Below are 132,661 nucleotides of genomic sequence, written 5' to 3'. Positions count from 1 at the left end.
ACATTCTCTCGTACGATGTCATTTGCTTCCCGCATCTCTCTTTTCCACTTCTCCAGATAAGTTTTATGATTTCCAGTTCCTGCTTCTGTTGTGAGACCAAAAAGGAGGTCGATAGGTAGTCGTGGGGATCTGCCAAACAGTAGATAGAACGGAGAGAAACCTGTCACCTCACATCTGGTGCAGTTGTATGCATAGATCAGTTTATTCAATGATTCCTTCCAGTTTGATTTCTGTTTCTCAGTGAGCGTTCTCAGCATTTGGAGCAATGTCCTGTTAAAGCGTTCAACTTGCCCATTTCCTTGGGGGTGATATGGTGTTGTCCGTGATCCAAGCACCCCACAATGTTTTCTTAACTGAGCAAATAGCTGATTCTCAAACTCCCCACCTTGGTCATGGTGTATTCGTGCTGGCAATCCAAATTTCAAGGCGAAATCATTGAAGATACGATCAGCAACAGTTTTGGCGGATTTGGATGTGGTGGCATAGGCCTGTGCAAAACGGGTGAAGTGATCCACAATTATCAATATATATTCGTATCCACCCTTACATTTATCCAAGTGGAGAAAATCAATTGACACGAGTTCGAAAGGTTGTGTAGTGACAATATTGGTGAGCGGCGCCCGTGTTTCTCTGCTCGGTATCTTCTGTTTCACGCAAGTACAGGTTCTGGCCACATAGTGTTCAATTTCTTTCTGCATGTAAGGCCAAAAGAACCTATCTCTAATCAATGATGTTGTCCGGTCAATACCTTGATGACCCATCTCATCGTGCAATGCTTTTAGTGCTGTGGTCTTAAATTGCTCCGGTAATACAAGTTGGGTTTTGTTAGTTGTTATCCGACGAAGGACACCACTTTTATCAATGCAGAGTCTTTCCCATTCACGTAGCAGACATTTGGTCTGTACACTGAGGTCTTTAAGTTCTTTTCCAGATGGTCTCTTGTTTTGTAATTTCAACTGCAATACTGGGGCAATGACTCTGTCGTTCCTCTGTGCTTGTCTGAGGGCAGCCATTGAAAAAGGCTTTTGGTTTTCTTCAGCAAATTCAAAGCATTGCATTGAGGTTAAAGCTGAGCAAACCCATGTGGAGTGTGAATCCTGTACCCCAACAGCTTGAGTTGTTGTTACTACACACTCTGATCCAATCTCTGTTATGCACTGTTCCATCATATCCTCGATATTGACAGGCATTCTTGACAAACTGTCTGCATCACCATTTTCTCTTCCTGGACGATATCGGATGGTAAAATGGAAGTCAGCGAGTTCTGCTACCCATCTACATCCAGTGGCATTGAGCTTTGCACTTGACAAGACATAGGTAAGTGGATTATTGTCAGTGAACACAGTGAATGTTGGGGCATAGTACAAATAATCCCTGAATTTTTCTGTGATGGCCCATTTCAATGCCAGAAATTCCAGCTTCCCGGAGTGGAGGTGGTAATTTTGCTCAGCAGCAGTCAAAGTGCGGGACCCATATGCTATTACGCGGAGTTTTCCCTCTTGTTTCTGATATAGAACTGCTCCAAGACCTTGATTCGAAGCATCCGTATGGAGAATAAATGGTTGTGAAAAGTCGGGGAAAGCAAGGATTGGTGGCTCAATCAGACAGTCTATCAAATGCTCCAAGATGCGTTGGTGAGTCTCATCCCACTCAATTGTTTTGTGTGATGGGACTCCATTTCCCTTTAAGGTACCCCGAGTTGTTTTCACTCTGTTTTGGTGTCCACCGCTGTCCTGTGTTGTTCCCTTCAGCAAGTTATAGAGCGGCGCTGCTATACGGGAGAAGTCCTGTATATATTGTCTATAATAGCTTAGCAACCCCATAATGGTTCGCAGCTCTCCAACCGTACTTGGTCTTTTCTCCTTCAAGGCCCTGACCGCAACAGTGTCAGCGGGGTCAATTTTGCTACCCTCTGCTGAGACAATTCTTCCCAAGTAGCGAACCTCTTGTTTAAATAACTCACACTTACTGGGTTTTAATTTCACTCCGTAGTTTCTCAATAGCCGGAGCACTTTCCTGACATGAGAAACATGTGACTCAAAGGACTGACTGTACACAAGTGTATCATCTAAATAGGGGACACAGAACTTGTCTCGTACTTCCTCCAAACATTCTTCCATACAGCGCTGAAAGGCGGCAGGTGCATTCATCAGTCCAAATGGGATCCTCACCCATTCGTACAGGCCCCATGGAGTCACAAATGCTGTCAAAGGTCGACTGCTCTCATCCATAAACCCTTGATGGTATGCCTTCCCTTGGTCTAGCACGGAAAACCATGAATTGCCACCAAGACTGTCAAGGATATCCTGCACTCTAGGAATTGGTTGTCTATCAGGATGAGTCTTCTTGTTCACTGCCCTGTAATCAATACACAGAAGCAAACTCCCATCTTTTTTCCGGACACAAACAATTGGTGAGGCATATGGCGAGCATGATTTTGTCACCCAACCTTGTGCAATGAGATTGTGCAAGTATTCCTTCATTTCTTGGTATAGGGGCTTTGGTACTGACAGGTAAGTGCGTGCAACTGGGTCTGTATCTTTTAAGGAACAATATTTTAGATAATAAACATCAATCTGACTTCAACTTTCTGTTCACAAAATGTCCGTTCACACGTTATGGTCGCTGAGGGCGATTTCGGCCGACATGGCGCCAAGTACAAAAAAAACGATTCGAACACACTCAAAACGTTGCTGTAATTCAAAACGAACTTTTTCTTTCTCTTCTCTCCACACTTCTTCAGGTCAATGAATGTTTTCAAAGATAGTTTCATACCTGGATAAAAATGAAACAAATGAACACACGAACACAGATGCCTCCTCTTTCGTAGCTCAAGCAAGAATGAGGCATCTGGCCGTGAGTTTCCGCGTTCTTCCTGTCCAGCAGACATGAACAATCGATCAGTCAGAGACCACACTAGTTGATCGTCAAACCCATTGATTGTGACTAATACAACTCAATTATTATTACACATGCACAGTTGTACATAAATAATCATTCTAATACAACTCAATTATTATTGCACATGCACAGTTGTACATAAATAATCATTCATTACACCCACACTGCCTCAAGCCACCATGTCCAAACGTGACGCATAGACACTTTTGCCTCCCTTTATTTTTTTACTGCGTGATTTCTGTTGTACTTTGTCCTTTTTTACTAAGTTGACTATGACTAGTCTACTCCTAACGACTACAGGTGAGGTTATCATGAAAAAATAATTTATATGGACATGGTATGTAACTAAAAAATAGAAATATTCACTAAAAATTAAGGAAAAGGTATTTTTTCTTTCTTTTTGCTGTAGTAGGTCATACTAGTAAAGCCCTAACTACTACAGGTGAGCTTATTGAGAAAAATACGTATAACCATCCTATCCCTCATTCTCCAAATAAATGACAAAGCCATTTTAGACATTAAGTTCATCAGCAATGACTTGTAATACTAACAAAATAATTAATTACATCACTCATGTTACATTTACATCTTGTACTGTATATGGAAGAAACAAAATACAGTGGGCCCCGTGTTACGAACTTAATCCGTTCAGCGGCTACACTCGTAACTCGAACTGCTCGTATGACGGGCAATCCAAACCTATGTTAATTCGTGAATGCGTGCAACGCATGCAAAAACCTTAGGTAAAAACATCACGACTTTATACACATATTAAAAATGAGTAACATAACCTACTGTACAGTTAAACTAAATAACATAAATATACAAAGGAAAAATGAGGAGGGGAGCAGAGACCAACCCGCAGAATTTATTGATTTATTTACTTAAACGGGAACTTTTCTCAAACTAGAACTTATCACCAGCGATTTCCTTCTCTTTAATCCATAATAGAAGAAGCCTCTCAATTTTGTTGTCGATCGAAGTCCGTCCCCCGGCAAGGAAAGTCTTGCCCTTAGAAGATTGGAGCGGTTACGGCCATACTCACGAGCCATGCGTGCGCCTCCTTTGTATTTTTTTTTATTATCTCCTGCTTTGTTTCTATTGTCATCATCCTCTTACTTCTTCCTTTATCGCCACTTGCAATTTTAGAAGCCATGTCTAACAGATAAAGTTTGCAAAGTCTTCACAACATTCCTTCCTTCCGTTTTTCACTCTTTTTCTCTCCTTCTTTCCGTCCCGACCAGCAGTGCCATCAAGCTAGATGAAGGCGTTCGACCAATAGCATATCGGCATCTCCGTGACTGACACCGTGACTGAAACGGTGACTGTAACATTGGAAGAGCAATAGCATATCTACGTTGCCGTGTCATGCATGAGCGGATGATTTTGTTGATGTAGTAAAGTGAGGTCAATTGTACGTACACATTGCCTGGCAACGCGTGGTGAACTCATAGTTAAAACCATCATGAATTTACACACATTTAAAATTAGTACCATAATCTGCTGTACAGTCAGTTTAATTAACATGGATGTACAAAGGATAAATGACATTTTCCTCTGGGGCGACATGAGCTGAGTGGAGACGATGTGAGAGGAGACCAACCCGCAGAATTTATTTTCTTAACAAGAACTTTTCTCAAACTAAAACATATCACCGGCGATTTCCTTCTCTTTAATCCATAATAGAAGAAGCCTCTCAATTTTGTTGTCGATCGAGGTCCGTCCCCCGGCAAGGAAAGTCTTGCCCTTAGAAGATTGCCGAGCGGTTCCGTCCATACTCACGAGCAAGGTTAACTATGCATGCGACTCCTTCGTATTGTTTTTTATTATCTCTTGCTTGGTTTCTATTGTCATCATCCTCTTACTTCTTCCTTTACTGCCACTTGCAATTTTAGAAGCCATGTCTAACAGATAAAGTTTGCAAAGTCTTCACAACATTCCTTCCCTCCGTTTTTCACTCATTTTCTCTCCTTCCTGTCATCCCGACCAGCTGTGCCATCAAGCTAGATAAACGCGTTCGGCCAATAGCATATCGGCATTTCTGTGATTGACGTGACACCGGCCAATAGCATCTCCGTGAGTGAGACCGAGACTGTGACCTTAATCGACCAATAGCATATCGGCATCTCCGTGACTGACTCTGTGACTGACACCGTGACTGAGACAGTGACTGTGACATTGTAAGAGCAATAGCGTTCAACGGTACCGTGACAAGCATCAACTAGTGATTTTGATGACGTAGCAAAACAAAAAAATATATGAATGAATACAATGGCCGGTATGTCGGATTGTTCGTAAGACAAAAGGATTGTGCATAAGTGGGGGACAAAAAACTCTCGTAAGTCGAAATGTTTGTGTAAGTCGAAATGTTCATAAAAGAGGGTGTTCGTAAACCGGGGGCTGACTGTAAATTCTACATTATTGTGAAATTGGAACTAAAAAGTTAAGAACAATCATCAAATTATCTTTTTCTGCATATACATGCAGGAAGTGATTTTTAAAAAGCTTTTTAGTGTTGGAATTTAATTTCTAAATCAACATAAACTCAAGTTAGTAATCTGACTCCAATTTGTGACCTTACCCAACTGCCACTCATCCAACAATTTGCGCGCTCGTTCTGCAATAGAAAGGTATCAGGAAGCCGGCATTTTCACACACGGGTGGATTTATTCCTAACACACAGATCTAATACAAGCACCTGGGTCTCGGGTCCCTCTCAATACAGCCCTGTATGCCTCTGTTGCCACCAGCAGGCGTACTCTCATCCGAGTAGCCCAGCAATGAGTTATACTACACAATATGCAAATGGCACATCAACAAAGGCATCCTGGCATTATTTTATTGGCTATGTGTATACTGCAGTTAACTTTAGCTTGCTCTCATTGGTCTTTCTTCCCCTGCAGAATTGCTTGCTTACTCCTCCTGGTTGTAGTTTTCCTCAAAGTTGTTTCCCACCGGGTGCCAAGGTCATCTCGTCCCCACGACTAGCACCGCTTGCTCTGAAACATTCCATTCCTACACTCCCTTGCACCCCATATTGTTTTGTTCACTTTACAGTCTCACACTCATACACAGAATGTAGCAACATCTAATGAACTACTTTAAGCTCAAACTCTTATATTCCTTTATTAGAGTGCGCCAAATTTTTTGCACCTTTGATTTCTTCATCAATGCAGTACCAAAGATTTACACCTCATCTTGTCACACACACTTATTTTTTAGTGTGGTTCGGGAGTAGGTTTTTGAATTATTTTTTTTCCTCGAAATATACATTCCTTCTCATGTGCAGAACATTTTTTGCATGTTTACAGGATGTAAATTGTTGTGTATCTTGAACATAAACTGATTTGTTTTAAATGTTATGAGGTCCTTCAACTTTGTATGGTCTCACAGATCTACTAATTCGTATTGCTTTCTTTTGTATTATGTACTGTATAATTATTCAATATTACTGTTATATGTATTTCCCCCCTACCTTTACGCAGCTAAATGTGGTGACATCAGTGAGCTGAACAAAAGATTATAAGTAGTGCCTTCTTATCAAGATAATATTTGGATTTATACATCAAAGCCACAATCTTACCCATTTTGGTCTTTTGGTCTTTAATGATGTGCGGTCTCCAAGACATTTTATCATAAAAAATGTGTGTACATGGTAAAGCAGGCATGTCCAAACCCAGTCCTTGAGGGTCGCTTATCCGGTATGTTTTGGAGGTTTCTGTCCTCCTACCACACCTGATTCAAATCAGCTCATCAGCAAGATCAGTGGAAGCCTGACAACAAACCTGATCATTTGAATCAGCTGCATTGGATGATGGAAACATCAAAAACATGCAGGATAGGTGGCCCTCGAGGATCGGGTTTGGACATGCCTGTGGCAAAGGAACCTAGAAAAACTTCTCGCATCAAACTAGTTCCTAGCATGTTCATTTTTGTTGAAAGATCGCACATACCACAACAAAATGAAACGATTGATTTAATCCAGATAGAGTGAGAAAGTACATGAGGCCTTGGGCCAGTCCTGCTACAGGTCGGAGCAGAAAATGGCAACGTTTCATCTTCCACATTAAGTTCTTATACACTTTTGGGGCATGTGTCCCACTGTGGAATGCAGGTGTGTGTGTGTAGGTGTGCGTGCGTGTGTGTGCGTGTGTGTCGGTGTTCCTCACCTCTTTGGACGTGATCCGTCAGTCCTTCTGAGCTGCGGTAGATGGCTGCTTGTGTCTTTGTCTGTAGGTCTCTCTACATGAGATGAATAGGTGTTTGATTTTCAGCCAACACCAAGCAGTGGGTGAGTTTGTCCAGCATTATGAGTCATTTCGTGGTGTGGAGACAGGCAGGGTTGTGGAAAGTCCGACTGTCAGGTTCATTTGTCAGACATTTGTAAGAAATTGTACACAAAAAAGGAGACAAGGCAATCTTCCCAACTCATGCATGAGGGGAGCGAAGAGGAACAGGCCAAGGACAATTCTACTGCGCTCTGCCAATCTCTCTGACTCCCCTTACTTTTATTTGTTTCAGAGATCCCTAACTACATGAAGGTCCCGGCCCTCAAGGGGCAGGAAAAAAACGCAAGTCTATGGCCGGGACCTTGTGTACTTGTCCTTCTATGTGTGAGCATGTGGGTGAGAAACTAATGCATGTATAAACAAAATACGTAGCGAAACATTCTGATAATGCATAGCAAAAACATCGATAAGAGTCACAGGTGTGGGAACGCTCCGACTGGCAGGCTTGAGCGGCCTTCCTTCTGCTTGAAAGAAAACAATGACGAGACAGTTCTTTTCCCACAAACAGTGCACTCATTCTCCCAGCGTACCATCAACATACCTAGCAGTACATCAGCAGTTTATTCATTCATTATTATCATTCAGTATGTGTTTATTCATTCACGCAGCAAAGCATTTCTTCATTGCGAGCATTAATATTTTGTAGCAAATGTATAATCACTATATCTGTAACTATTCTAACAATAATTATTCTAACACCGACGAAACCCATCATTGGCCCAGTCATCGCCATCTGCATACAGTAGAACTGGCTGGTGACCACCTGCTGGTGTGGCTGGCTCAGTTGTTGCTGTTGCCAGGGTGCCAGGCCACGCTGCCCACGTCCTTGCCTCATGGAGGTTGTCTTCCTCTGTCTCCTCTCTGGGGAGGAGGGCCCTGGTACTGGCCTTGTTCTGGCCAAGGAAACGTGCACTGTCTCCACCGATGGTCCATACCGCCACATCTGAAGCAGCCTTGATTTGGAGCTTGGCGAGAGCCGCCTCAACCTTCGTAGGTGTTCCCCCTTCCACGACATGCCTCTCTGCCTCTCGTCGGCCATCCCTCAGCCATCCACATCCGTTGATCTGCCTCCCTCTTTTTGGCCTTTGTGTCCTTTCCTTTTTTCGCCCTTGTTCTAATTAGAAGCCATGCTTGCATTCCTGTCACACCCTTATCAGATTTGTTTTGCCTGTGAACATACATTTTTACATGGTGAGTCACATGTTGATTAAAATAACCCTCATTACCTTCCAGGGGATCAGGGTCTTCAGAAAGCTTCTCCCTGACCTCCATCAAAAGTGTGTCTCGGTGCACTATTCTACAAATCACGCAAGGTGGCTTGTCCCGGGATGGATGTGAACCGGTCTTATCTGTCCACGCAGTCAAGCAAGCATTAAGGTGTGTAGTGGGATCAATGGTAGGTTTGAAGTCTGGAAGTTTTGGTACTGCTTGACGTGGAAGAAGGAAAGAGGTCCTGGAGCACAACAAACAACTAATCAGGTTCAACCATATTAAGGCTGGAACGCCTCAAGATTTCTTCAGATTGGTGAACTGAGGAACAGCATCCCTGAATTGATCTTACCATGTCGCTGCAAGCCAAATTCATACCATCAGTGTGTCTCTTGACAGCTTGGATCCAGGGCGCGCCGCCCCCCATTAATGCCTCTTCTGCAAAAAATCTAATCTTAATGTCTGTGTCTACCCCATACTGCTGCTGGGTGCGTTTTTTTTCCCACCATACTGGCTCTTAATTTGTCCACTAAGGACAACCACTCTGGACCTTGTGATGCACATTGTCCACAGTTCGCCTGTCTAACTACTCGGTCAAGCTGTATGTCTTTATGTTGGGGGTGATCTGGTCAGTCACCACGGTGACTGAGGGATGTAAACTGAGGCTTGCAAAGCTACTCTTTGATCATTAGATGCAGTTTGGGATGGCTCAGTGTGCTCGGAGGGTGCAGTGGTCCTGCCCTGTTCTGCAACCCCTGATGGCGGGTCAAATTGACCAGCTTTTTCCTCCAGAACAGCAGCCAAATCAGTCATCATCAAACATATTTCATGCAAATTGCACCGCAACTTATCATACTCCTTTATTTCTCTGGTTAAATTTCTCCTCTTCATCCATCCACTTTCCTCTTCCTTCTTCCTCAACTCTTTTTCCACAGCAATGACTTTCTGCCATCTGAAAATCCTTAGCCAAATGTGCAAATGTACATTTATCTCTATTAACCTTTTTATCCTCCTTCCTTTTCACACACACTTTTTTCCACTCGGCTTGTTTTACTTTTTGCTTCTTCTTTTCCACACATGGCAACAACTGACTTTCTAGTTCCCTCCATAACTCATCCATTGTATTATGCCATCTTCCACCATAACTTTCACAACCAAATTTACCACATTCTGCATCCCACTCATCCCCCGAATTCACTGGTAACATACTCATCTCCCGAAATAGCAGTCAATTAAGTCCCTGTCCGTTTTTGAGGGTCCCAAAATCCCCAACGTATACGGAAACGTTGCAATGCCCCCCGCGTCAGGGGCTGCGCCAGCTACAACGAGACACGAAGCCTTTGTTACCTCGTACACTCAACTCTTCAATTAGTACTCATTTAAAGACAGATCCTTGTCCTCTGTTACCACAGTTACTTGAGCGGTCTGTGTCCTCTGTTACCACGGCTAAATCAAACAATGTACTTAATTAAACAGCAATCTGTGTCCTCTGTTACCACCAGTGACGTGCGGTCAGGGAAGGCAGAGCCTAACCTGTCATCATGACGAGTAAAAAAGTAAAGAATTATAACATTACATTTATATTAATATTTGTCCACACATTTCTTGTCTAAAATAGTGTGCATTGCTATCCATCTATGCAGTCCTAGTTCATCTCGCCCCAGTCCTTAGATAAAGCTCCTGACGCAGGATGTCACGTCGTGGCATGGCGACGTGAGGCGATGGAGGGAAAGGGACTCAAAAACACAGGAGGACGGAGAGGGTTTGCTCAAACAAAAATGCTCTTTTAATAACAAAACAAGGCAGGAAAAGCAGAAGACAAAAACTTGACAAAGTAGCAAAATAAATGAGGAACTGAATATAACTCACGAGACTTAATGGGACGACAGGGGAAGAATGAACGGCGAGTACAGAGGCACAGGGAACACGAAGTGACTAGGTACAATAATCCAACGACTAACATAAAAAAGGCTGCAACTTAAATACATGAGGCTATTAACAAGACAACGCGAAACAGCTGGGAGAGACAAGAGGCAGGGGAAGCTGATTGGGTGACACAGAAGGGCAGGAACGCACAGGCGACAGGTGGACAAGATAAAACTAATGGACAGAAAGGAGAGGCAGACGCGGGGAAGAAACTTATACAAACTAAATGGCTAAAGAAACAATCCAAAATCTCTACAACAAAACCCATAGCAGAACGTAACTCAGGCAGAACGTGACATAACCCCCCCCTCAAGGGTCAGATCCCAGACGACCCAGAAAACAGAAACCAGTCAAAAACGTCACGCAGGGCGGGCGGAAGGGGGACCGGAGGAGGGCAAGAACGACCCGAAACAAAAAGAAACAGTCCAAAACGCTGTTGCCGCAAGTCAGGCAACCCTGAGGTGCAGGACCCTGAGGAACGGGCGCTAGCCTCAACGAGCCAGGCCGGAAGAACATTCAGAATGTCAGGCGAATCCGACCCGGCGGCGAGCGTCTGGGATGCCAGATGAGGCAGGTCCGGCGGTGAGAGTCAGGTGGACGTCCGGAACGCCAGACGAGGCAGGACCGGCGGTGAGAGTCTTGTGGGCGTCCGGGACGCCAGATGATGCAGGCCCGGCGGAGAGCGTCCGGAGGACGTCCTGGGCGCCAGACGAGGCGGACCCGGCGGCGAGAGTCAGGCGGGCGTCCGGGAAGCCAGACAAAGCGGACCCGGCGGCGAGAGTCGGGTGGGCGTCTGGGACGCCAGCAGAGGCAGACGCCTAGAGAGGAGGGCCCCGGAGGTGCCGGCTGGGCGCCGACGGGCAGAAACTCGGGAGACAGAGGCTGGGCGCCGGCGGGCAGAAACCCAGGAGGCGCCGGCTGGGTGCCGACGGGCGTAAACCCAGGAGGCAGAGGCCCAGGAGGCGTCGGCTGGGCGCCGAGGGGCGGAGACCCGGGAGGTGTCGGCTGGGCGCCGACGTGATTCGGCCACTGGGGGCATGCCACAAGCGGAGGTGAGTTCAGATAACTGACCTGAGACGGCGGCCACCACTGTAGAGCCAACTCAAGCGAGTACAGCAGTGCCCTAGTTGGCGGCTCTGGCTGCTGTGGGGCCGTGGCTGGCGGCTCTGGCTGCAGTGGTGCTGTGGAGGTTTGCTGCGGAGGCGGGTGCCGAAGCTCTTCCGTCCCTGGCTGCTGGGGACAGACCGGATAATTTAATAACTGCAAGGGACTGACCTGAAGCAGTGGAGACTGCCAAGGATTGATGGTCAGCTTGAGAGGCGGAAGCAGTGTTATGGCCGGCAGCTCGGAGGGCAGTCGTGGCTTGTTTCGGGACCGTGAGAGCGGCGTGCCATGAGACTCGGAAGCGGGCTGCGGCAGAGGCGCGACATGGGACTGGGGAGGCTCCGAATGCGGCTTGACAAGAGACTCTGGAGCGGGCAGCGGCTTGACGAGGGGCTCGGAAGGCGCCGACTGCGCCGTGACGCGGGGCTCGGAAGGCGCCAACTGCGGCGTGACGTGGGGCTCGGAAGGCGCCGACTGCGGCGTGGCGCGGGGCTTGGAAGGCGCCGACTGCGGCGTGACGCAGGGCTCTGGGGACGGCCACAGCCCGGCCTGAGACTCTGAGGCTGACTGCAACGCCGAGGCTAGAAACTCAAAGAGCAGCGGCAGCACCATGAGTGAGGGTTTGGGAGGTGCTGGCAGCGCCAGAGATTGAGTCTCCAAACGCGGCTGTGGTGGCTCTGACGGGCTGGGGAATTCTGAGGGCTCTGACGGACTGGGGAACTCTGAGGGCTCTGACGGACTGGGGAACTCTGAGGGCTCTGACGGACTGGGGAACTCTGAGGGCTCTGACGGACTGGGGAACTCTGAGGGCTCTGACGGACTGGGGAGCTCGGAGGGCTCAGACGGACTGGGGAGCTCGGAGGGCTCGGACGGACTGGGAAACTCGGAGGGCTCGGACGGACTGGGAAACTCGGAGGGCTCGGAAGGACTGGGAAACTCGGAGGGCTTGCGCTGCTTGGGCACAGAGACGGGGGCCGGAACGGAGGCGTGCAAACGCCGTGGCGCGTGCAAACGCTGTGGCGCCGGAACTGGGGAACTAACTGAGTCAGCCTGCCGCCTGGAAGGTTGGTGACTATCGACAGCATCAGGAAGGGAAACGACCGGAACGGGGGAAATTGCACGTGAAGGGTGTGGCTCGAGATTTTGGTTTACTGGGACAGGAGCTGGATGACGAGACGAGTGATGAACCCTGCTGTGGCGCCCGCCGCCGGGAGGGGCAGAAGGCCAGACGGGTGCCGCAGTTAGGGTTCTCGGTCATGGAAGAAGGAACTATCGGAAACAAAATCAAAATAATCGTAGTCCGACTCAGCGGGACTTGAGCTAGAATAGAGCAGCTCAGCATCTAACTCCTCACAATCAGACTCCGAAAGGCAATGGCTGAAATAAGGATATCCTGTTTCAAAACCGAAATTTTCATAGTGAGCTGGACTGGGATAAACAAAATTAGGGCTGGTACTCGAGCGAAATTTAACAAAAGGACAGTCATCTAGGTCTGAATAGTCTGAATATAACGTCTAATGAGGGGGGCGTGTAGGTGATGGTGGTTGCTCAGATGGAAACGAGGGAGGTGAATAATCTTCACAATCAGAGAAATCAGAATCACGAAAAACAAACGGGGGCAAAATGGTGGAATACGGAAGCTCGGAAGGATCAACGGGGAACACGGAGGAAAGCGACGCAGAGAGAAGAGACTGGTGACTTACACGGGGGGAACGAGGACAGGCGACAGGCTGAGGACAGGGGCCAGCAGTGTGGCGGCGCTTTGTACGACGCCGCGAGCATCCTGCTGGTTCCATTTTTGGTCGGATTATTCTGTCACGTCGTTGCATGGCGACGTGAGGCGGTGGAGGGAAAGGGACTCAAAAACGCAGGAGGACGGAGAGGGTTTGCAGGCAGACGCGGGGAAGAAACTAATACAAACTAAATGGCTAAAGAAACAACCCGAAATCTCTACAACAAAACCCATAGCAGAACGTGACACAGGAAAGTGTAAGCTGGGACCTTGGCCCAGCTGTTGGTGGTGGCCATGTCTTGTAATGTGCAATGCTTTGCTGAATGAATAAAAAGCAGGCGGGGGCGCTTGAGCGACGAATAATGCTGTTGGCAATGCATGAGTATGTACGCCAAGCTTTTCCCTTTGCTTAGGCGGAGAAAAGTCAATCTTGGCTGGTCTGAGTTACTATGTTGCTCTTTAGCAGCAGGGTTTGTCTCAGTCTACTTTTAATGATAACCCTGACAGTCTGTCAATGCGACGCAACCGCTGAAACGAGCCAAATCACACAGTTGCTTCACTGCCTTGTGAGCGCGTTATCACTCCCAACATTCCCATAATTCATACATTGCAGATATTTTTCCCATAATTACATATTTTTCGAACCAATCCAACATTCATTCCCACTCGTTGTCACACTCCCATTTGTTGTCAATTAGAATTGTATCTGTGTCCTGCCCAATGGGAGACAGTCGCATTCGTTGTCGAGTGGAATTTTATCTGTATTTCATTAACAGGCTGCTTGCTACGGTGGTTAAAGTGCCGGACCAATGTGAGAAGGGTGCGCGGGTCCAGCCTTGACAGTGTTTGCACCCTCATCACTTCTTAGATGAATAATAGTTTATCTATTTTAATAATTCGAATTTCATATTATTCTACATATACACATGAGGTTCCCACAAATCCTCATTTTCTATTCCTAAAACTCCCATTGAATTACATTGGGCCAATTAACGTTTTAACTGTAAACATTTACCTAAAAACAGTATGGTATATTAAATTTTAAATAAGCTCAATCATTATATTTAATACTTTATAAGTATCTGTCATAATTCCTAATTTATTAGGTCTAGTGACGACCCTGGTATACACGAGGTCAGTTCAGTTTGCCAAGTGGGTTACCTGCAGGGATTTTAAACCTCCAGAATTTGTCAGTATTTGATGACACAATATTGACACAGTATCAACACAAAGTGTCAGTGTGCCGACACACTCCATATGGCCTCATCAACCCATCACTAATTTTGATTCTAGGCTATTTTTAAAGTAAGTGGTAAGTAAGTAAGTCAGTCGCACGACGCAGTAAAACGGTTTTACTAAAACCCTGCGCGATCTGCAACACAGCCGAATGAGCGGCTGTGTTCCTGTCTTTCCCGTGACTTAAGTATCTGCTCCACAGGTATGAAGTCTCTTTCCAATGGTGTTTTATTAGTTTGATTGGAATGTGAATGTTTCTTGTATTTCCCTGTGCAGCGGACATTGAATATTGCAGACGCTGCTGCTTTGTTTTAGTTGGCTATACGGGATGTGATACAACCGAGCGGTGTTCGCCTCGCACGGCGGGAGGTGCTCCATGTCTCAGTCGCCCACCTATGTGGATTCCCAGGCGGGGACCAGCGCCCTCTCCACTCATCCGGACTGTGATTTCTTGTATTGTTGGACTTTTAACGTCCGTTTTGGGTTGATCTTAGTACTAAGCAGTTGTTTGATTGCACATTAAGCTATTTATTTACTCACTTTTAAATTTCTTTTACAGGGCTGGAACCTTCCCTCTAGCGTCACTGGATTTTTCTGTTGCGTTCACAAGTGTGTGTCTGTGTGTGTGCTCATGTGTATTTCACTAGGTGGTGGTATTTATTGATTGGAAGTGCATGCACCTTTCCAGTGCACTGGACAAGGACGTTCCAGCCTTATTTAAGTATTTTAAATTATTGTTTCTAAAAAGATTACAATAAAAATATTGGAACCACACCTCTGCCTTAGACTCGTTGCCACAAACAAAATATTTGATGCTTTTTTCCGATCGCATTCAGCATTCAACACACATTCGTAATCACACGGAACAGCATTTTCATTCATCTAACACTCCAAGGATAGGAACTTTTCATATGTACGTAGGGAAACTGGCTTGTTTTTCAAGTTAGTTAGAGTTGGCGTGAGTTGTGGACAACAGCAGCTCCAGTGTTGGAGCCAAGCTGACGGTTGTGTGCATCCTTATTCACAGCCAGGTCATTACAATACATACACCGACACAAGTGTGTGCGTGTGTATGTGTGTGGGTGTGTGTTAGAGAGAGAGAGAGAGTGCGAGAGAGTGAGAGTGCTAAAGAGAGAGAGCATGCAAGAAAGATAAGCGACCTTTAAAATGTGGAGACAACTGCAGTCTATTAAAGTACCATATTTTTCGGACTATAAGCCACAGACTTTTTCCTCATGATTTGAGCCCTGTTTTTTGTTTTGTTTTGTTTTTTTTCCCCATCGGTCAAGCAAATGTGTATCTGTTCAAGGGAAGTGTATCTGTTCAAGGAGTCAGTTTATGGAACAACTTAGAAATAGAACTCAAATGCTGCGTTCACACCGAACGCAAATGAGGCGAAAAAGCGGAGAGTTTTGTATTGTAGTCAATGGAGTTCGCGCAAATGGGCGGGAAGGCACGTTGGGCGACGCGATGGACGCGAATGGAGCGATGTGAATGGTCGCTCGGTGTCACGCGAAGCGAATTTTCGCCTTTCGCCCCAAGTTGAAAAAATTTAACTTTTTTCGCTCTTCGCTTCTTGGCGACAGCCAAGTTTTGGGGGTGTACAACGTCACGCACGGCTCGCTGGAGAGGCGGAGTTGTGGCCACACATTGAGAGCAAGATGGAGGAGAGCTTGATAATTGCGGTCTCCGAACACCTGGAGTTAAATGACGTTTCCACACTCGAGTACCGTGACAACAAAAAGCGGGACCTGGAGTAAGCTGAGCAAGGAACTTGGCTTACCTGGTATGTATTTATTTTGGTTGTTATAATTTTATCAGTTGCAGTTTTCAAATTGTATCAAGAGAAGCATTCTAGCATTAGCCAAAGTAGACACAGTCGGTCACTTGATAGCGATGTTAAAATAGTTTCTTTCACGTGAGGACATCTGCCGGAAAAAGTGGAAGGGGTTGAGGGACACATATCTCCGCTATAAACGGAGCGAGTCTGACTCGCAAAAAAATTGGAGATGCTGGTGTCTCGACCCAAAAATAAAAATACTCTGCGGTACTGTCCTTTCTCAATCCCTACGTGTCCCCTAGAGTGACGAGTGGAAATATGAAAGCGAGAGGTCAAGATGGACAGGACCGCAGAATAAAGCGGTGCAGGTGAATCACATTCGGATGCAACTACACCATCGCCGGCACCCTTGAGAGGTTTGTCTCTGTGCCACACACAACCACACTTTAGATGCACACACACACACAAACACACTGTATTTAGTCCTACTTCAGTTTACAGATGAAGAACTACTGAGGAAATAGGAACTTCTGGAGGTGGTGGTGGGAGAAGCAGGAAGTTCTGCTGCCTGTGCCCCAGAGTCACGGCCTATGGGTATGTAGACATGCACTGGGGGCAAAATTGAAGTTTGTTGCTCAAGATGCAGATGTAGTAAACAGTCTCATTATTTTAGCTTTTCCTCCGACTGTTAAAAATGTTAGTAATGTATTTTAATGAAGTGCAGCCAATGTAAATATTCACATTTACTGTATAGCTTGCATATGGTCTACAGTTCACGATACACTTTACACATCTAATGTGGTCAATTCAAAAGATGTATTTTATGAATGACTGGGAAAATGATCATAGAAAATTGATATTGACACAAATATGTTTCATTGAAATGGGGGGGGACAAAAAGTGAAATATAAATCCTTCATTTGATTTTTGAAAAGATATTTTCAATTCACCCCTACTATTGGCTGGGATGTAATAACAGGCTTGCACACATACCACAAATCTTCCAATAATTGACACTAATTATTTTGAAAATATAAACAATAAACATGATTTTTACGTGTCCACTTAAATATATTTTCCTCCATTCCTTCCTGAGCTAGAATAAGTTTGACACTCTTGGTGTACAGTAATCCCTCATTTATGGCGGGGGTTACGTTCCAAAAATAACACGCGCCAAAGTGAAATCCATGAAGTAGCCAGCTTTATTTTTTTATTATTTTACAATGCAATACTAAACTATAGATTAAAATAAAACCAAAAATCAAAACCTGTTTTAAAGCCCCAAATTTGTTTAAAACAATCATTTTAATATGGTAATACAAAGTTGGAAATATTATCACTCACGTATTTCACAGTCCCAGCTATGCCTCTTCGTCTTGAACCCGCACATTGTTATGAGTAATTGTCGAGCTCTTTCTTTTTCTATAAACGGATATGCCCGGACATCGAAATAAAGTGAAGCCCCTTATATCATAACAATACACTTGAAATGTCCATTTATTATAAAAGAAATAAAAGTCAGATTTCCAAAGCTGCGCATTTCTCCTTTACTGTCTGTCTACATAGTGTGTGCGTTTGCTCTCAGCACGCCTACAAGTCACGTGATCGGCTCCTAGAGACCAAGCTGTCATTCGATGAGGAGAGACACAGGAGAGACAAACGCAAGCTTTTGGACCCTCTTGCCTTTTGTAATAAATTGACAAGTGAAAAACCAATACAGTACAGCGTCAATATTTTATTTCGAGACAACAGTAAAGTCCCTTAGCCGTTCAGGATTCAGAGCACAATGTGCTGTAAAATAACTATATATCCACACTGAAAGAAATCCGTGAAGCTGCGAACCCGTGAAAGATGAACCGCGATACAGCGAAGGATTACTCTACACTATATGGAATTATGATACAGTATGCTTTTCATTGTACTGCATATTTAATACTTCAATTTTTGTGAATTGACTAATCTGCCTCTTACTGCATGCATAAATATTTTGCTTGAATATTTTTCACAACATAATATTTAGCACTACATTTTCACCACCATTGTTTTTGATTGTTGTTTTATAGCTATTTATTTATATGCTCAATTATGGAATGTAGTCTGCTCAGAGAAGTGAACAAAATAAGAATTGCGTTGTGTGGTATAATAATAATATACATATGAATATACAACTCTTGAATCTTGAAAACCAAGTAGGGTGTTTGTATAGGGTAGAAGCAATAATTGACAAAACACTACTTTTGTATTTACCAAAACAAGTGGAGTCTTGCACAGACGAAGATGAGCTCTTTATGAGGAGCCTGGTTGCCGAGCTGAAAAGATTGCCACCAGACAATAAAAGATTGGCAAAATTTAAAATTCATAAAATTATATTTGATTTACAGAGCGTGACCCTAAATTTAGAAAATGTTGCTCAATAAGAAGTCTGGGTGGCTATATTTTCAGAGCAGGAATCAGGCTTCCCATAAAGAGCTTGTCTGCAGCTGCAACATTCTTAATATACAGTATTTTTTTCTACTAAAATAAAAGTATATTTTCTTGCTAGTTTTCTTGTCTGTAAATATAAATACAGGCATTTATACTGCATGTAATTGTACACCTTACCTTATGCCTTGATTGAGATTCTTGTCATTTAATCAGGTGAGTCATTAATTACAGCATTTATTCTCAGTTTAATAACAGGTTTGTTTACATGCTTAATGCAATATTACCATAATATTTAATTGTGTTTAAAAGTGTACTGCATATACAAATATTTATAGCACCGATGAAACAGTATTGCAGGAATCTTGCTCCTTTGGTATGTGTGGGTGGCTCTAACAAGTACGGTGGCCCTGAAGTGCAAATGAAAACATGTAATTATTATTATTTAAAAACGGAAAGCGCCCACGATAGAATCGGTGTTGAGGCTCTTTTTTTTTTTTTTTTTTTTTTTTAAGGAAATGATTAGGTCCCGTGAAACATCCTTTTTTTTTCCACTCAAACTTTATTTAACAAACTCCAATTTTAAACAGATATACATATACACAAAACATAGTGGCACAACAGTGTGCCATATCCAATCCACAGCAGACAAGTCCAAAGTAAACAAATAATAAGAAAAAAAAATAAATCTTTTTGTTGATTTGTTTTGTCTTTTGAAATGCGTTTTTCGTTCTTGGTTTGTTTCTCGAAATGTTGCATGCGCTTGTGAAAATGTTGCTTGCGTTTCGACTGTTGTACGGTTTTTTCTTTTCTTTTTTGCGTTTTGTTTTTGAATTGCGTTTTTCTTTCTTAGTTTTGTTTTGTCTTTTGTAAATGTGTTTTTCTTTTTTTTAAATTTTGCTTCGGTATTTGTTTTTTTCATTTGCACTTCCGGGCCACCGTAAACAAGAGCCTTTGTGGGTGTGTACATTATAACACAGAATCTTGCCATGGGACCACTCCTTCTGCAGAAAAGAAAGAGGTGAAAGACTCCCTGACCCTGATGGCATCTTTAGTTGGGTTGTTTGAAGCTAGTCTTCCCAGACACGGCAGACATTCAACCTCCTCAGCCTGGATGCTTCCTGCAGACGCCCTGGCAGTTTTCCACACAAAGTTGTGGAGAATGCATGTAGCCTTGACGCATTTCTCTGCAACCTCCACACGTGTCTCTATAGCACACCTGTACATCCTCCATTGGGCAGTGAGCATACCAAAGGCATTCTCTACTACCAGCAGAGCCCGGGAGAGACAATAGTTGAACACCCGGCGTGTTGGCATGAGAGCACGCCCTGGGAATGGCCTCATCAGATGTCGCTGGATTGGGAAGGCAGCATCAGCAACAAAGACATGTGCCTGAGCTCCAAGGTGGTCGGCTCCTGGGAGTAGCCGGTCCTCAGGCAGGTGCAGAGTGCCATCACGCAGTGCCCAACCAAAGGCTGAGTTGGCCAGAATCCCACCATCACTGGTTCTTTCGTAGCCTCCAACATCTATCACCCTGAAACATTTATCGCCAAGAGAACCAGTGAATAGGTTCTCTTGTAGTTGAAGAACCGAGAGCCAGAGTTGTCAGGTGCTTTGATAACAACATGTTTGCCATCCACTGCTCCACAGCAGAGAGGAAAATTCCTCAAACTTCTCTGCGATGTATGTGTTAAAGCACAATTTATTGTGATTTAAAAAGAAAAAGGCACCCATCGAATACAAATGGACAGGTGTTCCGCTGCGGAGATGGAGCGCATGTACTTTGTCTCCAAGCGGGTTATCCTTTCACCAACACGAGACAGTAGGTCATCGAACTGGGCACTGGTCAGCCTCAATTTTCGCGTTCTGTGTGAACGCAGCAAAACGATGTGAATCAATGGCTGTGCTCAAAAAAAGTTTTAAAATATATTTTTAAAAATATTTTTTAAAAAGTCTAAATTGAATAAGATCTTGTATAAAAGTTCGTGACGTGTAAAATTAATATATGGTATACAGTATATAGGATTGTATTCATAATATTATGATTCTATATATTATTTATGTGCAGTGTGTGCAATGTTCACTAAATTAATTCATCAATCAAACAATGGGAGACAGAATGCTGTCAAAGTGTTGATTTCAAGTTTGAGCTGCTATTTAACCATGCAGTATTCTATTGGTGATATGTAGGTAATATCGATCCACCAATTTTCTATAAAAATAATGTTGGGACTAAACATACAGGCATGTTCAGTCTGTTAAAGAGAAGATGAGCGACAATTAAAAAAATATATAAGTAAAAAATAAAACTTTCTATACCACCTTTTTGCATAAAAATCGGATGTTATGACATGCGGTTTATAGTCCAGTGTGGCTTATTGTCAGAGAAATCTCTAAAAGAAGACTAGGACAAGCCTAGCTGCTAAGCAGCAAAAAGAGTAACTCAGACAAGCCAAGATTGACTTTTCTATGCCATGGATAGGGAAAAAGCTTGGGCAAATGGAATGGTACATTTGAAAATGTCTTGCAGTGCGCCATGGACATCTTTCCAGAACTGTCTGATAAACAGGAAATCCGACAATATATGAAAATGATTAGATTGTTGAGTTCTACACTTTCTCCAACATTTATCCTTTTCATTGCATTCTTGAGGAAGATAACCAAAATACACTATTTACTACTAGGACAGCTCAGTGGCAGTGAATAGCACGTCTGCCTCACAGTTTAAGGGGTTGCACTGTGTTCAAATCCACCTTGCTCTGGCCTTCCTGTGTGGAGTTTGCATTTTCTCCCCGAGCCCGCGTGGGTTCCCTCCGGGCACTCCTGCTTCCTCCCACACTCCAAAACCATGCATGGCAGGTGAATTGGACATACTAAATTGTCCTTAAGTGTGATTGGGTGTGTGAATGGTTGTTTGTTTCTGTGTGCCCTGCAATTGGTGGGCAACTAGTTCAGGGTGTCCACCGCCTACTGCCCAAAGCCAGCTGGGATAAGCACCAGCGAGCCTGCAACCCTTGTGGGATAAGCAGGTCTAGAAAATGGATGAATGGTATTCTACTGGTGGCAAGAAAATAGCCCATTACAAAATCATAGATGAGACAGGGTATTTTGGTGGTGAAAAAAAATCGCCTTTTGCGCAAGCTGAAAAAACTATTGCAAGGAAGTTCAGACATGAATGCAAGTCAAACAACATTTTCAACCTCTTTGTCAATGTGGTGGGACATGATACAGTAATGGACATTTATAAAATGGAAGACTTAACTGCACGAGTAAATCAGAAACATGATTGGCTTGAAAATTGTTAGGAAAAACGGATAAGGTATATACAGTACAATGAAAAGCCCAATTAATTTTGATCTAAGACAAAGTTCTGGTCACTCCCTGGTGACTATGACAAGATTCTGGTTCCTGTTGACAATGTTAATCATGTTTCATTGTTCTGCACCCCCCCCCCCTTTTTTTTTTCTCATTTAATTTTAATTTTTATTTATTTATTTGTGTCCTTTTCTTTCATTCTGAGGTGAGACAATTTTGGGGAAATATGCTTGTAACAGTATATTGTATGCCTTAACATGTAAATTGTTCCTTTCTGTAAAGTTTGAAAAATTATAAATAAAGAATAAATAAAATAATAAACTGCACGATTAATGTACAAAGTAAATGACCATCAATAGCGTCCAAATGTATTTGGAAATTAAGCAGGCATTCTGGAGACAAAAAGAAACATACAGCAAATGTGTGTTTCGGTTAAAAGGTGTTCACTTATGCAATTATCATATACAAATGAGAAGGTGTGAAGGCCGAGTTATGCTTCAAAATATAAATGCTACAAAGCTCTATCACACCCTTGGAAACCCGAGATTTTATGACAAAGCTTTCATTCTTCACTCATTCATCCTTCCTTTTTCATTAATGGCAGGCCTTCCTTTATTTTGGACTATATCAGGGGTCACCACCCTTAATGAAACCGAGAGCTACTTATTTGGTACCGAGTAATACAAAAGGCTACCATTCTGAAGGCACCGATCATGTTAATGATTTTTCACAATAATTACCAGCTGTAGTAAATGTGTAAATCAAGTGTAATATGTAATGTAAAAGTAATACATGTATAATTGTTTGTAAAATTTATAGAAAATCACCAATGGTATATCGCTTGATTGATTTTGTCCCAACTACAACATCGTACATGTCAACTAATGAGCTCCAATACCAGAGCTGCATACCAAACAAACAAATCTTGTGACATTTCCCTCTTCTGATTGTAAATCATGATTCCTTTCATCATTTATTACAATGTCACATGTTGACACACTGATGAGATTACTTGTTAGAATGTATCATTTTACACTCATTTCTCTCACTAACTTCCAAGAGTGCCATTATCTTATTAACTCTGAGCCAATGTTAAGGTTCACACTGCAAATGATGCACTCAGTGCTGCTTTCAGTACAGATGACGTAATCGGCAAGCCTCTGCAATTTTAAACCAACAGCAACATAAATGTTCATTTGGAACTGATTCATGAAGGCAAATCATAGAGCATGTCTCGCCATCTTTTATGTGAGACACATTTATATCGATATGCATCAGAACCCACACACACACACACACACAGGCAAACACACACACAAAAGCCATTTAGTGCTCCTGCTGCTGAAAGTTGCATTTGTAGCTTCGCCAGCCATAACGTTTATTTGCCACATGTTGAGCTGCAATGTTTGTTGACCAAGTAGGCGTGGGACTTCAGCACAAGGCGCATACTTATTTTTCCTCATATTTTACTGTGTGGCTTGTTCGGGCCAACGGTGCTTATGGCGGCTACAAAAATGTTGTGAGAGCAGGATGGAGCCCACGGGCATGCTTAATACAGTAGTGCCTTGCTCTAGAACAGTCGTGGGCAAACTATGTGGGCCATATGTGGCCCGTTAAGCTTTTTGATCCACCCCACAAAACGAGTAAATTATATGACAGGAGTAAAATGATAATGTTAACTTAGTGAAATATGGCGGAACTAGCAAGTGCTTTACAATAGTACCTGTTATCACTAAAAGCAAAAGCTTTATTTTGTTTAATTTTTATTTGTTGTAAGCGCTGTGCGACTCATTGGCACAGTGAATGGCATGTCTGCCTCACAATTAAAGGGACCCGAGTTCAAATCCACCTGACTCCGGCCTTCCTGTGTGGAGTTTGCATGATCTCCCCAATCCGCACGTGTTATTCCGGGCATTCCGGCTTCCTCCTAGACTCCAAAAACATGCATGGCAAGTGTATTGGACATACTAAATTGGTGTGATTGGGTGCATGAATGCTTGGTTGTCTTTGTGTGCTCTGCAATTGGCTGGCAACCAGTTGAGGGTGTGCCCCGCCTACTACCCAAAGCCAGCCGGGATAGGCACCAGCAAGCCTGCGACCTGCGTGAGGTTAAGCGGCTCTAGAAAATGGATGGATGGATATGTGTTGTTTCGATAAATAGTTAAAAAATGGGAATTGAATAACACTGTGTTAACACTTCTGTTAATTGTCCATTGAAATATCCCACATTTTTTCTACTATAAGGTGGATTATCAAAATATTCCCATTCATCTCCTCCTGGTCGAGCTCTTTTGTCAAATTTTAGAACACTTTGTGTCCCTCGACTCAAAATGTTTGCCCATCCCTGCTCAAGAAAATAGACTACGGATGGTGTTTTCTGTCTACCAGTGACGTGGTCAAGGATATTTATTAAATGCTGAACTTTAAGCATTTAGTCACTCTGCTGGATATTCAGTGTCAATCATGCACTAGTATCCTCATCAATGAAAGAACCAGACTAATAGAATGTCTGCGTTACAACACGTGCGACAAGAGAAGCAACAACCTTTCCGTTTTCATTCCTGCGAGTCTGCAGAGTGATCCCTCCTCTTTTTTGTTTCGCGGAGAGTGCCCTCCGCCCGCTGCGGACTTGCTCCAAGTCCACACTTCGCAACTGTCATAGATAGAAAGATGAGCACGGCGCACGAAGACGTTGCGCTTTAAAGGCGGCATTGACCATCTTTGATTGCGGAACGAATATTGGAGCTGTATGGATCGGATTTCGTCGCCGATGTGGGGCGATTGTGAGAGGTCAGTTTCCCCCAACCCTCGTTTAATGTAATGCATGCGCATTTAGGGAACGACGGTATTTGAACGCAACACGACAAATAGCAAAAAAATTGTTTACCGCTCGTTTAAGGACGCCTTTTGATTAGCGACATGGTTCTCGCCTATTTGTAAGCTATTTGCGCTAGGACCAGTTTGTCCTAGAAAGGACACGCTAGTACAGCCCCCGTCTGCATTTTTGCCGTTTTCTGTCAAAATTAGATGTGTTATTTAATTGGAGACCAATTTCGATTAACATGCAACGAGGCAGCAAAATAAATAAATAAAAAGCAAGTGTCACAAGATGTGCATTTAGAGCTCAACGATGCTAGCAAACATGGTGGTTGGTGGTTAACATGTAAATTCTTAACATACTGCAGAGTGGCATATGACAAAATCAAAACATCAGAATGGTTTGAATGTGCTTGTCAGGCTCAAGATCAACTACACGGGATGTGAAAAAACTAGTGTGCAACTTTTGCTGTGGCATGCCGCCACATGCTGCTGCAACTGTCTTGTCCTTTTCAGCTGTTTTTCGGAATGTGCCGTGCACGATGGAAGGGCACAAGAGAGTTTAGGAGCTTCGGGCCTGCATGTGTGCAAGGCCCTGGATAGGGATATTTCAATATACAGTAGGTTTATTTTTAGCACAATGCTAGCATGCTATTCAGCACAGTGTAAGATTGGTTTGCAAGCTGTTTTGCCTCTCATCCGTCCAAATGTTTGTTCCCTGCTGTGAGTCCTTCATGTGCTAATTAATGATTGTCCCCATCAGCCCAATTCCTCACAGAGGTGCAAATGCCATGAAAAGACTTGAGTTACAGCAGTGGTCACCAAACGGTCCGCGGACCGGTACCGGTCCGTGGATCAACTGGTACTGGGCCGCGTGGGCTGCACCCGAAATAATGTTTTGGAGCTGATTTAGTTTAATGTTACGCGAACACCAAAAAGCGGAGAGTTTTGTATTGTAGTCAATGCAATTCGTGTGACTGGGCTCGAATGCACGTCGGTCGAATAGAGCGACGCAAATGGCCGCGCGTGGTCACGAGAAGCGAAATTTCGCCTTTCGCGTGAAGTTTTTTTTTTTTTACTTTTTCTGCGTTTCGCGTCGCGACAGCCAATCAACTTCGGGAACATTCAACAGCTCACGCAGGACAGGATTGAATCATGGCGGCCGCTTTGCCGTCACCGGGAGCGATCCAACACGGCCAGCTGAGCTTTCAATACAAAACAGCCAAGCAAGAGCACTGACTTGGCTTGTAGAAAGGCGGAAACGAGAACTTGGGACAACTGGTAAGTGCAGCATTTGCTTCACTTAACAGCTGTTGAACCGTAGATACTGTGCCAAGCTAACGATAGCGCAGCATTGTCAGCACAATATTTAGTCTCGGCCACTGCGAGATTGCGACATTGAAAACTTTTGGCGCCGCCTCTGGCCGCTGTTGATATTAAATGTTGATATTACATATATTACATATATTACATACATAGTGAGAAGGATGATGTGGCTTTCAGAGCAGCCAGCAGAGGGCTGTGCCATCCATTTTTGATTGAATATACTTTGGAACTCAATTTCTAGTGCTAACTCTGCTTTTTCTTATTTCACAACTCAGGTACCTATCATCTGTTTGATTTCTGTTTCATCTGCTTGAATATTGCATCAATAATGACAATGTGTATCTGTATAAGCGGCATTAAACACAATTTAGCCATAAGTTACTTTGTTTGCAGTTAATTTGTTCTTAATTTGAAAGCACACATGTAGTATTCCCTTCACTGCTTCAAATTACAGTTGCTAATACCTGTAAAACCCGTTTGAGTAGTTCTGACCTAAGGTATACGTACATCTTAAGTTTAATGTACTAGTACAAGCACTGTCCTATTAAGACAATTCAGTATCCAAGTACACTAGTTCTCAAAAAACTTTCCTTATGATTTTTTTGCCAAGTACCCCCTTAACCAGCCCAAAGAATTTTTGGGGATAAAAGAGAGAGAGAGAGAGAGAGAGAGAGAGAGAGAGGGAGAGAGAGAGGGAAAACGCAGTACTATCGCAGTACTATCCATGTGTGATTTATTATTAATTTTTAGCAACTCCCAAAAATAACTACAGTAACTATCATCTGATTTCTGGCTCATCTGCTGGAAAATTGTAACACTATTAACAATGTGCATCCTTTTGCAATAACTTTCCTAATTTTCCCATTCATTTACTCTTAGGTTGAAAGGAAAAATATATAACCCTAACCCTTAACACGTATTATATTAGATTTGCTGATGCCTGTTGATACCTGATACCTGCCTTCGCCTACCCCCATTTGAGAGCCACTGATTTTGTTTGTGTGTTAGCTTCTGACAGTGGATGTTGTTTCTTTGCTTGCACAGTGCTGTGGAGGAGGAAGCATCATCCAAAGTCACATACATCGTGACAGGTAGGCCTGACCCACAATTCCTAAATGGATCACCTCATATAGTGACATTTTTCTTTTTGTTTCTTTCCTAATTCTAACCCATTCAGATGCGTGTCGAGACGAAGCAGACGACACGCCTCCTCTTCAGCCTCATACGCTAAAGCAGTTTGAGCAGGTATGTGTTCGTATATATTCCTTAATGATTAGACATTGTGAAATGTCTGATAACTAAGTTTTGGTGTCGTTATTTTTACCATGACTTTAATCCTTGAAGTTTCAAAGCAATCTCTCCTTGCCATTTTGACTGATGCCTGTTGGTCATTTGTACACTGTAAAAATGTCACTGTGGCTTCACAGTTAATGCCAAACAGTCGAACTTCCTTGTCATATTTTCCAAAGCCTTCTTTAAGTGCAGGAACTTGCCCTTCAATTATTTCAAAAGATAAAAAAAAAAAATTAAAACATGAGATTCGGTCTTTCACGGTTAGCTGAGAGGACAGGAGAAAGCGATGAAGGAATATGAAGGGTTCAGCTCCTCAGTGTCAAACATTTAACAATACACATGCGTCAGCATTGAACAGCCAGTGCAAACTTTTTTTTTAAATTAATAAACGTCAAAATTTAACAGTGCACACGCAACAGCGTTTAACAAGTAATTAATTCAAAACTAATCTGAAGAATGAACTCCATGCTGCTGGAATAACCTATGGCACCCACAAAGTGCTGACATGAGGTTTGATTCATGTGTGCTGCTTTGCCTTCGAACTTTTTTTGAGGTTGACACCCAAGAATCACCTGTTGATAAAACAAAGATAGTTTCAGTTTTCAGTAAACTTGCGTGTTGCAGCCAGCATTTATCAAGGTCTTCAAAGCTTTTTATATTCAAACACAGTCATTAAGACGGAAGTCTGTACTATAATGTGAATTACATGATTAAGCATGATCCTTACTCCTAAATGAACTCCAGAGTTGACAATCCAGTGGCAGCGTATCTCAGGTTCAAGATATAATAGCAGCAGAACGAAGAAGCTCCTATGTAGAAACAATGAGTGTGGGCCCATTATAATAGTTTAATCCAGTGGTCCCCAACCCCCCGGTACCGGTCCGCGGACCGACTGGTACCGGGCCGCGTGGGCTGCACACGAAATAATGTTTTGGAGATGATTTAGTTTAATGGTACGCGTGCACCGAATGCTAACGAGGCGAACAAGCGGATGCGATGAACGCGAATGGAGCGACGCGAATGGCCGCGCGCGGTCATGAGAAGCAAAATTTCGCCTTTCGCGTGAAGTTATTTTTTATTTAGTTTTTCCGCGTTTCGAGTCGCCACAGCCAATCAACTTCGGGAACATTCAACGGCTCACGCAGGGGGCAGGAATGAATCATGACGGCAGCTTTGCGGTCACCGGGAGCGATCCAACATGGCCAGCTGAGCTTTCAATACGAAACAGAGCCAATCAAGAGCCCTCACCTGGCTTGTCGAAAGGCGGAAGCGAGAACTTGGGACAACTGGTACAGTATGTGCAGCGTTTGCTTCACTTAACAGCTGTTGAACCGTAATTACTGAGCTGAGCTAAATATAGCGCAGCATTGTCAGCACAATATTTAGCACGGTCTCGGCCACTCGATTTTGACATTGAATTTTATTTTTTGTCAGGCGAGTGTTGCCGCAAAGAATAAAGGTGCTGTCGGTGAAAATATTGGCTCTGTCACATCCTAGAAAAGTGAAAGTTCTCAGCAATGCTCTTCTTTCCGGATCTACCGTGAAGTGCACAGCAAGCTCGCTCCACTCCCCTCCCCTCTCCTCGCGTGATTAAAAAAAAAAAAGTGGACAAAAAGTACAACAGCGACAGAAAGCCCCGTCCATATGTTTGTACTCGGCAGTCCACAATAGAAATCAATATAAATCTGAGGTGTAGTGACAAAGATGATGAGTTTTTTAGAGCAGCCAGCCCCCCCTGGTCCGCAGGCTAAATTTAAGGCGTTGACCGGGCCGCGGTGATCAAAAGGTTGGGGACCACTGGTTTAATCAACGACTGTAAACCATCCACAGGGCTTCATCATATCACGTGTAAAAACAAATAGTACATGTGCGATGAAATATTTGATTTTGTTTCAAAAATAAAGTAACATATAAATATGATTAGGGCCCAAGCAGCGACCACTGCAAAGTCCTTTTTGTTTCTGAAGAAAAAAAAACATACTTTTATTTTTACAGAAATCATGCTTTTTGCCCCCTTGTCCTCGTTCTAAAATATCGAGTTGTATTGGTACAATTTCAAAGTGACATTATTTTGAATGATCAGTAGCAGTGCCAAATGACTGTAACATTGTAACACACAATGGCATAAATTTAACATTAAAAGATAAATACTAGTGATTGTTTATGGAGTTAAATCAGGTAACAAGGTAATCAATATCTGGTTTTGCATTATAAATAATAGTAAAGTAGTACAGAGAAAAAATGTTAAATCAACTTGAAGCATCAAATACTCTTTTGGCAGTAGTAGTGAGTAGGGACATCAAGATTAGCACAATGCAGGTAGCCATCCCTACTCATGCTGCATTCAGGCAGACAGTCTAGACCAGGGGTCGGCAACCCAAAATGTTGAAAGAGCCATATTAGACCAAAAAATCAAAAAACCAATATGTTTGGAGCCGCAAAAAAATTAAAAGCCTTATAATGAAGGCAACACATGCTGTATGTATCTATAATAGCTATATTAGCTTACTATCAAAATGATTAAGTTAAATGTTTATTTTTCCTGCAGTGTATCCTGTCAAAAATGACGCACCACATGACTACTCTGTTGTGCGATGCCGCCTCAAGTTTAACTTCATTACAATATTAATGAATTATGTTTCATTGCTTTGATGAAATTAAATAAAAGCCGATTTTGACGTTTTTATTTATGAGGATTCGAAAAAACAACAAATCCGAACGTGCATAACGTGGCCCTTATCTGGGCAATAGAGTGCAATAAAACGCAGCCTGCATTTATAAAAATAAAACATCAGCCACATACCTGCATTAACGCGCAGTCTGTTCAATATCGTGAGGCGTGTCTTTTTTTTTGTATTATCCCGATTTTGTTTATGAAGTCTGTAAATAGGTGTTCTGATATGTTGTTGATATGTTAATGAATGGCTCCATGTAGTCACCATCTGTGAACGGTTTGCGTTCAAACGTTTTATTATCTCCCGGGTTGCAACAAAACTTGCAGCAGTCGTGGAGTTTGGAGATGCAATCCACTTCTTAAATATATTTTTGCGCTCCTCTAATTTCTGCAGAAGTAATGCAATCACACTCTTTCTCTCATTGCCAACTGGGTACTCGGCTGCAAATGTAAAACGCCTTCCCTGAAAATGTTGTTCCACATTGCTCTTTTTGTTATTTGACAACTTCTCGCTACAGAGCAAACATTCGGGTAGTACTTCCGCATTGACAATGAATGCAAATAATTTGATCCAAGAAATGTTGAATCCTCTGTTTTCCTTGGCTATTTTTCTCTTTTTCCCTTTGGGATGCATGGCCCATCACAGCCGCCACGGCCACTTACCCAGCATCCCGCCCTGCTGATAGAAACGCGTGTCGCAGGCTATGACGTAATTCTTTGTTGACAGAAATGTTGAAATGTAATATTTATTCTACACATTTTTACAGCATTGGAAAACGTTAAGAATGTTTTTGACATGTTTGTCCCCCTACAGAAACCATATTAAAACGAAACTTAATATTTCTCTCCCCCATCTTTTTCCATTTTCAAACATTTTTGGAAAATCTCCAAGGAGCCACTAGGACGGCGCTAAAGAGCCGCATGCGGCTGGAGAGGCGCGGGTTGCCGACGTGGCACGTTTGAATTCAAGTTGATGTACGTCACGCAACGTGACTCGAAAGTTCTCTGCAGTGCTCTTTCTCTATCCACTTTGAACTGTATATAAACTAAGCTTCCCCCTCCCCAACATGACTTAAACGAACAAGCTAAAGGTCTAGGGAATTATATTTGTGTCACAATTGTGAGAAGCAATGAACGATTTTGAGTGAGCGAACTGTTTTTCTGTGCTCAAAAGCCATTGTTCCTTGCTCAAAATTTGTCATGTATGGCATTTATTGCATGACTACTACACACACCAAAAACAGTGCCCCCAGCTTGCTAAGCTAGCCACTGGATGGCTGATGTTGCTAAAAAACATTCAACAGTTTTTAGCACTTGCTAAAGAAAATGAACTGTGTCATGATTAAAAAAATGTTTTTTGAATGTAAATAGTATCCAATAAAATAACACGAGTGTTCTGCAAATAGAGTTCATGCATCAAAATCAACTTCCCCAGAAGAGAAATAAACTTCAGTTTGTCGGGGTGGAATGCCAAGTAACTCCTGCTGCCGCCAGCTTTCGGTCGAAATGGGCTGCCCTGTCGAAATGAGTTACCAGTAGCCTAAATCAATAGTACCATTCTATTGATTCGTGCTGCCCGTAGAAATAACCTCCCTTACTTTTTCCTTTTACAGTTTTATGCGTCCAACAAAGCTAAGCTCCCCAGTATTACAACATGTTTATTTGGATTAAAGACTGCGTGTTTTATACTGTTTGTATACAGTGATCTTACTTTATACTTTATTTATGTAAAATTTCATCTCATTTAAATTCCAATTACAGGGCCTTGAAAGAGTCCTGTATTGTTATTTTTCGTCCCTACCTTCCTATTTAGGTGAATTTGGACAGAGGTAGGTCATTTTGACAGACCGAAATGTATCAAATAATGCATCCATTAGAGGTAACATACGTCACCTCGCCCCCCATGAACAAGACCACGGCAGCCCAAGTAACGTTAACGACACCAAAAACAACCAACCGTCTTGGAAACATTTACAAACTATATCCCGTATGATAAAAAGGGGCCCGGTGGAAAGCTGTCACAGATGCAGTCGCAATGTATATTGCAAAAGATATGGTGCCCATATACACCGTCGAAAAAATGGGGTTTATTCACCTGCTGAAAGTTTTGGACCCCAGGTACGTGGTAACTGGATACTGAATTGCACAGTTGTTTCAATGGAAGGCTACTATTTACTGTACTATACTATTACTATACTTACTATTTACTGTAGATGTTTAATTTTATTTGATGCAGATATTTAATTTAGTTAAAATTATTCAGGGAATTAAAATAGCGACCCAATACCTTTTTGCATACCATACAAGCACCTCTTTACTTTGCATAATATGTTCAGGTAAGTCATAGGTGTCGAACTCCAGTCCTCGAGGGCCGGCATCCTGCATGTTTTCCGGTTTTCTTTCCCCAACACACCTGATTCAAATGATTAGCTCATTAGCAAGCTCTGCAGGAGCTTCAAAATGATCCCAATCATTTGAATCAGGTGTTTTTGAGAGAAAAGGTTCGAAAACATGTAGGATATCGACCCTCGAGGCCCGGAGTTCGACACCTGTGAGGTAAGTGAAGGTTTTGTTTGCACTTTATTTTATCAACCTCAAACAAGGGTCTTATGATTTTATGTTGAATTTCTTTTAAGATAATTTGACAGTGCATTGCGTCAGTTTGGAGCTAGATAAAGCTTACTGAAAAGTTACATTGTAACTGTTTACAATGGCCAGGGCTTTTTTTGTGTGGCTTGTTTATATCACTTTAACTCCAGAAGGGAAAATGTAAACAAAATTCAAATTCAAACATGTTTTGAATAGTTTCTTTGTCATCTGCAAATTGATTTTAGGGAGGGGGGAGAAAATCGTTTTAAATAGTGAATCTGGATTTTTTGTGAAAAAATCTGAGATTTTTTGTTTTAGGCCATATCGCCCAGCCCTACTGTACTGTATATTTGATTGTCCCTCGATGGAAGACCTGTTGAATCAAAGCATGAAAATATTATCCAGAAATGCTTCCGTTCTTTACATTATGTTCAATTTGACAATGACTGTGATTGTTTTACAGTGGGCCCCCGTGTTACGACCTTAATCCGTTCAGCGGCTAGGCTCGTAACCCGAATTCGCCTTCGCCGTATGACGGGCAATCCAAACCTATGTTAATTAGTGAATGCGTGCAACGTGTGCAAAAACCTTAGATAAAAACATCACGACTTTATACACATATTAAAAATTAGTAACATAATCTACTGTACTGTTTAATTAAATAATATAAATATATAAAGGAAAAATGACATTTGCCTTTGGGGCGACGTGACTTGAGCTGGTGGTGGGTGGAGGCGGAGGGGAGCACAGACGTATCCGCAGAATTGTTTTTTTTTCTTAAAGAGAACTTTTCTCAAACAAAAACTTTTTTTTAACAATTACTCTTTTTGTTTAAAAGACAACTTTTTGAAACAAGAACTTATTTTTAAACGAGAACTTTTTTAAAACGAGAACACATCACCGGTGATTTCCTTCTCTTACATCCATAATAGAAGAAGCCTCTCCATTTTGTTGTTGACCGTCCGTCCACTGGCAAGGAAAGTCATGCCCTTAGAAGACTTGCTTGCTTTAATAGCTTCCTTGTTCTTTGGAATTGTACCGATTGTCGAGCGGTTACGGCCATACTCAATAGCAAGGTTAACTATGCGTGCGCCTCCTTCGTATTTTTTTTATTAGCTCCTGCTTCGTTTCTATTGTCATCATCCTCCTTCTTCTTGCTTTACCGCCACTTGCAATTTTAGAAGCCATGTATAACAGATAAAAGTTTGCAAAGTCTTCACAACACACCGACCAGCTCATGCCATCAAGCAAGATAGGGAGTTCGGCCAATAGCATATCGGCATTTCTGTGATTGACGTGACGCCAGCTAATAGCATATGGGCATCTCTGTGACTGCCTTAATCGACCAATAGCATATCGGCATTTCCGTGACATGCGAGAAAAGTTCTTTTTGTTGATGCAGCAAAGCGAATAAAATAGTGCGGACACACTGACCGGCATGTTGGATGGTTTGTAAGACGAAAGGTTTTTGCATAAGAGGGGGACAAAAAAACGCCGCGGCCCACGTCGTAAGATGAAAAATACGTAAAACAGGGGGTTCGTAAACCAGGGGCCCACTGTATTTGCAAAAGCAAAACAGTTGCTCTTTCTTTCAGTCAAGTAAGATGATTTGAAGTAGGAATGTTTCATATTCAAAATATGAAAAGAAATCAATAAACCTCATAAGCCACGTGGCCACTGTTTTCTGCAAAACCACCCAAAACGTTGTTTTGATACCACTTTTTCATTGATCGATACCAGTACAAGTACTCAACTCAACTAGTTGCTGACCCATCCCGCTGTTGCTTTTCATGCACAAAATTTCCCCCAAAAAACCAATAACAGATTGTTTTAAAAGAAATACTGAGCTATTTTTTTTCATGCAATTAATTATAATTTTCTGTTTTTTAATTTGTAATTTCTGGTTTGGGTGTGTAAAACTGCTAGTATCGGCTGCCATCACGAGTACTGATACATTGAAAAAAAATATTAAAAATTTGGTCACTGAAAGTGAATGCCGATCTTAAATTTGGCAGTCAAATTAAAGCTGTGGTGCAGTCAAGCTTTTTCCAGTTGAGGCATCTAGAAAAAATTAAGCCAGTTCTGCAGAGAAAACAATTTGAAACAATAATTCATGCCTTTGTGACAACTCAATTGCATGACTGCAATGCACTTTATCTGGGGGTTAGTGGGTCCTCCATTCGTCATCTGCAACTGGTTAAAAATGCTGCTTGCACGGCTTTTAACTAGCGCAGGTAAATATGAGCATATTTCACCGATTTTAGCTTCACTCTACTGGCTGCCTGTCCATTTTAGGATTTGTTTTAAAATTCTCTCATTTGCCTTTAAAGCCTTGCCGCACCTTACCTGAGAGTGTCTAAAGCTAGACTTAAGCTCAGAGGCAATCGAGCATTCGCTGTCGCAGCTCGAAAACTGGAATGAACTGCCATAGCATGTTATACAGGCCTCCTTTTTATCTGTTTTTAAAACTCCTCTTAAAACCCACCTTTTCTCCATGACTTTTGACACCTTGCAGAGTGTTGACTTAGATTTGATTTGATCTTACTTCATTTATTTTACTTGAGTTCACTGTTTTATTATGTTTTTATTGTGTTACCTATTTATTGTGTTTTAATTTTCCTGTACAGCACTTTGGAAATATTGTATTTTTTAAACTTGTGTTGTATAAATGAAGTGGATTGGATTGGATATAAATAAGGCCGAGTATTGGCCCAGTACCCGTATTAAGTATTGGTGCTTGGGAAGCCCCATTTTGAGAAAAATGCTTTTTCAGTGTAATGTTTAGTTTTATTCTGTATTATGTAATGTAGTCTGCAGAACAGAATCAAAATTTCATTGTATAGTATTACTATGCCTATGTCAATAAAACTCTTGAATCTTGAATACTTGAAAACTGTGAATTTTGTAGCAAATAGCTGGAAATGGAGTCGACCGCGCTCCACTGTGTTTGATGTGACTTCTTTCTTTTACATCCTTTCCTCGCTCCCCTGTTAAAGCCCCTCCCATTGGCCCTGAGCATATGGCGAAAAGGCTTAAACATAAGGTCCAAAAAGTATATTTGTCCTCGCGTGTGTGTGCGTGTGTCAGCTGCTGTTTTTTGCAGTAGGGTGAGACTTGGCATCTTATGACATGTGCCTGCAAAATGTCTTTGGTCCCCGCTTGGGTGTCTTCAGCCCTCCCCTCGCAGATTCCCGGGACGCGTGCTCCCGTAAAATAAGCCCAGGCGCTGTCCCCCCACTCACAGATGGCACCCTGGAGCCGACGCGGGTGCACCTGTGACCCCTGGAGCTACGGAGATGCCCACTGTGCCTCCACTTTTTTTGTTGTTTTTCTCAGTCAGGACTTGCAGCCATGCACGCTTTGACATGGCGTGGCAATGTGGAAGCCACGTAACAGGACTTTTTCCTTTTGATCTGTAGCGGAGCTGTGTAGTTCTGTCATGTCTAACAGCTACCGTACTTTGTCGCAGCACCTCAACGACTTGAAGAAGGAGAACTTCAGCCTCAAGCTGCGCATCTACTTTCTGGAGGAGCGAATTCAGCAGAAGTATGAGGAAAGCAGCAAAGATGTCTATCGAACGGTGAGCGACCTTGCCCCCCAAAAAAAAGAAAAAAGAAAAATTGGTCGCCGATGGTCTTCTCATTTGTTGGCTCATCAATTGTGCCGTATTTGTATGTTGGAGGTGTTAAGGTTATCTCATTTAAGCTTGCAGAGGTAATTCTATTGCCAAGTGGGCTGGACCAATAAAATCACTTAAAATGTATTATTCTTTTTAATCCTGTCCAAAATAGTACATCACTTTTAATCATTAAACATTTTAAGTTTTTCATTTATTAAAAAAAAAAAAAATCTGTCAATTTTTATACTTTACACAACATTTTGCGGGCCGGATTAAACCCGTTTGTGGGCTGGAACCGAATACTCCTGTGTTAAGGGTTTGCTTGTGCAAATGGCTTAGAGTACATGTAAAACGCAGAGGATAGTGAGAAATGCAATTTCGATTCCTTTGTATGTTAAGCGCATGTGAAGAAATTGACAATAAACTTGACTTTGACTTTGACTTTGACTTTGAGAGTGACCCCTAAATTGTGCTGTAGTGTAGTTGTTAATAGTTTTGATCACTTTTGGGCTTATTTTCTTTCCCACGGTTCTGGCAGTATTTTAGCCAAGGGAATGCACATTTCTACTGCTGATGAAGTGACTGTGCATGTTGAAATTTGACATAGTTACTCGGTCTGCTACTATCGAATAGTCTTATAATCGATTGATTATTCCATTTTCACCTTTGGAGCTTTTTTTATGAGCAATTATTGTTTGTTATTTTGTATTGTTTCTGATGGTGGTGTCCCAACTATGGCCCAGGGGCCATTTCCGACTCTCAGTCCATTTTTAAGCGGCCCCATGGCATATCCTAAAAATAAAATTTGCAACTAATATGTTTTGTTTAATATACTAACTTAAAGATATAATAAAGATCGGATAATAAAAATCATAACAGATCTGGATTATGTGTTTGTTTGTTTTTTATTTGAGTTATTGAACATATAAACACAATACAAATGGAAACATTTTAATTAAAATTAAAGAAGGAAAATATGAAATATTCCATTGCCTTTATTCAAAAAACACAATTTTGTCAATTTTCAGTTCAGACGATAAAACTTTTTTTTTAATTAATAAATTACTTGTTTGTCAATAACATGCAAGGAAATAGACCAAAACATTGATAATGGTTTTTCAAAGTACTGTAAAAAGCAATTGTTTGTGTAAGTATCTTACTTTGATTTATCAAAGTAAGCCTGCTTTCAGAGCACACAAAATCAGAGAATATTTCATGCTGAGGCTCAAAACTCTGAGGATCAGGACAATTTGAGGTCTCTAAATGATTAACCAATTATCAAAACTAATTATCGATTCATTATCAATTGTCGATTAATTGTTGCAACTCTGATAAATCTCACGTTAGTTTAAGTGTATTTTTCTCATTAGATTGTGTAGTTGGAGGCAATCTTATGTATTTCTGGGTCAATTAAGACTAATGGCCTTGTTCTTAGGGACAGCAGGCAGGAAAATAACCAACTAACTATGTATTTATTTTTGAAAATACATTAGCAGTTTCATGATTTTGATGTGCTAAATGGTCTTTTTTTTAGTTTCATTTCTAAACATGTCTAGACATGTAGGTGTACGTGGCTAAATTGTGAGAGGATTTTTTTAGCGAGATCACAGGACATAAGCAAAACTTCAAATTGTCTTAATATGACATATTCACTTTTTCCTTAACTGTTTCAAGTAATTATTTCTTTTTATTACAGTATTTTGAAAATGTTCAAGCATCTTTTAGATTCAGGCATGAGTGAATATCCTGGTTGATAGGTCAAGCAGTCCGATTTAATTTCAGTGTTGTATTTCATATCCAGTGATATTTGAATCTTCTATCTTATCAGTTGAATGTGTTTGTGGGCCAAGTCTTTGCTAAATGAATGTGAGCGGCTGAGCTTGTTGCTGCTGGCGGGCCGTGGAGATCAGGGGCTCTTTACCCACTGTCTAAACATTCCATGCAAGCCAGCACAGCCTAGCTGGGTACATAGTGATCTTTCTGGAAGCTGGGAAACACTATTTTTAGCCAAGCAAATGTGCATGCTGTTGTTGCATCAGAGTCTGTATGACGCCGGACATGAGGCAGTGGTTGCCTTATTGATCGGACCAGCTGTATGCTAGTAGTCGTTAACTTAGCGTCTTCTTCCAAAATCCGTATCGCGGACAGTAAGAAAGTAATATACTGCACGAGAATCAGACAAATTTGTTCCCCTTGGACGTGGCCGTGTCCTTCCATGGCTGCTTGGGGCCAACAGGGGCCCAAATAGCAGCTGTGCCTTGACCCTTGTCTATATATAGAGCTGTTTCAAGACGTCCACCGCCTTGTTGATGCACACTAATATGCAATATTCATCATCAATGCAGAGGTGACTCATTATATAACAAGAATAACAATATTAAACCTATATTTCATCGAGTGGCAAATGTTGATATTCTCTTAGCATTAGCATATGCAAATCTTTTCTTATTGTAGAAATATTTTATGTCTTCCAAAATTTCTGGCATTATTTGCAATCACTGCCTCCAGACTTTGGTCAAATCTGGGCCTGGGCAACCAATCAAATAAATTTGTCACTTTTAAAAGAGATCGTTCAATTTGAAAATTTGCCAAATCGTGAAATCAAGGTTTATGCAGTAGTAGAATTCTGGATGGGTTGTTGACAAGACGTGTCTACAGTAGTTACAAAGTACTTGATTGTGGCATTTAAACTAGTTATACAAGCTAAAACTAGCTTTTTTTGCAGATGCTACAAAAGTTTAAAAAATTTAAAAACTTGAAAAGTTTAAAATTTAAAAACTCGAATCAGTATACAGTTGAACTGTTTGAACAGTTTGCACTGGATTTATATTTCTGATAAATAAACCTGTTTGTTGGGTTTATTACTTTGAATAAAGTCGTAATCGTGCAGAATCGCTGAAAATAGCTGAAATTTATTGTTTTGTCATTAGCAAGACAGACACAGTTCTATTTTCTCCAAGTACAACATTCCCTTCCACTGTTTTGCAGCTGATGTACAACTCTATCTGCCCATTAGCACCTCCACCCAGGGCTCGATGCAGTCCTTATTTGACTGCTTGAGCGACCTTAAAGCCTGGATGAAGGCCAATTTTCTCAACCTCAATGACAGTAAAACTGAAGTTATAACTTTCAGTCAAGTCCCCCCAAGCTCCATCACTAACATCTTGGGTCCCGTTAGCACTAAAGCGTGCACAACCATTCGTAACCTTCGTGTTCTACTGGACAGTGATTTTAAATTTGACAAACACATCAGATCTGTTGTTAAAACCATTTTTTTCCAGCTGAGGCTTCTCGCTAAATCCAAAACTTATCTCACACAGGCAGATTTGGAGCGTATTATTCACTGCTTCATTTCATCAAGGTTGGATTATTGCAACTCCTTGCTCGTTGGCCTCGATCAGTCCTCAATCAGCCGGCTCCAGCTGGTTCAGAACACAGCTGCTCGTCTTATCACCCATACCAAGAAGCATTCTCATACCACACCAAGACTGGCCTATCTGCAATGGCTACCCATTCCCTTCAGAATAAAATTTAAAATATTAATGATCACCTTCTCAGCCTTTAATGGCCTGGCACGCCCTTATTTAGCCGAACTTCTGCACGTTCATAGATGTTCCAGCCCTTCGGTCTGTTGACCAGCTGCTGCTGGCTCCGCCTAGGACCAGGTTAAAGACTCATAGCGACCGAGGCTTTGCAGCAGCCGCCCCAAGTCTCTGGAATAGCCTGCCTCTGTCCAATAGATCCGCCCAGACCCTTGTTGCTTTTAAATCACTTTTAAAAACATACCTCTTCTCACATGCTTTTAATACACCTTGAAAGTTTCCACACCTGAAGTGCTGTGTTATCTATGTCTTAGTCGGTTTGTGTGTTTTATGTGTTTTGTTTTTTTTCAGGTTCCAATTTTGCACTTTCATTTTTTATTGTACAGCACTTTGGTTGAGTATGGTCTTTTTAAATGTGCTTTATAAATAAAATTGACTTGACTGTTTCACAAAGAAGTCACTACAAAAAAGCTACCTAGCTACCAAGATTTCCAGCTAGCTCTGTATTCATCTACCTATCTTTCTATTTAATTACATTGCTAGTTAGCTATTTACAGTAACTATCTATTTAGCTATATCTCGATAGATAGACGAATGACTGCTACGAGTGTGTCACTTTTGACACAACAAAATGGAATTGGCGTGGCAGGCTAACACTTGCTTGACTTTCTGTAGTTCCCATCTGCATTCTTGCCCACTAGACTTGAGCGAGCATGTCTGTAACATGCTCATACTCACTTGTTAGATTCCACATGAGTAACGCCTGTTTTTTTGTGTTTTTTTTTTTTTTGCCCTTACCTTGTTAGAGCAGCACCAGTGAGCTTCATATAGCCATGATAAATGTACCGTAATTTCTTACGGGCTGGTAAAAACCAACCCACGGCCTGGATATGGCCCACGAGATGGATTTGGAACACTTTTGGTCTACTAATGGAACACAGCAGGTAAACAAACCGTGGAGTTCAACCTTTGACCGCCTTGGGCTAAGTATCTGAGCTGCTTGGAATTCTCCTGCCATAAATATCCCAAACTTGACTCCTCAGTCAAATTGTGAGCTGATGACACACAACACCTGCAAGCTCTGATGCATTTTGCAGATGGAAGGATTAACAAGTGCTCTTATGCCAGTTTGGAAGGCAGCCTAAGGCTTACAAGATTTAAAATCATGTTCATATCAATGCTCTAAAACAGGGGTGTCCAAACTTTTTGCAAAGTGCGCCAGATTTGGTGTGTTAAAAATGTAGGGGGGCCAACCTTGGCAGGCCCATCCATCCATCTTCTACCGCTGTCTTCCGGGGTCCGGTCACGGGGGCAGCAGCTTGAGCAAGGAAGCCCAGACTTCCCTCTCCCCGGCCACTTCATCCAGCTCTTCCGGAAAGATCCTCAGGCGCTCCCAGGCCAGCCGAGAAACATAGTCCCTTCAGCGTGTCCTGGGTCGTCCCCGGGGCCTCCTTCCAGTGGGACATGCCCAAAACACCTCACTGGGGAGGCCAAAAAGGCAAGATAGGACTCCTTTTTCAGCTTCACGGCATCCCTTACCACTGGTGTCCACCAGCGGGTTCGGGGATTTCCGCCACGACAGGCACCGACCACCTTACGGCCACAACTCCGATCAGCCGCCTCGACAATGGAGGCGCGAAACATGGTCCACTCGGACTCAATGTCCCCCGCCTCCCCCGGGACGTGGGAGAAATTCTGCCAGAGGTGGGAGTTGAAACTCTTTCTGACAGGGGTCTCTGCCAGACGTTCCCAGCAGACTCTCACGATACGTTTGGGCCTGCCAGGTCTGGCCGGCATCCTCCCCCATCATCGGAGCCAACACATCACCAGGTGGTGATCATTTGACAGCTCCGCCCTTCTCTTCACCCGAGTGTGTAAAACATGCGGCCGCAAATCCTATGATACAACCACATAGTCGATCATCGAACTGCGGCCTGGGGTGTCCTGGTGCCAAGTGAACATATGGACACCCCAATGTTTGAACATGGTGTTCATTATGGACAATCCGTGACGAGCACAGAAATCCAATAACAACGCACCTCTCGGGTTCAGATCGAGGGGGCTGTTCCTCCCAATCACGCCCCTCCAGGTCTCACTGTCATTGCCCACGTGAGCATTGAAGTTCCCCAGCAGAACGAGGGAGTCCCTGGAGGGAGCGCTCTCCAGCACACCCTCCAAGGACTCCAAAAAGGGTGGGTACTCTGAGCTGCTGTCTGGTGCATAGGCACAAACAACAGTCAGGACCCATCCCTCCACCTGAAGGCGGAGGGAGGCTACCCTTTCGTCCACTGGGGTAAACCCCTATGTACAGGCGCTGAGCTGGGGGGGCAACAAGAACGCCCACACCAGCTCTGCGCCTCTCACCGCGGGCAACTCCAAAGTGGAAGAGAGTCCAACCCCTCCCGAGAGGACTGGTACCAGCGCCCAAGCTGTGTGTGGAGGTGAGTCGGACTATATCCGACTATATATGTCGGAACTTCTCAGCCTCGCACACTAGCTCAGGCTCGTTCCCTGCCAGAGAGGAGACATTCCATGTCCCAAGAGCTAGCTTCTGTAGCTGGAGATCGGTGCGCCAAGGTCCTTGCCTTTGGCCGCCGCCCAGCTCTCTTTGCACCCGACCCCTATGGCCCCTCACACAGGTGGTGAGCCCATGTGAGGGGGTACCCACGTCATCCCTTCGGGCTGAGCCCGGCCGGGCCCCATGGGTGCAGGCCCGGCCACCAGACGCTCGCCAACGAGCCCCACCTCCAGGCCTGGCTCCAGAGGGGGGCCCCGGTGACCCGCGTCCGGGATGTGATTGACGTGATGCCGTCCAATAGCATATCGGCATCTCCGTGACTGCCTATAATATAAGGAGTCTGTTAAAAAACATTTGGAAGAATTTAGATCATTAGAATCCACTAGGATTCTTTACTTCTGTTACAGGGTAGTGTATACTGTATATATATATATATATATATATATATATATATATATATATATATATATATATACACACAGTGGGCCCCCGTGTTACAACCTTAATCCGTTCAGCGGCTAGGCTCATAACTCGATTTCGCCATATGACAGGCAATCCAAACCTATGTTAATTAGTGAATGTGTGCAATGCGTGCCAAAACCTTAGGTAAAAACATCACGACTTTATACACATATTAAATATTAGTAACATAATCTACTGTATAGTTAAATTAAATAGCATAAATATACAATACACAATAAATATACTCCTTTGGGGCGACGTGACTTGAGCTGGTGGTGGGTGGAGGTGGATGGGAGCAGAGACGAACCTGCAGAATTTTTTAAATTTTTTTTCTTAAACGAGAACTTTTTTCAAACGAGAACATATCACTGCGATTTCCTTCTCTTTAATCCATAATAGAAGAAGCCTCTCCATTTTGTTGTTGACCGAGGTCCGTCCCCTGGCAAGGAAAGTCATGCCCTTAGAAGACTTGCTTGCTTAAATAGCTCCCTTGTTCTTGAGAATTGTACCAGATGTCGAGAGGTTACTGCCATACTCACTAGCAACGTTAACTATGCGTGCGCTTCCTTCGTATTTTTTTATTATCTCCTGCTTTTTTTCTATTGTCATCATCCTCTTACTTCTTCCTTTACCGCCACTTGCAATTTTAGAAGCCATGTCTAACAGATAAAAGTTTGCAAAGTCTTCACAACACACCGACCAGCTCGTGCCATCAAGCAAGATGGGGGAATTCGGCCAATAGCATATCGGCATTTCTGTGATTGACGTGACGCCGGCCAATAGCATTGCGCCATCTCTGTGACTGCCTTAATCGACCAATAGCATATCGGCATTTCCGTGACATGCGAGAAAAGTTCTTTTTGTTGATGCAGCAAAGCGAAAAAAATAGTGCGGACACACTGACCGGCATGTTGGATGGTTCGTAAGACGAAAGGTTTTTGCGTAAGAGGGGGACAAAAAAACGCCGGGGCCCACGTCGTAAGATGAAAAATACAGTGGGCCCCCGTGTTACGAACTTAATCCGTTCAGCGGCTACGCTCGTAACTCGAACTGCTCGTATGACGGGTAATCCAAACCTGTTAATTCGTGAATGCGTGCAACACATGCAAAAACCTTAGGTGAAAACATCACGACTTTATACACATATTAAAAATGAGTAACATAACCTACTGTACAGTTAAATTAAATAACATAAATATACAAAGGAAAAATGACATTTACCTTTGGGGCGACGTGACTTGAGCTGGGTGGAGGCGGAGGGGAGCAGAGACCAACCCGCAGAATTTATTGATTTATTTTCTTAAACGGGAACTTTTCTCAAACTAGAACTTATCACCAGCGATTTCCTTCTCTTTAATCCATAATAGAAGAAGCCTCTCAATTTTGTTGTCGATCGAAGTCCGTCCCCTGGCAAGGAAAGTCTTGCCCTTAGAAGATTGGAGTGGTTACGGCCATACTCACGAGCCATGCGTGCGCCTCCTTTGTATTTTCTTTTTTATTATCTCCTGCTTTGTTTCTATTGTCATCATCCTCTTACTTCTTCCTTTACCGCCACTTGCAATTTTCGAAGCCATGTCTAACAGATAAAGTTTGCAAAGTCTTCATGACATTCCTTCCTTCGGTTTTTCACTCATTTTCTCTCCTTCCTTCCGTCCCGACCAGCTGTGCCATCAAGCTAGATGAAGGCGTTCGACCAATAGCATATTGGCATTTCTGTGATTGATGTAACGCCGGCCAATAGCATCTCCGTGAGTGAGACCGAGACTGTGACCTTAATCGACCAATAGCATATCGGCATCTCCGTGACTGACTTCGTGACTGACACCATGACAGTGACTGTGACATTGTAAGAGCAATAGCGTTCAACGGTACCGTGACAAGCATCAACTAGTGATTTTGAAAACAAAAAAATATATGAACGAATACAATGGCCGGTATGTCAGATTGTTTGTAAGACGAAAGGTTTGTGCGTAAGTGGGGGACAAAAACTCCGCGGTCCACGCTCGTAAGTCGAAATGTTCATAAAAGAGGGTGTTCGTAAACCGGGGGCCGACTGTACATAAAACAGGGGGTTCGTAAACCGGGGGCCGACTGTATACTACTACTTCTTGTCCATCTCTTTGGACAATATAAGTGGAAAAAAATGATGGACAAATACCACCAATGGGTTAAAGATATTTAAAAAAAAACAAAAAACAAAAAAAAAACAACTGCTGGTGAAACAAACTGTGGTACATATATTTATCAAAAAATAATTGGAACACAACAACCAAAATTCAATCATTTTATCTTCCCCATGACTGCTTCATGAATGGATTTGACAGGTTTGTGCTTGTCAGTGTTATCATTTGCCTGTGTCCCTGCATCTGCGATGCATAATTTTGCCATGGTACGCATACTTTCAAATCAACGTGCGTACCCCGGACGCAACGATTTTTTGTTGAGGGGTGTTGCAAAACAGCTGTTTCACACAAAGTCCGAGGTAAACGGCAGGCTATCGGCTAGTCGAGGGGCAGGCAGGGCCGATCCACGGGCAAAAAGACAGAACGGGATGCGGGAAAGCTCGGCGTGACGCATGGAGACAATCTGGCAAGTGCTTGAGGGTGTGACTGGTTTAAATACTGAGCGGGTGATTAGCTGCAGCTCTGGTGATTTGGCTGATTGGCGGAGGAGGCAAGCAGGTGTGATGAGGTCGAAAATTAGTTGGCTGAGCTGGAGAACGGTGACCAATGTGGGGCGGCATGGATCGGTGGTAGAGTGGTCGTCTTCCAGCTGAGAGGCTGTGGGTTCGATCCCCCGACCATCAAGACCATGTCGAAGTGTCCTTGAGCAAGACACTGAACCTCCAGTTGCTCCTGATGCTGCATCATCAGTAAGTAAATGCCGAGTTAGTGTAAAGCGCTTTGAGTACCCAAGGTAGAAAAGCGCTATATAAGTGAAAGACCATTTACCATTTACTAGGCAAGTAGAGCCTACAGCAGGAGCCTGTCCTCGATGTGACTCACTCTTTGACTGCCTTATCCAATCATGTTCTCACGTTCACTTCCTGGTTTGTCGGCTTGAGTTACCAGTGTAAATTACTGCATCAATGTTTATGCTAGTTTCATAGAGCATTTTTCATATCGTTTGAGGTATGACGCTAGCAGTATATTGAGCTAAAATGTGGGTCAAGAGGCCAACCAATTGACCCCCCCCAACAAGATTTCAGACGTCTGGGAGTTTTTTGGCTTTTGATCACATAAAATGACAAAATCCAGTTGAATCAGTAGTTCATCCAGTCCAGTAGTTGAACGATTGATTTGAAATAAACTACTGTCACTTGATGGCAGACTGAGGCAAACGCGCTGCAAATGGCAGAACTAAAACAAAACAGGAATGAAAAACTACAAATACCAAAAAAAAACTGTAAATAAAAATGCAATCCCATTAAAAGAAACACCCTACAATTAGTACATGCTGCATTCACAAAAAAAGTGGAAGCAAAACTACAAATGAAACAACACTTCTCAAAACGGAAACACGCACCAACTGAAAACCTGGACTCGTTAAAAAAAAAAAAAAAAAACTCCCAAAAGTGGTATATTTAAACCAGTAACAACATCAACTCTGCAATTTTTTTTTTTATTATCAGTGACAAGTGAGGTAAAAACACAATTAGGTAACAATGAGCCAAAAAGTAAAAAATGAAAGCAAAATGTTTCAGTAAATTGAGAAGAGAAACAATGTTGACACGTTAAAGTTAAGCTTATCTTTATACCAAAATGGACTAAGTTATATCAGTGGTTGCAATATGAAGATGATGATGTATACTCCATCAGTGCTCATTGTACCTCAAGGAAGTGTTGGGTCCCTGGGAGTCGCAATCCTAACAAACTATGGGTCCCGACAGAAATTTTGCAGTAAAAAAAGACAAAATAAGGAGCGGAAATCCTTGTCTCATGATTTGTTTTTGATTATGGGGTCTCCAATTCAATTCAGAATCAATTTTCGATTAAGAATTATTCAATTCAGGCAAAATGATATCTGCTTCAATCTAATGATGGGCAAAGAATCATCACACAATCTCGGTCTGCTTTGCAAGACAGAATAAAAAGGAAAGTCTTTTTTTTTTTTTTAACTAAGTTTTGATTCGTAAGAAACACACATTTTTCCCCAAAAATAACATGTGGAACACCACTACTCTTTGAAGTTAGCTATAAATTTGATAACATTTACATTATAAAATAAGATTGCCCAAATTAAAAATATTATTTCTCTGGGGATTTATGACAAATGAGAAATGAACATAAACCGTTTCAAGTGAGCTTCTAAATTGTATGTGCAGAGCATTCAACATGTGCACGTGTATTCATCTCTAAGCATATCAGGAGAATTATCAGTCACAGTTGTAACATATTTATTTGTTTTAAATGTTTGTGACTAGGCATGGGATGATATCAGAATATGACATTATGATCTTATAATATCACGGTACTGAAATGCAGTGGTGGGCTGTCCGGGCCAGTAAGGCCTTCTCTGCTGGCCTAATATAACCTAGCATTATCATAACTATAATAAACTATAATAATTAGAATAACTAGAGTAAAAGTTTATTTCATTTTAAATTTATTTTTACAAAATATATATTTTTTATATATAAAATTATTCTCCATATTCTGTTTGTGTCATATTTTATCCATATGATTACACTCCTCCTAAGTGCTGCAGTTTTAGTGTAGAGTTTTCAGCCAATTAGAATTCAGCTAACACATGTCGTCAGGAAGACTTTATGGCAGACTAAATGTATCCTTGAGCCCGGAGAAGCTGGGCATTTGCTTGAACAGTATGAAGGCTTCTGTCCAGTGTGCAATGACATATTGTGTACGTGCCCATATTTGTTAGACAGCTGCAATACCCAATTGACCCATAAAAACGCCTTCAAGAACTTTCACGTAGAACGTGTCGTAACTGGACGCTCACTGCGGGAAGGTGGTGCTATATTAATCCTCCATGTTTAACGGTGAAGTAGTTAAAGTCATTTAAAAAAAAGAAAAAAGAAAAAAAAACGTGTGGCTGCTCAACCAGCTAACGTTAGCGTACATCGAAGCAAGACTAGGACGCTTTTTTTTTTTTTTTTAAACACAATGGCTGAAGAAGAGCAAAACGAAAATTGGACCGACGCAACTTTCAGCATTGTTGTCCATGTCAATACAAAAGGATTTATTATTGGGAATGAAACGCAAAGACACACTCTACAATCAAGTCATGAAAGTCTTTCTGAAGAAAAAAAGAAGAATGGATTTTGTACTGAAATTGTAACGAATAACCTCGGGACCAGGAAGCAAGGGACCCCAACCAGATACACGAGTCAAAAGCCAATCACCAGAGTTTATTAAATCAGGGTGCACGCCAAGCGTGAAAAAACCAAAACAACGTCAAAAGGGCAAAGTACAACTGAAAACACAAAGTACCAAATGAAAGAGAGGCAAAAGGCCTGGCAGAAAGAGTCGGAGGCGACGAGGGACTGGAGTCAGCAGGAGAGCAACTAGAACAAAGTAGCAAAGAAAATTCAACAAGTAGACGTGAAGGTAAACGCAAGACGAGTACGCTGGAGATATCACTCAGCTGCAAGAAGCTTGGCAAAGGAATAACCCCACAGTTGTTTTTACCATTCCGCCATTTTGAAACAAGTGAGGCCGACCATAATAGCAGACCAGCATTGTAGTGACGTGTTGCAGGGATGCAGTTTGACAGCAACAGAAAATAAATGCAATGACCTAAAAACGCCTGCAGAAATACGCCAGGGACGCTGTAACACGGGGGTCCACTGTATAATCCAAATTGCCACTTATAATTTTGCGCACAATCTTGTTAAAGTTTGCCTGCTCTTTGTGACTTTATAAAACTTCATGACAAATCATTTGAAATTATTTTTACTTATTCTATGTTTTGGCACCTAGAATGATACATTTCAATTGCTGATGCAGGTTTATTGAGGTTTAAATGCTCTGAAAAATAGCCTGCGTAGCCCAGTAATGCGTACGTATGCGCATGAGAGGTCCAATCACTGAAGGCCTCAGTGTGAAATGCACGGACCACTGCTGCTGAAATGACAGCTCTAAAATATATAAATTTAAAATCTCTTGGTAAATACCAATTTTTGTAGATTATATAAGCAGTTTTTTCTATAATATAAATGCACAAAAATATTTTGAAAAATGACATTTGAAATTAACTGCCTTAGAGTAATTGTAGTTTATTTCAAATCAATCGTTCGTTGTGTATTAATAAATAGCAGAATGTGGATTCTGTCATTGCATTTCAATGAGAGGCTTGTTTTCGAAAGCCGAAAAACTCCCAGGCAGCCGACTTTGAATGTTTGGGGGTGGGGGTTGCCTTCTCGACCCACACCTCAGTGCGATATACTGCTCGCGTCTTACCTCGAACTAAAAAAACGAGGCGTTTAAGTAGCATAAGCATAGCTACGCTAATTTACAGTGTTATCTCAAACGGACAAACCAGGAAGTGACGTGAAAATGTGCTTGGCTACGGCAGCCAAAGTGCAAAGAGTATAAGTCACATCGAGAGCAGTCTCCCACTGCTGGTTGAAATTGCCATGTGTAGATCAAATGTTTCACAATTTCCCTTCCAAAAACATTGCGTCCCGAGGACGCATATGTATTGCATGGCAAAAATTATGTGTCGCGGACGCAGGCTAAATGGATCACTGCCACACGTAAGTTCATCCTATTATTTGAATACATTTTACGGTTACATTTGTTTATATCTGTTGTTTTTTTTTTGCTCACATCTTGCAAATATGGTTTGAACCTTAAATTTTGTCCTTTTTATTGTGAAATTTTTGGGACTCCCTACATGTGGGGACCCATAGTTTTTTAGTATCGCAAGTCCTGAGGACCCAACATGTTCCAGAGATAAAATGAGCACTGCTTTTATTTATTGCAGAACATCGAGCTGAAGGTGGAATTAGAGAGCTTCAGGCAGGAGCTCCAAGAAAAACAACAGCTTCTCGACAAAGCTCTGTAAGTTGTTCATGCTTATACACCATCTCAAGTCGGGAAGTACTGCAGGTATCAAAACCAGAAAATGATACGGTTCATTATATTACACAAAGATGATCTCCATAGAAGGGAATCAACAATAAACAATATTTCCTTACTTCATTCATTGTGCTGATGCTCCAAATACCCTATATACTGTAGGTCTTGAAGGCATTTATAGGTTCCAGATATTTATAGTCAAATAGTTCATCCAAAGCCAACATGTGCTGCTGTTCTTTTAATGCCTAAAGTGAGACTATTGTCACCTCATACGTTTTACTCTGATGTCACCATGTCTGTAAATGTGATGTGAGGCCATGCCTGTGGTAAACCCCGGCCACTATATTGGAATTACACCCACATTTATACTGATGGCTACCGTGCCAAGTTGGCAAAAGTGACTGTTTCTCTAGGATCTTCTTCTAACAATTCAGTAGTCATTTCTTTGAAAGTAAAGGTTGACGTTGCAGACACGGTTCTCCTATGCCCACATTGGTGTCACTGCTTCCAATTAAAGATGTGGGCATTACTCAAACGGATTGAAAATATCAACGTTATCTGAGCTGTTGCATGTGCTGTGGCCAGCCAAGTATGAATGCAGACAAAGTTCCAGAATGGCGACGGTGTGGCGTGTGCCATTCTAGGCACGGGAATTCTGGGACTTTTGCCTCACAAGAAGCCAACCGTAGCAACCAGTGTTCATCCTATACACGATATGATCTTCAAAATAAACTTTACACACAAACATTAACGTAGTTTTGAAGTAAATCCTGATGGCATTTGTCAGAGAAATCTCTAAAAGAAGACTGGGACCAGCCTAGCTGCTAAGCAGCAAAAGAGTAACTCAGACCAGCCAAGATTGACTTTTCTCCACCTAAACCAAGGGTGTCCAAACTTTTTATAAAGTGGGCCAAATTTGGTGTGTTAAAAATGTAGGGGGGCCAACCTTGGCAGGTGTTCTTTACATATAACATCAATTAATTTAAATAAATTTAAGCGAGCCGTTCTGTGTTTAACATTTGCTTTTTTATTTTCATCTCAGCTATCTTAAGCATGTGTTTTGGTTAATTTGAAACATCCATATCAAAATTGAATTGACATTAAATATTGAAATTGAATATTCACTTAACTTTCACTTTTTACTTTTTTTAACACTAACTTTTTTGCAACAGTTGAACACAAGTAATTGTACTCTTGGGTGCAAATTACATTTGAAACATAAAAAAAATATCTCACCATAACAGTGTAATATTTATAGAATTTTTAAACACAATAACAGAGAAATGAACAAGTAATAGTCATATAAACAAGTGCAGGCCTCATTTAAAATATGAAATTAGTAACTATAAATGTTGATTGGATTTTTAAATGGTTATTATTCTGGAGTAACAATTAAAAAAAAAAAAACATTTTCAGACTTATCGTAAATGAAAAAGGACTTGTCCGCATGAGTATGATGGGTGAAACTGAGATCTGCAGGACAAAGGCCAGGTGGAGTGCAGGACAAAGGCCAGGTGTGGCTCTATGGCAGCAGTATGGATGCGCAAGATGTCTTGTAAGTGAGAGTCCAATAGCCATGTCCTCACACGGCTCTTATTTAAGTTCATAACCGAGAATGTCTTCTCACACAAATACGTCAACCTGAACAAGCTAATCATTTTCTGACCAAATGTGTGTAAAAGGTGCCTCCGTGAAATCAGTCAACGTGTATACTCATCACTGTTTTTACTCTTCTCTCTGTCCTTCAATGACAACTTTCTCAACATTTTCTTCAATCCACCACAGTCATCTACATCCCCTGAAAAAACGTAGCTATTGGTTTTTCCACTTTTCCACAAGCTTAGTATTCTGCCCTTCAGAAGTGCATTACCACCTTTGTTTTTTTAGATTTGTGCATCTTCTGGTTACTTCGAAATATTGTTCATCCAATGTTTATCCAATGTGGCTGCACGCAAAGACAACAGGTTAATGTTCGAGGATTGCTGATTTTATTTTGTTTTGCCTTGGATGAGAATTGTCCGTAAGTACACAAGTTGCCAAAATTATGACACTGTCCGTTTGTTTTGTTTATCGTTAGAGACATTGGAAATAAGAGTATTTTTTATTTGTGCAACTTGTTAGCTCGAGAGGTGCTATGTTTTTCTAGTTTTATGGCGACCTAAAGAGGGTAATGGTCGAAGACCGTTGTTCAAATAAAGCAGACCAAAAGGAAAGAAGGTCTGGTTGTTTGGAACGCCGTTATCCAGCCGTCTAGCTGGCGAAAAACCAGATGCTTCGGAGTGTGGACGGCATACTTAGTACTTTCTATTTCTGCTAAACGTACATTTTCTTTCAATTCATCTACTGTGTTTTAACAACATTCTCTTTCCCATTCGCCTCCCTGCGCCGAGTTGCAACCTCGGTGTAGTTATTTTTGTTACTCATCATTAACTATGTTTCCTTTGTGACGGGAAAAATGCTACTTGCCTGGTGTCGCGTCGGATTCTGAGCTTCTACCTCGAAAAGCAGATATCCCCAGGTGTTTATACTCATGACCGTTTCACCAGTTTTAGATTTCCCGTCACTCAGGACATTCACTCCCCATGCATCCCACACTCATACTTCACAGAAACAATCAGTAACTGTGCACCGGATGTTAAACTTTCTCTTTTTTGGTCAGATCGTTCGTTTAAAGTCCGATGGACCATTCGTTTAAGGTCCGATGGACTGTACGTTTAAGGTCCGATGGGCCGTTCGTCTAAGGTCCGATGGACCATTTCGTTTAAGGTCCAATGGACCATTTAGACTGAACCCATTAGACTCGTCAGGCTGACCTTTACTGTTCGTTTAAGGTCCGATAGACTGTTCGTTTGAGGTCTGATGGACCGATCAAACTGACCCTTTGTTCTTGCAATCTCTCGCTGGTCGAGTCACTCCTGTTCGTTGGATGGTGTTTGCATTCCTCCGGTGTGCGGTGTCCGACGTCTGGCCTCGTGCAAAGGAGGGCTTCCAGAATCCAACGGAGTCCGATGGTATACCAATTGGTGCACTCGTTGTCGATCGTCCACCGAAGAAAAGGCTTCTTAACCACCAAGTTAGAATGTGAGAGAAATCTCTAAAAAAAGACTTGGACAAGTCTAGCTGCTAAGCAGCAAAAGAGTAACTCAGACCAGCCAAGATTGACTTTTCTCCGCCAAGGCAAAGGGAAAAGCTTGGATTACAAGACATAACAAAAGAGCCATCCGAGCGTCACCAACAGCTGGGCCAAGGTCCCGGCTCACACTTTCCTAAGTCAACAGCTCTATCTAAGGACTGGGTCGAGATGAACTAGGATTGCATAGATGGATAACAATGCACACTATTCTAGATAAGAAATGAGCACATAATGATAACAACCTGATATATGATTCCCTTCACAGCATTCCGCGACGCAACGGCTCACTTGACTCATCAACAACATTACATTTAATTAAGCATGCTTAAAAATGACTTTCCATAATTCCCTAAATATAAGACACACTTTTTTCCCAGAAATGAAAGCTGATGCATGGGTGCATCCTATAAACGGTAACTTAAAAATGTTATTTTATTTCATTTTTTTGGACACCATTTGAGAAAGATTGATCTGTCAGCCACATAAGCCGAGTTTTAACACACAGGTGTGCATTTTTATATTGGCTGTATCTGTTTCACTCTAGTTTTTACATATGTTGCCAAATTATTGGTGCGTCTTACACACAGTAACTCGGAAATACCAGAATTTGACCCCCAAAAGAAGGGTGCGTCATACACAGGTGCATGTTATATTTAGTGAAAGCACGGTAATTACGCTGTGTAGCAGACCACCCGATCAAGGTTGACGCTTTACTGGTAAATTTTGATCTTTTATTGATGAGCGACATTGTCTTTCATTGCCATCATCGTCACTCTCACCATAATTACATACACCTGGATCACTGTCACCGTAAGAGCTTTTGCCTCTCCGGAGGGACTTTCCGGCTACCATTCCAGCTCAAAGCTCCGTGCCAACGGACAAATCAAGCTACCATTTATATTTACTGCAAAACCGGAAGTGCGAAGGAAAAATAAAAGTGTGCGATACAAACCGGAAGATGCCTTTCAGGCATCAAATTCTTAGAAGAAAACATGGCCGTAGATTCTAAGCGTATGGTTATTTACACTCCCACCTAATTATTAGTGTTGTTACATTCAAATAACTACAAGTAATTTCCTACTACAAATAATCAGTTCTAGTTATTAACTTGAGAACATTCTAATATCCGAATTAACTTTTGCACAGGACACTCATAAACAATAGGCCTCGCTGTACGTTGTCCTTTGTTGTTCAGTTTCTTATCGCCATATGTTATTTTGACTCTTATTACAAGTCCGTCCTTCCCAGGGAAAGTCTCAAAGACTCTTGACTCCCCCCTGGGTAAGTGTTCATCAAAATCCAACACATCACCTACTTTTATGTTAGTCTTTGGGGAGTGCCAACGTTGCCTGGCAATTATGTTGTGTAGATATTCCCGTCTCCACCTGCACCAGAATTGTTCAGCCAAAAACTACACACGACGCTATCTTTTCGTTCCATATAGGTCCTCCTTGGGAAAAGCTCTAGGAGGGGGCAGTGCAGCATTGGATTTTACGTGCAGAAGGTGGTTAGGCGTGAGCAGTTCCAAACTGTCAGGGTTGTGGAGGTTATCTACGGTCAGCGGGCGACTGTTGACAACTGCCATGGCTTCGTAGAAGGAGGTCCTTAACAAAGCATCGTTGAGTCTACCATAGGCAAGTGACTGAGTGGTATTCAGTACATTTTTGACTGTCCCAAAGTCCACTTGCATGACTGGAGTGGGGGGCATTCATTATGAAGTCACACTGCCTTTGGGCTAAAAATGCAGCCAAACTGAGTGTCCAGTTCTTTTAATGCTGCCCTTAGCTCATTTTGTGCACCAGCAAAATTGTTACCTTTATCGCAATGAACGTGGCGGACTGCACCTCTGATTGCAATAAAGCACCTTAACGCATTTAGGAATGCGTCAATGGATTGTTAGCCTAAGACTACCTTGGAGTCGTTCCAAAAATATTCCTTGACTTCAGAATAGAGAAGTTCTTCTCTCAACAGGTTGCTTACCGAGACTGAAACTACGGCTGCGGTTAGCTCAAGTGTGAGAATTGTAGTTAGTTTACTAGGAGAAACACAGACTTTTGCTATTACTAGCGAACAGTAAATGTCTCCTTTGCCATTGATGGCCCTTAAATAAGTGCACTGTCCATAACCACGTGTACTCGCATCCAAAAAGAGGTGCAATTGTATTTCTTCTAGCTCTCCGAAGCCATCAGGCAGGTAACGGCGTGTTATGTTTACCTTGTCGAGGTTGGCAAAGTCCTGTTTCCAGTTTTCCCACCTTGGTCTGGTAGGTCGTCGTCCCATTTGATGCCTTGACGGCACATTTCCTGTAGGATTCTTTTTCCAGTGAGCAGATATGGTGCCAAGAAGCCTCGGGGGTCATAAATGGATGCGACAGTCGATAATATGCCTCGCCTAGTTGCTGGCTGAGCTTCGAAAGTGTTATTAAATTTGAAGACATCCCTTTTGATATTCCATAGAATGCCTAAGGTTCGTTCCAGTGGCATATCCTTAAACGTCAGGTCCTTTGTGGTTGTGTCTATAGTACGTTCAGAAGGTGGAATTTTTTGTAAGACTGAGTGGTTGTTCGAGATGAATTTGTGAAGACGAAGCCCTCCTAGCTTACATATTTCCATGGCCTCTCGGGCGCACTGTATTGCCTTTTCAACAGTGTCTGCTCCTGTGACTCCGTCGTCCACATAGAAATCCCTTTGTATAAACCTTGAGCCAAATGGGTGTATGTGACAACACTCTTTAGCTAAATACTTTAGTCCATAATTCGCATATCCTGGCGAGGATGTTGCGCCAAAAAGATGTATATTCATTCGATATATTTGTGGTTGGCTATCTGTGTCTCCGTTCTTCCACCACAAGAAATGCAGGTAGTCCCTGTCAGACTGCTGGACGTGAAATTGATGAAACATCTTTTCTATGTCGCACATTAACACAATAGGATGCTGCCTGAATCGTAGTAGAATGCCCGTTAGATTATTTGTTAGGTCTGGTCCATGAAGGAGATGATCGTTCAAACTTGTACCTTCATGTTTGGCTGAACAGTCGAACACAACACGGAGTTTTGTGGGCTTTCTGTGCTGATAAACTCCATGATGGGGGATGTACCATTGTTCACCTTTACCTTACCTTACCGTCTGTATGTACTTCTTCAACATCGCCCCTGTCTATAATGTCTTTCATGTATGCTATGTAGTCCTTTTTGTATTTCTCATCTTTACGGAACCTTCGTTTCAAGTGTTCAAGTCTGATTTCAGCAAGCTTTCTGTTATCGGGTAAATGTGGCCTTTGTTTAAATGGGAGAGGCATCTCACAGTTGTCCTTACTCGTTTCGCCTTATCCCTTCCTTGAGTTTATCCAAAAACACTAGGTCCTCTTGTGATACCGTTTTATCGCTTGCTTTACAATCCTTGAAATCTGACTCTAGCACATTAATAACTGCTGTTGAGGTTATGTAGGCTAATTCTTTTATAGTAATTCTGTAGCACAAACTAGATTCTACTTCTGTGAGTGCACATGTGGAGCCACCAACAATACTCCATCCGAGATCTGTGCACACACCATAGGGCTTGTTGTCGTCTCCTAGAAGAATCTCTCGAGGCGCTAGAGCTCTAGGGCAATTAAATCCAATTAGAAGTCCAACATCACAATTTAGAAGGGGTAGCATTTTGTCTGTTATGTCTTTGAGGTGTGGCCATTGCTTTGCTGTGACACTTGTGGGTATGTTGTCATAATTAATTGGGATATAGTCCTTCGTATATGAAGGAGGTAGATCAATGTAGGTGTTTGACATGTAATTTCTCACACGTAAGCCAGATACTCTGTAACTTTTAATGATGGAGTGAATGCCCATCATGGTTATTAACTTTAATTTAACTGGTTGAACATCTGCTTGTATTGGCTAGTTACTTCTTCACTGCCAAATGTGCTGCTACTTTGTGTATCCAATAGTGCGTACACTAACTGTTCTTTTAATGGATTTTGTACCGTAGACACCCATACAGGAACTATCATGGATGTGCTTTTTGGTTGACCCACCTTAAGTATATTGAGAGTTGTCGCAATTGTGTCTGACTGTTATATCAGGATTTGAACTGCTTTGAGTTATGTTACCAGGGATAGGAGATCTTTCTCTAAACTTGTAATTGTTATCATGCAAACAGTAGGATGCCTTCCTTAGCAATTGTCACAAATGTGACGATGGCGACAATCTTTTGCATTGTGGCCCACCTTTAAGCATCCATAGCAAAGTTTGTTTTGCTTATTGTGCGTGGGCTTCCAGGGTCACCAGTGACAGAAACCTTAATATTTCAATTTTTGCACTGCGCTAATCCTGTTTGAGCAATTTAACTGAAAATTGGCCAAAATAGCGTTGAGGCATGGAACATGAAGGCATGGAACATGAAGGTGCTCCAATTTTACAACTTTTCGTCAATGGGCGTGGCCACTTCGTCGTCTCAAATTCCGATGGCTCAACAACTGTCCTCCATTGAACACAGCCTTTGCTCTGATAAGTCCGTCTTTAACATTTGTCTAGATGTTCTGATAAGTTCTTTCCATCGCTCATAAATACCAAGCAACCGTTTATTTCTGTTAATCATCTCGTCCCGTTGGTAGGCTAGCATTTTTTCCGTTAGCACATGAGGCCGTTCCGATTGCCTAGATATTGTTGACCCTGATGTATCCTGCTGTTTGCTCAGCTCACTTAACTCACATTCATCTGTTGATATGCTGTCAACAGTTCCTTTATCAAGCGACGGCGCTTGCACCATCCATTTGCTTACTGGCTTTAGAGTTTGCTCTTCGATGCCGTCCATTTTCCGTGTAGTTTAGTTGTTCGCTCACCGTTCTTTCGCCGTTGTAGCTCTACGGCATTAGCCGCCGTTGCTGCCCACCCTTTAGCCGTTGTAGCTCCACCTTTAGTCATTGTAGCGCCACGTCGTTATTGAGCAGCTCGGCAGGAGCAGAGGTAAGCTCTTACTGTAGCAGACCCCCTGATCAAGGTTGACGCTTTACTGGTGAATTTTGATCTTTTATTAATGAGCGACATTGTCAATCATTGCCATCATCGTCACTTTCATCATAATTACATACACCTGGATCACCGTCACCGTAAGAGCTTTTGCCTCTTCGGAGGGACTTTCTGGCTGCCATTCAAACTCAAAGCTACGTGCCAACAGACAAATCAAGCTACCTTTTACTTTTACCTTTTACTGCAAAACCGGAAGTGCGAAGGAAAAATAAAAGTGTGCGATACGAACAGGAAGATGCCTTCCAGGCATCAAATTCTAAGAGGAAAACATGGCCGTAAATTCTAAGCGTATGGTATGTTTACACAATGACATTGTATTACACTGCAACAACATGTTGGCAACAATTAGCTGACACTCCAATGTTAGCGGCTTGCAGCACTACATACTACCTCCCAACTGCCCTATTTTGTCTCGCCCTAGCCATTGGATGACTTTTTAAAGGCGGTTGTATAAATGTAAATGAGTCAGATGACACAGCTGCTCTGCTTACTGATCACATTTGAACAAAGCACTTACTCAAACGGGCTGTTTTAGCCAGCAAAAATAGCTACTGTAGTTTTAAAGTCACTTCAAAACCAAATGGGGAAATAATTGTCTGCAGCTACAGTTTCGTTTCCTAAATATTTCCACGTATCGATAGAGTCTCCTGGCATGCCTAATGACATGTCCAGTGAGTATACATATTTATGTTTAAGAATAAACGTTTGCGAACTACACATGTGCTTGGGTATATCATGGCATGACCCAATGGGGCTACTCGAATAATATTGGCTTGGCTCTAAGTAGGGCGGTATTGGATCACCCCTTTCAAATTGTAGCTGATGACAAACTGATGTTCTCGTTTGATTATTTTTTTCTCAAACCTCCATCCAGCACAACAGCACAGTGCTTGAGCAACCACAATGAAGAAGAAGTGCAGAGACGATGTCACGATAGGCAACGGGAGATTGAACAAATGCAGCAAGTGCTGGAAAGCAAGATCAAGTTCCTCCAGGAGGTGAATTTGCATGTCATGGATGCAACCACAGTTATGTTCGCTCATGTCTTCAGCGTCTGTCTGGTTTTCCAGGAGGCTCAGTTAACGCGCAACCAGGCAATATGGTCCCACGCTTGCAAGCTCTCCCAAGATGCCGCTGTGGATGAGAGGCCTTCATCCGACAATAAGCAAGACAGGTGTGTTCCCTGGGCTATATGGTACCGGTCAGGTTACTGCTGTTTTGCTTGTTCGACAATTATCAGTTATGACCATCACATTCTCTATTGCAGGTTTACAAGACATTTCTCATGCAGTTTTTCTTCCTTTTAAGTCAGACCAGTCAAAAAAATTGCAATTTTATTTTATTCCCCTTCATGAATTTTCACTTACAACTATGTATATCGTTACTTTTCTTGACATTTTTCCTCCTCCAAAGTGAGACCAGACCAAAAAAAAAAAAACCACACAATTTTTTAACAAAAGAAACGAACAAAAGAAAAAAAAGTTCAATCTTTAATTTATGGATTCTGGTTACTTCAGCTAATTTTGGGATTGTAGCCCCTGACTAAACAAGGGACCACTATTTAAAAAAAAAAAAAAAAAAAAAAAGTCATGAGATAAGACCATAACATGATCATCCCCAAAAAAGCACAAAAAGACCAATCTCTGCTTCAAAGATTTCAGTTACTGCAAGTATTTGTGGGAACATAATGCCCGTGATAAATAAGGGAATGCTGTATGTTTAAAAAATAAATTAGTCATTCAATCCCAAAGACACATTATGACATATCTTTCAAGAGTCTACAGATATTCAATCACATGTATTTCTGTATTGATTAGTGTTTGTGCCGTGACACGGAAGGATGCCGAGTAACCATCTGTCTTTGCATGTTCAGAATAATCGAGGAGCTGTCAAAACAGCTTGAGTCGAAGGAGGCCTTCATCACAGAGTTGTGCGGGGAGAAGACGAGCCTGACATGCAGGGTGGCGGAACTAGAGGACCAGCTTCATCACCTGTCCTCCTCTCTGCTGCAGAAGGACAAGGATGTTGAGGTACACTCGCCTTTTTTAGCATACCTGCTTTTGTCATAGTGCTGTCAAGTCTTGACTTTTTTTGACTATTCACATTTTTCAGAACCATTTTCTGCAAAAAAATTATTCTAAAAAATTCTGCAAAAATTTTATTCTAAAAATATTTGATTGTGGCAGCACTAATATACGGTAATTCCCCAAGTATAAGACACACTTTTTTTTTTTTTTATGAAGGCCAAAATTATGGGTGCGTTCTATAAACGATAACTTCAAAAATTGTATTTTTTTTTTAACTTAACACCATTCGAGGAAGATTGATCCATCAGCCACATAAACCGGATTTTGACGCACAGATACACATTTTTAGTTCTGCCATAAATGTAAATGTAATGCATTACACTACTATTGCATTACTTTTATATTACTCTAAACAACATACAGTAACTGGAAATACCGTAATTTCCGGACTATAGAGCGCACCTGATTATAAGCCGCAACCCACTACATTTTAGAGGAAAACCGATTTTGTACATACACAAGCCGCACCTGCATACAAGCCGCATGTGCCCACATTAAAACATGTAAACATATTTACAAAGAAAGACGGTACACAGAGAGAGTTTTCAAAGTTTTAATAATATAACTTAACAATAATAATATAACTTTCTTCCCAAACTGTGCCTGTGACAGGGCAGTAAAACGATAGCAACATGGTAGCAACACGCTAGCAACATGGTAGCAACACGCTAGCGGCATGGTAGCAACACGCTAGTAACACAGTATAACAGGTCTGGTAAAACAGGTCTGGTAAAAGAACATACTGGTAAAAATCACGGCAAGCCGTCTTCATCTTCCTCCTTTGAACTGAAGCCTGTGACAGGGCAGTAAAACGGTAGCAACATGGTAGCAACACGCTAGCAACATGGTAGCAACACGCAAGCAGCATGGTAGCAACACGCTAGTAACACAGTATAACAGGTCTGGTAAAACAGGTCTGTTAAAAGAACATACTGGTAAAAATCACGGTAAGCCGTCTTCATCTTCCTCCTTTGAACTGAAGCCATCAAAGTCATCTTCCTCAGTGTCGGAATGAAACTGTTATATAGACGTCGTCACTCACTCCCTGGTCATCCAATTCTCCCATTCAACACGGAGCGCCACTTTAAATGCATGATTCACACTAATGTCAAGCGGCTGCAAATACTTCGTTGTGCCCCCAGGAATCACAGCTGGAATGGAAGTTTGTCCTCCGTCATATGCCTTTCTTTTTGCATTTTCCATGATGAGGGTATGTTCACGCTAATTTAATTTATGCACAAGACAGGAAGTTGCAGTCTTCCTCGACGCATATATTCCACCGGTCTAATCTTAATCTTACCTTTTCTATTCGAGCGCCCCTAGCGGCCGTTAGAAAAATTACATAAATTGGCCGCATCACTGAATAAGCCGCAGGGTTGAAAGATTTGGAAAAAAGTAGCGGCTTATAGTCTGGAATTTACGGTATGTATTTCTAAATGTAGCTCATCACACATCCAGTGTAAGGTTGGCTTAAGTCTAAAAACAGTACGAATCATTTAATCTGTATTACAGTGAATGCTCGTCACTTTGCGGTTCCACTATCGCGGATTCGCCACATTGCAGATTATTTTTCCATTTTGTGGATTTACCACATTGCGGATTTTTTGTCCATTACGCAGATAGCATTACATATTGAACTTTTGTACTGAGCCTAAATGCCATCAAAAAATGATGAAAATTGTTGAGAAGGTGATACTTTTCAAAGGGAAAAGTTACACGGCCGTGGCCCGCCATTTGGGAGTGAACAAATCTACCATTCGCTACATTGAGGACGAGGCGAACATTAGACGACGGCTGCCATCACCTTTGGCAATTCGGCGAAGCCAGTTGTTACGGCTTGTAATAAAATGATCGTCCGTATGGAAGCTGCTTTAGCAATCTGGATTGCCAACTGCCGACAGAAGAAGCCCTTTCTTTTGACGTCTCGCGCAGCCGCGGTCAAAAGAAATCTGGGGAAGAGGTTTCCAACGGTCTGGTGAATGTCATCTCTGCTCCTTTTGTCTCTGCCTCCTCTGCGTGTGTGTTGACAACAACGGCATCAGGGTGCGCTTCATGAGGTATATGACGTGTGCTTGTGGAATTTTTATCTACTCCTGCCCCATCTCCTGCTCTCATGAAGCGCACCCACAAAAGGCAAACTCGCGCACACGCGAGGGACAGAGGAGCAGACCTTCGCCAGATCGTTGTCTTACCTAGATTTCTTTTACAATAAAATGGTATTTCAAGAGTAAACTCTCCATTGTAATAATCTTTAATCATGTACAGATTAAACTTTAATTCACCGTCCGTTCACTACTGTACAGTGTACAAGGTTTAATAATTTAAGATTTAACTACTTTAATACAACGTTCGGACCGTAGCTGTGCAAGACTTCAAAGGAAAAGGGGAACAGTTCTGTTGTAAATTTCTTGTTGCCGCTGGGTTGATGTGCATGAGGGTGATTGCATCCATGTGTGTGTAAGCAGGGGGAAGCCCTTTGTGTGCTCTGGTTGGAGCGGGCATGTCATGGAACAGCTAAGCGGGGGGCTTGTTTACATTGTATTGGCGGGCGAAGACGGCGCGAGCATTAATAGAAATACGGTTCAGTTTATTGTTTTGGAGTTGCCACGTTCAGTCATGTTGTAAGGAAAATAAAAGCCACGTTGTCGAGCCATATGAGTTCAACTGCTCTTTGATCTAAGTTGCTTTGTGGATGAGTGCTCCAGCGCAGCAGTCTCTCTCTCTCTCTCTTTCTCTCTCTCTCTCGCTCTCACTCTCAAGTTCACTACTGTACAGTGTATAAGGTTTAATAATTTAAGATTTAAGTAAATAGGTGTAATGCAGTAATAATTGTCTTAAATATGTATAGCATGAAGACTTTTTACGTTTAATTCTTTTTTTTTTTTTTTTTTTGAAAAGTGGGTGCTACTTCGCGGATTTTCAGCTATCGCGGCCTGCTCTGGAAGGTATCTACCGCGATAAATGAGGGTCCGTGACTGAAGACTGAAGCTAGAGAGCCCCAAAGGATGCAGGAGGAAGCTATTAGGACACAGGAGTTTCTAAAAATACAACTGGAAAGACGCCGACAACTCAAGAAGCAAGAGCGAGAGTTAGCCATATGTAAGATGGTCACCTCTCCTTAAAGAGAAAGCCCAAGAGACAGATGGCGCCAGACCCTCACCATGCCTATCGGGTGATTTTACTGCAAGCAGCCCAACAACTCCACCTCCGGTTGTTCTCACGGCTCCACTGCAAACATTGGCATCCCTACCTGAAATAGCTCTTCCTCCTCCTCCAACGCTACATGCAGTCCAGCAACCAGTGCAACAAATGGTACCACCTAATACACAGCATGAAACCTGTGCCGCCACTGTTTACAACCACATCACCTCCAGTCTTACCTTCTAGTATGGTACCCGGGAACTACTATACTTCCAATGCAGCCTTTACCCTGTCCCACTGGAGTCGTACTCTTCTCCAGTCCTGCCGCAACCTGCCACTTCAACCACAGTTGGCTAACATGCCTCCACATTTTATACCACTATATGAAATCCTTAAACCTATAATCCCATCCTTCAACACTGGTCGGGAAAGTGACTTTGCTTTACTGAAGATGGCAATTGACAACTCATTGAATAAAAATTTCCAGCGGAACGAGCATTATGAATATCAAGTGGTACTCGGACACTTGAAACTACCAAGCGTACTCCAGCTCACCAAGGCCTATATGTATGATCAGAGACTTTACACTATAGCAAGCTCTGCAAGACAAGTATGGACAGTCACTTGTCCAAAGTGAATTAGGTGCCATCCTGAACACTCCAGCCTTCGAGTTTCAAATGACCTTGCAATACTTCTAAATGACAGTACCACATCATGTGGTGCAGCAAATCCAAAAGACTGTATCCTGAATTTCCAAATCCTGGTTTATATCCTGACTGGTGGAAACAATAGGCTGGAACACACGAGTGACAGGTGAGGCTAATCAAAGTGACGACAAACGCGGGGGAAACAGAGAACCTATACCCGAAACAACACAACCCTAAACCCACAACAAAAACTGATAGAACGTGACACTCCAGTCCTCAAGAGCCGCTATCCTGCATGTTTTCCAACTTTCTCACTCAACCACACCTGATTCAAATGATTAGGATAATTTTCAAGCTCCTGTCGACCTTGCTAATAAGCGAATCATTTGAATCAGGTGTGTTGGGGAGAGAAAAATTGAAAACATGCTGGATACCGGACCTCGAGGGCTGGAGTCCGACACCTGTGATCTAAAGGGATGTGAAGAGGACTGACAAACCCAAAATCTATGATTGTCGAGCTCTGCCTTTTGGCACCACTTGTAGCCCTTGCTGTGCCATTTATGCGCTGCGGCGAAATATCAAGAACACAAGTGAGACCAACGGTCATCTTGTTGATCGTGTCGTACACTAATTTTATGTGGACAATTGTCTGATAAGCACACATTCAAAGCAGGAAGCAAAAATCCTTGTTGATGATCTGCGTCAAGTGTTCCACGTTGGTGGTTTCGAGATACGGCAGTGGGCTAGCAACGGGACGACAGTCATTAAGCACCTTGTTGATCCACTAGGCTTTATCCTACCTTTCATCACAAGAGCCAAGATTCTGGTTCAGGATCTATGGAAACAGCAGTTAGGCTGGGATGATCTTACCCAGCCACAGAGTCTACGAGGCAGGTGGCTTGCCTGGGAGCAAGAGATTCCTGACCTAATCCGAATGGAAATCCCCAGTTTGGAACCAGCGTCAGCTGACAACCCTCGATCAAGTGTAGATCTTCACATCTTCTGTGATGCCTCTAAAAAAGTTAATGTGTCCATTGCCTGGTTACGGACAGAAGCTGTACAAGGCCAAGTTTACGTTTGCTTTATTTTGGCAAGAGCTCATGTGGCACCAAAGAAGCAACTACCCATGCCACGGTTAGAGTTGAGTGCTGCACTCACTGGTGCTCAATTAGCTAGTTTCCTCAAGACTTAGCTGACTTTACTCATTAGCAGTGGAGGACCGTCAGGGCCAGCAAGGCCTTCTCTGCTGGCCTGACATAACCTGACATTATTATCATAACTATAATAAATTATAACTATAATTAAAGTCATTTTAATTGTATCATATACTGTATATATATATATATATATATATATATATATATATATATATATATATATATATTTTTTTTTTTTTTTATTATTTTTTTTTTTTTTTATAAAATTCTCCATATTTTGTTCTTTTCATGTCATATTTATCCATTTGGTTACGCTCCGTCTCGTGTTGTAGTTTTACGTTGGAGATTTTATCCAGTTAGAATTCAGCTAACGTATCGCCAGGCTGTATGTAATCTTCCTGCTCGTGGAGGCGCTAGGGCATTCGCTTCAACAGTTGCGGGCTTTTGCACAAGCGCAGATGGATGTGTGAGTGGCCCATATAACTTAATAGACAGCTATAATAGCCAATTGAGTCATAAGATCGCCATCTGGAGGCCTCACGTTGAACGTAACGAGAGTGGATGCTCACTGCAAGACGGCGGTGCAATGCTCAACAAGCAAGCTACGCGGTGTTGGCTTTGGCTGATCGCTTTAAGGGTGTAGTAGCTATTAGCTAATCTGTCTTGACTTCATTTTTCTGACTGGGCTACCAGTGGCGTGAGCTAACTCTGGCAAATAGTTTTGCTGGGAATGCTATTTGTTTACAAAGGATCGATTTAGCTACACTGGATTTAGCTACACTGGATTCGCAAACTTGAATTGTTTAACCAAGGCAGCAACGAGACACCAAAGCATGGCTTGACATACGCGCTACGGTGCTTTTAAAAACTTATGGGGACACCCGAGTGGATATACAATATTGCACATTTCAGTTCGAAGGTAAAGAGAGCTCCTCAATGCGCTATGCTGCTTTAAAAAACTTTTGGGAACATCCGAGTGGGTACACTGTACATCTCAGTGAAGACAAAGAGAGCATGAAGAGGTCAAGAAAACTCGGGAGATATTGAAAAGACTGCTCGATTGTGACCGCCATTTGTTTTGGTGAGTGCAAGCCTTTTCTGTATTTATTGGTTGTTGTTTTTTTAATATTGTGTTATTTTATTTCATTCATGTTCAGTTAATAGTAAAGAAATAAAATGTTCTTATTTTAAACTGTGATTTGTAGATTTATAATTTTGAGTTCATACAATTTTCGTGGATATTTATTTTAAATTATTATTAATTTTTTAAAGTTTTGACAGCATCTCGTGTAATGACAAGTTTTAATGGCTGATGCGGGTTTATTGACATTAAACAGCTCTGGAAAATAGCCTTTGTAGCCCAGTAATGCGTACTTGTGCGCATGATGGTTATTTATTCGAGAGTCTGACATCACAGAAGGCGTACATGTGAAAGTTACGGGCCGCCACTGCCCATTAGTAATGTATTCTCTGGGACGACTCCACAACTGTTTTCCACTGGATTAAATCCAAATCTTGCCATTATAAAGTGTTTGTGGGCACTTGTGTGGCAGAAATCTAGAACCTTACTTAAGTAGGCAATCGGAAATATGTGGATAGTGCAAATAACCCAGCCGACGACATCACCCGGGGCAAGACTGAAGAAGCTTTCCCAACCACATCGTTGGCACCAAGGACCTAAACAAGGTCCTTTGCCATGCTGAGGACCATTGGCCAATCAGACCAACAGTCTATCCCGAGCCACAGGATAGTGATTTGAGGAAACCCTTTGTTTTGTGACTATCAGCTCTGATCTTCAACTCCCTGATGTCAACATGTTTTCCACATGGAAGGCTACAGCTACATCCCTACATGTGGTGGCTGTCCGAGAGTCTTGCCTGCCTAATAATGCTGCCAAGTACTTTGAAGCTGAGAAGCTCCTCAGCAACCTGCCAGGTACAATCTGAGACCTTTCCCGAAGAGGTCAAGGCACTCGTTGCAGAACGATCATCACCAAACAACAGCCATTTGAATTCCTTATCTCCTGAATATGATAAGGATGAAGGGGTTCTGAGAGTTGGAGGAAGGTTGCGAAGAGCTGAGCAGTCCATAGAATCCGACACCATCCATTCAATTTGGATCTAAGTGCGCCACTGACAAAACTCATCATCCCAGATTTTAATGAGACCCTCTTACATCCTGGACCCGAAAGAGCGCTACTATAGCTGGACTGCGTCATCGTTTTTGGATTCTGTGTGGGTGAGAAGCTGTTAAGAGACACCAGAGCCAATGTTTGCAGTGCCAGGCATGGCGTGGCAACCCTTCACGTCGTTCGGACTGGGATGCGCCATGTCAGTCATGAAACGCTCCCCCATCAAAGGCACACACATTGTCAAGGCAGAAGCAGAGTGAGGAGCAGACGTTCACCAGACCGTTGGAAATCTCTTACCTAGATTTCTTTTATAATAAAATGGTATTTCAAGTGTAAACTCTCCATTGTGGGCGGCTCGGTGAATAGCACGTTCGCCTCACAGTTCAAAGGTCCCGGTTAAAATCCACCTGGCTCCCGCCTTCCTGTGTCGAGTTTGCATGTTTTCCCCGAGCCCGCGTGGGTTCTCTCCGGACACTCCAGCTTCCTCCCACTCCCCAAAAACATACATGGCAGGTGAATTGGACATACTAAATTGTCCTTAGGTGTGATTGGGCGTGTGATTGGTCGTTCGTCTCTCTGTGCCCTGCGATTGGCTGGCAAACAGTTCAGGGTATCTCCCGCCTACTGCCTGTAGCCAGCAGTTTTGTTTTGTTTTTTTATGTGAAAAGTGGGTGCACTACTTCGAGGGTTTTACTTATCGCGGGGGGATTCCCGTCCCCATTAACCTCAAAAAATGAGGGATCACTGTATATAATTTACAGATAGGAAAACAAGAAAATATGAAGAATTTAGGAAGATGAGATTTTATGTTTTGCTATAGTTTTTACACTGTTTCCAAACTGTTGTTTTGTCTTATACTTATTAACATAGAAATGACCAGAATTTGATTCTAAAATTAAGGACACGGGTACATACTATATTTGGTGAATGCTGGTAAATGTATATAGAAACAATGCTGAGAATTCGTTCAAAATAATAAGGAAGCATCATTCATTCATTATTCATCATTGAACACATTCCATTCATCCACAGCATATCTTCTCAGCTAAAAGAAACTTCTGAAGCAGCATAACAGTATGTCACATTGCTCAGCCTAATTTCTACAGCTGAACCTTGTAGGTCAAAGGGGTTTTTTCAGCAGTGCCAAGAATTGCCTAAGCACGTGCGCATTGGCACAAACAGGTGGCTGGCCACATTTACTCCTATTACTATAATGTTTTAGTGGAGGCTGTTTGTATGGCTTTCATTCAGATTACAAATGTCGTTTGTAGTTTTTCGTTTTCCACGAGGTGCAAATATTAGCACAATGTTTCTCTTTCATGCAGTTCTACCAGGAGGAACTCGGGCATGAGAGGCTGCGCATCGAACAGGAAATGCAGGTATGCCAAGTTGCCATGTAACAGAATAAGTGCAGTTAAAACCTGAACGCTCCTAAGACAAATTGCTAATTTTGGAAGTGGACAAAGCTCGCCTCCTCCTGCTCAATGACAAATACCGGTACATCAAATTTTCCGAACCAGGGCAAAGCTAACAAAGTGAAAGCATGTTTTGTAGAGGGTTCTTATTCGCACAAAGAGCTATCTGTGACACCCCTTAGGGAAGGACACATTCCTTCCTTCATATGCTCCTAAGCTTCAAAAGGACAGAGCTTTAGCTCACAGTGCCCACCAGTGCAAATATTAGATTATTTGTCATATATTATGTTGTCGCGCAAGCTATGATTTGTTTTCAAGGTGTCTCTGCGTGTTGTCAATTTAAGTATCAAATCCATTTGGTGGGCGTTCATGCAAATGTACCTGCTCAAATAATTCACACTGGATCTTGGCATACATAACAAAATGTGACAAGGGCAATTGCGTGCAAGTAGTATGATGAAATGATGATACAGGTGATCCCCCCTACTTCGCTGTTAATAGGGAGCTTCAACCCCCCCGCAAAGTCTGAAACCCTCGAAGTAGGGTGTCAGTTCCTAGATTTCTATGTACGCCCCAATATAGCCGCAGTAACCATAAACGATCCTTTTTTTGGGGGGGGGCGGGGGGAATTTTTTGCGTATTTTATTTCCTTTCTCCTATGATTTAACATTACATTATCCTTATTAACATTATTGTATATTCATTAAATAACTAATATTACTTAGTTTGTTGAGAATTTGTTCTCAGGACTGGTTATCTGCACCAAGACTCCGGTGAAAAAGTACGCACGCATTCATCACGTTGAACTTCACATTTATTTTGGCTCATGTATGGTGTATCATGTAGTATCTGTTGAATAATAAATTAACAACAATGTTAAAGTCAGCAAACTAACACATAAACCCTTGATGAACTTTAATCTATGAATTTACTGTATTTTTAGCCGACATTAGCGGGTTAGCAACAACTAACAACTACTAACTATAAAGTGCAACCTCACACACAAACGAACACATAAACAGAATAAACACTCGTCGCTTACTAAACAGACAGTAGCGTGCGTTATCAACATAAAGGATAATAAACTGAATATGAGTTTACGTTGTCATTCATTACGTCACCGTAAAAATCCGCGAAGTACTGAGACTGCGATATCTGAGACCGCGAAGTAGGAGGGATCACTTTATTATGATTCTCAGCCATAACAACCCACTGAGGCAAAACACATCTACATCATGGCCCATGTTATAAACCCAATGGTTTCATGGCTGTTATAGTATGAGAACGAAGAGTCGTGGAGTAAATGTGGTTCACATTTCATTTATTTATGTATTTATTTGTTAGTGAACTTTAAGAATCTGAACATTCAATTAACATATTTATTTTTTTTTTTTTATTGGCCAAAAAAGGATCAAAAATGGCAACATTCGTATTCTTGCTTTAATTAAATACTAAAGATAATTTACCAAAGTGCTTTAGGTAATTAAGTACAAAAGTAATTAATTACCTTAGATAAATAAGTACTAAAGCTGTAGCGATTAGTAATTAATTACATTAGTGATTTGTATTCATTTTTAGACCCTATATTAGCCTAACAATTGGAAAAAAATGTGAAATATATATATATATATATATATATATATATATATATATATATATATATATATATATAAAACAGAATAAGATACTTGAGATTGAATGTTCAGACACCTAATAAAATATAAAAGAATGTCTTTGAGATTGAATTAGTTAATGATTCCAAAACAAGCACCCACTACCGGAATATTGCATCACTCATAATGCATTATTAACATATACAACATTTTGCAAAGGAGTCACGATAACACCATATAGCAATAATAAATATGAGAAACATACAGCATGGTGATTAGTTGTAATTTATAATAAATTTATAATAAACAAAAGATTTATTGTCATATGTATAGTTGTACCATACAATGAAATTCTTATTCTGTTCACTTCCCCGAGCAGCAGACTACGTTCCATTATTGAGCAATAAATAAATAGCAATAAACAACAAACAGACAATGCTGCTAATAATGTAGTGCATAATATCATGTAGTGCAAACTTTTTTTAGTGCACGTTATTGTTTATGCGCGCAGTAGGAGACAGATTAGTTTGTGAGGGATTTGTTGAGAATCCGGATGGCTTGTCTGTAGAAGCTGTTTGCCATTCTGGCGGTCCTGGCCCTCAGGCTCCTGTAGCATCTGCATTATGGCAGCTTTTCAAACACGCTTGAGAGCCTTCCTGTTTGTGCCGTCCAGTTGCCGTACCAGGCTGTGATAGAGGTGGAGAGGACATTTTGGACTGCGTGTCTGTAGAAGTTGTTAAGAGTTTTTGCTAACATGCCAAATTTCTTAAGTTTCCGCAGAATGTACAGTCTCTGTTGGGACTTCTTGATGATCTGTCGAGTGTTGTGGGACCAGGTGAGATCCTTGCTGAAGTAGGTGCCAAGAAATTTGAAGGCTTTCACCCTCTCTACCTCAGTCCCATCGATGAATAGTGATTTGCGTGGCTCCACCTGCCGCCGTGGGTCAATGATCAGTTCATTGGTTTTGTCCATAGGTTTTGTTTTGTCTTAATGTGAAATTTTAATTCTTTTCACAAACCTCCAACATACAGTATGTATATGCAGTAGGATATGGGGCTTCTGTTTGAGTTCTATTTAAAAAAAAAAAAAAAACCTGCAGATTTTGGAGTATGTTTTGTGTGCATTCATTGGAACCCTGCGCGAAATTTGTCAGGTCACTGACGTTCGACCACAATGTGTCAGGTGGATCTCTGTTCCAAAAACCAAAAGTTAGATTCGCTGTGTACACTTGTCTTCACCAAATCCTATTCATGCTGTGTGTATTGTGACATGTACTTGTACACAAGTAGCTTCCTCTTCTAATAAATTTGCACTTAATTTGAAAAAAAAAAGAAGGGAAAGTATTATTCCGGCAAACAGCTAATATATACATATCGAACATGGTCATTTAAAAAAAAAATGTATAAAGTATGTTAAAATCTCACACACTCCCTGAATTGCCTTCATGCCCCCCCCCCCCCCCAATTTGAATATAAGCACTGAGCAGGAATGATTTGAATGTTTTGTGTTGAACGGAGTTCTCAAAGTCAAAAAGAGCAATATCGCTCCAGGCGAGTTCTGTTTACAGAGATAAAGTCGATGTGTAAGCGCTACAAAGGGGTGCCCTCTGTCGTATATGCATGCCGGCATCTCACACTGACTCCTATTTCAGGCAGCCTGCAGATAGATGAGCTGATTTGTTCCTCAGACACCCGTGCCATTTAGATCCCAATCCATGTTTTGACTGCTCTCACCTGTACTGCTGTACGGCAAAATTGGCCGAACAAAATTAATAAATTAATTGTATTGTGTTTTGTTGGTCTCTGCAGCTGCACCAATACAAATGCTAATATACATAGTTATGTAACAACTGGCCATAATGACCTTGAGGCCATCAGGTGAAATCTTCCCTGGCGGGATTCAGAAGTCACTAAACAGGCTAAATATTATCATTGAGTTTTTTTGGGGTTTTTTTCGGGTGCAAAAGTCACAGCAAGACGGCGTGACCATCTGCTCGAAAATGGATGACAGATGCCTGCGAAAGACCTTGTTGTTTAACGTTGACACTCACATCATTGTGGGGATCTCTGCTTCAGGCAACAAGGAAAATAGACAAAGTGGTGACAGTTCAGTTCTAGATGGACCCCGCCTCTTGCCCAAAGTGAACTGGGATAGTAACTCTCAATCATTTTGTCAATCCTGTGAAATATTTCTTTCAGGCCTTAAGCCCCTAACTTGCTGTCAGAGAAATCTCTAAAAGAAGACTAGGACAAGCTTAGCTGCTAAGCAGCAAAAGCAGTAACTCAGACCAGCCAAGATTGACTTTTTTCTGCCCAGGCAAAGGGAGAAGAGCTTGGCGTACGTACTCATGCGTTGCCAATAGCACTTATTCGTCGCTCAAGCGTCCCTGCCTGCTTTTTATTCATTCAGCAAAGCATTGCAAATTACAAGACATAACAAAAAGAGCCAGTCGGGCGCCACCAACAGCTGGGCCAAGGTCCCAGCTCAGACTTTCCTGCGTCAACAGCTTTATCTAAGGACCGGGACGAGATGAACTAGGACTGCATAAATGGATAGCAATGCACACTATTCCAGACAAGAAATAAGCACATTATGATAACAACCTAATATATGATTCTCTTCACACTAGCTCAAAGCATTTTTGGACTGCACACAGTTGTTGGAATCCCAGGTTTAAGATGCAAAACCATTTACAATGGTACAAAACAATTGACGTGCTGGACTGTTTGACGGCCTTGAGATAATATAACCACTCTGCTTTGACGATGATGTAGTGATACAACTTAATGCGGACACTGTAGTTAAATTTCTAGAGCGTCACTAATGTTACTCGGGAGTTGACTTTTTGAGTCAGCCGATTAAAAGGAGGAGGACGCAATCGACACAAAGCGAGACTTAGCGCTGTCTTTTTTCTGTAAAGCCAAACAAAGACAAATATTCGGCGCCTCTTTGTTAGGCTCTTTATTTATAGAAAAGGCGGCTTGCTTTAATGAGTATTTCTTGAATTATTTTATGAGTAAAGGGTAGACTGTGTGACGACCACGGTCTGTGAACCCACCCCTTTTTGTTCTGGGAATGGTACGCTCCGGCACTGAGCGTGTGGTTGAGCTAGTCTACTCAACGAGTTGATCTGCCCGGAAGATGTCAGGCACTGCGTAGCACCTGACAGTCGAGTCGTGCTAACGATCGTCTCTCAAATGAGAATAAGATTCGCGCCTGCGTTCGCCGGAGTGCAACCTTCTTCGAACTGGGAAAAGAGCTCCGGGATTCCCGGGTGCGCGGATTCGCAAGAAAAGAGGCGGCGGGACTGTCCTAAATCGCTAGACGGTGCGGTGCGGTGCGGGCGTGATGAAGCCGTGGCGGCAGTTGGCTGAAGGAATAGCGCAGAGCAGCGAGCTGGCTTCCCCAACAACCATGGTTTGAATTTGAAAACGTGACATTTTTATAATAGTTACGCCGCCGGGCCTGTTGCTATGGACCTGATAAAACCTGCCAGAGACGACGCACCTGGTACAGTTCTATTGTAATGGCTGACTAGACGCACTCCTATTTACTGTCAACACAAGGTTAACTGGAGTGGAAGGACAAGGATTTGTTGCTCATCATTTAAATTCTTAGCAGTGCTGGATAACATAATGAAACCAAGGTTATATCTGTGAAAACTCAAGGAGCAAGCTCGTAACTGAGCTGCAAGGCTATCCTGTACAGAGAGCTACACTTAGGCAAGCTTCATCAATGCTGGACACCAAGATGAAAGAGACATGTCGCATTTGCGGTCGGGATCTCTACGGCAACCAGCGCCGGTGGATCTTCCACCCAAGCGCCAAGCTCAACCTGCAGGTTCTGCTGTCGCACGCTCTGGGCTGGGAGTTGACGCGGGACGGCGGCGGGGAGTTTGCCTGCTCCAAGTGCGCCTTCATGCTGGACCGCATGTACCGCTTCGATACGGTCATAGCCCGTGTAGAAGCCCTCTCTATTGAGAGGCTTCAGAGGCTACTGCAGGAGAAACATCGCCTCCGCCAGTGCATTGGTGGCTTGTACAGGAAGACTAATTCGGCAGGGAGCACCGGGACTCTTGGCGATCAGCTAGATGCAGCGGGAGATGGGATGGTGGATATTTCTGGCCTGGTCCATGCCAAGTACTGCGCCCTGCTTCAGGAGGATCTTGTCTACTCTTTGTACGAATCTTGGGCCGACGATGGTGCAGACTGTCATCATCGTCAGCATCCTCAGTCTTCGGGCGTGCCGGGCTCAGAACTTGCAGCCTCCCATCGTTGTATGCCCGCCGCTCCTCGGAGATGCCGGGGCTGTTCCCACTGGCGCGTGGCCGACTCTGACTATGAAGCGGTTTGTAAGGTTCCCAGGAAGCTCGCACGTAGCACTTCCTGCGGCCCCTCCACCAGATATTCTGCTAGCTTTGTCGGAGGCAGTGTCAGCGCTGAGGACAAAGGAAACGGGGACGAATTGGATGAACCGCCGTCTTCTCCCACTCTCGTTCCTGGTTCTCAGGATGTGTCGAGGACTTCGGATAGTGAGCGCACTCTTGCGGGAACAGCCGGATCCAGTCCCTCTGTGGTGTCCCTGGAGACGACCGAGGACTACGTTCAACCCCGTGGCAACTCGAACGAACTCTCAACCTGGCGTCACTCCCAGATATGCGACAGTCGAGCTTCTCCGGGGCCAAGCCTCTCTCTGGCCCTCTGTTTGCTGCAGAATTATTCTGTCCACCGGCCAGTCCAAAGTGCCAAGGGCAGTAAACTTCCAGTGTTGCTTCGACGCGGCCCCAATCATGGAAGCTCGGACTTCCCTGATTCAATTCTGCAACTGAATTTTGGAACTCCAGATGGCAAAGGGTACCGACATGTGGGGACTCCTGAGCTGGAATGTGCCCCCCTTATTCAAGTGCATCTTGACTCAAACCGTGTCCTTAACCGGTATAATGTGGAAGACAATTCTGAGGATGTTTATATCGAGTGTCTGTCGCCAAAGCCGCATCAGGTACAACAGCTTGACCTTCAGGATTGCCAGTGTCATCCATCTTTGAGTTCCCTGCAAAACTAGGCCCCTCATTGATCAAGACTATCAGAAGCCTGAATAAAGTTGTTTCTTGGAAACATGCATAATCGCCGATGATGATCGACCTAGCCAATAATCGTTCCGTCCTTTCTTTGATTCTTTCTAACAAATAGCAAGCAATCAATTTGACTAAGTTTGCAACGCAGCAGGGTATGCAGAGGATTTCTGCCATAGTGCTTTGTGTCTTAAATGAAAGAGAATACAGTGAATATTAGCAGTCTGTAAGCTTCCAGCCACAACATGGCCTACTTGTTCTTAGTGTGTGTGTGTGTGTGTGTGTGTGTGTGTGTGTGTGTGTGTGTCGGCGTGCACCAAAAGGTCATTGTCATGTTAATGCACAGAAAACTGAAAACTAGACTAATATCTAACATCTCACTTGGCAGAATCCAAGGACAGCATTCACAATTCAACTATGATTCATTTGTTTAGATCTTCTAGAGTAAGCATAAGAGCTGCTGACTGAAGTAGGTCATGAGAGGGGGAGATGCTACTCTTGGTCTCATTTCTGTGTCCGCCTTCAAGGCAAAGCTAAACACCTGATGTTACCAAATCCGGTTCAGCAATTCCAAAAGTACGGACTACTCCAGAGTCAGTCACCGATGCAACCGTGCTGGGGAGTGCACATGTGGGTTATGTAAACATAATATTTGTACACAGCACTTTGACTACACTCAAGGCAACCCATGTGTGTAATAAAAGCAATGTCTTATGTAAGACACTTTTAGCAAATGATCACTTAAGACTTTTATGTATGTACAATTATGTAATACGCCAACAATGCCACTTCTGTTGTCTATTTTTTTTTAATTACATTTCAATGTCAGTCCTTACGACTACAGCGTACAAAATAGTTGAAAGTATGCTCAATTTTCAATTTTAATCAGATTAGACCACTGAGGTATGTGACATATTAGAATGGATTTTAAAAGTGTTTATGCAAAAATCACTCAAAACAATTATTGAACAAGTAAATACTTCCGGAACAATATTTTAAGTTCATAAAAATACTTTTATATTTAATAGGCTATACAATTGTATTATCCTAAAAATCCAGTTTCCCCCTTATCAGAATGCTTTGAACCGAATGGTCAATATGCCACCTGTCAATCATTTAGAAACTCAACCGATTAGTTTTTGATATCAGATTATTAGTATGATTTCAAAAGATGGCATTTTATGTTGATACTTTGTTGATAGTTGTTATGTACAATCAAAAAAACTCAACTCTTGGAAGCTGTCTCAATACTTTTGTCCCCATAATGTAGTTTCACTGCTCTCTTACCTCCGCTCTGTCACTCGTAGAACCTCGTGGAGAAGCAACAAAGCCAGCTGAACCAATATGAGTGCGCGGCCCGTCAATGTGTCAGCGAGCTGAATAAGGCCCAGCTGCAGGTCCAGTCCCTGCAGGCCAGGATCAGCGAGAGTGATTCCAACAATATGGTGAGAACAATCGAGAGAAAAACGACAGCTGGCCTGCCGCATGAGACTGACTGCCATCTGGGCATTCGTGCATAGAAGTTGCAAGAGAAGCTGAATGAGATGGAGCGTGAGCTTCGCTCGCTGCGCCAGGCCACTCAAAGTCAGGAGAGAACCATCCAGGACCTGACGGAATCCATCACCACCAAAGACACGGAGGTGAGTGTGTTAGGACAAAATGCGTTTGACTTGCTTGCACGCTCTAATCATTATCAGTTGCGCCCCAAGGCCCGGGATTTGTATCAGCTGATCGAGGGGCAGAACGTCACATTATACAAGCTGCGAGAGATCGCCCACCAGAATCAGCTCACGCAAAGCAAGGTCAGATGTTCATTATTCTGATGGCCCAAACTTAAGTGTCTCTTCAGTATCAAGCATCACTATGACTCAGTTACTTGGGTAAGTCCCATTTGAGAGAATTATAGATCTTCAACAATTTACGTTAAATATATCATAACTGAATTACAAATGCAATTCATGTCAATACAAAACAATTTGATGCAAATGAGTTGTTATCGATGCAAAACCTTAGCATATGCTAACATATACTAAAGGGCACAAACGAAAATGCGAATGAGCTAAACACATACATGGCAGTGCTATATAACATGCTAACATTAGCTAGCAGGTTCTCCTCTGTCACAAGTTGTTGGATCAACAAACAAACTCATTTTGGGCATATCATCATAAATGACAACATCCTTACAATGAAAGTACACAGTTTCATAGAGAGACAGAACAACGTGTGGCACCAACAGTGCTCTCAACTCAAGCCACACTGTCAGTCCTTACACAATTTTCCAGCACGTGAGCCAGGAACTAAAGCACGCGTTATCTTCTCTGGGAGTTACTGCTAAATAAAATACGGCTAAACATAGCACGACTTGTGAAGTACCAAACTGCAGCCCGAAATGGAACAGCACTCTTTTTTTTTTATACCTTTCTCGAGATATTTCCTTGTCCCCTCTGTAGCTTCACCTCCATGTTTTTCTTTTTTGTGTTAGACATGCTATGTATTGTTGTTGGTTTGGATGGTTGTTTTTATTTCACCCATTATTGTATGGATGCATCTTTCGTAGCAACTGCCATTGCATTTTCCTCTCTCTTTATTATCAATGTGTTTAGTTGTTTTATTTATTATTTTAATGTACTGGTATTGTAACTCATTTATTGTGGACTGATCGCTCGTGGCAACTCTGGAGACGCCTTTTCCGGCTTTGCGTGCAGCTGGTGGCAACTCTGGAGACGCCTCTTCCGGCTTTTGCATGCAGCTCGTGGAAACGCCAGAGACCTCTACCGGCCATTGCGTGTCAGAACAGAAAACAAATGTGAATAAATGAAAACACAGTCCACATTAAATAAGTTACAATACCGGTACATTCAAAAAATAAATAAATGAAATAAAACACAGTCCACGCTAAGTAAGTTACAACAACAGTACATTAAAAAAAATAAATAAATGAAATATAACAATGAGAAACATTTATAGTAAAGATCGAGAAAAATATAACGACAGCTGCTACGAATGAGGCATCCATTCAATAATGGGTGAAATAAAAACAATACAAATCAACAACAATACATAGCAAGTCTAACACGAAAAAGAAAATCATGGAGTTAAAGCTACAGAGGGGACCAGGAAATGCCTCGAGAAAGGTATCAAAAAAGGTGGCAACAGTTGGCATCAGAGAGGTGAAGCCACAGAGGGAACAAGGAAATGCCTCGAAAGAGTGGCAACAGTTGGCAACAAGTGTGGCATCATGTGGCATCTGCCACAAGCATGCTGTTGCCACAAAATGAGCCATCTCTTACTGGGAACGTCCCCATCTTGGATTGTGCTCGCAAGTTCGACTTGGCTGCACGCGTCAAACTGACGTCGTTCCAGCAACCGCGCCACATCGCGTGGTGTCTGGGCTGCCCAAATTTTCTTACCTTCTGGAATTTCTTTACTGCGTGGAAGCGACGGGCAGAAAACATGTCGGACGATCTATTGCTCATTGGTGTTCACCAGTGAATACCAGCAAGCAAGTACACAGAGACGAGAACGCTGATTTAAAAAAAAAAAACAACAACAACAACAAAACGCTTGGGTGAATTTCAATCATTTGAATCTACTAGCTGGCGAGATTCCACGCGTCTTATTTCACGTGTCAAGAGTGGGACGCGATGACAATGCTGAAGTTGGTTTCACTGGCGCTCCAGAGATAGCAGGTTTCAATTCCACATTAAAAGTCTTTAGATGATAATGTTTACCACATGTTTGCATGTCAAAAGTCTCTGCTTTTCTCAGCTCCTAGTATACCGTACCAGCTGTCAATTGAGACCCATTTTGGAAAATCCAATTGGCAAAAATTAGAACAAATTGTGTTTGACATGACCAAAAATGACATTTTGACTGCTAAGCCCATACTCACTTTGAGTGATTCTGGTACTTTTGAACAGTTTTTTTTTCTTGCAAAAAAAACTAATAAGGCTGCTGTAGGTGTTCTTACAGGTCTGTTGTAGTATGTGCTTGGTGCTAAGTTGGCTTCATTTTCAATGGTTTGCACTCAGCAAGTTTTTGCCGTAATTATTTACTTTATTTATTTTAGTTTGTTATTTTAAGTATCAAGCCTTGTTTATACAGTACAGTATATACTGCTTGTTTTTTTGGTGTTGTTTTTTTTAAAGTGCAATTAATAGACACGTTCGACCAAACATGATGAATAATTGTAATTAATAATTGTGATTGCAATATTGACCAAAATAATCGTGATTATTATTTTGGCCATAATAGTGCAGCCCTAATTTTCAAGGTATTTTTTGCATGTGAAAAAGTAATTTAGTGATCAAATAATTATAGACAAAATACTCACTTTTTACTGTTGAAAAGGTTTGTACTGTATGAGATCAGCATCCCTTTATCCACATCAGCTGATCCACAAACCCTTCTATTCAAGCAGAAGAAGAAGAAAACTCTGGCCAGTCACAGCAACCACTCGCAAATCTGTAATTTCCCCTATAGCCTCGAGAAGGGGCCAGTGAGTCAATGACACTTGCCCAGCTGCAGGGAGAGCTGGTGGAGGTGCAGAGCTCCCTCTTCTCATTGGGTCTGGAGCTGGACGCCAGCCAGAGGAGTCTCAGACACAGTCAGAGACAAGCTGAGGATCTGGCCCGCTTCAAAGACCGACTGAATGCTGACCTCCAGGAGGTGCTGCAGCACAGAGAAGAGACTGAGAAAGACAATCAGGTGGCTGGCTATTTAAAAGCAAAGCGGGACATTTGTACCGGTCGAATGGCTGAGTGGAGAACTGGCCCGTTTGCTGCAGGACCTGCGTTGCACACTTCACATGATGCGTGGTGAGTTGCGGGTCAAAGAAGCAGCGCTGAAGGAGGCGGGGGCCCAGACGCTGGCAACGGCGCAGGAAAAGGACGCAAGCATCGTGAGGCTCAGTCATGCCCTGAAGGAAAAGGAGCAACAGCTGCAGGTAAGGCCTCACATGCTGGTGGGTAGTCTGCACCTTACCCCCCCCCCCCCCTTTTTTTTTTTTTTTATTGCTAGGAGTACTCAGAGATGTTTGAGACACCGGGAAGCTCCACGTCAAGAGATGCGCTTATTAACAAATTAAGAGAGCGAATTAAAGATCGAGACAGAGCTTTAGAGGTAAGATGCAAATATCTGTATTCTTTTCTATATCCTTAATTGTATAAGATCATATATGGAGCAAACTAATTCAGTATAAACATGTACCTTTCCCCACACTGTACAGTCAGTCTTCAGAGGTTGTAAATGAAACAATAGAAATACTCAAAATTCTGCCTTTAAAGTCAGCCAGATTTTTTTGTCAGAATTCTGTCAGTAAATGAAATAAAACTATAAGGATATTTCTCAGTTTGCGAAGTGAAACAAAGTATTCAGTGGAAATTCTGACAATGAAGTGAGAATTCTGACTTGATTTCATGGGGGTAGTCGTTCGACTAAGGTGAGTCACATTTTGTAAATCCCTACCACGTCCCGCAGCACTCCATTGATGACAAATTCCGCCAGCTGGACGAACGCGAAGGCCAAGTGAGGTCACTGCAACTAGTGCTGAGGGAAAAAGACCGCGACCTGGACCGGCTCGGCTGCCTCTTGTCCAACAATGAGGAGACTGTTGCGGTACGCTCCGGCCCTGAGCTTGAGCCCGACTTCCTCAAGCAGACGCTCGCCATAACCCTAGTGCACGCTCACTGGCTGCCCTCAGAGTCTGGATGCGGCGGTCCGGGCCAAAGATCTGGAGCTGGAGCAAGCGGCCGAGGCCTACAGGAACCTCCGCTGGCTCAAGCAACAGAGCGAGGAGAGGGAGAGTGGCGCTCTACGGGAGAAGGACACCGTCATCGGCCAGCTGCAAGCAGCGCTGCAGGCTCGTGGCAAGGAGGCGCAGGTTGCAAAAATGCCCGTCCCGCTTTCACCAGAACAAAGTTGAGCAAAGCGCCCTCTCGCAGGCTCTGACGGTGGCCCTGGCGGCCGGCCGCGCCGAGGCACTGGAGGAGCTCAAGGCCGAGCTCCGGCTCAAGGAGAAGCTCTTCCAGGAGCTGCTGTCCGACCACAACCGCCAATCCGGCCGACACCAAACACGGGTGTCAAACCTGCTCGACGCCCTTGCTGCCAAGGACCAGTACCTGCAGGTAGCCACCGCTTCCAGTTTACTCACTCGTTGGGCCTGAAAACTTGCGCTGTCTTGACTTTCTAGTGCAGTGCTTCTCTTCTTTCTTTTAATGCACTCACTTTCGCTACTGACATCCGTATCCATTTCTATAACAAACTATAGCAAAGAAGGCTCACAACGTTTTGCGAAGGAGTACTAGAATAGAATTCAGCAATTAGTTGCTTCATGTTCCGATTCATTTGCACTTCATTTCAAAAGAAAACTGTACTGTTCTTGTCAGGGCATGAAAAGTCATTAATTTATCTTTGCTGGTACTACACGTACCCCGGATTTGACAACCACTGTACAGGTGTACTTTAGGTCTTGTTAGATGGGTGAATGTCGCGCTTCGTAAGTGCGTGCACATTTTGGGGTTCTTGCCTAAGTGTGTTCTCTTCCGTCCTCCACAAGGATAACTGGTACAGGCTGTCCTTGGTGATCCGTGAGCGCACAACTCAACTCCAGGAGGCACGCCGGCAGCTGGCACACAGAGAGCATCAGCTGTCCCAGCTGAGTCTGGACAATGAAAGGGAGATGGGCGGGGAAGTGCAGCATCTGCAGGCTCTTCTTCGAGAGAAAGAAGCCTTTATCAAGGTAGCCCGCTTGTACTTTCTTTGTTGCCCCCGTGCGGCGTATTTACCGCGTTTTCGCCTGTGGTCAGGAGCTGATGGCAAACCAAGAGGAAGGAATGATGCCGTCGTCGTCAGAAAGCGACCAACACGTCGAGGCTCTCCGGGATGAAATACAACTAATGATGAAGAAGGAGAAGGAAGCCCAGGTACATGCTGACATCTGTTTTTCTTTTGTCTGTGTTTCTATCAAGCAATTTTGACCCAACTTTATTTACAGAACGAACTCTCTGAACTGCGTTCATCTTTGGCCGCCCAGCGGGCAAAAGGAGCCGCGACAGCAAGTACCCAAGTATGCTCTTGCATCATTCAAGGGATGCGTGAGCGCGGGTCGGCTCGAAATCACTTCAAATCTCTTTTTTTTTTTTATCCCCATCACAAATCAGCACGTGCTGGAGCAGCTGGTGTCAGAATACCATCAACTGAACGGGGCCCTGAGGGCAGAGAAGAGATTATACCAGAATCTGGTTCACAGCATTGCTGACAGGTCGGTCACAGACACAGATTCAGGTGCACGTGAACATGGAAATGAAAATGAGCTATTGTAATGTTCTTTTGGAGGCAGCTGGAGTATGTCATCTGCTCGAGAGCCTGTAACTGATTAACAATATTAACAAAAACGCCCAAGCTGGGACAGGCTCTCTTCAGCCAATACTTTCTGATAGCTTTCTTGGCAGCTGCCAACAGTACCTTAATAAGATAAACGTAATTCTTTTCCATCCCTTCTGGTATAATTCCTTAGGTGAAGACAGGAGAATGATACACAGACATCAAAAGGCAGGACCCTGGAAATACAGTAAACTCCGCCACCCTCCCCCAGAAAATTTGGAGGACCAAAAAATGTGAGCGTGATAAGCCACGGGCTCCGCACGGTCCCTCCAACATCCCAATTGTTTGCCAGTCTGTTTAGATTTCCTTCTGGGGGTAATAAAATCGCGAATCAAGTTTTTCCAGCAAAAGTCTCTCTCCAGGTCCATGAGACTGTGGATGAAGTCTGTGTTTTCCAAGAGTCCAACCATTTAGTAATAGTAATACCACAATAAGTCCATTGGCTGTAACTGTGGTCCAGCAGAGATGGTGTGAATTCAATAGCAAATGCTGGCCACCTAAGTAAAGTGATCTGTTCCTCGAGTTGGAGTTTCCGAACTATGTTTCCCCACACTTTCAATGAAAAATTAAGCCATTGACTGGTTGTCTGTAATGTTTCCTTCTCCATTCCGACAAATCCAAGTACAGACTCTATTGGCGTGTCTGTAAGAGATAACTCCATAGTTTTTCATTTAGCCACATAAAGTGGGTAATACCAATTTATCAAAGGTCTCAGCTGGGCCGCCAAATAATACGTCCCTCAGGGAGGGCAGGAACATGCCACCCTTTTCCACTGAGAACTAAAGGGTGATGATTCTGACCCTTGGCTTTTTATTACTCCAAATAAATCGCAAAATATGCTGGTTCCATTCCCTGAATTGTGTTGGGGGAATATCTACCGGCAAAGACAAAAAGAGATATAATTGTCTCGAAAGGATGTTCATTACTTTAAAACTGTGTTAACCTCAGGCAAGTAGTTATTTAAAATTTCAGATTCTGCTAAATCTGCCAACGCTCTGCACCTTTTGCCTTCTTTTGAAATTTTAGAGAAATTGATTTACTGTAGATAACCATATTCTTTATTTTTGACAGCCAATATTTTCTTTTTTTCTGCAAGCAAATATCGACTCCAAATGATGGTTATCCGCCTCCTTGACTACTATTTGCTTATTGTGCTCCCCAACCTGCAGCCCAGATGCGGTCCTGGCTCTCCACACTCAACTGGATTCTGTCCAGGCGCTCCGTGGGCAGCTAGAGGAGGTCCTGTCCCGGATCCAGAGCTTGGCCCTGGACCTGAAAAGGGCCTCCAAAAGGCAGTCTGACTCAGGAGGTGGGAACGCTCAAGGTCCAGCTTCTGGCTCTGCAGGCGGCGCTGTCATAGATGCTCTGTCATGATGCTGAGGAAAACTTACGCCAAAAAAATTGTGCTCATAGATTTAAAAAGAAAAAAAAGCTGCAACATAATCAAAGAAGACTAACCTGAATGGAACCATGTTTTTTTTATATACTTTATGGTGTTGTGAATGTGTTCCATATGCTTTGAAAAAAAACAACTGCATTTTGCTTGTCCGTGCTAACTGTTCTATTTTGCCATTCTTTCTGTGCCGTTTCTCACCTGTGTCACTCTTGCAGCATTAGAGCCGCAGTCACAATTTCTTCAGGTCTTGTGGAGAAATTCAAGCCCATGCCTTGAAGTGAATGAGAAGTTTAGGAAAGCGTCTTTGCTGCGCATTGTTTCATTCTCAAACTCGAATACACATATCAGTCAACTGACGGCCATAGGTCTCAGACAGTGGGGGACTTCTCTGCTTCCCCCTTTCGGGTGGAGGGTTCAAATCTAGCCAACTCAGAACCTTGGAGATACACTCTTGGAGATACATTGGAGTCCCCCACAGTCCGAGACCTATGGCCGTCAATTGACTGAAATGTGTGTTCGAGTTTGAGAATGAAACAATGCGCTGCAGAGACGCTTTCCTCCACTTTTAGGTGTTATGGTGTCTGACCCTTTTAAAATCACAGCTGGCAGGCTCCCTGGGGGGTGTGACCAGATTACAATGCCCAACTGATCTCTTTACAAGTTAAGAATGAAGAAGAAGCAACCAGTCTATATTACACTATGTATCACCAGAGAAAATATTTCATATACCGTATTTTCCGCACTATAAGGTGCACCGGGTTATAAGGCGCACCCTCAATTAATGATGTATGTTAAAACTTTTTCCATAAATAAGGCACACCGGATTATAAGGTGCACCCTCAATTAATGACATTTTTCAATCACAGTATAGTAATACTGAAAGTAATAATAACTCAATAAGTCTAAACTCTCAATAGCATAATAACTCAATCACAATACGACCAAACTTGTTCAACTGTAAACACACAAAAAAAAAACAGGCAAAGCTTACTTTATCAGTTCATTCCCCATCTACCAATCCCAATTTCAATATTGATCTATATATAAGGTTCACCTGATTATAAGGCGCACCAACAGCTTTAAAAAAAAAAAAAAAGGCTTTTCGGTGCACCTTATAGTGCGGCATATATGGTAATACATAATAAATGAAATAATTCATTATCCTATAAAAAAATACATAAATCCCATCAATATATACATACATACATACAAAGACACAGTGTTGGGAGTAATGCATTACAAAAGTAATGTAATTAATGCATTACTTTTTGCTATAACACGGTAATGTAATATATTAAACACACAAAAATAGTAATATTGTACTTTCATATATGAGTAAAGTAATGCATTACAATGCATTTTTAGCCTGAAAGTGGTGTGTTCGCCCCAAGTTCAGCAAGATCAGAGGAGAGAAGTCCGGGGCAAAAAGTTTACTTGCTGTCGTTAGTATCTACAGTCTTTTGTATGTAGAAGACATGCTGCCGCTTCCCTCAGTGGCTTAACCAGCATTTGGAAACCTTGTCAGCAAGATCCCTGTCACAACTAGCATACATGAGAAGGTAAGCTAACGCCAATTTTCACTGTACAACTGTTTGGTCAACATGTATCAAGGTGAAGCGCACACTAACAATGATGTACTGTAGTCACGCTGTAACGTTAGCCTCACCGAAAGCATCTGCCGGCTGAACTTCAATATGAATATTAACAATGAAATTGTAAAATGCACTAACTTTTTGGCTACAGCATAAACAATGTATCACTATGCTGTGAAGTTTACAAATAAAAGGATTAAGTAAAAAAAGGATTAAAATACAATAAAAGGGTGTTTATTGTGACCACCACCACTTTCAGGCTAAAAATGTAAAAATACATTGTAATGTATTACTTTGCTCTTATTTGTTTCGAGCCCTGTGGTTGGCTGGCAACCAGTTCAGGATGTCACCTGCCTACTGCCCAAAGTGTGTGTGTGTGTGTGTGTGTGTGTGTGTGTGTGTGTGTGTGTGTATATATATATATATATATATATATATATATATATATATGCACTTATCTGTACCTCAATATGTGATGTCCTGAGGAGGACAGCAGGGGTCGCAGTTTTGCTATTGCATTGCAGCGCGTCGGGTTGATGCGTGATTAGTTTGCGGTTGTTTTGTTGACTGGCTGTGTGGCAGCCCTAACATTTGATCGGAGCTTTACAATTTGTACATTACAGTCTAAACATTAGCTCAGTTTAATGCGAGATGGTAGTCAATATAAATAGTGCTATTAACTTATCTTCTGCCATACATTAGGCCTGGAAGCGCTCATCAGACATTAATTGTCCATACTTTTTTATTTCAAATGCAACTAAATAAACACGTGTTGTCTTTCTCTGTTTAAGAAAATTGCTTCAGTCTATGGATTTTTTTTATGTTTATTGTGAGTATTGAAAAATATATTGAGAATATCCCACCCCAGAAAGTCCAGATTTGATCCAAATATGGATCCTGAATCGGATCCAGAACATCCCTGCTTCCTTTGTTTGATTTAAAAAATAATCCCAGTAGCCTCAACAAAGAGTTGATTGATAAACCAAAACACATATGACAATTTCCCTGAATGCCCCAACTGCATTCTGTGTTTGCGTGGCCGCCAACTGGCCAAGTTCCAAACACCAAATGAGCAAAATGGTCACACTATCATTGTGCCAATGTTGAAATTTGCCAGGAAGTCCGCTTCCCTCAACACCAAGTGCACAAGTAGGTACTCATACTGCTGAAAGCCCAAGAACAATGTCAGAAAGCACCACAGAGCCCATATAGCACTTTCCTACTGTTCACCATTCATGTCATGCAGTAAACCTACTTATACTCAGTCGCAGTAGTGTGGCACTGAGATGCACACTGAGCCTTTTGAACTTTTTACACTTTGACCACTCAGAATATCCATAACCCTATCTGTGATCCGTTTTCACAAAAGCAGTCTTATTTTGGGAAGATACATTTTGAGATATAGCCAAAAAATACACATTGTGGACAGAAATGTACATTTTGGCTTTGTACAAAACCAAGCTCCACTTTCATTTTATAGCAGCAAGAAGGGTCAATTCGAAAGTATATGAAAATAAGAGAATCATAGTCGAAGCCCACAAATGAAAGACGAATGCGGCAAAACTTGAAATGCATTTTTCACCACAAACTAGGGATTGCAACCTAGGAACATTCAAATTGCTGCAACCTGGTCAATGTTGGCGCTACCATCATATAATATATATCATTTTGAAGTGAAGTGTACTGCTAGAAGACATCCATAGCACATTTTTTGGTTTCGTGAAAACACATCACATCCTCCCTTCATTGGACAGTCAAAGTCCAATAAATGGACGAAACACCAAAGGGCAAATCTTGAAACGACCTTATCTAGTCAAGATAAAGCCATTGATTTCAATGCTAACTACATTCAATCAGTCAGATGACTTGTTTCTAAAGGCATACATTTTGATACAGCTCAATGAATGTAATGAAACAGAATACCGTCTTACATAACATGGCACAGTATTTTTTTCCAGTCTCTGGTTTTCAGTTGCTTTGCTACATCCCGAGTTTGTTTGAGATGAGCTAACGTTTCCCTTCAGCCCTGTGACTCCGTCAGAGTGGAGACAATGCGAGACGAGTCGGAAAGCTGTCAAAATGGCAGAAATAACTAGGGAGACATATAGGGCATATAGAGTAAAGTCATAGGACATGTGCATTTGTGTGATATGCAGTGGCTGTGTTTCCAGATGTGAGCACCGAAGAGGAGGAGGGGGATGACGACACGCGCAGTGACGACTTCACGGACAGCATAGAGGAGGACGACAAAGTCCCGTCCGCCAGTCAGGTTGCCTTTTCTCTTCCGTATCACATGAACTTCACGTTGCGTGACACCATATGAACAATCCACTTTTGTTTGTGTTGTCTCAGCGGGCCTGTGGACGTGGAGTGTATGGATTAATGAGAACCAGTACGCAGGCGGCTCAGGCGGAGCTGAAAGAAATGCGCTCGCAGCTGGAGAGGGAGGGCTTCACCTCGCTCACCCACATGAGGTGCATACTGTATTTTTCCCTTCCTGATGAGCATGGCGGGACCAAAATTGGGGCACGAGTAGGTCCTGCCAGGGCTACTTGAGATTTCAACAGGCTTTCTGGAGAAAACCTAATGCTGTCACAAAAACAGTAGCCTTTTCAAATGAAGAGCAAATCAGTTGAAACATGAAGTCATGTTAACGCTAAATTGTGTTAGAGCAACTTCTTTGCCAAACTTTGTGCACCTTTATTCTCTTAACTTTTACAGGGATGGGCTTTCTCATAAGTAAACTTGAAGCTGATCTGATCGGCTGAAATTTGCCATGGTGTGCAAAAATGGCGGTCGGCTCCTAACGTCATAATTTGTCAAGCTGTTCTGTAAATTATAAGCGTTTTTTGGGGAAACATGACAACTTTCATTTGCGCTCATGTTACTGTTCATTCTATAGAATTGTCGTAATGCTTTATTTCATAAATAGGCGATTTCACATTCAGGACTTTTGGAGCCGATCATGATTTGCAATCAGCGAGTTTAAAAATAATGTTTTACCAATCTGATCACAAGATGTCACAGGAAAAAAACAAAAATAGTCCGAAGGTGCCACTGGCACCAAAGGGGATGCGCCCTAGGAGCAGAGTCAGGCGGGCAACCCGGTTGCCAGACGAGATGAGCCCTGCGGGGCGAGTCAAGAGGGCGACACGGGCGACAGACGTGATGAGCCCGGCGAGGCGAATCAGGCAGGCGGTCCGGACGCCAGAGCAGATGCGCCCGGCGGGGCGAGTTAGGCGGGCGACCTGGGCGCCATAGCAGATGGGCCCGGCGGGGAGAGTCAAATGGGCGACTTGGGCGCCCGATGGCAAACAGCAAGCCACCCCAGGTAGGTTTGTGTCCCAGATGCCCCTGGAGACCGGCAAGCAGAGGCGCCATCAGCCGGGGCCAGAGGCGCCGTCCGGGCGCCGTCAGGCGCACATCGATGACTCGGGCGCGTCAGGCGGAGGGAGACGCGCCGAAGGAAGGAAAAGGTCACCGTTACTAGCTCGGTGGATAATCAAAATCTGAATCGAAATCATAGTCTGAAGTGCAAGGGCTAGAAAACGGAATATCGTAACCTACATTTAAAGTGTCGTCAGAAAAGGGACGCCGGTGAACAAAATCAGGACCGGTACGGGAACGAAACGTGACGAATGGGGGGCAATCCTCAATGTCGGAAAAATCCGAATCTAACGTGTAGTGAGGTGCACGCACTGGAGAGGAAGATTGCTCTGGCGAGTGAACCGAAGGTGAAATATCCTCTAAATCAGAAAAGCCGAAATTGTGAAAAACGTTCGGAGACAGAATAGCGTCATAAGGGAGGTCGGAGGAACACGAGGGAAACGCGGAAGTGACTCGTGGGAGAGGGGTTTGAAGCGGGGACAGACGCGGACTCCTACGGAAGAAACACGGAAGAAAAGACAAGAGGTCTCGGGGAACAGTGCTGGCCGGCCGGCTGAGAGCGGATGCGGGCGGGATGGCGGCGTCGTGTCCGCCGCCGCGAGCTTCCTGCTGGGTCCTGGTTTGGTCGGATCATTCTGTCACAGGGGTGTGATGCAGGGAGGTAGGCTGGCGTGGTTGCGGATGTGGGTGAGGACCCAAATGCAGGGAGGCATCGGTACAAGGAATGGGTGAAGCGATCCATGTTTATTACAACAAAGGGCTGGCAGGAACAAAAGCAGGGAAAAAATAGGACGGGAAAAAACTCCAACGAAAGGCGCAGGCAAAACAGAAAACAAACACTAACGGGCAGGTGGGACGGGCAACGCGGGACTAGACGGGACTGACAGACGACAGGTGAGACACGACTATGAGACGACAATGATCCGACACGGGCTGTAACGAAAACTCTGCTTAAATACACACAAACTAATTAGACAGATGTGTGACAGCTGGGAAGGGAGCAACAGGCAGGGGAAGCGGATTGGTGGACACATGACGAGCAAGTAACACGGACAGGTGGACCAAAACAAAACTAACGCAGGGAGACGCGATAGGAACAGAAGCGGGAACTATAAAAACAGGAAAGAACAGAACCCCTCAAAATAAACCCACAACCCAAAATCCAACAAACCATGACAACAAGATAGGGCAATACGTCTCATAAAATAACTTATTTACTGCATGTACTTGTATTCTGTTGATAAAATATCAATCAAAATATGTATATAATATTAATGCAATAAAACATTTTTTCTATGGTTTAACAAACTTTGCCATGCCAATGAGTGACTGAAAGTCAAGACCCAAAATAATGGTGCAAGGACTTACTATTATTAATCACTGTTATTAATCATGATTGCTTTACAGCGAGAAGTTAAATAAAGAACCCATGCTACTACAAACATTCCTTCGCTATTTCTATAACTAGAAAATGTGTACCACCTTGCAAATAAAATGCATAATGCGTGTCACCCCTCAAAATATTCATACAATATATCAGTTGCAAAAGTGTTTTGCACTGCTTTTACTTGACTAAAAAGAAAATTTCACGTAATTGAAAAGAGCTTTATCTAGCACAGCACCTCGTTGTTCCCTTTGTAATTTTATGGCAACGTTGTGGTGTGTTGCTGAAAGGAGCACCCTGCGGAGTCTTCGTGAGGAGAACCAGCTCCTAAAAGTACATTGGGGATCGGGGACAGACGGCTGCAGGGCTCACTGGGGGGACCAAGATGACGCTACTGATGAAGAGGACGATTACATGGAAGATGATGAGCAGCCGCTTACATCTTCAGTGACTGTCCAGGTAAAACCACCTGTCAGCATGTGTCTACACACAACAGTCCATTTTGACTCAGAAAGACAGGGTAATTACATCGGACGTGTTTTCAGCGGTCAAGACTTGAATGAATCAAAGGATGTAGAGCAAAAACCAATGTCCATCACAATGAACGCATTCTCTTTGGATCATGTGACAATGGCAAAAGGCCCATTGCATTGCATTCTGGTCTGTGATTAGATGCAATTGTGTTGCTCTTCCCTGCTTCCTCTCTACGTTGCCAAAATATGAATGCTAAGTCCACTGAGGAGGCCAAGGCTGTACCTTGCCTTTTACCCACTCTCTTGATTTAACTAAGGCTTAGCGGGGCTTCTCAAACATCTTGGAGTCAGGGACCCCTTTTAGAAAGCAAACTTTCCATTGCAAATGTTTGAAGAAAAAAAAAAAAAGCTGAACTTAAGTGCCCTTTTTATTCAGTAACAGATTCAATTTCACAACAGGTATATTTGTTACTTTTCAGCAACACTGAAGTTTAGAAAATAAAAATTGCACGCCTCTTTATAACAAAGCGGGTCAGTTTCCCCCAAACAGGTTGCTGCCAATTACTTTGTTCAAAACAGCATTGTAAAATCAAATGCCGCTCTAGCTTTGCTGGCTTCATCCCCTCATTAGCTAGCAATTGTGGACACAAAGCGCATTTTAACAAATTTCCAAATGATTACTGTCATGTTTCAATTGTGGTTTTGGGCTGGGTTTTCTGTTTTGGGGGATGTAGGTTTTTTCAAGTTGTGAGTTCTTTTAGTTCTTTTGTCTTGCACTCTTGGTTTCCCTCGTGTTGATCCTCGTTAGTATGATTTGTTTCCACCTGTGTACTCGCCCTCCTTGTGCCACCCAATCAACTCCCTCTGCCTTTTGTTTCTCCCCAGCTGTTTCCTGTTTACTTGCCTAGTCCCTAGTCTATTTAAGTCTGAGTTTGCTTTTGCTTCGTGTCGGGTCATTGTCCTTGTAAGATTGTCGTTTTGCTCATCATCAGAATTACAAAGTACCAAGTTACCCCGCGGCGCTTAGTTAGTCTTTGCCTCTGTTCGCCTTAGTTTCATGTTTCCCTCTTCGAGCCTGCCGTGTCTGCTGTTTTGTTGTTCATGTCCTTCAGATTGCCACCCTTCTGTTGCTACTTTGTTTTGGGTCCTACCTTTCATTAAATAAGATTTTTTGAGTACAACTTGCTTCCCGATTACCTGCCTTTGGGTCCACCACTACACACCATCATGCCGAACCATGACAGATTACATTTTAAAAAATATATTCTTTTTATATTAATTGCTTTATTGAAGAGTCATGAATACTTTCACAATGTAATACAAAATATAATGAAATTAACACAAACGTATATATTTTTTTAATTATTGATCCAAATTTGTTCATGGACCCCCTGTCAGGCCACGGACCCCCACTTTTAGAACCACTGACGTAAATAAACGATCCAAATTGTGGAAGACTAACTAAATCATTTCTATCTAACTTTCACAAGATCAAATAAAATTATTATAGTTTTTTTTTTTTCTGCAGGGGATCCGTGGACCCCACTTTGAGAACCACTGAACTAAGTAATACTAAATGCCGTTTTTCACAGTCAAACTTGCTCTGACACACAGCAAGTGAAAAAAATGTGTTTTTAAAGGTATTACATAATTGCATCTGAAAAGTAATTTAGTGACCACATTCATTTTGGAGAAAATATGAATGTTTTACTGTTGAAAATTATTAAATAAGTTTGCTATCCCTTTAAATATGGAGGTAGTCTATCCAACCCGTGAGGAAGGCGATACGTTTCAACTGCTTGTACATGGCACTCCTGACACCAAAAATTCCAACGATTGAGGCGTTTGCTATTGCTATTGCTTTTGTTCAATGCAGTCGTATTTGTATATGGTCCAAAATGATAAGTTAAAGAAGGAGTCAACCCATACACGCTGCTGCCTAAGCGGGATATGAAATAAGCAGCAAAATCCACCATTTTTTTAATATGACTATTTTTCTACGTTCTTTCGACTTAAAAATGACATGGCAGTTGCTCAGCAACCAATCACTTGTTATCGGAATGTAGTCATGTCACATTTGCTAGCTGAGCCGCGATTGGCCGTGAACTGCTGTCCACACTAAAGCAAGTTTTGGAAAATTCCCAATCTTTTTGAGATGATAGTGACATTTTTTGTGTCTGTGTTTGTGTTATGTTTCTGTCACAGGGCTTCCAGCCTTCAGGGGGCGATGGCGCCCGTTCTGCCCGCCTTTGTTCGGAGAAGCGAGTGCTGCAAGAGAGGCTGATGGTGTCTGAGGCCACAGTTCGCGTACAGGCCGAGCAGCTCAAGGACTACAGGGACCTGCTCAGTGAGTGTGGCTCTGGTAATTCCAGTACCCCGCTTTGAAATTGTTATTCTCTCCTGCTAGTTAGCTAGCGTACGTCAGAAAAAAATATGTCAAGCCGATCACAGCAACAATTGTCAAAAACATGTTGACAGGGCCAAATTGAAAATAAACTTTACTGTAACAAGTAACAAATGGACATTGATGCCTTAAGCTTTTATTTTGAAGTTGTTGTGGACAGCATGTCAGCGCAACAGCTTGAGGGTCATTCCAGAATTGGAGGACATTTTACATTCCACCCATAAAATGTCAAATAATATTCATACAAAATACTAAAATATGTAGTTTCTGAGGAAATTTACTTGTCCTGAGACCAAATCTAAAAAAAAAACTAAAAGAATTGTTGAAAATAGTTTTCAATATACGAAATAAGTCTGGAGTACCTCCTAAAATGACATTTCCTCTTGTCCCACTTCCTGTCACGATCAAATTGAATCCCAATTGAGACTGTTCAATTGAAATTTAAATTGAATTTTTTGGGTATAATTTGGGTCTTTTGCGATTGTGAAAACATTTGTTTTAATAAACATAACATTTCTAAGCATAATAATTCTTCATAGAACGTGTGTCCCTCAACATGCATTCAACGCTGATAGCTTAACTTTTTTGGCATGCTAGAAAAAGAAAAAAAAAACAGTGAATCACATGATACGCTGGACTTGACATCATCAAGCAGTTTTACAAACTGCTAATCCTCTCTATTCTATTTATCATCTTCTTATAAAATGTTTAACCTTAGTTGAATGTTTCACCCTACGTGACGCAACCCTGTTATGCATATACTACTAATTCTTCTATACATGGGTAAGTTCTCTGCTCTTGGTCAACAGCAATTGCTAGCTAAACAGCTAATCTCTCTTCCAAAGAAAAAGCTAACATTAGTGCAGATTTGCAACCCTGTTACTGTGATTTGAGTAAATTTATTTATTCATTTATAAAATGTTTGTACTGCAAGTATTGCTCCTGACTCCCGATGTAAACGACACAACATTGTTCTCAATTCACATTAATTCGGGTCACGAGCAAAGCACATTGACATACGGAACCGATTGCCGGTAATTACCGGTATAGCCGCATCTAGCGTAAATTAGCCGCTAGCTAGCAACGCCAGACTAGACATGAAGAACTAGACGTAAAGGACTGCACACATCAATGACTCAAATGTGCTTTTTCGGACACCAAATGTATTCCATCGACTAGCATTGATAGGGAGAAATTTGGAGGAGAGAAATAGTGTGTATTTAGTATATGCAAAGAAATTTGGAGGAGGGAAATAGTGTATATATAGTATATGCAATTTGAATTCAAGAAAATGTTCATCATCAAACATTTTTAAAGTTTATTCATTCATAATGAAGTTGAAATGTGTTATTTGGTCTTTTGTGTTCATCATTTTTCGCAGAGCATGAAAATGTATCCTTATTTTTACCCAAATACAGTGGGCCCCCAGTTTACGAGATTAATCCGTTCAGCTGCTTTTGGGATCGTAACGCGAATTCGCCGTATGGCGGGCTATCCAAACCTATGTTAATTAGCTGAAGCGTGTAAAACCCCAGGTAAAAACATACAATTTGTACATACATATTGGTATCAAAATAGTATAGTGAGTGCTGCTTATATATAATATACATGTATACAGTTAAGTAACAACATAAATAATAAAGAAAGAAAGTATTTGTTTACCTTTGAGTGGCGCTTGTTATGGCCATATTCCCTAGTAAGGGTAGCCTAGGCTAGGCTAGCTTCGTATTTCTTGATTATCTCCAGCTTCGTTTCCATATAAATCATCTTCTTACTTCTCTCTTTATCATCACTAGCAATCTTTGGACCCATGGCTAACCAATTCAAGTTTCAATTAAGCACTAAAAGGCCCTATAAATACGTTTTTGTAAGCACTCACAGGAGAATAAAGCTTTAACGTTCCGCCATTGTGGTACGAGTGACACCGACTAATAGCAGACCAACATCTTAGTGTTTCCATGACGCCGACCAATAGTAGACCAGCCTTTTAAACAGACCTGCCGCCGACCAATAAAAGACGTAATGACGTAATCAGTGACGTGTGTATAGATATATAAGCGCCGAGTGCCTCGCAGCGTTACGCACGCACACTGACCGCCATGTTTGAGGTATCATAAGGCGATAAAAATGGAGTAAAGAAGAGACAAATAAATGGCGCTGCTTTGGTCTAAGGTGGAAAAAAAAACGTAAGGCAGGGACGTCGTAAACCGGGGGTCCACTGTACTTTTCTGGAGGTTGTCCGCTGTATAGCTGCAGCCCTAACCGCAATAGAAAAGATTCCTGTCTGTATTTCTTTCCCCGGCATAGAGACATCCGTGCAGCAGGCCAGTAAGCAGATACAAGTGGATCTGCAAGATCTGGGCTATGAGACTTGTGGACGCAGTGAAAACGAAGCCGAGAGGGAGGACGCCAGCAGTCCAGGTGACAAATAAGAAATGATATACTTTTTTTTTGGGGGGGGGGGGGTCCTATATTACGTTGCTTTTCAACCTTGAAATGTTTTTTCAGCCTAGTACCTCCTAATCAGCGCAAAATAATGATAATGATGAAAAAAAAGGCCTTCATTTTTATACAGTTACTTTGTATTTACATTTAGATAGATGGTCTAGAGTAGCCTGCAAGTACAAGGAAATGAAATGATCTTGAACCGTCCAAGAGACATTCAACAATGGCTAAAGTCTGGAAAAAGGAAAGCAAATGAGTCACTAGAAAACAATTGAGCAAAAATTTGCTTCGTTCATTTGCTCTTAATTTGAAAAGAAACTTGTACTGTTCCTGTCACTGTATGAAACTACATTTGCTGATACCTGCTTGTTGAAATCTGATTCAGCCCCTGAGGTGGCATTTGACAAACACCCACTTCTTGCGTTGGTTAACCCAGATGTTTTCTCCTCGCTAGAGTTTGACGACCTGGAGATGTGCACGTCCTTGTCTCATCGGCCGTTGGAGGGCCCGGCCAGCAAACCGTACAAGGTCGGCCCAAGCGTGCCAGAAATGAGGGACGAGTCTGCTTTGCGTCAGCTGGTCCAGAATCTGCGCTGCCAGCTAAGCCGCTCCCACAAAGTCATCGGCGGGCTTCAGATGCGCGTGCGCTCCCTGTCAGCCACCAGTGACTACACATCCAGCTTGGAGCGTACGCCGTGCAAGGTGCCCATGCGCACGCCTCTATTCGCTCTCCCCCCGAGGCTGTCGCTCACCTTTTGCCTTTTTGCAGGTCAACTGGGCTTTCGAGACATCGGGCGTGGACGAGGACGAAGGCTGGATGTCGGACACCCGGGCCGCTTCGCCCGGCTCCAAATTGGGTGGGGAGCTGTGGGAGCTGATGGCGCGCGTAGCCACATTGGAGGCCCGTGTGAGCGGCTCCAAGCCGGACGACCAGAGCCGAGCCGACCAGGCCAAAGGCGCCACCTGGCCGGGGTGAGTTTCCAGGAGGGATGCTGCTAACCAAGATTTTGCCTGCTCTTGCCTCTTTTGCCCATGGATCGGATACAAAAACACACATTTTTATTTCCAGCTCTTTATTAGATATATTTAAAGCAAGTAGTTTATTTCTGTTTCATGCTTTCTTTGGCTGGCTTAAAAAAATCTAAATATTTTCTGGTGAAAAGCTTAATTTGGACAGTATCAGATTTAAAAAAAAGCAACAAGTCAAAGTCAATATTATTGTCAATTTCTTCACATGTGCTTAACATACAAAGGAATCGAAATTGCGTTTCTCACTATCCTCTGTGTTTTACATGTATAATAACAAAGTGCAGGTGCGCAAGATGAGACAATCCTAAAACTAGATTCTTAACAATATTAACGTGCAGTATGTAGGGCTACTTTGCCTAGTGTTGCTAAACTAAAAACTAAAACTGAAAACTAAAACTAAAAACGAAAACCAGGTATGGCAAGAGTACCACAAGACAAGACATAAGTAGCAGCGTATGACAAGACAATCCAACAGTACGAGACAAAGCCAGACAACTCTGATTGTGGTTGTCCCAGCTGTGGGAGTTGTTAAAGTTCTAAGTTTAATCGCTAGTGCAATAGAAGTATAATTATAAATAAATATGGCAGCAGCAAGTCTGTGCAAATTTTGCAAATGCATGAGCAAAGTGTGAGTTTGCTAAACTTCGTCTGCCAGCAAGGGGTTTCTTCTGGCTGGGGCTGAGTGTGGGAGGGTCTAGGGGAAAGTAAGAGAGTTCAGCAGTTTCACGGGTGGGAAGGGGGGAGATTTCAGCAGTCTCACGGCCTGGTGGATAAAGCTGTTCCTAAGTCTGGTGGTGCGGGAGCGCAGGCTCTTGTACCTCTTTCCGGAGGGCAGGAGGCTGAACAAATCATCAGTCACGAAAAATAATTCCGTTGTTGTTACTTTTGATGAATTGTTGCACTTTTAGCTTCAAGGCATTTCAAGCAAACCGCATAGCTTAAGCCGGGCACCCCACAGAAAGATTTCTCACTGTAGCGTTGTCCCTCCGGCCTCCTTTGGCAGGAAGTACAACTGTCTGATCCAGGCCCAAGCTCGCGAGCTGTCCCACCTGAGGCAGAGGATGAGAGAGGGCCAGGGCATCTCCAACATCCTCACCCAACATCTGGGTGATACCACCAAGGTGCCTTTATTTCTTTATGGTCAGAATCCCATTTTTGCCACTGATTGATTTATTTATGTATGTATTTATTTATTTGGCTGCTGTTTATTTTTTATTTTTTTTAAATAATCAGAAAACTGTCTGTTCCTGTGATTTTTATTTTTTAATGCTGAAGAGCCATTTTTAGCTGTGATTGTTTTTTCCCCTTCAAAGCCCATATCTACCAGTGGGTAAAAAGAAAAAAAAATCTTTAAATCTTTTTTTTTTTTTTTTTTGCCAGAAGCCCTTTTCTTTTCCGCCCATATTGAAAACTAAAATACAGTGAGCCCCCGGTTTACGAACTCCCTGTTTTACGAATTTTTCATCTCACGAACGTGGACCGCGGCGTTTTTTGTCCCCCTCTTAAGCATAAACCTTTCATCTCACGAACAATCTAACATGCCGGTCAGTGTGTCCGCACTAATTTTTTCGCTTTGCTGCGTCAACAAAATAACTATTCTCGCATGACACGGAAACGCCGATATGCTATTGGTCTTTTAAGGTCTCAGTCACGGTTTCAGTCACGGAGATGCTGATATGCTATTGGCCGGCGTCACTTCAATCACAGAAATGCCGATATGCTATTGGCCGAACGCCTTCATCTAGCTTGATGGCACAGCTGGTCGGTGTGTTGTGAAGACTTGGCAAACTATCTGTTAGACATGGCTTCTAAAATTGATAGTGGCGGTAAAAGAAGAAGTAGGAGGATGATGACAGTAGAAACCAAGCAGGAGATAATAAAAAAATACGAAGGAGGCACACGCATGGTTAACCTTGCTCTAGAGTATGGCCGTAACTGCTCGGCAATCTTCTAAGGGCAAGAATTTCCTTGCCAGGGGACGGACCTCGGTCAACAACAAAATGGAGAGGCTTCTTCTATTATAGATTAAAGAGAAGGAAATCGCCGGTGATAGGTTCTCCTTTGAGAAAAGTTCTCGTTTAAGAAAATAAATAAATTCTGCGGGTTCGTCTCTGCTCCTCTCCGCCTCCACCCAGCTCAAGTCACGTCGCCCCAAAGGTAAATGTCATTTTTCTTTTGTATATTTATGTTATTTAATTTAACTGTACAGTAGATTATGTTACAAATTTTTAATATGTGTATAAAGTCATGATGTTTTTTCCTAAGGTTTTTGCACTTTTTCACTAATTAACATAGGTTTGGATTGCCCGTCATACGAGCAATTCGAGTTACGAGCATAGCCGCTGAACGGATTAAGTTCGTAACACGGGGGCCCACTGTATTTGTATCCTGTTCTTTAAATCAAATGCTACATGGGGAAAAAAAAACACACACTTTTTTTCTCTTTTTTTAGGGGGGCTTGTCTGCACAAAAATAAAAAGTGCCACATTCAATTACAGATGTACTAAACCTTCATGAATACTCGCCATGAGACAGTCAAGCATATAAAAATTTTTTATTTTTTTTTGCTGGCTGTACAGTAACTTTTAAAAATGGCATCAATGGGGTTCTGACTAAAAAACAAAACATACTAAATTCCACTGGTGGAAAGTGGCATTTGATGGTAAAAAAAATAAATAAATCATAACCGTTTTCTTCCATCGGCTGTTTCAAGCAAATGGACATTGGCTTCAATAGTAACAAACATAATGTTTTCCCTTTGAACTTTGAGGCGTTTGAGGAGCTGCTGCGAGCCAATGAGGTGGACTACTACATGGGCCAGAGTTTTCGCCAGCAGCTTTCCCAAAACTGTGCACTGGTTCACAGGCTGCAGGCCAAGCTCAGTGGACGTAAGGCGCACCCTCGCCTTTTCGTTTCGCCCGCTGCGCCCGCTTTCTTCTGACTAGCCATTTTTTTCCCTGTGCTTTTCTCGTCTTAGGAGCAGAGAGCTCTTTTGACAAGACAGGCCACGACTTGTTGGCCATGCAGTGAGTCAGCTTCATCAATGTGCCATGCATTCCCACATTTCACTTCACTTTTTCAGCAGAAAAAGTTCACATTCTGCCTCTCATTCATGTAATAACACCATTATTTTGCAGGTGCAAATAATAACTTTCAAAATACATTTTCCCACTTGTTGTCGACTGCAAATGCATCACTTGCTCAAGGCTCACGTCTTCTCGTCATGTGACGTTCACAAGCTAAGCAGTGATTGGTTGTTTCTTTAGTATGTGATGTATTTTGCACGCAACCGCAAAAGGAAAAATGTGCTTTAATAGTTTTATTTGTTCCGGAAAAATTATTTCGCCCAATTAATTATATGGCAAATATTAACAATTTACTACTGAAAATTGCAAACGTGTACTATCCATTTTGCAGTGATTTTTGGAAAAATGTATGCTTAGGATTTCAGACTAGGCCTGCTGAGGCATTGCATGTAATTGCTGTAGTCATCCATCATGCTCCATCATACTTTTAATTCAATGGACGTTATGGTGCTCCTTCTGGTGTGCCTGCTAAGCGACAAATATAGCAATAGGACCACATTTCACAATAATCCTCCTGCAGTAATCCATCAGTTTCAATTTGTCCTCTGTAGAGGACATTTGTAAACCTAAATATCTCCCACCCAATGCATCCAATCGAATTCCTTTTGTGATCCATAGGGGACATTCAGAGCTTTCCAGTAATACCAAATTTGTAGGGGTAGGGCTTTGTGACTTCACCGTAGAAGAAAATGGCTTACCTCAGTGCAAGCACTTTTTATGGGAAGAGGAAAAGTAAGTGTTAAATACTTTTTATCAACACATTTTGTTTTGAAATGCTGTTGGCATTTTATTTATAAGACTCTTATGAACACGTTCAAGTGTTGTCTGAGTTATTTTAAGTGTATTTGAACCTAGTATTGAAGTGTTTAAAAAAAAATGTTCTCTGTAGTGGACATTTCAAGTCAATACATCCATTTTGCTCTTTTCTGGAGCAAGGTGAAATAGTACCACACCTGAAGAACTGAAGACATTCTTTGGAAATTCTATTTACATGGGCTGTCTAGGATATCCAAACATTCAAATGTATTGGGCCTCAAGTACTAGAGTAAAAATTTTGTCAGAAACCATGACCAGAAATCGGATTTACAAATTGAGAAACTCCATCAATCTCGTCAACGACCTTGATGTTTCAGATGAAGAAAAAACAAGTGATCTCTTGTGGAGAATCAGGCCCCTCTTGAGCAAAGTAAGGCAAGGATGTCTGAGTCTGTCAAGAACAGGAAAATTGTGCATTGACGGGCAAATGGTTCCTTTTATTGGTCGATGCCCAGTGCAGCAGTATGTACCGGGCAAGCCAAACCCAACTGGACTTAAGGTATTTGTTGTGGCATCACCAACTGGTCTAGTTTTGGATTTTGTGGTCTACCAAGGCAAGACAACTTTCACAGCTACAGGAGGAAAGGGCATTGGGGAACAAGCTGTTCTTCAATTGACAGTCTGTTTCCCAAGGCACCCAGCTGTTCTTTGACAGGTACTATACAACAATCAGCCTCCTTGACACCCTGATGACAAAAGGACTGACAGCGACTAGAACCTTCATGAATAACAGGGTTACAAAGGACTGCAAGATCATAGGTGATAAGTTCTTCAAGAAGAAAGAAAGAGGGTCATCAGAGATGGTGGTGAGACGAAGCACACCTGAACTTGCTGTCATAAAATGGTTGGACAACAAGCCAGTGGTCATGGCATCATCTGCCTATGGGATTGAACCTCAGGACACGTGCAGTAGATGGTCCAAGAAAGAGAAAAGGTTTGTCCCAGTGTCAAGGCTACTGGCAATTGCGGAGTACAACACCAACATGGGAGGTGTGGACTTGGTTGATCGAATGTTTGGAGTTTATACAAGATGGCCTCTCGTACTAGAAAATGGACAGTGCTTGCAGTTTCCACTTTTTTGGCCTGGAAATCACCAACTCATGGCTTCAGTATAAGAGTGACTGCCAGTGTCTGGGGAAGAAATCACAGAAGCTCCTTCACTTCAAATTGCTCCTTGGTGAAGAGTTAGTTGCTCGATCCCAAGCAGGACGTGCAGCAAGTGACAGCGAAGATGACTACACTCCCCCACGTCAAAAATTATCATGCCAAATAAGCATAATAGAAGCAAAAGTGAAACAAAAGAAAAGAGAGGATGGACAGTTGTGTTTATGTTGAACACTTTTTTAAGTTGACATTTTGGTATTTTTGTTGGTCTAACTGTTTTACGATGAAGTTCCATTTCCCCTGTATTGGGTTTCGATGTCCAGTGTAGGACACATCATAGCTTAAAAACAAAAATAAAAATGTCAAAAATTTATTTTGCAGTATTCAAATTACTTCACATAGATTGGAGAATTTCAAAATAAAAGCGATTGGACAACATTTTTTTTCCTGGTAGTCAGGAGGATAAGTTGATTTGATTTGCCGACACCTACAGAAACCCTTGAAGTGCCTTTGTGTACCCCCAAATGACAACCACTCACTTGAGAGGAGATAGAATGTTTTTATATTATTGGTTAGTGAGCAGCTCCAACGAATGTTCCCTCTAATTTTCAATGCGTCTGAGCATGCACACAAACTCCCTGAGCTGGCTCTGGACCAAGGTGAGCAACTTCTGACATGCACACAGTGAGCACATGAGTTGTGCATATCTGATGTTGCTCCTAAAGTGACCTATATCACATAACTCACATTTTGTCATTAATGAGCAAGGAAGGGGGGGCTCTGGGTAATGTAGTTTTGGGTACTTATCCCGTCATTTATGAAGAGATAGCTGAAGTGAAAAGCATCGTGCAGAACCATTACAGGAGAACGATGCATCTACGATTGACATGTTTGTAGGAGCCAAGTCATAGCATTTAGACTTATTCTTGGTTTTGATCCCGAAAACAGAGTTACTTTAGATTTCAGTTTTTGTAATGGCCAAGAGCTAGAAAGTTATTTATTTATTTATTGGATTTTTTGGCTCACGGCCCAATGGACATTTACGTTACTGCCTCTTTAAAGCAGGGAGAGAGTTGCATAATACTGGCCCTTTATAAGAGCCTTGGGGCCTGCATCACAGGGGCAGTTGAGAATGATTGCAGATTAGAGAACACAGGTTCTTTACCGTAATGTTTGCCTTTTATTTGAAGTATTTTTGTTTGAAGAGCTTTGAAACTACTATGAAAATAAATTGATCGTTTTACTGAATCAAAGATACCCCTGTGGATTTTTTAAATTGTATTTATTGTATTCGAACCTGGGCAAGCATATAGTAAACCAGACAGCCAGAAGTCTCAACTCACACAATGTTGCCAAACAAATCACAACTATTTTTGTTCGTTTTCAACAAGTTTGTTAATATTTTTATATCTTGAGCAATAAGTGTTTTAGACATGACAGTGTAATGCAGTGGTGGTCTGTGCATTTCACACTTAGGCCTTCGGGGATTGGACCCTCATGCACACCTGTACGCATGTTCACACGCTTTTTTTTTTTCAAAGCATTTAAACATCAATAAACCCGCATCAGCAATTAAAACTTATCATTATACATGCCAAAACTTAGAGTAAATCTGAATAATTTCAAATTATTTGTCCACGAAGTTTTATGAAGTCCACCAAGAGCAGGCAAGCTTTAACAAAATTTTACGCTAAATTATAAATGGCAGTTTAATGTAAGTGCCATGACTGGGCATGGAAGTTGGGAGGAGGATGGAACGGGACCCAAAAAATGCAGGAAATCAGAAATATGCGTCTCAAAAAGGAAGTTTTAACAAGGAAATGAGGCAAGAACGAAAGAGAGCAAAATTAGATGGACAAAGTATCACCAGACAGGTGGACCAAATCAAACAGAAACATGAACAAAACCCCACAACAACAAAAGCCAACCAAACATGACAATTGAATATGAATGACATAAAAATAAGATTGATAGTGAGAAGTAATCTTCTGGGAAACTGCACTAATGAGAGCGTGCCCCCATATAAAACTTAACCAAAATTAAGGCATTCAATGTTATCCATAAGTGTTAATAGTTAACAGTTTAGCAATTAGTCGAGCCATGTTCCAGGTCATTTGAAATGAAAATCTTGTTGTGTCTGTCTCAGCATTGAAAAGCTTGGTTTTGCTGAGACCTGGTCTTGAAAGGCACTAACCCTAACCCTAACGTGAACCCCTTGCGACTATTTGCAGAAAGCTAACTGGAAGCCATTTGCCTTGCAGTCTGAGCAAGGTACTTGAGCAGAAAGAGCAAATCATCGAGTCCCTGCAAGGCAAACCGCAGCAACGCCCTGAGACACCATCCAGCTGCCAAGCTCTCTCAGAGACCACTGACCCTTCGGACCAGACATCCGTGCTGTCCGATGAGTCTCAAACCAATGAGGACCTAGACCTGTGTTTGGATTTAGATGATGTGGATAGCGAACGGCTGCCGCGGCCCCATCAAGAGGGTAAGGCACACCCTGTTTCCTTTCCTCCTCCTTTCTTTGTCTCTCGGTTCTGTGCTTCACCTTCCGTGGCCATCTTTTTAGCCCTTGCGTCTGTCTCTGCTTCACCTCACGGAGGCCTCAAAGCATCACTCAGCTGTCCCGGCATGTTTTTTTATAGCTTGCAGCCATTTAAACCCTTCGCTCTTGAGAGGTAGCCCATCGGTAATTGGGGGTCTGGGTGCGCCATGCTCACACATGAGTTGGTTGGTTGCGTTTGTATGTTTGCAGGGTACTCAGATATTAAGGGCAAGGCTCCGGGCGACCTCGCGGGCTTGGGCCAGCTAGCCCCCGGCGTTTTTCCGCAGTGGCGGACGGGCGGCTTTGCCGAGGCTCTCTCGCTCAAGTCGGACTCTGCTTTGCTGTCGGCAGCAGGAGGGACCTTTTGGGACGTGAGCAACATGAGCCAGCCTATCTCTAGAGGTATCCTGGAAAACAGCCAGACAGGTAAAATTTACAGGTCTACTGGAGCCATTAAAGATTATTTTAGTGCTCGCTTCATCTGTCGTTTTCTCACTGCGCTGTGCCATTTGTTTCTGTTTTATTCAACTTTGGAACTATGTTTATAGTGGTACCTCTAGGTGTTTTTTATTTGATGGTGTAACTTCATCTATTTTATTTCTGGTTTCTCTGCCAGAAAATTGAATGACAGTGGCGCATTCATATAAAACTTAAAAAAAAATAAAAGTATGCAACATTTTTCAAAGCTTTGAGTCACCACAAAACAAGTGAGGAATATGTTGCCTCAGGTCCCGAGTTAATTTCTTCAATTAGAACATTTTTCTTTCAATGATACCCATGCAAAACTGTCATTTGCAAGCACGACAAGCCCAAAAATCTTATTAATGACTTTATCCATTATAAAAATGACTACAGCAGATTGAAGTAAACATAATTCTAATACATAGTTGAATTTAAATTTCAGAGTAGGTGTTGTCTTGCTTGTCATGCTTAAGCCAATGCTTCTGTGTAAAGTTGTTTCCATAAGATTTAGTTTTTTGCTATCATTTCCCAAATGAAGAAAAATGGTCCTGGTACACAACTTATTTTTCCTTTTCGGAGAAAAAAAACAGGAATCTATTTCTTATTATTCGCCTTTGTTACTTTCAAAATTTTTGCAGTGCAGCTTTTTGTGGGATGATGAATTATATTTGATTTTCCAGGGCCAAATTTAATGGAAGAACACCTGCGGGAGGTGCGATGTCTCCACCAGCGTCTGGAAGAGTCCATTAGGACCAATGATAGACTCCGACAGCAGCTAGAAGAAAAACTGGCACATCCTGGGCGTGATGGAACTGGCGCAACTTCAACTTTAACTTCAACTTTAATGCCACATCAACGTGGTCAGTCAGTAGTCACTATTGTAGTGGAATTTTCAGGATTTTGTGAAGTGAAAGGTGCTGAAAGGCTGAATACTTGTTTTATGTGACCGTGTGTTACTTTGTTCAGCGGCGCCCACCAACATCTACATTCAGGGGCTGGACACGGTCACTCATCTGTCCAATGAAATCCGAGTCCTGACAGACAAGAACTTGAATCTGCAGTCCCGTCTGCTGGCCAATGCAGGCAAACCACCTCCCAGGACTTTTTTGTCCCGAAGCCAGCGTCAAACGCATTTGTATTTTGTTGTTTCAGACTCGCGTGAGGAGCTGATGGTGGTGCGCGCCCACCTCAAGCAAGCCCAGCTGGAGACGGAGCAGTGGAAGAATGAGCTCAGACGACTTGAAACTCACGGTGAGGAGGAGGGTAGTCGCCTCCTGGCCTTGACGCGAGAGAGCCAGGCCAGCCGGGAGAAGATCAACAGGTCCGGACCCGCGCTGAGCTGGGTGACAATCGAGACCTTTTGGTTTTATTTTTCATCATGAGTGTCTTTTCTTCAGAGCACAGCATGAGGCAGAGCTGCTGCGGCAGCAGCTGTGCGAGAGCACGGAACTCGTCCGCACCCTGCAGAGCCAACTGCACCTGTACGATCGCGTCTGCTCCAGCTTCAAATCCACCAAAGGTTTCTCACACCACGCCACAGCCTTCAAAATTACTATATGGAAATGACGAGGGTCAGAAACAGTGCGGTGGTGGCAAAAGTCAGGCTTGCTCCAGGCACACCATGTCGTAGGATGCTTAGCAGAAGACACATCCCCGTGGTCAAATTATTTTCAATGTTTATTGGGGTACCATCAATTTTTATGTTGATTTTTAATACAGTGGGTCCCCGTGTTACAATATTAATTCGTTCTGCGGTTGGGCTTGTAAGGCGAATTCACCGTATGATGGGCAATCCAAACCTATGTTAAATAGGTAATGTGTTTAGAACCCCAGGTAAAAACATCAAAATTGTCCATACATATTAAAAATTGGGACCAAAATAGGATAGTAAGTGTTACGGATATATAATATACATGTATACAATCAGAAAACATCATATATAAAAAAATTAGAAAGGATTTATTTACCTTTGAGTGGCGCTTGTTATGCCCATACTCCCTAATAAGGGTTTTCTCCAGCATTGTTTCCATATAAATCATCATCTTACTTCTCTCTTTAACATCACTAGCAATCTTGCGACACATGGTTAACCCTTTCCACTTTGAATTAGGCAGTAAAATGCACTATAAATACGGTTTTGTAACCACTCACAATCGAACAAAGCTTTACCGTTCAGCCATTTTGAAACGAGTGAGGCCGACCAATAGCAGACCACCATCTCCGTGAGGAGACGCCGACCAATAGGAGACCAGAATTGTAGTTGCAGGGAGGCAAGTGTGACTGCAACTGAAAATGAGTCTAATAAGCTAAAAACGCCTGCAGATGGAGACAAAACAACACAAATACAGCCAAGCCCCTAGGGTCATGACAGTTGTTTTTGTCGCAAAACTGTGAAAATACCATAAAGAGGGGATGAAAAAACTCAGTATTCCACGTCGCAACATGAAACTTAACGTAAGCCGGGGATGCTATAACATGGGGTCCACTGTATTTAATTTGAAATTGACAGTAATTATTGATAAAAGTAATACAATAATAATAATAATAATCTGCATTTTATTCATGTACATAAGCTGCAAATTTATTGCAAATCTGACAGTCCTAAAAATAATAATACAGTGGGCCCTTGTGTTACGAACTTCATCCGTTCAGCGGCTAGGCTCGTAACTCGAATTGGCCGTATGACGGGCAATTCAAACCTGTGTTAATTAGTGAATGCGTGCAACGAGTGCAAAAACCTTAGGTAAAAACATCAAGACTTTATACACATATTAAAAAATAATAACATAATCTACTGTACAGTTAAATTAAGTAACATAAATATACAAAGGAAAAATGACATTTACCTTTGGGGCGACGTGACTTGAGCTAGTGGTGGGTGGAGGCGGAGAGGAGCAGAGACGAACCCGCAGAATTTATTTTATTTTTTTTCTTAAACGAGAACTTTTCTTAAACAAGAACATATCACCGGCGATTTCCTTCTCTTTAATCCATAATAGAAGAAGCCTCTCCATTTTGTTGTTGACCGAGACCCGTCCCCTGGCAAGGAAAGTCTTGCCCTTAGAAGACTTGCTTGCTTTCATGGCTTCCTTGTCATTGAGAATTGTACCGATCGTCGAGCGGTTACAGCCATACTCACTAGCAAGGTTAACTAAGCGTGCGCCTCCGTATTTTTTTATTATCTCCTGCTTCGTTTACAGCCACTTGCAATTTTAGAAGCTATGTCTAACAGATAAATTTTGCAAAGTCTTCACAACACACCGACCAGCTCGTGCTATCAGGCTAGATGAGGGCGTTCGGCCAATAGCATATCAGCATTTCTGTGATTGATGTGACGCCGGCCAATAGCATATCCGCATCTCCGTGACTGAGACCGTGACGATGACCTTAATCGACCAATAGCATATCGGCATCTCTGTGACTGAGACCTTAATCGACCAATAGCATATCGGTATTTCCGTGACATGCGAGAAAAGTTGTTTTTGTTGATGCAGCAAAGCGAAAAAAATAGTGCAGACACACTGACCGACATGTTAGATGGTTCGTTAGACGAAAGGTTTGTGCATAAGAGGGGGACAAAAAAATGCAGCGGTCCACGTCGTAAGATGAAAAATACGTAAAACAGGGGGTTCGTAAACCGGGGGCCCACTGTAGTAACAATAAGTATCATTACTGATTTAGGTCTGATCATGTAGACAACCTGCAAATTTTATTAATTTCTGATAATACTTCAAACGATTATTTTTCTTTTTTAAATATGATCGTGTACACGACCTGTAAATTTAATTCAAATCTGTCAGTCATGCTAGAAGAATGCTACAAATAATGATGGTAACAATAATGAAAATAAGATCTGATTATGTACTGTACACAACCTGAAAGTTTTATTCATTTATGGCAAGCGAATGATCATTATTGACATGTATTTTTCACACACAAATGTTTAAATACATAAAGATTTGCTTATACACATATTAAGTAACACCAGTTTCCTTAAGCGGCCCGGCAGGCTTTTCCTGCATGCTGGCAGGCTAAGCACTCCTCGCTCCAAAATTTTAAAAAATCCCAGTCGGTCCCTGACCACAAGTTTTTGGGGATATGCGAATGAAATGAAAGTCTGTTTCAGGCCTCCTGCACGAGACCACTGGCCTACCTGCGGACTTGGCGGAGCTCCTCAGCGAGATGAGGAGTCTGCGGGCACAACTGCAGAGCAGCATGCAGGAGAACAGCGCCCTCAAGCAACTGGGTGCCGGCTCCCCCCGTGCGCCGTCCCTGTCGGGCGCTAGCCCCCACAGAGAAAACAGCTACGGCCAGCGCCGGCTGCTCCACAGTACCGTTGGTGCGTGCGTGCGTGCCAGGCTTTGCTGCGCTGTGTCTGAGCCTGCCTTTGTATACTGTACGTGCGCTCCGCAGACCCGGCCCCTTCTCCGCCTGTCAGGGACATCGGCCTCTTCAACTGCGGGTCCCCCTGCCCCTCTTACTCGAACCCGGACGACAGCCACAGCATGGCCAACGGTGAGTCAACTCGCGATTCGCCCTCCGCCAACCGTGAGCTGGCCGTATCACAGTTTTCCGCTTTCAGAGCCCCCGGAGCCTCAGTTGGAGCTAGAGGACGACGCCACCGAAGGCTCCTTCACCAACCGCTATGGCCGCCATGCCTTGGCACACATGGATGACTTTAACGCTCTGCGGCAACAAGTGCTGGAAGGGCGCAGCGTGGTGCAGCGCATGGAGGCGGCCCTGCACCTGTCAGGAGACCGCCGCAAACACCGCAGCCAGAAGGTGAGATACTTTTTGTTATGTTGTGGGTCAAACTGACTCATTTGAAAGTTCAGTCCAGCACTAGTTATCAGATGCTAATCAATCTGCTTTCATAGACATCTGAAAATATTTCCTGTCAGCAAGTGGCCTTTGCCTTTTCACCACTTGTTGAATATTTATTTACGAATATAGAAAATTCTCATGGATAATCAGGTATTCATTGGAAAACCTAGCATGAAGCGTTGTTGACAACGATCTTTTTTCTTTTCTTTTTTTTTCTTTTTTTTTAATGGGAATAACCTGTAATGCCTGACCCACGAAATAATGGACAGAAAATTCTGATTTTTGGAATCTGAAATCTTTATCTGGCTCATTAACAAAATTTTTAAAAAAAATTTGAAAAAATATTTGTTAATATGTTTTCATATTTGTATCATATATGATACCATAAGCATTACGTGGCATTCTGGCATTCAAATGATATAACAATAACCTCAGCCTTTTTTAGTTTTGCAAACTGCTACCTTTTACAGTAATTCTTTTGTTTTTTATGAAACGTATGAAGTATTACAGAAATTAACGATATTCAACAATAACCTTGGGCTATGTTAAATTGCTACCTTATTTTTCTTTTTATTATGAACAATAGTAACCATGAATGAAAACAACGGTTCAGGCAAAAACATCAGTCTACCAAACATCAAAGTCATACAAGAAACCACTTTGTCCTCCACGTCCCCACATTTTGAAACTCCATTTATGAGGTGTTGCTGCCATGTACACTTTCTGTTGAGATTTTCCTTTGAATGGAATCATGATTTCATCTCCTGTATGATGTTCTTCAGGAGGCACTCAAAGACGTTGTTCTTTGCAGCTTTTTGAGCCATGGCCTCACTTTCCATCATTTATCCTTCTTTGCACCTTCAGACACACTGAGGTTATCTTGAAAATGCAGCAATGTCAGCAATTTCTCAAATCGATCTTGCGACATCATATCAGCAACTTTGGGGTACTTGGTTTCCATTTCCCTATAGGCTCAGACATCGGGCATCTGTACCAAATCCATGAACATGTACATGCCAAGTACCTTTTCAATTTCTTGGGCATTTGTGTTTACTGAATTTCTTCCTTTCTGTACACTGGACTAGTTTGGTAACATTGGTAGCAAACTGAAATACATGTAAGGTGTAAACTCAGCCATTTCTTCAATGCCATCATCAGCACTTTCAAAAAATTGAACATCTGGCAGGTAAAATTCAGCCTTTCTCCACTGGTACTCCTTCGTTTTCACTTTTTTCTCTGCAGACTTCTTTTTTCTTTTGGCTTGTATCACTGTTGGACCCCCTTCTTCTGTGCTTGTTTGATCGCCACTCTTGTCCAACTGGGCAGCTGTATGTGTCATTCTCCTCCTCTCTTTACTTCTCACTTTGCTTCTTCCATGCCTTTTTGTTGCCTGTGATGTTGTTGGACACTCTTCTTCCTATTCAAGCATCTGGTCAGACATTTCGTTTTCATCATTGCTACTATTGGAGCTTTCTTTATCACTGGGGGTCCAATCCTTATCTAAAACTTCATCATCTGCAAACATTTACGCCTCTATGTCACGCGCATTGCTTCAGAACTGTTGCACCGTTTAGCCATCTAAATTACATAAATGTAGGTTTCTTGTTTTTGTAATACAATTATTTGGTTTAAACAACACATTTTAATCAGTAACTGTTGGAATTGATTGATTAAAACATTTTTATAATGCACAATAATGAATATAATGTACACTGCACTAAGAAAAATGGTGTAATTACGCATTTACCTCCAAATTCAGCATTTTACCTGTAGTATCAAATTTGAACATACATTTTCTGCACTATATATTACTATATACTATAGTGCAAAAAATGAAGTAATTACAACTTGCCTTGATGGATGAACTTCTTATGATGAAATGTAAGTAATAAATTCAAGGAAAACCTCACTGAAACAGCTTTGAAATCACAATTTTCTTTACCTTGATTCAGCAAGTTGTAAACTAGCTGAAGTAGGCCAACTTAGATTGTCCACGGTACGTTGTCCTAATTGTTGTAGTGAAAAAAAATATGCACCAGAGGGTAGAATACAAGTAGCAGATTGTACACAACAGGATTTTGAAGGAAGTTTTTAACGATATAGTGATGCAATAAGGCTCAGAAATATTTGTATCAAATTTGATGCGTTTGGCAATATTGGGTTCAAATTTTTCACTCAGATATTTTTACGCTAATAAAATTCTATTTTGACATTTCAGGCGATTATCCCCCTTGAGGTTTATCAAAAAAACTGACGTCAAAAATTGTGGTTTTTGCTAGAACATTTGAATTAGCCCGGTTGATTTAAAAGTGATCAGCAGGAACGGCAACTCATTCACATTTACTTCTTTTGAAGTGCCTTTGAAAAGTTGAGTGGTCAGCCCTCGCCAGCCTATATGGAGCAGTTGAGTGCCAGCTGCCTGTACCCATATATTGGAACTAACAAAATAATTACAGGTGTTTTGACTGATAATTGAAGTCAGGAATAGACAACATGCAACTGTGGAGTTCTGGCTCCCCAAAAATATCTCTAAATGCAACAGCCAGGCAGGCGTTGAAATACTGGTCTTTTCCAAAGTCTGACAAGCTGCTTTCCGCGCAGTCCTTAGATGATGGCGTTGCCGAGAGTCTCCTGTCGGACACCCAAACCTTGAGGCAGATTCTAGAAGAAGCGGCGTCTCTTGTCAAGATGTTCTGGCCGGCGGCGCTGCCTTGCACTGACTTCTCTGTTGCCAACCTGAAGAAGGTTTGCCAGCTTGGCGTCGAATGAAAATTATGGACCTCTCAAACAAATGTTTGACATCTTTGGACAGGAGCGGCGTCTGCAAGAGGACATCTTGGCGCTCAAGCTGCGCCTATCGGAGCAGGAGGAGCTTCTGAAGGCCACCGTTCAAAGACTGACCAGCACTAACCGCACCAAGGAAAGCATGGAGCATTTCATCGTTAACCAGCGTAAGTCGTGCATCAACACCGTATGAGCACATTTACAACACTCGTCTTTTCACTTTTTTTTTTTCAGTGTCAAGGACTCATGATGTTTTGAAGAATGCGAAGACAAACCTGCAGGTAAAAACTAAATAAATAAATGTGGTTGTTGACTGTGTGACTGGTCCCCGGGTTCAATCTTGACTTGTATGAGAATGTTCTCTCTTGTTTGTGATCCCATCACTTGTTGTCTCCTTTGGTCTCCGCGTGTGATGGCCTACAGAAGAACGAGCGAAGACTTTCCTCTCTAAGCTCCTCTTCTTCCTCTCCCTGCGCTGGTAATTGTTTTGTCATAATCAGTAGAGGTTGCCCCAGATGACGATTTTCTTTTTTTAATTTGGGCCGGGCAACTTTTACCTTATTGTGCATCTTTTTGCATTCACACTGACTACAACGCTTAACCATTACATGTCCTCATCGAGGGTAAACTGAAGCTCGTATAAGCTCGATAGATGGCTAGATAGCCTTTATTATTGTTACATCTGCACAAGTCCAAGGCAATGAACAAAATTAATAGATGAATCAGTTTTTAAACAAATAGCATGCGTTGATTTTCATCTCTTTATCAAAAAAAAAAAAAAAAAAGACATGATGTCAAGTTGTCAGTCCAGGAAGTACACAAACATGAATTAATGAATTCATATTCACTTGTTGGTTTGGTCCTGACCATGTCAGAAAATCAGCGAAAAGTTGATCGTTATTTTCCAAAGTTAAAAGAGAAATGTTTTATTTAATAGATACAATACAGATATATAATCTATGTAAATTGTTGAACTTTTATTGTTGACATGCTGAAATTACGAGGATTTAAGAACAATTTTAAATGTAAAAAGCAGCCAAATGTATATTACCAAAAAATATTAAAAATTTGATGACCTAATCATTTATCAAATTGATCCATAATCATTTTTGCTGTCAAAATAGCATTTTGGAAGTGACGAGGGTCAGGAACCATCTTTGACGAGTTATACTTGCACATTACATTTCTCAACAGGGATAGGCTATTCCGCTGTCAATTTTAAAGAGATACTGTGTAATATTTTGCATGCGCCTGTGGGAGCTCTAGGGCCATTATGGTAAATGCAGCAACTCCTGCTGTCCATAGCAATAACAGCCATGGCGACCTCCAAAGAGCCACCCCCCATGTAATATTTCATAACTAGACCTACGATTATATTTAAAACATACTGTTGTTGTGTTGTGAGAACACATTTATTTGTAAGTTTTTGACATTTATAATTCAATTTTTTCATTTTTAATGAAAAATGGTCTAAATCTTACACAATGTCACTTTAATCTTGGAAACAACATTACTGATGCACAATCACCAGTAGTTCAATCCACATTCTAGATTTGAGCTGCACAATTTGAGTGCACTTGATAATGTTGAAACACTCTAAGATGCCTGGCAATAAATGAGCTACACTACTTGCAAATCCACTTTGTTCTAGTATATCAGGCGTTGTTTAAAACTATATTATTAAAAAGCTCTTCTTGACAATCTTTCTGTACTATGTGAAAATGCAAGATGACACCAAATCCCTGTCTAAATGTGAATGTAGAAGCATAAGAGAACTGGTTTGTTCAAGGGATGTATTTGGACAGAGAGACATCTCTGGGAGGAAAGCAAGGTTTAGTCTGGGTTGTTGAGGAGATCCTTTACCCCGTGAGCATGAATACAGCCACTCACCATGCACGCCCCACGCCCTCTAAATCAAACCATCGACAACTAAGGTCCCAAAAGGCATGTTTGGATGACTTTGGTGTGGATGAGGGAGCTGCTGACAAAAGGCATCACACACAAGTCGCACTTGCATGGACAAGCTCAAGCTAAACAAGCGTGCCTTTGTCTTTTCATGCGTGTTGTTGTTAAGGAGCACACTGTCTACATTTTCATACAACTAATCCAAAAGCTCGAGCAGTTTTTCACAGCAATGTTGTCCCCTCCTTCGTATGACGCAATATGTGTCTCCTGCATGCAGCTGAAAAGCAAGGGGACCATACCCCATTGCAAGCCGCTGATGTCCCTCACCTGAGGACGGACAATGTGGACGGTCCCGCGCCCAGAAAGCGCACCAGTCAGTGCTTGCTCTAGACCATCCGAGCGAGCGGCTGCGACCTCCGTCACTCAGATGGCCAAGACTTAATCACCGTCTTCCAGCGGATAATGTCGTTCTTTGAGTGAAACTGTCAGCCGAGCGTATGGCAGAAGGTATGCGAAATGTGTCCCTGGTGGTTGCAGAAGACAAGCCGGATGTGGTGGCTTGAAGACACCTCCGCATGTGGAGGGAAAATATGTGTTTTGTGCACGTCAAAATGAGCATTGTGAGAGTGACAGCACACACATGAGCCACCCTTTCAAAAACCTGGCCTCATTTAAAAGGCTCTTTAACCAAACCAATCCATATGCGTTTGCATGCCTCTAGTAATATTTTGGCATCCTGATGCCCTGTTGAAAATTTCGTTGAATATCCGGGTATTTGCATTATTTATTTATTTACTTATTGTCCCCTTGGTTAACACATGAAAATTTGTCAATGGTAACCCTATCGAGGAGTGCTGTTGACATGGACATGCTAGCATTAGCGTTGAATACGTTAGAGAACAATTATAATCCCAGAAGATGTTATTACATTACCAGTAAATTTGAGTTGGTCATTTTCAGATCAATTATTCCATGTAAATTCAATCGGTGCGTAGCAGCAGACTATTTTACTCTTTAAACATGAATGAGGTTTAAGACAAACATTTGATTTATGGAGCAAAATGACATAATAAGCACAACAGCTATTTGAGTGCAAAAAAGGGATCAGTAGGAAAGGCAGGTGTGTCACCTGTCATTGACTTGCCTTTGAGAAGTCATCCGACGACTCCGGCCAGCCTCCAAGAGGCAGTTGTTGCTGATAGCTTGACTTCTTCCTGGCAGTATTTATCAAATCAAGGGATGCCCAAGGCAGAAAAATAATGCCTGCCGTATTTTTCAATCTTAATTACTGGAGGAGTTGCTTCACCCCAAATATATATATATATATATATATATATATATATATATATATATATATATATATATATATATATATATATATATATAATTTATCTGTCTTTTTTTTTTTTTTTTTTTTTTTAAATTGAGGGCGGCATGGCTCGGTGGTAGAGTGGTCGTTTCCCAGCCGAAAGGCCGTGGGTTCAATCCCCCGACCATCAAGACTATGTCTAAGTGTCCTTGAGCAAGACACTGAACCCCCCGTTGCTCCTGATGCTGCGTCATCAGTCCTCATTTATATCAGGTAAATGGCAGGTAAATGACTAGTTAGTGTAAAGCGCTTTGAGTACCCAAGGTAGAAAAACACTATATAAGTGAAAGTCCATTTACTATTTACCAAATGTCCCTTTTAAATGTGTAAAAACTGCTAATAAAAATACCAATCAAAATGCTCTAATTAAAAATGAAGCCTAATTCTAAGTGACCCCCAAACTTTGGCACGGTGGTTTACTGTACGTGTACCATGTGTGTGGTGAAGGAAGGTTCACTCAAAGAAAGACAGTCCTCAGTCTCATCTTCAATCTGCAAATCCAACATACCAACGCTGGCATAATGGAGGAACGGCGGCACGGTGGAACTGTGATCGTTTTATCTTTCAGAATGAGTCATAGTCAGGAGCAACTGTCTTGAGGTTTTGTTAGCAGCTTCAAATGATGCCATTTGGCATTTCTAATGCATGTTTGCTGAATTGTGAGCTTGAAGTGAGACTAACGAGCTTGGGTAATAATGCAGTGACTTGAATCTATCACCAGAGTGTTGCATCATCAAGATTGCATTGCAAGTAAAAAAAAAGTTATAGGACGGGAGACTGCCGTTACTTGCCAAAGTTTGAACTTTTAACTTGCCTTAACCATGTGAATGTGGACTTTTACCCAATCAGGAATCCAAAAAACTTCTGGAACCACTCTGGTCTTTTTTCTGTTTGGGCAATGAATTGTAGTTTTGGACCAAAACAAATGTTCTTTAAAAGGCCTCATGCCATTCAGGCAGTTGAGGGGGTCGTCCAGTAACCGAAGGGTCAGCTGTTCTGTCAAAGTCATGTGCTGTTGTGTCCTTGGGCAAGACTCTTCACCCACCTTGCCTCCAGTGGTTGGTCGGAGGGGCCGTACGGCAGCCTCGCCTCTGTCAGTCTGCCCCAAGGAAGCTGTGGCTACGCAACATGGTTTACCACCACTGGTCTCACTGTGTGATAGTATTGTGCTTTGTAAAGCGCCTTGGGTTTCGTGAAAGGCCAAATATAAACGTAAGCATTATTATTATTCATTCTGTGTTTCTATACTTTTGACATTCTCATGGTCATGTTATAGCTGACGCAAACTTTGGCAGGCTAACTGGTGGGATCATTGTTCTACTCTTCTTTTTTTGTTTGTTTTTTTGCTTGGTTTGACGCTTGTACATGTGCCATTTATGCTGTAAATAACCTGCTTCGGTTATGCGCGCACGTGTGTGTGTGTGTGTGTGTGTGTGTGCGTGTGTGTGTGTGTGTGTGTGTGTGTGTGTGAGTGCATGTTTGCTTTGTGCAAAGGTGAACACTTGGGGTAGCTGTGCAATAACTATGTTTTGATGTTGAACATTATTTTTTCAAAGTGTGTTGTTTGTATGCAAATTTGCTTATCAGTTTGCCTTTTACAATGCCACTGAACACAAGGCATAAATATTGTTGCTTAGCTTGACTTTCCATGGAAAGCTTCACACTGGGCTCAGAACTGGTCACCTCACTGATTTTTCAAGTTGGAGTATTTTCCTTGCTATAACAGAAAAAAAGCCTTACTATTGCTGTTGTTTAGGAAAGGAACCAATGCAGTGTGAAAAAAATGTTGGATTGTGGATTATGTGGTTTGTAAGTGTATTGCTACTGAACAGCTGTCTCATGCTTTTGATGTGGCTGGACAGAAAGTTTTGATTTGTAGAACGAACAACAGGAAAAGCTTACGCCCGACTCATTTGGATCCTGACTGATGAGTGTTTTGTGTTGCCAAACTGTATTTATCAATGAAAGGTGCTGAGGAAGAATCAATAAAATGTTTCACAAAAATCTAAATAAAAACTGACTTGATTTCTGTCTCTTTAACCCTTTTGGGGCATTGACTGAAAATTATGCACTTAATCGGATTCAGATTCAATACGTACATGTGTTGGGGAGGTGATGGATGGCCTGATCGTTTAGGGTTTATACCAGGTACAGAAAGGTGTATCGGTAAGAATATGGTTATAGGGGTTGGTAGAGGGACAACATTTTTTAATCTTTTATACACACATGTTGTACAAGTTGGTATTTGACTGGCACGGCATTAGAAAGACAGAAATAAAACATGAACAAAATAGAATCAAATACGTTGTGGCGAGGCGAAGAAACCACACTTTGTTTTGCTAGTGTAGATCTTTACTCTTCGCATGCCATCACAAAACTCATACAACAAAGTCCACAACATCAAATACAAAGCAAACAGGTTCAAAGCATCAAAGGTTCAGAGCAACATGCCGACTACGTGAGAGACATGGTCCTAGTGCCGTACAGTTTAACTATCAAATCCTTATCTTTCATGCAAATGTACCTGCTCAAATATTCACACAGGGTCTTAGCATACTAAGAAAATGTGACAGGGACAATTGCGTGCAAGTACTATGATGAAATAATGATACAGTATTATGATTGTCAGCCCCAGGGACATGCGGTCAGGGGAGGCAGCATGACAAGTAAAAAAATTAAGAATTATAACATTAATTCTATTAATATTTGTCTCCTGATTTTTATGTATGACTAATTTCTAACATTTTATATCGTTAAAGTCGCTGAATTTGCATATTTCCTGTTCAAATACAAGTATGAAACGAGAGGTGAGGCAGCATCGAGTCAAGCTTCAGTCAATTAAACAATGGGAGACAGAATGCTATTAGAGGACGTTGCAGTTGGTAGACGATTTAAAAAAAATATGTATAAAAATATTTTTTAAATTTTCATATATCATCTTTTTGCATAAATATCTGATGTTATGACCTGCAGCTTAAAGTCCAGTGTGGCTTATCCGTGGCAAAAGATGTTTTTTTTTGGTCAATTTTTGCTGCTGCCGCTTATATACAGGTGTGGCTTATAGTCACATATAGGAAAATACGGTATATATGTAAGTTTAAAAATTTCAGTCAAAAGTGGATGTGATTATCACAAGTAGACCAACGAGCTAAAAGGTTTGCTTCAAACTACTAGCATTATGTTTTGTGCATTGGCTACCCCTTTATTCAGTGTGCACTGTCAGGAAGAAGTCGCAGTGACGAGACCAACTTCAAAAACAACCTTAGCCTGCCAACCAATATTTGGACATCAATGTCACGCTACGCTTTTATTTGGAAGTCAAGCCAGGCAGCTTATCGCGACGTTAGCGGTTGACTTGACTCGTCTGTTACATCAACAACATTATGTTGTCCTAAAATTAAGTTTAATTGCTAATTTTGCTCATTAATGCTTAAAAAAAGACTTGATTACCCTGACATTGTATTTGTTATGTCATTTATGTGTGTAACGAAGAGTCGGGACAATAGCACGTTGCTTACTTTCACTTTTACTCCATTCAACTCTGGGCCACGCAATGCACATGCGCGCTACAACACTTTTCAGTGAGTCTAACTAGAAATGAATAATACAAATACAAACGTCTAAATAAACACGTTACGATTCGTTTGTGTTATTAATCAATACACTTATATACAGGTGTGGCTTATAGTCACATATAGGAAAATACGGTATATATGTAAGTTTAAAAATTTCAGTCAAAAGTGGATGTGATTATCACAAGTAGACCAACGAGCTAAAAGGTTTGCTTCAAACTACGGGACAGAAGATAGCGCGCTCTTTTCAAATGGAGTGGTACACCCGAAAAGAATGGCTATGTGGTTGTCCTTTCGAAAAACCGTCTACTGCTTTCCCTGCCGTTTGTTCTCAACTTGTGACAACGTCTCGACTAACACGGGATATTGCGCATGGACTTCATCTACAAATAAAGGTAAGACACAAACAGTTTTAATTTCAATCTTAAATATAAAAAAAGAGATTAGACTAAGAACAATACAATAGAATATTTAACCCAGGAGAACCCACGGGGTCATATCTAAATTCTGGTCTTAAATTAAATAGTTTTTCTTTTCACGCTTTTCGTTAAGCAATCTGTATTAAATTGATTTAAGTGTCAGAATAAAAGTTTTAAAAACAACTGAATATTTCACTGGGTTTTGTACATCAGTCTATACTCTCATTTATGTTTTTTTTTATGGATTATAGAATTACGACGGCCAACACATTAGTGATGCACTGCTGCTTATTATGAACCATATTTCTTACATAACTGATTCAAATGATTAGCTCATTAGTAAGCTCTGGCGGAGCTAGAAAATTATCCTAATCAGGTGTGTTTAGGAGAAAACCGGAAAACCTGCAGGATACCGGCCCCCAAGGACTGGAGTTTGACACCTGTGGTAGAGCAAATGCAGTTTTTTTTGTTTGTTTTTTTACCTTTACATATCTGTAATATGTACCGTGTGTGTGCGTGCATGTTTTGTGAAGAATACTGATGAGATATGAAATAACCTGTAGCCAATTGAATAAGCTACCCTTTTTGGTTTATATATTTGTAAAAAGGAGTCGGTGCCTCACCAACCATGAACCTCACCGCACGTCACTGGTCAGCCATAACAAGCCCGCTGGGGGAAAACACATCTACATGTGTATCTACATGCCCATGTTATAAAGCCAATTGTTTCATGAGAACGAAGAGTCGTGGAGTAAATGCGGTTAATGTTTCATTTATTTTTGTATTTATTTATTTTTTAATGATCTTAAAGAATCTGGAATTTCAATTGGTGGCAACATATTTATTTTTTGTATTTGGCCAAAGGACGGTCAAAAATGGCCACATTCGTAGTCTTGCTTTAATTAAATACTAAAGGTAATTTATCAAAGTGCTTAGGGTAATTCAGTACAAATGTAATTAATTACTTTGGGTAATTAAGTACTAAAGATGTAGCGATTAAAAATTAATTACATTAGTTAGGTATTTGTACTCATTTTTAGACCCCATATTAGCCTAACAATTGGGAAAAAATCTGAAATGCACATTATATATATATATATATATATATATATATATATATATATATATATATATATATATATATATATATATATATATAAAGTACTTGAGATTGAATGTTCAGACACCTAATAAAATATAAAAGAATATCTTTGAGATTGAATGTTAATGAACCCAAAACAAGCACCCCCTACCGGAATATTGCATCACTCATAATGCATTATTGAGATGTACAACATTTTGCAAAGGAGTCACGATAACACCATTTAGCAATAATAAATATGACAAACATACAGCATGGTGATTAGTTGTAATTTATAATAAACTAAGTGGGCTAGAGTGCTCAAAGTGCTTCCTGTTCCAATTCAAGATTTCAAGAGATTTATTGTCATATGTATAGTTGTACCATACAATGAAATTTTTATTCTATTCACTTTCCGAGCAGCAGACTACGTTCCATTATTGAGCAATAAACACCAGAGACAATGGTGTTAATAATGTTGTGCAGAATATCATGTCGTGCAAACATTTTTTTATTTAATTTTTTTTTTAGTGCAAGTTATTGTTTATGCGTGTAGTAGGAGAAAGATTAGTTTGGGAGAGATTTGTTGAGAATCCGGATGGCTTGTCTGTAGAAGTTGTTTGCCATTCTGGCGGTCCTGGCCCTCAGGCTCTTGTAGCATCTGCATTATGGCAGCTTTTCAAACACACTGGAGACCCTTCCTGTCTTGTGCCGTGCAGTTGTCGTACCAGACTGTGATAGAGGTGGAGAGGACACTTTGGACTGTGTGTCTGTAGAAGTTGTCAAGAGTCTTTGCTGACATGCCAAATTTAAGTTTCCGCAGAAACAATAGTCTCTGTTGGGACTTGTTGATAATCTGTCATGTGTTGTGGGACCAGGTGAGATCCTTTTAAGACTTAAAAGGATAGGTGTCGAACTCCAGTCCTCGAGGGCCGGCATCCTGCATGTTTTCCAGTTTTCTTTCCCCAACACACCTGATTCAAATGATTAGGTCATTAGCAGGCTCTGCAAGAGCTTTAAAATGATCCCAATCATTTGAATCAGGTGTTTTTGAGGGAAAAGATTTGAAAACATGTAGGATACCGGCCCTCGAGGACTGGAGTTCGACACCTGTGTTTTAAGTCTTTTACCCTAACCAACTCAGTCCTATTGATGAATAGTGTTTTGCGCGGCTCCACCTGCCGCCTTGGGTCTATGATCAGTTCTTTGGTTTTGTCCATGTTGAGGTGGAGATGGTTGCTGCAACTCCAGGCCACAAGGTCTATCACCTGTTTCCTATATGCTGTCTCAGGCCCAGCACTGATCAGCCTGATGACTAGTGTCGTCCGCATACTTAATTATGCTGGTGATGTTTTGGGAGGCAACAGAGTCATAGGTGAAGAGTGTGTAAAGCAGGGGGCTCAGCACACAGCCCTGGGGTGTCCTTGTGCTTAAAATCCTGGTGCTGGATGTGCATTTGTGGACTCTGACTGTTTGGGGTCTGCCGGTGAGGAAGTTCAGCACCTAGTTGCAGAGGCGGGGTGCCAGACCAAGTGCAAGGAGCTTGTCCATCAGTTTGTCAGGGATGACTGTGGTAAACGCTGAGCTGTAATCAACGAAGAGCATTCTTACGTGTGTGTCCAAGCCCTCCAAGTGCATGAGCGCTGTGCAAATGGCGGTGTTGTCTGCATCATCCATGGAACGTTTCTGTCGATATGCAAATTGGAGAGGGTCCACATTGTCTGGAATGTTCTTTTTGATGTAGTGTGTCATGATAATCCTCTCAAAGCACTTCATTGTGATTGGGCTGAGCGCTATGGGACGGCAGTCACTCAGGCAGGTCATGGTGCATTGCTTGAGGGACATTGACACAGGTGAGGGCCGCTTGTGCAAGGGACATGTTAAAGATGTCCGCGAACGCATCAGCTAGCTCTGATGAGCAAACCCTGAGTGCGCGACCAGGGATGTTATCTAGGCCGGCTGTTTTTCGCGGGTTTGTTCTGCTCAGAACCTTGTACACCTCTGCTGATGTCACCATGAGAGGAGAGTCCAGTGCACACTCCACACCCAGGGTACTTCTCTGCTGATCAGGATTCTTAGCGTCAAAGCGGCCATAGAACTCGTTTAGCTCATCCGGCAGTGTGGTTTGGCTGGATGTGACTGCACTGCTCCTTTCTTGATAGTCTGTGATGTGCTTAAGTCCCTCCTACATGCATCGATGTTCAGCAGTGGCGTAATGGCCCTCCAGTTTCTGCCTGTACTGTCTCTTAACCTCTCCGATGGCTTTACTCATGTTATGTTACGCAAGTTATGTCTGACCTTTTTGTAATCCTCAGTGGTGCTCGAAACAAAAGCAGATGTGCATGTACGTAATTTGGCTCTCACATCAGTTTTTAGAGGGCTTTTGGTTAGGATATATTCTGAGACGTTTAGTACTTGTATTTGTCTCTATGCATGTGCTAATGAAGCTGGTGACTGCGGAGGCATATTCTTTCAAATCTATGGTGTCAGTGGTTTCAATGTTTTTGGAGTGTGGGAAGAAGCCGAAGTGCCTGGAGAGAACATTTTGAATAAAGATCATCAACACACACACCAAGTGCATAGTTAAAAGAGAATGATTCAGGTGACTTTAACACACGTCAGCATTTCAACAAGGACGGGAACACCAACAAATTTCACGCACACACTAATACTGAATGGTGTGAAACACAGTGTCACACTTCATGGTGGCGCAATAGCAACTCAGCCATGAATTTAAATTTGCACTTATTCTAGGGCCTGACCCATTACATCAACAGATATTAGCACTTTTTAAAATAATACTTTTTGTCAATTACATGTTCTTGCATTCTCATTAAACAGTAAATGGGTGCAATGGAATATCAAAAAGGATGATTTGTTTAGACCTAAAATTGCACCAGTCCCAAGAATTTCAGACTTTTTACAGTAAATATCAGACTTTGTGAGTCCTTGACAAAAACACATAATCATCAGTGTCAAAATTTTTTTTTATAAACCTCTCTTTTCACTTTTGGGAAAAAATTATCAACACTTTTTTCTTAGCAGTAACTGAACTGTAAAAATGTGTTCGTGCATTTTCTACACTGACAATTTTTGGGAATATAGACCTTACATTTAAAACGTGTTTTTCAAAAACACAATTCAAAAAAGTTTTGGACACATTTTGGTGACACTACTGCTACGTAGTGGGTTGACATGCTTGGAAATTAATAAAACTACACGAGGTGGATTCATGTTGCGGAGTTTTTTGTTTTTTACCCAATAAACAAAGCCATGTAAACGGGTTCCATGTGCAAAATTTTGGCGCAAAACATCATGAAAAGCCAAGACGCTATATGGGCTTGTAGAGCAGTGAGGTCACGTATTTCTTCTTGTATCGGTGCGTGGCACTCAGCACCATGACGCCATCCTGCAAATAAAAGCCAGAGCTCATTTGCCGCATTAAAAAAAGTATAACTGCCAGCACGGTAAAAATAGATCTTCCATATCTATATCCGTCAATGGCAGCGAATGATGTAAGACCCACCTTTATAGATAGCGCATACAGATGGTTGAGCATAACATGGTTGGGTTCTGGCAACAGGGCGGGGTCACACTGCCAAAATGGAGGCACTTGCTACTTATCGCAGAGCACACACAAAAAAATTGTACAAAAGATAAGCGGTCCCACTTACTGAAATATTTGTGTCTTTGTTGAGTATGACCTGGAGAAGGTGAGGGGGGAGGATGGGGGGAGCTTTGAAATTCCCCTCGGGTCGAAACACATATTGACTTTGCCCATATGGACCTGGAGGGGAGCTGGACACGTCTGAAACAATGGAAAACATTAAAAAGTAAACCTCACTTGTGAAAACGGAGTTCCTCACACTGACAGCATTATGTTTTGTGCATTGGCTACCCCTTTATTCAGTGTGCACTGTCAGGAAGAAGTCGCAGTGACGAGACCAACTTCAAAAACAACCTTAGCCTGCCAACCAATATTTGGACATCAATGTCACGCTACGCTTTTATTTGGAAGTCAAGCCAGGCAGCTTATCGCGACGTTAGCGGTTGACTTGACTCGTCTGTTACATCAACAACATTATGTTGTCCTAAAATTAAGTTTAATTGCTAATTTTGCTCATTAATGCTTAAAAAAAGACTTGATTACCCTGACATTGTATTTGTTATGTCATTTATGTGTGTAACGAAGAGTCGGGACAATAGCACGTTGCTTACTTTCACTTTTACTCCATTCAACTCTGGGCCACGCAATGCACATGCGCGCTACAACACTTTTCAGTGAGTCTAACTAGAAATGAATAATACAAATACAAACGTCTAAATAAACACGTTACGATTCGTTTGTGTTATTAATCAATACACCACAGTATTATACGGCTAGCAGCTTCTACCTTAGCAGCTAGCGGTGCTAGCAGCGGCTGGCGAGAGCCAACGGATGACTTTTCAACGGCAGTTGATTAGACGTGTATGACTCAAGTGAAAAAATCACTGTTCCCACTGATCACTTTTTGAACAAACCAAAATCAAAAATCACCACTCTGGTTTTGACAGCACTGTGTTTCATAAATTGTGAAGGGAATCATATATTAGGTTGTTATCATTATGTGCTTATTACTTGTCTAGAATAGTGTGCATTGCTACACAGTCCTAGTTCATCTCGTCCCAGTCCTTAGATAAAGCTGTTGACACAGGAAAGTCTGAGCTGGGACCTTGGCCCAGCTGTTGGTGGCGCTCGACTGGCTCTTTTTGTTATGTCTTGTAATGTGCAATGCTTTGCTGAATGAATAAAAAGCAGGCAGGGACGCTTGAGAGACGAAAAATGCTATTGGCAACGCATGAGTATGGTACGCCAAACTTTTTTCCCTTTGCCTGGGCAGAGAAAAGTCAATCTTGGCTGGTCTGAGTTACTATTTTGCTGTTTAGCAGCAGGGTTTGTCTTAGTCTACTTTTAAAGATAACCCTGACATAACTCGGTCCTTTGAGCCGGGATGGATAAAACGCTTTCTCCAGTGAACGATCGACAACGAATGAACCAATCGGTGCACCGTTGGAATCTGCTGGATTCTGGAAGCTCTCCTTTCCACGAGGCCAGACGTCGGACACCACTCACCGGAGGAACGCAAACACCATCCAACGAACCAGAGTAACTCGACCAGCGGAGAGATTGCAAGAACAAAAAGGTCAGTCAGCCTGGTCCATCGGATCTTAAACGAACGCGAATCTTGGACGAACAGTAAAGGTCAGCCTGACGAGTCTGACGGGTTCAGTCTGAACCGTCTATCGGACTTTAAACGAAACGGTCCATCGGACCTTAAACAAAGGGTCCATCGGACTTTAAACGGACGTCTTGACAAAAAGGTCAGTCTGCCCGGTCCATCGGACCTTAAACGAACAGTAAAGGTCAGCCTGACGAGTCTGACGGGTTCAGTCTGAACAGTCCATCGGACTTTAAACGAAACAGTCCATCGGACCTTAAACAAAGGGTCCATCAGACGTTAAACGAACGTCTTGACGGGTTCAGTCTGACGAGTCTGAACAGTCCATCGGACCTTAAACGAATGGTCCATCGGACCTTAAATGAACGGTCTGACCTAAAAAGAGAAAGTTTAACATCCGGCGTTACTGATCATTTCTGTGAGGTATGAGTGTAGGATCAATGTGGAGTGAATATCCAAGTGACGGGAAATCTAAAACTGGTGAAACGGTCGTGAGTATAAACGCCTGCGGATATCCGCTTTTCGAGGTAGAAGCTCGGTATCCGACACGACACCAGGCACGTAGCATTTTTCCCGTGACAAAGAAAACATAGTTAATCATGAGTAACAAAAATAAGTCCTCCGAGGTCGCAACTCGGCCCAAGGAGGTGGAGTGGGAAAAGGAATGTTGTTACACTGTAGATCAGGCATGACCAAACCCAGTCCTCGAGGGCCGCCTATCCGGCATGTTTTGGAGGTTTCAGTCCTCCTAACAAACCTGATTCAAATGATCAGATCATCAGCAAGCTCAGTGGAAGCCTGACAACAAACCTGATCATTTGAATCAGCTGCACTGGATGACGGAAACAAAAACATGAAGGTTTGGTTGGCCCTCAAGGACTGGGGTTTGGACATGCCTGCAGTAGATGAATTGAAAGAAAATGTACGTTTAGCAGAAATACAAAGTATTTGTGGAAAAATGGAAAAAAACAATATGTTTTTTTAGGGGATGTAGATGACTGTGGCGGATTGGAGAAAGTGTTGAGAAAGTTGTCATTGAAGGACAGAGAAAAGAGTAAAAACAGTGATTGATAAACAGTGGTTTAAATGCAAGGCTTTAGTTGACTTAATAAAGTCTACATATACGTTGTAAACTGTATGTTGTGTGATGTGGAACTGTGTGTGTATCTGTCAGTTTGCTGGTGTGTAACTATTGGTGTTTTACATGTTCATATGTTAGACTTTTAGAAATAAACAATGAAATTGGTTGAAATTGGGCTAAAAGGCATTGTTAGATCATGTTTTATCTAGTCTGCAGGGGTAAAAGTCAAAATCACAAATTTTAGATGGTCTCAAACCTGAGATTTGTGAGCAAAAACTGGTCCATTCACAGGGTTAATTCTCAGCACACAAGTGAAATGAGAGAACAATGGAAAACTATATTATGGGATTAGGTGAGACTAAATTATGAATTAGGATGTGTTCAAATGCTAGATTAACTGGCAATAAATAATTAGTAGTTGAAACATAAATAAAACACACAAGGTTGTTGTGTTATATGTGAGGCTATGCCAGGGGTGGATAGCCAGAGAATGTTGAATTAATTGTAAATTATATGTTTTCATTTCTTAATAATATTTAGGCATGACTGTTATCGTATGCTAGCCAGTTTGGGAGACTGTGGTATGAAAATGAGAAGTGATTGTGAGTGTAAGCCTGTGAAGTTTGCTCTGTTGAAATTTTCACACAGTTTGCTACATGTGTTGTTGTTATTGTTGTGCCGTAGTTGTCAGAATTGTCGTTATTGTGTGAAGGTGAAACGTTCACACATTCGTTATTCCTTGATTTTATTGTGTGAAGGTGAAACTTTTTGAATTTTTATAATATTTTATATTGTGGCGAGGCGAAGAAACCACACGTTACTGTGCTAGTGGAGATCTTTACTCTTCGCATGCCATCACAAAACTAATACAACAAAGTCCAAAACAGCAAATACAAAGCCAACAGGTTCAAAGCATCAAAGGATCAAAGCAACATGCCTACTGGGTGAGAGACATGGTCCTAGTGTCCGCCACACAGCTCCCCCCCGAACACCCAGAAAGGCATAACGGAAAACCCCACAGGGTATTCACCAGTCTGGCACCCTGAGTCACATTCCGGTTCCTGGGCGGTGTATGTGACACCAGGGCCCCAGGTGCGACAGGAGTAAGGGTGAGACGCTCAGCGTGAAAACCATGAGGTAGCGTTGGCAAAGGGATGTTCTGAAGTTCCGCAGGAGCCGGAGTGGCAGTGCTGACCTGCATGCTGGCAGGCACAGTGGCTTCCGAGGGACGGCCGGTCGCGGCTGCGTCCCAGTCTGTGCCTGGGCATGAACCTGCTGCGGCACCAACACCAGCTGACCCGCTCCGATGTATACTCGGACCATACCAGCAGGCACGGTGAATTGGAGGGGCGGCTGAATGGTAGTGGCTGGAGGCCTACTGCTGAGGCCGGACGGAAATCGGTAGTAGATGAGGTCGCCCGGCTGGAAGATCCCGGTCGACGGCCAGGGACTCCAAAATTGGACTGCTCAGCCGTTCTCACCAGCGCCCGTACCAGCCTGTTGCTGGCTGGCTCGATCCCTGGTGCGCCAAGGGACTGGGCGACGGGTGAGTGGACCCTTGTCGGGGTGCTGGCTGGCTGACGTGGTACCAGCTTGCTGCATTACCTGACGTATAGTAGGCTGGTGGAGGGATGCCACGATGTGGGACGTCTGCGGTGATTCCTCGCTGAAGCATTCTGACGTCCGGGGTCACCCATGTGGCGAGATTACATCTCCAACAGCCTGACGAAACTTTCTAACGTCTGGGATAATAATATGGCAAGATGACCCATCCGGGGTCACCCATTCTAACGTCGGGGTCACCAATGTGGCGAGGCGAAGAAACCACACGTTGCTGTGCTAGTGGAGATCTTTACTCTTCGCATGCCATCACAAAACTAATACAACAAAGTCCAAAAGAGCAAAGACAAAGCCAACAGGTTCAAAGCATCAAAGGATCATAGCAACATGCCTACTGGGTGAGAGACATGGTCCTAGTGTCCGCCACAATATATTTATATATTTTATAATATTTTGCAAAATTCAAATGTTTTTTATTTTTTTCACTTTAATGACTACAAGTGTATGTCCGATTAAGGCCGATTCAGCGTTTAACTGTTTATCTTGACCCTGCCTATGACCTCAGTGTCATTTACCCATAATGCATCTTTTTTGCGTAAGTAATAACCCCCTAAAACTAAAAGTAATAGACGAAAATCCGATTTTTTATGTTTCCTCTTGTGATATCTCAATTCGCGTTCGACCTATACTTATCGTTCACACTTTAGGTGTTTCCCATTAGGGATAAGAATGCCAAGAACACCCTTGCATGAAAAATATTCAATTTTTTCCAATGTTTGTACCCATAATTGCTGATTTCATTGTTCTCAACGAAGCTTTGAAACCTTCTGTCTGTGCCAATCTTCATCCCATTCCGACCGTTTAAACTCTAATTGATTCCATTCATCCCCGCCAATTCATTGGAGTATTCATCTACCTCTTACCAGAATTAAAATTTTTCCCACAATTCCACATAATGTACCTTTAATGAAACAATTCATTTTCAATGAGGTCATTCATTTGTGTGGGCGTTTGGCCTTCGTGGACTACTGTCTAGGTAGACAAATATGGCGTTATATTTGTGCCACAATTACGCACGCGCGGAAAAAAAAATTGAGCGGAGAAAATCAAACTGAGCGAGCGAAAACAGATTTTGAGAGCAAGAAAAAAACTATTGAGCGCGTAATGATAAGAGTTTGAGCGCGCGCCGATGGAGTTTGAACACAGAAAAAGAAATTGCTCGCTCAAAATTCCTCTTTGCTCGCTCGGGATAGCCCTCTCTCGCTCAACATCTCGCTCTCGCTCGCGATACTCCTCTCTCCCTCGCTCAACATCGCGTTTGCTCAACATTGAGCTCTCGCTCGCTCGAGTCGTCCCAAATATAACGCCATAGACAAAGTACTCCATTTCCCATGGCGTCGTCAGGTGGCCATCTTGGACACTTGACTACATACACTGAGACTCCAGTTCCCATCAACCCTCAGGGGCGGCCATCTTGGATATCTGATCAGACATCTCATGAGCGCTCAGCCCAACTTCCACTCAGGATGGCAGCTATCTTGGTTAACTCAGAACAATAAAAACGACTCTCTCCAAATGTTGAACAGCCAAACTATTTAATACAATTCCCCAAAATTCAGAATTTGAACTTTAAGTGTACTTTTTTCTCACTTTTTGAAATTTTGTGATATTTTACAAAATTCAAAATTTTTTTGTTTTTTTTCATTTTAATGACTACAAGTGTATGTCCGATTCAGGCCGATTCAGTGTTTAACTGTTTATCTTGACCCTGCCTATAACCTCAGGGTGTCATTTACCCACAATGCATCTGTTTTAGCATAAGTAATAGCCCCCTAAAACTCGCGAAAAATCAGATTTTTTATGTTTCCTCTTGTGATATCTCCATTTGCGTCCGACCTATGCTCATTGTTCCAACTTTAGGTGTTTCCCATTATGGGTTACATTGCCAAGAACACCTTGCACCAAACATTTCAAGTTTTACCCATTTTTTTACCCATAATTCCTCAGTTAATTGTTCTTGCCAAAATATTGTAACCTTCTGTCTTCGCCATTCTTCATCTGATTCCCACCGTTCCAACTTTAATCAATTCCATTCATCCCCGCCAATTCATTGGTGTATTCATTTACCTTTTACCAGGAATCAAAATTTTCCCACAATTCCACACACTGTACCTTTAATGAACCAATTCCTTTTCAATGAGGTCATTCATTGTGTGGGCGTTTGGCCTTCGTGGACTACTGTTTAGGTAGACAAAGTACACCACTTCCCATGGGGTCGTCAGGTGGCCATCTTGGACACTTGCCCACGTACACTGAGACTCCATTTCCCATCAACCCTCAGGGGCGGCCATCTTGGATATCTGATCAGACAGCTCATGAGGGTTCAGCTCAACTTCCACCCAGGATGGCGGCGATCTTGGTTAACTCAGAACAATAAAATAAACACTCTCCAAATGTTGAACACCCAAACTATTAAATATAATCCCCCGAAATTCAGAATTTGTATTTTGAGTGTACTTTTTTTTCTTCCTTTTTGAAATATTGTGATATTTTACAAAATTCAAAGAATTGTTGTTTTTTCACTTTAATGACTACAGGTGTTTGTCCGATTCAGTCTGATTCAGCGTTTAACCGTTCAGCTTGACCCTGCCTATGACCTCAGAGAGTCATTTACCCATAATGCATCTTTTTTTGCATAAGTAATAGCAAAAAGTAATAGACGAAAATCAAATTTTTTATGTTTCCTCTTGTGATATCTCCATTTGTGTCCGACCTATACTTATCGTTCCAACTTTAGGTGTTTCCCATTATGGATTAGATTGCCAAGAACACACTCGCACAAAAAATTTCAAGTTTTTCCCATTTTTTACCCATAATTCCTCAGTTAATTGTTCTTGCCAAAACGTTGTAACCTTCTGTCTTCGCCATTTTTCATCCGATTCCCACCGTTCCAACTTTAATCGATTCCATTCATCCCCGCCAATTCATTGGTGTATTCATTTACCTCTTACCAGGAATCAAATTTTACCCACAATTCCACACACTGTACCATTAATGAACCAATTCATTTTCAATGAGGTCATTCATTGTGTAGGCGTTTGGCCTTCGTGGACTACTGTTTAGGTAGACAAAGTACTCCGTTTCCCATGGGGTGGTCAAGCTGCCATCTTGGACACTTGCCCACAGACACAGACTCCATTTCCCCTCAAACCTCAGGGGCGGCCAACTTGGATGTCTGATCAGACATCTCATTCAGTTTTTCCCTTCTATCTTTGCCAGTCTTCATCCGATTCCGACCGTTCCAATTTTAATCGATTCCCCCAAACCCCGCTATTCCATTTTTACCCACAATTCAAAATTTACCCACAATTCCACTTTGTCAGTTTTTCCCATATATCTTTGCCATTCTTCGTCCGATTCCAACCGTTCCAATATTAATCGATTCCCCCAAGTCCTGCCATGTCATGGTGATATCCATTTTCTTCTTCCCAGAATTCAAAATTTACCCACAATTCCACTTTTTCAGTTTTTCCCTTCTATCTTTAGCATTCTTCATCCGATTCCACCCGTTCCAACTTTAATCGATTCCCCCAATGCCCGCCAATCCAGTTTTACCCACAATTCAAAAAATTACGCACAATTCCACTTTTTCCCTTATATCATTGCCAGTCTTCATCCGCTCCCGACGGTTTCAACTTTAATCGATTCCCCCAAGTCCCGGCATTCCATGGTGGTATCCATTTTCTTCTTCCCAGAATTCAAAATTTTCCCACAGTTCCACTTTTTCAGTTTTTCCCAGCGGTTCTCGGGGAGAACATAGGAAGGCCGGAGCCAGGTGGGTTTGAACCAGGACCTTTGAACTGTGAGGCGGACATGCTATTCACTGCGCCACCGTGCCGCCCACTGGAGCAACAATATTGGCAAAATAAAAAAGCACAAGAAGATGTTGAAGAAATAAGTACATTGGCAGATGGAAAACCATGGTTACTAAAGTTTTGATTTGAATGAGCAGCAAAGTTGACACATGAGCTTTGCCATGCGTCAACGGGGGGGGGGGGGGGGGGGGGGGGGGATATGTATGATCAATTGCATATGGGTTCACATTATACTCAAAAAATTTTTTTGTAAAT

At 42.2% G+C, this 132,661-nt stretch overlaps 3 protein-coding genes, 1 long non-coding RNA gene and 1 pseudogene across 13 annotated transcripts in view; 3 read left to right on the top strand and 2 right to left on the bottom strand.

The window, feature by feature from the left end:
* Positions 1–7,915: 7,915 nt before the first annotated feature.
* LOC148415249 (uncharacterized) lies at positions 7,916–8,775 on the bottom strand (annotated as a pseudogene).
* A 1,960-nt stretch (positions 8,776–10,735) lies between these two features.
* On the top strand, positions 10,736–17,991 carry LOC148415248 (uncharacterized). The gene is made up of 3 exons (XR_015867503.1): positions 10,736–16,593; positions 16,672–16,771; positions 17,744–17,991. It is a non-coding gene; the product is annotated as an uncharacterized LOC148415248 (long non-coding RNA).
* A 6,488-nt stretch (positions 17,992–24,479) lies between these two features.
* LOC148415247 (myomegalin-like) lies at positions 24,480–71,563 on the top strand. The gene is made up of 10 exons (XM_088428819.1): positions 24,480–24,703; positions 27,101–27,147; positions 27,234–27,301; positions 36,082–36,192; positions 49,699–49,775; positions 58,821–58,944; positions 59,017–59,120; positions 59,820–59,976; positions 68,435–68,488; positions 70,909–71,563. The coding sequence occupies exons 1-10, from the start codon at positions 24,663–24,665 to the stop codon at positions 71,047–71,049; spliced, it is 924 nt and encodes a 307-aa protein (XP_088284945.1). The 5' UTR covers positions 24,480–24,662; the 3' UTR covers positions 71,050–71,563.
* Positions 71,564–73,212: 1,649 nt separating this feature from the next.
* LOC148415246 (myomegalin-like) lies at positions 73,213–115,550 on the top strand. 9 transcript variants are annotated; one of them, XM_088428817.1, is made up of 39 exons: positions 73,213–75,135; positions 76,516–76,653; positions 76,729–76,848; positions 76,918–77,010; positions 79,694–79,918; positions 79,998–80,156; positions 80,231–80,332; positions 80,690–80,827; positions 80,913–81,092; positions 81,154–81,336; positions 81,768–81,950; positions 82,018–82,134; positions 82,206–82,277; positions 82,372–82,472; positions 83,764–83,903; positions 87,754–87,851; positions 87,935–88,056; positions 90,644–90,812; positions 93,032–93,188; positions 95,538–95,651; positions 96,130–96,377; positions 96,445–96,647; positions 97,708–97,825; positions 99,475–99,592; positions 99,682–99,730; positions 103,972–104,198; positions 104,466–104,681; positions 105,398–105,577; positions 105,684–105,800; positions 105,870–106,038; positions 106,115–106,236; positions 108,844–109,056; positions 109,131–109,232; positions 109,300–109,499; positions 112,143–112,286; positions 112,354–112,492; positions 112,560–112,606; positions 112,749–112,803; positions 114,508–115,550. In XM_088428817.1, exons 1-39 carry the CDS (start codon positions 73,873–73,875, stop codon positions 114,618–114,620), a joined length of 6,654 nt encoding a protein of 2,217 aa, XP_088284943.1. In that variant the 5' UTR covers positions 73,213–73,872; the 3' UTR covers positions 114,621–115,550. The 9 variants fall into 9 exon arrangements, with proteins under 9 accessions (XP_088284943.1, XP_088284938.1, XP_088284936.1 ...); XM_088428812.1 differs by having other exon boundaries at positions 103,942–104,198; XM_088428810.1 differs by having other exon boundaries at positions 93,032–93,173; positions 103,942–104,198; positions 105,684–106,038.
* A 7,697-nt stretch (positions 115,551–123,247) lies between these two features.
* The window catches only part of prkab2 (protein kinase, AMP-activated, beta 2 non-catalytic subunit), a 15,610-nt gene continuing 6,196 nt past the window's right edge, over positions 123,248–132,661 (bottom strand). For both annotated transcript variants that reach the window (XM_088430416.1, XM_088430417.1), the window contains exons 6-8: positions 124,346–124,479; positions 124,198–124,266; positions 123,248–124,080 (exon numbers count right to left, since the gene is read on the bottom strand). In XM_088430416.1, the coding sequence (XP_088286542.1) occupies positions 124,003–124,080; positions 124,198–124,266; positions 124,346–124,479 (281 nt within the window). In that variant the 3' untranslated portion in view covers positions 123,248–124,002. The remainder of the gene's footprint in view (positions 124,081–124,197; positions 124,267–124,345; positions 124,480–132,661) is intronic.

Source organism: Hippichthys cyanospilos, chromosome 12 (genome assembly GCF_059441005.1).
Source record: "Hippichthys cyanospilos isolate Australia breed blue-spotted pipefish chromosome 12, RoL_Hcya_1.0, whole genome shotgun sequence".
NCBI lineage: Eukaryota > Metazoa > Chordata > Actinopteri > Syngnathiformes > Syngnathidae > Hippichthys > Hippichthys cyanospilos.
Note: the sequence above shows the minus strand (reverse complement) of the source record. Positions and strands in the feature narration are given on the sequence as shown.

What these genes read in the sequence shown, in the direction of transcription:
- LOC148415247 (XM_088428819.1), top strand. Translation starts at nt 24,663, where the DNA reads ATGGATCGGATTTCGTCGCCGATGTGGGGCGATTGTGAGAG. An exon ending in ATGTGGGGCGATTGTGAGAG is followed by an intron (nt 24,704 to 27,100) that starts GTCAGTTTCCCC and finishes TTGCTTGCACAG; the next exon opens with TGCTGTGGAGGAGGAAGCAT. An exon ending in AGAAGGACAAGGATGTTGAG is followed by an intron (nt 59,977 to 68,434) that starts GTACACTCGCCT and finishes TCTTTCATGCAG; the next exon opens with TTCTACCAGGAGGAACTCGG.
- LOC148415246 (XM_088428809.1), top strand. Translation starts at nt 73,873, where the DNA reads ATGCTGGACACCAAGATGAAAGAGACATGTCGCATTTGCGGTCGGGAT. An exon ending in GCAGGCCAAGCTCAGTGGAC is followed by an intron (nt 99,593 to 99,681) that starts GTAAGGCGCACC and finishes TTCTCGTCTTAG; the next exon opens with GAGCAGAGAGCTCTTTTGAC. An exon ending in TTTAATGCCACATCAACGTG is followed by an intron (nt 105,578 to 105,683) that starts GTCAGTCAGTAG and finishes TACTTTGTTCAG; the next exon opens with CGGCGCCCACCAACATCTAC.